This window comes from Ictidomys tridecemlineatus, chromosome 3 (assembly GCF_052094955.1).
Source record: "Ictidomys tridecemlineatus isolate mIctTri1 chromosome 3, mIctTri1.hap1, whole genome shotgun sequence".
NCBI classification, from domain to species: domain Eukaryota; kingdom Metazoa; phylum Chordata; class Mammalia; order Rodentia; family Sciuridae; genus Ictidomys; species Ictidomys tridecemlineatus.
The window spans coordinates 98,150,651-98,287,882 of record NC_135479.1 but is presented as its reverse complement, the minus strand read 5'-3'; the positions used below and the strand labels follow the sequence as shown (position 1 = coordinate 98,287,882).

At 43.1% G+C, this 137,232-nt stretch overlaps 1 protein-coding gene and 1 long non-coding RNA gene across 3 annotated transcripts; one reads left to right on the top strand and one right to left on the bottom strand.

Annotated features, from left to right (window-relative positions):
• The first annotated feature begins 49,102 nt into the window (after positions 1-49,102).
• Mme (membrane metalloendopeptidase) lies at positions 49,103-130,189 on the top strand. 2 transcript variants are annotated; one of them, XM_013358815.4, is made up of 23 exons: positions 49,103-49,261; positions 53,384-53,550; positions 54,386-54,421; positions 80,962-81,123; positions 81,918-81,998; positions 82,098-82,193; positions 82,306-82,424; positions 83,820-83,885; positions 91,285-91,419; positions 93,263-93,364; positions 94,862-94,998; positions 95,107-95,200; positions 96,292-96,420; positions 97,308-97,406; positions 99,898-99,978; positions 101,849-101,952; positions 112,704-112,762; positions 117,929-118,048; positions 119,376-119,509; positions 119,623-119,688; positions 122,285-122,380; positions 122,684-122,760; positions 128,718-130,189. In XM_013358815.4, exons 2-23 carry the CDS (start codon positions 53,394-53,396, stop codon positions 128,815-128,817), a joined length of 2,250 nt encoding a protein of 749 aa, XP_013214269.1. In that variant the 5' UTR covers positions 49,103-49,261; positions 53,384-53,393; the 3' UTR covers positions 128,818-130,189. The 2 variants fall into 2 exon arrangements, with proteins under 2 accessions (XP_013214269.1, XP_005325751.1); XM_005325694.5 differs by lacking the exon at positions 49,103-49,261 and adding an exon at positions 49,706-49,888.
• LOC144376296 (uncharacterized) lies at positions 67,376-71,045 on the bottom strand. Its single transcript, XR_013436595.1, has 2 exons — positions 69,767-71,045; positions 67,376-67,654 (listed from the first exon to the last, which is right to left on the bottom strand). It is a non-coding gene; the product is annotated as an uncharacterized LOC144376296 (long non-coding RNA).
• Positions 130,190-137,232: the final 7,043 nt, after the last annotated feature.

Sequence of the window (137,232 nt, the reverse complement as noted above, 5' to 3'; positions counted from 1 at the left end):
CGGTCTTACATACGGTAAGTTGCTGTCAGAGGAAGTCGGGGTGAATTGCAACAGATATGTTTGGAGCACAGGAAGGACCATTGGGCAACGCAAAACTATGTCACATGAGAAAAATAAATTCACTAAAAAAGTGAATTTTTCAACTTTAAGAAAATGGACCCAGTGAACATACAGCTGTCTCCAAATATTTGAAGGCTGAAGAAAGAACATCAGGATTGTTAGGAGGTCTTCACGGCAGATGAAGAGAGATGCAGCTTCCTGTAAAGCCGAGCAGAACATCAGTGACACACCTCTGCCCCCAGCTCTTGAGGAAAAACGTCACCGGTATGCCACTCACCCGTGGCCACCACATACTTGCCCACAGAGGGGAGAGGTCACACGTTGGCTCAGCTAACTGTGCCTGCATGTTGTCAGAGAGAAACTCTGATGGGTTTGTGACTTGTTTTTCTGAAGCTTGAAACCAGGTGCACCAAATGAATTTGGAGAAGTGGGGGAAATCTGTAAGCACAAGTAGACAACGTAGAAATCAAATTTCTGTAGAGATTAACAGCCACTGGGCATCAGGGTTTTACAAACAGTGACAGCTTTGCAATAGAGTGACAATCCCAAAGAAAAGGCTTTAAGTAGGTGGGAAGAACAGATCAAGGCCCTCCTTGGCCTGTGTAGCCAGGGACATTTTAGCAGCAGCTACAGATCTGGTCTGCTACATGCATGATCTGTTTGTCTCTCTGGGGAAAATCAGCTCTAAGATTTGAATGCCAGGGTTTGCTTACTTGTTTGATTGTTTTGGTGGGAGAGGGGGAGGCTGTTTCCTTAAAAGGAGCACTGTTCTAGCTTTATCACCCAAATAGTTAAAGGAATGAGCTCTGGAGTCAGGGTGCTAAGGTTTAAATCCCATCTCCACCAGTGACTGACTGTGTGACTTGGCCAAATGTTCCTCTTGTGGAAAACAGAGATGATCACCATAGTACCTACCTCATAAAATGAGGGTTAAAAGAATTAATTGATGGAAAGAGCTCTTCCTAGCACCAGGAGCAAGTAGTTTTAAAAAAGATCATTGTTTGTATATAAAATGACTTTCAAGGTCAAAGGCTGAGTCTGACCTCTGCTTCCCTGCAAGAAAAATAAGCCTCTTAAGTAACATCCTGACCTGGCTATCTTGGTATCTGTTGTGATTCTTGGTCAATGAAGTTGCAGAAACACATAGTCCCAAAAGCCTTCTGTTGGTGTTATATACTTCTCTCTTTGTCTAATCTACAAACAAAATGAGAATCCACAACAGATTTGCCACTGCACTCTGTCCATCTGACCTCTCAGATAGTCACCATGACTTTAAGAAGCATTGATTCGAAGCAAACAACCCAATAGGTCCGTCAGCCTGGGTATATCATAGACTCAACTTTAATACTACCAAAACTGAAGCTTCAATTTTCTCTTTGCACTTCTAATATTTGTCAGTGTTCCTGGCCCCTCTGGTCACCTTGGTATGGCCATGCCACCCTGCTGAATCTCATCGAGCACATCTTTTCCTTCAACACATTCTGTGAAGCCACCCTGCGTCTTGATTGACTGCCTGGGCTCCTGCACTAGCCTAGGGAAGGCTGCAGTCCCTGACCTCTCCACTCCACCACCCTCCTGTCTTCTGCACAGCCATAAAGAAAACCTCCTTATGTAGCTCAGACCAATTTATGCTCCCTGTTGCCTGCAGTTGACCTCCAGGGCCCAAGTCAGGCATCTGTGGCTCTCCATGGCTGACCTCCCCTGTCCTGCACTCCCTCCTGAGCCCTGTCAGCCTCCAGGGCTCCTGGCTTCCTGCACACAGCCCTGCCCACCCTAGCACACACCAGGTGCCAGGACCCTCCTTCCCATGCTGGCTTCCTTTCCTGGATGCTTCTTAACCTTTCTCTGCCCTGAAACCTCCACTCAACCTGTAAGGCCCAACTCAAGTGTCACTCTGTCAATTTCTCAGCCTTAAGCTTTCTCTCATGGAGTCCCTGAGTATAGGGTGTATGTAACATTTTAACATCGTGAAACATTTTAGCACTTGAATAGCATTCAAGATATAACCGTCTTAAAGGTCATAGATGAAATGCAGTTTACTCTGCTGATTAGATTAGGGGCTTTTGAAATATATAAGCTCATTCGTTTTATGCATCTTAACCTTAGCTATTAGCCCAATCCTTAGCATTCAAAAAGTTTGTGGAGCTAATGAATGAAATAAATCTCTGGTATATATATATATATATATATATATATATATATATATATATATTCTTTTTTTTTTTTTCAACAGCACAATCAAATGTTGGGAGATGCACTTCCGGGCCTTTTAAAAAGTTATCTCTTAACTTCTATCAATAAATCCATGCATGGGTAGGTGCCAACCTGAAACCGATTCTGCCTTCCTCTCAGGAAGCCAATGCGCTTATCTAAAGTGAACAAGGTCCCCCAGCTGGTCATTGACACTTATTATGTGTCAGACCCTGTTCTAGGCTCTGGGGATTCAATGAAACAGTCAGTACTCCTAAGATCCAGGATCTCCAATTCCACAAAGATGAGACAATGAAAACCAGGAAACAGAAAAACCGGGTTCTCGTGCCCAGTGGTAAGGGCTGAGAAGAGCGCACAGTGGGCTGATGTGGTGTGTTGTGACTAGTGGGGGATGGGGCCACTTAGATTGGTGTCACCTCCACAATGAGGTGAGACCTGAGTTTGGAAACGGAGCCAGCCACGTGGAGATCTGCAGAGGGAGGACAGCAGGGCAACATGGAAAGACAGAATGAGGAAAATGAGCCTTCCAAAGGGGACCGGAGGGTGCATGGCACCGTGTCACTTGCCTTTCATTTTTTCTACATTTACATATGACACAGCCTCAGAAGGCTCCCCGCATTTTGGAGATGAGGAAACTGATCAACAGAACAGCGACATGACTTTTTCAAAGGCTTCTGTGTTGGAGGTGGAAGAAGCCATTATTCTAAATGAGTTCTGACTGTCTCAAGGATTTGAATCAAATGCCAAGCTAAAGAAAAATGATTTGAAATGACATTGCCTCTTCCTTGTGTGTTAATCACAATTGCAAATGTGATAAGGAGAAAATACAGTGCCTCCCTTAATATATTTCTGGTGTTTAGAATAGACAGTACAGCCCATTTTTAAGGCTATCCATAAGATAGAAACTATGTCACAACAAGCTTCATTATCATGCAATGTTACTAGACAAAAATCTAAATGACCATGTATACAAATGCTAGTAAAATTGAAACTCCTAGTTAGATGAAAACATAAACTATTTAAACACTTTTTAAAGTTTAAAGATAAAATAAGAGACACTTCAATGCTAAAGGCCTCCTCTGTGTGCGAAGCGCTGTTTCCTATTTGATGCTAAAAGATTCTATCAATTATTCAAGGCTGAAATAGCAGATCAAACAAACAAGAAAATGCGCCACCAAACAACCGAGGACATGTCAGAAAGGGCATTCAGCTTTCACTGGGTACAATGAACAGATCTACCTTTGTTCGGATAAAAAATTAATCCATCAGGAGTCAGCAATCACCAAAAGACTAATTAAAATGTTAATGAAAATCCCATGTAACTTTCTTCCCTTGGGCCAAAATAAACTTGAGGTGATATGGAATTTAATTACAGCTACACTGGGAGACATCCCTTAACACTAAGGTACCAACAGATCCAGAATTAGAGCATCATCTCAATTAACATGTATTGCAAATTGAGTCAAATGCCTTAAAGAATTGGGCTGCACATTTTTTTTAAAATATACACAAGGAAAAAGACTACCTCCACAGTCCTTCCTACCAAGTCTTCTCTCCTCCTCAACTGACTGTAAGATTCAGTTTTTGAAGAACGGATCTTGGGAGAGGAGTTCAAATGGAAACTGTCTAGCATCATAGCCAGATTCCCTTATGAGATTTGGGGTGAGTGTGTTCCCTAACTATCAAACACCTTGGGAAAATACCTGAGCCCCAGGCACAGGCAGACTGTGCATTGGGTGTACCATGAGATTTAATTTTCCCTCCACATATACTTTTCCTGCCCGAGTGAGGATTCCCTGGCGATCATAAATATCTTACTCTACGTCCAGAAACCTCGCAGGAAATACAGACTGTGGCTATCAATTTGAGCACAAGCCTCAAAGCTATGTTTCCCAGGCTTGTTGGCCTCCCTGTCTTGGGAAGGACTGCAGAGCTGTTCATGAGAGACCCCGATTGTGGACAAGGAGCAAATCATGAGCAGGGCCTCCTGTCCCTGCGGTCTGTAACCCATGGAACCTCAGCAGCTCAGGAGGACTGTGACTCCATGGTTGAGACATAATAAAGCAAAGATGAGGGAGAACTGGGAGTTTCATGTTGAGGCCGATCCCCAGGGGTTTTAAGAAAATACACAGCAGTCATTACCCAACAGCCTTCTCTGCCCCTCCTAACAAACCTGGAAGAACTTTAAAGAGCATGTAATTTCTATTTTACCCCAAGGGCCCAAGTCTCTTGGTCAGTTTGGAAACGGAGCCTAAAACAATAAAGAAAGAAAATTTCAGTTTACATTCAGGATAACAAACAGGTTTCATGTTTCCTGCTGAGTCCAGCCACTTTGTGGTAGCCCCTGCCCCCCAACCTCGGTGCTGAGCCCATGGCAGAGCTCCCGGGCTCCGAGGGGAAGGAGCCACCATGAACTGCTTGTGCTCACCAGACTCAAGCAGGAACCATGATGTCACCCATGCCTGCACTTGATGGCTGCGAAAGACGTTCAGGGGAACCACTGGGACTCCGAGGTTGCTTCAGGGAGTCAGCAGGGAGGAAGGGGAGAACTTCCATACCAAAAAGGGGGAAAATGTAAAACACGCGTGTCTGTGCACACGTGCGTGCATGTGTGTGTACGTGCACGCGTGTTCCATTTAATGCCTCCAAAGAAAAGTCATCTATTCATTCAACAGATATTCGTGGTTTATTATATTATACAGACCAGACACCTTTAATTGACAAGTGGAGATTCTCCACGTCTATGGTGTTCGACGTGATGTTTGGATTCACGAATACACCATGGACCGCCTGGGTCCAGCCCTTCAGCATGTCCCTTACCTCACATACTTATCATCTTTGTGATGACACCACTTAAAATCTACTCTCTTAGAGATCCTCAAGTATGAAACGTATTATTAACTACAGTCACTGTGAGGCACCAGTGGACCTCCCGAACTTACTCCTTCCTAAGTGAAACGCTGTGTTCTTTGACTAACATTTTCCCAAGTCCCCCAGGCTCAGCCTCTGGCAATCATTTCACTCTTTAATTTTATACGAGTTCGACTTTTTTAGATCCCACACATGCAACCAGGCAGCTTTTATCTCTCTGTGGCCTGGCTTTTTTCATTTAATGGAACTTCTTCCAGATTCATCTATGTTGTCACAAATGATAGGATTTCCTTCTTTTTAAAAGCTGAATAGTATTCCATTGTGTACACGAACTGCATTTTCTTTCTTTTATTTATTTGCCTGTGGACACTTAGGTTAATTGCATATTTTACATATGATTATAACAAAATTTATATATCATAGCATAAATATATTTTACATGTATAGATATGCATATAAATATATGTAAATTTAAAATATTATCAATTACATGCTCTGTCAAAATAATGAAGGGGTATATAAAATTCATTAAGTGAACTTCTCTAGGAGCTAAAGATACAATGAAAAGCAAAACCAATTTCTAGCCCTCTTCTATTCCATGTGAGGAAACTCCAAAAACAATTAAGTAAGTAATATGTGCATGTGAGCTGCAAGGGCTGAGGATGCAAATAAAGCAAGAGAAGAGAAGGGAGCTTACTGAGGTGCCCCCTCCATCCATCTGAATGTGCAGGGAAGACCTCCTTGAGAAGGTGGCGTTGGAGGAGAATCTGGGAGGAGTGGTAGGGTCATGAGCATCTTGGGAGGCACAGGTGCAAAGTCCCTGCTGGGAGAGTGTCCTGGGGTGTTGGAGGACAGTCAGGGCTCTGGTGCACTGGGGAGCAGAGAGGGGAGAAGCAGGGCAGGAGCTGAGAGTCTTACCTGGTAGGACGCTGAAACACTGTCTCGTCTCCTTCCTCCAGCCTCCAGGAAGTTGCCAGCAAAGGGTTTGCAGCAGATGTGTACCATGTCGATCTGCTGCCACCCAGGAAAACGGACACACAGGGAAAGGAAAAGAACAGAAGGAAGCCCATCACTCAGGAGGCCACAGCACTGATCCAGGCTAGAGAGGGCAGCTTGGACCAGGTTAACTCTGGAGAAAGTGATCAGAAAGATGCACTGTGAAGGTAAAGACCATGGAATTTGCTAATGGCCTGGAAGTGGGACTGGAAATGTAAGAGAAAGAGAAGCTCCCAGAAGACTCCAAAATGCATGGCCTTAGCAACAGGCGAAATAGATTTGCCATTGTTGAGATAGGCAGGATTGTGAGGGCAGCAGCTTTTCAGGGAAGAGCATCAATTCAACTCTGCATAGGCTAGGTCCTTCTTAATTCTTAAGTCACGCTTCACAGGTTTATTGTTGAGTTGCAGGAGTTTTGACAGCATCTGTGCTTGTGTAACTACCTTTGCTATCCAGGTACAGAACTTCTGCATCACCCCCAAATTTCTCTCATAGCCTGTCCCGGTGGACTTCCCAGCTGCTGCAGGGCTCAGACAACAACTGACCTGCTTCATCCTCACCACTTGGCTTCTTTCTGCTGTTCCATATAAACGTCATCATGGGGCATGCAATCTTTCCACTGACGTCTTTCACTAAGAGTAATATTTCCATGATTTTTGCCAATCAAGTGTAGCGGGGGTTGATTTCTTCTTTTTATTGCTGTGTCTTGGCTGCTTGTTTGTTATTGAGTTGTAAGAGTTCTTTCTACAGCCTGAATATTACTCCCTGGTCAGATATGTGTGTAGCGAATATTTTCTCTCACTCCGTGGCTTGCCTTTTTTTTTTTTTTTTTAAGAACAGTGTATATTGAGGAGCAGAATTTTTAATTTTGTTGGAACTTATCAATTTCTTCTGCAGTTAAAAAAGCAAAAACAAAAATAATTTCTACCCCAAATTTACAAAAAACAAATGTCTCCTATATTTTCTTTTAGAAGTTTCATTGCTTTAAGCCTTCAAGTTCAGCTCTATGATTTATTTCTAGGTAGTTTATATATATATATGATGAAATGTATTTTTTCCCAAATGAACATTAGGCTTCTCCAGCACCATTTGTTGAAAATAATTTTCTTCCCCCCATTGAATTACTTGGGCACCTTTTACAAAGCACAACTGACCACAGACACGAGGGCTTAGTTGTGGAGTCTGTTCTGCTAAGCGGTGTTCCCGTCAGTCTCTGCGCCACCCTGAACACTACAGCTTTACAGGAAGTCTCCCTTTGTGCCTGCAGGTGTAGAGGTGGCTTTTTATTATTAATATCTGGGTTTCCTCATGTTCTTTCTCAGTTCTTCCAATATTTAAATGCAGTAAGTTTCCTTTGCTGTAAATACTCGAAGTGTTTTATGTTTTCCAGGTTAGGTGTGACCAATATAAATTCTCACTAAGTTGGCAGGTAGGTACTATGGCAATATTCACTTTGCAGAGGAGGAAACTGAGGCCCAGAGACGTCAAGTCGTCTGCCAGTGAGCACAGAGGCAAGCTGGTCCCAAAGCCTGCACCTTCCCACCTTCCCTGCTGCTGGCTGGCATCACACACCTCCATCCTCAAACCCGGAGCCTGGGCAAAGCCACATGGAATACAGGGCAGAGGGTACCCCAGGAGAACTCCAGGGCTTAGATTCCCCCATCATGAGAAAGAGTCAGTGAAGGAGACTGTAAAGGATCAACAAGGGAAGGGGGAGAACCTCGAGGAAGGAGGAGGCTAGAAACCAAGAGTGGGGTGATGGGTTGCAATGGAGCTGCCCAAAGCTGCCCAGCACCCTGAGACCTGGAAGGTGACCCTCGGGAGGTGAGCCCTAGGAGGTGAGCCCCAGATCTGGCAATAGCAACACAGGGCTGAAGATCTTGATGAGCACAGTTTGGTAGAGTGTAGGGCAGACTCCGCCCAATTAGAGTGGGATCAAGAGTGAGTAGGAGCTAAACAAGGTGGCGCACACCTGTAATCCCAGCCACTCAGGAGGCCGAGAGGCAGCCTCAGGAATCAGTGAGGCCCAGTCTCAAAACAAACAAACAAAACAAAACAAAAAAAAAAAAAATATATATATATATATATATATAAAGGGCTGGGAGTATAGCTCAGTGTTAGAGCACCCCTGGGTTTGATTCCCAGTACCCACTCCCCAAAAAAATGAAAGAGAGAGAGGAGAGAAGGAGGAGGGGGAGGAGGAAGAGAAGAGAGATGAGGAGGAGACAGTGAGAGTACCCAACCCTGGCTGGGTGCATGTCCAGGTAGTGGGTGGCTGCTGAGGGTGGGGCATGGGGACAGGAAGTCAGGTTGTACAGGGCAGCAGATGGTTTGCAGAAGAGGAACATATCAATGATACAGAAGTGGGGAAGAGAAAACCACAGGCTCTCTAGCTTTGAATTGTTCCCAAACACTTACCTAATTTGCTGTGTGAGTGGCATGTGTTTTTCTGTGAAAAGAACATGGAGTACCTCCTGTCCCTCCTGCCCTTCCTGCCCGCAAGACTTACATCACACCTTACCAGGACATATACATGAGCTACTCGTCTCAAACACTGCGTTCCAGAACCCAAATCAGCCCAAGGTCCTGTACAGACACCTGGAGGGTGGGGGGTGCACAGGGCTGCCCTCTGAAGCCCTCCCTGCTCCTCTCTGAAGACCACCTGCACCTCTCCCTGGCTTCCCCAGGACCTGCCTGTCCTCTTCGATTTCCACAGTGATGACCATCATCCTCTTCTGAGACCTCCCTTAGCAAGGTAAGCTTCCACCTGCATTGGCCCTGCATCCTCAAAGGCCGCCTCCATTCTGACTGAGCAACCAGACGTTAATAAGTGGGTTCTGAAAGGAATGCAGCCGCTCTCTGTGCAGACAGTGTTCCTCCCCGTAGGGGTCACTCTTGTTCCTCTCCCCTCCTTAAGCATGTGGGAAGCAAAGAAGCTCTTTGTATACCTGTGATTCGTGCAATGATTCCCCGATCACCTCCTTCTCTTAACCATGTGGAACACTGCAGGCCCCAATTCTTGAGGAGGCAAGTGGGAATGGGGTCAGACCCTGGGCCCAGAGGAAGAGGCCAGGGAGGGACACCGGCTCCCCACAGTGAGAAAGCCAGGCAGAGGAGGGATGTGACAGGCCTCTTGACAAGAGGCCAGGGCCTGCAGAAGTCCTCTTCCACACCTTCTGTCTTCTCAAAGTTCAACCACCAGCTGAGAGTCAGGAGGGGCAAGAGGTCGTGGAGGTTTTGCTAAAATGAAAAAGGTGTGAATCAGGACAGAGCGAGTTATTCAGACCAGAAACAGGGGACTGCAGGGCCATAGCACCGGGGCCTGCTAGGGGCCGCTGGTTGTACATCTAAAGCAAGCTTCAGGCAGATGATCCTGAAGGGGCTTCTCTGGTTGTTTAAATGGCCACTTTTGTTACAATGAAAAGATTTTAAGACAGAGATTTGAATTTTCAAAAACTGACCAAAGGAATCTCCATAAAACTTGCCACTTGAGGCATTAGATCAAAGATAATTTTCTGGGTTTTGATCATTTTACTGAGGTTACAGAAGAGAAGTGCTTGGTTTTTTTTGTTTTTTTTTTTTTTTTGGAAACCACACAAGGAAGTATGTGGAGGGAAAAGAACATCATGATGGGACTTACTCCTAGCTGGTTCTGAAAAGATATGTGTAAATATAAAATGAAATAGACATATTTTGCTTTCCATCTTTATAAAGGTATAATTGACAAATATAAGTCCTCTATTTTATGGTGTATAACATGATGTTTTATATGTATGTGTGTGTGTCTATATATATATATATATATATATATATATATAGACACACACACATATATTGTGAAATGGTTAAATCAAAATTATTAACATAATTTTAAAAACATGAATTTAAAAATATAAATTAAAAAAGAAAGATAAAATAAGGTAAAGCAGTACATTTTTTAAAGTACTCTGATTACTTCCTTTACGACAACTTTAAACCCGGATACGCTGAGGGGAAAAGTAGCAGCTATTAAAACAAAGATGATGAACAAATGAAGAGGCTTTATTCCAAGGCCACCTGGGCTGCGTCCGTCTGTGCAGGAGCTTGGCGGGACAGGGAGGTAGGTGGCCTTACTTTGAGATCCTCCTATGACATTTGGGGCCTGATAATCCGCTGCAGTAAGGGGTGGCCTGTATATCATCTCTGACCTTTCCTATTAGATGCTCGTAGCAACTGGCTCAAGCAGTGACAACCAAACACCAGAGACATCTTCAAACATTCCCTGAGCTGTAGCACCCTGGTGAGACCCACTGCCTCAGGGACACCTCCCTGTGGTTTTGCAGATGTGAAGTTCTAAAAATCAGGATTCAATACACACACAGAAAACATTTATCTGTATAATTATATTATGAATTTGTGGTATGCAAGCCCAAATTTATGTATACAAGGAAACAGAGCCACACAGGGATTGTGAGAAAGGATGAAAGGACACAGCAAATACTAAGTGCTATGATTTGGAAGAATACGGGTCAAAAGAATCCAAAATTTATTAATACTATTCTTGTAAATAGAAACAGAGGCTGTAGAATTTTCTGGACTCTGCCTGCAACTTTTTTTTCTCCTTTCTCTGTCATTTACATGTGTTCCAACCACACTGCATTCCCTAGAGCTCCTGGTGATACCGCCAGTTATGGGTGACTAGTCCTGCTTCCCGCATGTTGAAGTTTGAACATTAGAGAAGCACGCTGAGGCAAGCACATAAAGCAGAGTTTATTTAAAAAGGGGTCACATAGACTTCTCCCACGAGGGAGAAGGGGGCCTTAGCTGCATCCTGGTATCCCAAGAAACGAGATGTTCTGCCCTTTTTTATGAGTCCTAGGCTTCCTTTTTCTCCTGCCTTTCCCCCATTACCTTTCCCCTTCTTGACTAGGCCCAGGAATGCTCAGTGGGAGGAAAACAGGTGGGATGAAAGGGGCTGGGCAGGATGGAGCAGCCAAAGACACATCAACAAACTTATAGCTCTTTGTAGGGAGGGGCAACTCCTGGGACAGGTTACCTTAGCAACAGGTTGGTGCAGGGGCATGTTCTTGATAAGATCCCTCAGGATACAGCTTCCCAGACTCACTCAAATTGGCCCCTTGACTCAACCTGATGCGATTTACCTATCTACACTGACCGCCTGTCTAATTCTGGCTTCACTGGGACCAGCCCGGTTCTGCATCCGCAGCCTTGAAGGAATGCCCTTCTCCCTGATGGTCCAAATTTTATTGATTCAGCAAAGATTTATGGTGCATGCCCTGCATGCCAGGCACTGTCCAGGTTCTGAGGCCACAGCAAGGAACCAAGAAGACCAGGGCCGCAGTGACATACCAGGGTGATAGAACCTGAAATTAACATTATTTAAAGGACTTTCTGAAAGGGGAAAAAAAAAATAGTGAATACAAATTTATGTTTTAAAAGTGAACGCTCATTTAGAATAAGAGAAGGAATTTCATCCAGTTTCTGGGCTTTAGACCTTCAGTCTACTTCCTTCTGAGGGGGCCTGGGGAAAAGCTCGCAGCTAGTAGTGATTCCTGCTCCCCTGCCCCTGCCCACTCAGAGCACTCGCAGGAGCTCTGTCCTGGGAAGGGCTACAAGGCCCAAGCTTCAATGGCTTCGTGGGAAACCCACCTCTGATTCTGTAGATGAGACTGGGGACACACAATTACACCAAACAATGTTTTCAGAAAGGCTTGGTGTGCCAGGCATGATGCCACACACCTATGATCCCAGCAACTTGGCAGACTGAGGCAAGAAGATCGAAAGTTCAAGACCAGCCAGGATTGGTGGCACACACCTGTACTCCCAGTGTCTCGGGAGGCTGAGGCAGGAGGATCATGAGTTCAAAGCCAGCCTCAACAAAAGCTAGGCACTAAACAACTCAGTGAGACCCTTTCTCTAAATAAAATACAAAATATGGCTGGGTATGTGGCTCAGTGGTCGAGTGCCCCTGTGTTCAATCTCCTATACCCAAAACAAAAGAGCTAGTGATGTGGCTCAGTGGTAAAACATCCCTAGCTTCAACCCCCAATACCAAAAAAAAAAAAAAAAAAAAATGTGATGATGCTATTGTAAGGCCAGATTCGTGGAACCCCAATAGAACTCCAGGAACTGAATCCGATACAATCACACAAGAGTCTTTATTGCAAGCTTGAGCCTGGACTCACAACCGTTTCCGACACAGCGGTCCCGAGGAGTGAGCCCCAGTCCTTTGTTCAGTGAGATTTTATAGGTTTTGGGGGGATACTCTATGTGTCACAACATCACACAGCAGATCATTTTACACCGAGGGAAAAATCAGAACAAGAACTCTTAACATTGATTAGCATATTCACTGGCAGGAACAAATTAGGTAGGGGGGATTGGATAGTACAAGAGGAGGATTTGTTTGAACTGATTGGTTTAGGCCATGAGGGGTGTACATGCTAAACTACATGGTTTCCTAACATGTTATCAACCACCAAGACTACTGGGGGGTCATCTGCCATCCTAGGTATTTTCCCTGTCTCATGCTGATTGGAGGTTGCTAAGGGGTTGCTATGGGCCCTCACCTAGCCTAACTGAGTCAGGGACACCTGACACTGAAGATCCCTCCTGTTATTTACAGACAAACAACTCAGCAGGGTGGCTATGTGCCTAGGAATGCTCTGTGGGTTTTTCCAAGGACAAGGGTCACACCCCCTCCCTTTGGACAGGCCTTGAGGTAGAAGCTGGGTTTTCAAAAATGAAGTTATTCTGCTAATGTGTAACCGATGTGATCCTGCAATTTGTATTTGGGGTAAAAGTGGGAGTTCATAACCCACTTGAATCAAATGTATGAAAGATGACATGTCATGAGCTTTGTAATGTTTTGAACAACCAATTAAAAAAAATGAAGTTATATCAGTTTCTCACTATAAATACTAAAGAAGATGCTGTGATACACAACCATTAAATATGGTGAGGTAGAGGTGGAGATCTTAAATGGATCAGACAACGGTCTCAAGCCTTTAAAGTCAGAAGGTTTTTTTGCTTTCTTGTTTAATGTTATGGTTTGGATGCTCACGTGTGAGACAATGCAAGAAGGTTCAGAGGAGAAATGATCAGTTGTAAGAGTCTTAACCAATCGTGAATTAATCCCCTTATAGGGATGAACTGAGTGGTAACTGAAGTGGTGGGGTGTGGCTGGAGGAGGTGGGCATTGGGGAAGTGGCTTTGGGGTACATATTTGCATCTGACTAGTGGAGACGACGCCTCTCTGCTTCCTGATCATCATGTGAGCTGCTTCCCTCTGCCACACTTTTCCTCCATGATGTTCTGCCTCACATTGAGCCCCAAGGAAGAGTCTGTTGTCTGAGGATTGAGACCTCTGAAACCATGAGCCTCCCCAAAAAAAACTTTTCCTTTTCTACAATTGTACTGGTCGGGTCCTTTAGTCACAGCCACAAAAAAAGCTCACTAATTACCTATTGCACCAAATTTTTACAAGAAAGGGTAGCAGAAGGCTATGTGGCTGCTGATGATTTCTTGGAAATTTCACCAAAACACAGACAGCGACAACATCAAACACAGACAGACCACACAGACTGGAAACTTGAGCAATGCAAAAGAAACAAAGCACAGAGTAAAGGGACACCTGGAGGAGAAGTCGTTGCCCACCTCCTGCTTGATAAAGGCTTAACCTACAAAATACATAAGGAGCCTCCCCCAGCTCAACAGCCACAAGCAAACACACACACACACACACACACACACACACACACACACACACACAAATAGTGCCATTTTATTCATCCTTTTAAAAAGAAGGAAATTCTTCAGTGCCAGACAACCTACATGAACCTCAAAAACATTATGCTGCTAATAAATTATTAACCAATCACAGAAAGAAAAATCCTGCATGACTACATGTGATAAGGTATCAAAAATTGTCAAGTTCATACAACTAAAGAGTGGAAGAGGGTCGTCATCAGAGGTGCTGGGGAGGGAGAAATGGGCACCAAGTTTCAATCAAGCAAGATGAATAAGCTCTGCAGATCTGGTGTACAATATCATGCTTGTAGTCATGATAATGCATTGTTCACTTAAAGTTATTTTAAGAGGTATACTTTATGTTTAATATTCTTAACTCAATAAACTAAAATCGTATTTTGAAAAAGGCTATATTTTGTTTATTATAATACAAAGCTGCTTTATCTAAAACACCTATACAAACAATTTTTTTAAGGAAATGAAGGATTTTGCCAGAAGACGAATAAAGAATATGAGACGTCAGTCAGGACAGACAATTGTCACTGTAATCTTGAGGTGGTGGCATGGAGGGTCTTGCAGGGTATTTAGAGCATACCAACCAACCAAACCCCTTTTGGAAATGGTCTTAAAAATCCAGGGGCTGCTATATCATGCAACATCTTCGAGAAATGAATGAAGAACTGAGAAGGGAGCGCAATTTCAACAGAAGACGAAGAACTGAAGACAAAGAGAAAGGAAAAGAACATGAGAACTTTGGATCCTAAGTGCCATCCCTTAGTCCTTGATATTAGGTTGACTACTGAATGGCGTGGGCATTCAGAGACTAGAAGAAAGAAGATTGTCAGTAGTGTTATCATGGCTGCAATCTGGATGAAAACTCTAAATGTTTCTAAACTTTCACTGGATGGCTTTTTCACTTTTCTTGAAATTAGACTTTGTCACGTTACAACAGCTCTACTTAGCTCTAAAAGATCATTTTAAAAAGAGAGTGCTTTAATACAGGGGTTTAGAGAAATGAGCCTACAGGCTTGCTTGTCTTAAGGACCATGCTGACTGCCATCTTCTCTGAGATAATATGTACCAACTTCAGGACCTGGAAGCTTCCACAACTCTACCTCTGAATTCTCCTATCATGGACTTGCAGAACTAGGTTCTGAGAATGTCTATAATGGAATTCCTTCCATCAGCTCGGTCAATTTTGTATGTGTGTCTAGCTAATTACTTTTTATTTTAAGTGATAATGGATCTAAGATTTTTTCTTAATAGTAGAACAGAAACATACATAATGAAAAGAAAATGTCTCTCTGCCTGATTCATGCAGACTTTTGCCCCAAAGATAAACAATTGAGTTTCTTATGGGTCCATCAGACACTCAGGGTAAACACACACACACACATGCACACACACATGTCATTTTGCACACATTGCATTAAGTATTAAAGAGAGTTTGGATTTTTACTTTTTTATTATTATTAAAATGTCTGTTGCCAAATTACTTCTCAAGGACTTGAGGATGTTGTTTTCCCACCCGGAGAGGATTTCTGTGTTTATTTTTTCACACTCTCCCCATCAATGGATTTTTAATTGGGTTAATTTAAAAGGAGATTTATGAAATGTCACAGTGAAACTCATTATTTTGTACAATTATTATGCATTAGTAACTATAATTTTGAAAAGAAAAGATCATCATTCTTGCTTTTGTTGGCCTTTATTTAATTATAGATGAAAGTAAATACTTTTTCCTGTTTGGGCCATTTGTATTTCTTTCTCTATTAAAGGGTCCCTCACATTTACCTATCTTCTACTACATTGTCTTTTACATGGCTAGGGTATAAATCTTTGTAAACTTGGAAAAAATCACCCATATTTATAGTTTATACATATTTCAAATGAAGTGCTCATTGCTTTCTAACATGGTTTATTGCTTGGAAAGACTCTTCACTATCAGAGAAGTTTGAATGTTAATTTTGTAACTAGCCACCTTGATAACATTTATCATATTGATTTTTAAGAGGATTTTTTTTTTCAGTTTCTTTAAAATTTTCTAACTAGATAACACTCTCACCTACAAGTGATGATATTGTCCTTTCCCATTTCTTCTTTTCGACTCTGCATCAAAACATTGAGAGAAGAGACATAAAAGGAGGAAAGACTAACTTGCCTCAGAGGTTCAGAGGTTTCAGTTCATGATCAACTGACTCCATTGCTTTGGGGCCTGTGGCAAGAAAAACCATCATAGAGGGGAATATGTGGTGGAGCAGAACTGTTCACCAGGAAGGACAGAGAGAGAGAGGAAGGAGCAGGGGTTCCAATGTCCCCTTCAAGGCACACCCCGTGTGACCTCACTTGTGTCTACTTGGCCCAATCTCCTAAGCCTTCCACCAGCAGTTACTAGAACCATAGTCTTGACCCAATCTGGGGGGCACAAGGCATAGGGCAGGGTGGGGAGACACAGAAGGCCCAAGCTTCACACTCTTCTTTCTCTCTTTTGTTTAATTCAAATGGCCTTTATCTCCTGAACAGAATTGATTTATCGTGGTAACTCTGGGAACCCTCGCCTGCATCTGAGCTGGGACGCTGACTCTGCTTCCCCATTAGGTGGTTCCGTGAGCTGGAGGTCTGTCAGACACCTTCAGTGTCTACGGGAATGGGACTTTCTCCTTCTTAACCCAATGTTACGAGGAACTGTGTTCATTTACTTCCTTCTGTGAAAAATTTTGGGGATGAAACTCACTGGGTCAGGAAGTATATCTTCCTTAATTGACAACTTCATGCTATTTACAAATGGTAGAAGATATTTATATCAATATCATAAGTGAGCTTGATCTGAAACTGTTTTGAGGATGAGAAAGGAAGGAAAAATTTTGATATCGTTTTTCTGCTTTGTAAATAGTATGTGGCAGCTTGACTTCTTTCCCTATTCACCAAAATATCTTAAATCAGGTTGAAGATGTCTATGAAACCATTTACACTAATTTTTCAGAGAGTAGCACTTCTATATTTTCTGCAAGTTTGGTTTGATTTCTTCTTTATCATAAGTCTTTTAAGTAAGAAAATAAATTTTCAAGTAGTGATGGTTTAGGTTTTAAGATTATCATTTTAACATCTGTAGACTCTATGGTAATAATTTCCTTTTCATTACTGCTCTTGATGGTTTCTTTTTTCTTTTTTTTTTTTTTTTTTTTTGAGCATTTTACCATTTTGCTGGTCTTTTCAGTGAATCAGCTTTGGCCTTGCCAATTTTCCTCTGTTGTCTGTTATCTATTTTGTTCATCTCTATTCTGTCTTTTATTATTTCTTCTCCTCTTATGACTATGGGTACAATTTCCTCTTTTTCTATGCATTTAAGGTGGAATGTTAGGAACTAATTTTAATATAAGCTTTCCTTTCTCCATAATTATAGCTCTGTCTCATAAAAGTTCATATATTTTGTTTCTTCATAATTATTCTTTCCAGAGTATTTTCTAATTTTCCCGTGTTTGCCCTTATACTTTGCGTTTATCCTGTTTGGGGATGACAAGCTTTCTTAAATCTAAAAATTTATGTCTTTGAATAATCTGGAAAATCTCAGTTATCTTTCTTCAGTGTTGTGTATGTGTGTGTGTTTACATGTATGTACCACTGTATACACATGGTGTGTGTGTGTGTGTGTGTGTGTGTGTGTGTGTGTGTGGGTGTGTGCCTCCACCTCTCACCCTGACTCCATGACACTCCCATCTGTGTAAGTTAGACCTTCTGCTATTGTCCCAAGCGTCCCTGAAAACTGAAGCTTTTTTCCAATCTTTTTTTCTCTCTGTTGGTGAGAGAGATTTCTCCTGACTTCTTATCTTCAAGTTCATTGACTTGTTCCTCTGCCAACTCCGTTCAGCTTGTGAGTCCATCTATCCAGCACATTTTTTTTTTCTTTTCAGTGGAAGACGTGGTACTTATCATTTCTAAAATCCCATGTGGTCCTTTTTAAAAAGATAACTCTCTCCTTGTTGCAGGAGACGTTCTGTCATTTCCCTCTTTGGGGGTGTTTTCTCTTCCTCATGGGTCCTGGTTAAACAGCGGCAGGAAGGGTTCTGTGTGTTCTGTGTGTCTCCTCCAGAGTCTCTGTGCTCTTGTCAGGGAAGAGAGCTGCTGCCCACAGCATGGGTACTGTTGTGATCCTGGGCAGCGAACAGGCTCATTTGGACAGTCAGATCTATGTCCTGTGGGTGGTAACTTGAACCGTTCAGTGTTCCCAGCCTTTGTGATTGTGTGTCAGGTGTGGGTCCTGCGCTTAGAGGTTGCGGTTACCATGAAAGTGTTCTGAGGAGTCTGGTTTCCAATGTGGTCCTGGGAGCCTAGTTTGGGTTTCTCCTGGCAGGCGTTACCCCAGGGCCTGTTGAAGCAGGACGCTTGTGCGCTCTTGCCTCCACCTGGGAGGAAGCTTCGGCTGGGGATGGTTGGGGTCTGACTTGAGGGTGCCTCTGCCGGGAGCTGGGCTGAGACCATGCAGGGCCACAGCTAGCTCTGGCCTTGTCAGGGTGTCTCCGGGCAGGCACTCTTCAGCCATGAAGTCCAACTCCTGGTTCCTATGCGGCCTGCTCTTAAGCAGAGTCACAAAGGAAAAACCAGTTGATAATGTACAGAAAGCACCCCGGGGTGGGAAATTGCACTCAGCTCCTGCTCTTTTCTGGAACCTGCTTTTGTTTCATTTCAGGGCTGGAAACATTTTATTTTTCGTTCAGTTTTGGTGGGAGCGTTAGGCTGCAGCAGGATTCTTTTCTGAGATTTTTGCATGTTCAAAGACACCCTTTGTGGGGCTGGGGATGTGGCTCAAGTGGTCGTGTGCTTGCCTAGCATGCTTGAGGCGCTGGGTTCAATTCTCAGCACCACATAAAAATAAAATAAAGATATTGTGTCCACCTAAAACTAAAAAATAAATATTAAAAAAAAGATACCTTTTGCTACTGTGCCTAAATAAAAAGGAGACTTGAGTGATGTTTAACTCTTTCCCTCACAGCTCTGTAGATGTGGCTTTGCTGTCAAATCAAAGGAAGTCTGAGGTGACCTGCTGAGAACCACTTGCACCTAGCTCTTCACAGGGCTTTTGTCCTTGAAGTTGAGTCAACTCTTGGGAATGATTTCTTGATGCTAAACTCTCTGCGTCCGTTGTTCCTAGAACACGGTGAAACTTCCATTTGTGGTTTCAATTTTTTTCCTTCTTATAAAAATATTCATTTTATCTATGAGTCCTTTTTTGATTCCAGTGCTTAGTTTATTCTTACTCATGGACCCGGAAGACCTTCACAGGAAACTGTTTGCTATTTGTATCTAATACGTGTCTTCAGATTCCTTTAATCTCTTTGTCCCTTTCATATCGAATCACTGTGATTATCCCAAACCTTTCTCCATTTTAGAAGCTCTGTGTTTTTTTTACCATGTTTATTCTAATCTTTACTAATTCTAATTTATTCATTAGTTCTGTGGTAAGCATCCTCCATCTGGTCTCTTAACTCTGAAATCCCCCCATTTCATCTTGCTGGTGCTGCATCATTTATTTTTTTTTAATTTCTCACTGAATTTATGTTGTTCTTAATTATTCTATGGTTATTCTCTCATGGTATACATATATAGTGGGGTGAATAATGACACTCCAAAATTCAGGCCCACCTGGAGCCTCTGAATCTGACCTTATTTGAAAATAGAGTCTTTGTGAATGTAATTAATCCAAGAGTTGAGATGAGATTGTGCTGGATTAGGATGGAGTCTATATTCCATGACCGCACGCCATGAGCAGCAGAAAAGCACACAGGGACACGGAGAAGCAGCCACACAAGGGTGACTGCAGACAATGGAGAGATGCATCTGCAGGCTCAGGACATGAGGGGGGCCAGCAGCCTCCAGAAGCTGGGGACGAGGCACGGGAGATTTTCCGCCTCAGAGACTCCCAGAAGCAACAATCCTGGTGACGCTTGACTTTGGGACTTCTGGCCTTTCTGCATAGTGATAGCATAGATTTCTGGTTTTGAAGCCACCCAGTTTGTAGTGACTTGTTATGACAGACTAGGAAACCGATCCAAAGTGGGCTGCTGCAGCAAGTACCTAAAAGTGTAGAAGTGGCATTGGAATTGGGAAAGAGGAAAGGCTGGAAGAATCGGGAGGCACTTCATAGAGACTGTGTGGATCTCCCTGAAGAGCTGGCTGGTAGAAATGTGGCTCTTCAAGACAGCTCTGGAGAGAGCTCAGTTGGAAGTGAAGAACATGGTCAGAAGCTTCCATCATCTTCGAGCAGGTACATGTCATCGTCAACAGAATGTGGTAGAAACGGGAAACTGAAGGATGGTTCTGGTGAGGTCTCAGGAGAAAACCAGGGCCATATTGGAAACTGCAGAAAGAAGACTCTTGTCATAGAGGGACAGAAATCGAGACTGAATGGTGTCCTGTGATTGGGAGGAAAGCAGAACTTGCAAGTGAGGGGCTAAGGCATGTAGCTAAGGAGATGTCTAAGCAGAGTGTGAGGTGCCTCGTGGTCTCCACTTCCTGCTTGTAGTATAGTATCACAGGAAAGAGATGAATCGAGGGGGATAGAAGCAGCAGAGACTTGAAATCCAACTCTCAGTCTATCAGACAGTAAACTCTAGAAACAGACTGAATAACTTTTTGCCAGAGAGCTCAGTGTGTAATAATAATCAGACCAACCTTGTGAGCAGAAGCCAGCAATCGAGATGGCGTTACTCAGGGAAAAATCAGTGGAGCCTCCATCCGTGCCCAGGCATGGGCAGCTGTGAACTGCACGGAGGGCCCACAGGGCTTGGGGGGATGTCATATCAGCAGGACCCAGAGGGACAGCAAGACAAAAATGCAGGATGAGGTCAGACTTTGGGACTCCATTAGAGACACTCAGCTGCAGATGCTTGCCAAACTTCCAGAGAGGAGGAAGGACAGCAAGGGCAGAGACACACAGACAGGACAGAGCCAGAGAGGGGCCCAGGGGAGGCTCAGAACCATGTCCAGGCCCCGAGCCTGATACAGTCAGTCTTGCTGGGGTTTGGGCTTATGGGGACCAGTGACCCTTTTATTTCCTACCATTTCCTCCCACAGGAACAGGACTGTCTAGCCTATGCCTACCTCATCATGGCACTGGGCAGCAGAAAACTTGCTTCCAGGTCTCAGGCCCATGAGCGGAGCTGACCACTCTGACAGCAGCAGCCTCAGAGCTGCTCTGTAAGGTGTGAAAGATCTGTGGGGCTGAAGGAAGTGCCCAGGCTCTGGGGACTGCTATGCAGCCTGGTGTCCTATACATACAGTGGAGAGTTCATTTTTACTTCCTGGGTATTGCCTCCTATATGATGGATTTCATCTGTTAGGGTTCCAAGACCTTCCTTGGTGTCTAAACAATTTGGGTACATTCTTCTTGATTTTCTTTCCTCTTGCCAAGACCTAGTTTTGATCCCTCAGAGCTTTAGTGTGACCTTTTTTAAATTGTACCTCAAGGAGAAAAAGTAACTTCAGCTATGGACAATTATGGGTAAATGACTTGACCTGGGTGCATATCCCAAATTCACTACCCAAGGACATGGACTGAAGACTTCAGTGAGTATTTTATGAAAGGGGATACCCCAATGACCAACCTGACTGAACTGACGATGTTCTGAAACCACCAGAAATCTCGCGGACTGTCAGCAGAACTTAGCTCTGCCATCTTGCAAAACTGGTTGGCAGTGTCAACCCACTAAACATGCCGTGAACTTAGTCAATGACCCAGGAAGTCATCTTCTGGTTAAACCCAACAGAAGCGTATCAAAGTGGACCACCAAAAGACTTGTCAAATAGGCACCTAGCATTTCCAAACTGGGAACCGCTCAAATATCCCAGTTGCAAATGAAAAAAAAAAAAAAAAAGCAGAATACTCATAGTATGGAATACCACATAGAAATATGAATAAACAGACTAAAACTACACTTCAGAGTTTGGATGAATCTCACAAACATAATGTTGAAGAAAGAAAGAAATCTACTGCCTGATCCCTCTGTTCACATAAAGTTCAAAGCCAAGCAAAACTAACCTATGGAAGTAGAAATCAAGGTAGCAGCTGCTCTGGGCAGAGGTAGACACAACCAGAAGTGTCCCAGGGAGATCCCTGATCTACTAGCAATATCCTGTTTCTTAATGCGACGGCCAGTTACGTAGAGGTCTTAACTCTGAAAATTAATCAGAATAAACCTGTGATTTGTTGATTTTCCTAGATGTATGTTATATTCTAATCAAAAGTGTGGAGGTTTTGTTTTATTTCATTTTGCTTTATAAGTTCAATGCCTTAGCTCAACAGGAACCAGGCCCAGGTTTTGGGGTGTGTGTGTGTGTGTGTGTGTGTGTGTGTGTGTGTGTGTGCGTCCTCAGCTCCTCATGGGCTGTCTGTCACTCATCATCACCCTCACCCTCCTCCTCCTGCCGTCACTCTCATCCCCACCCACCCAGGCTTCCTTTACTGTTTTTAACGACAAACCACATTCGTTCATAGAAAGGGAAGTGGGATTTCACCTGGGGGTCTGTGTCTCTCCCTCAGAGAATGTTCTTTCTCTTCTCATTTCCTCCGTACTAGATCTTTAACCAGCTTTGGAGATCAGCTAGTTGGGCTGGTCACTATGATCCATGAGTCTTCCTGGCGAGCCCTGGTGACCTGCTTCCTCTGGTGCATTGGTAGAAAGTGGTTTACAATCTCTACTCTCAAATGGTTTATTGTGATTACCTCAAGCTGACCACACACTTCTGCATTCATTTTTCTTCAAACTGTGGTGACCATATGTACAGGCAATGAAGGAAAGGAGGGGTAGAGATCAGTGATATATTTTATCACTAAATTAATCTTCTTCCCCTGCTTTTGATAGATGGAAGAGGGGAGGGAATCTTCACAAGGCCTATCATATTTTGCCTCTTCTCCTGGATTGGATACACACACACACACACACACACACACACACACACATATATATATATAAAATGTATTTGTTTAATATCTTCTGCCATAAATTATATCTCCTATATGTCTATAGTTATTGCTGTTTCAAACTTACTACTTTTTAATTTATTTTGGAGAAACAGGAATCTATAACTTTTCTTTGCTATCTTGCCAAAAAAATGAGGCTCAGTTTCCCAAAGACCTACTATATATTCTTAGATGCATAGGTAGTCAATTAAAAAAAAAACTTGTATAAACCTTTATAAACAATAATATAATACAGGTACATGGCAAGTTTAATTTTTCAACATATCCCCCACATTTTATTGATGCATTATACTTGTACATAACGATGGGATTTGTTGTTATGTATTCTTGTGTGCAAAACTATCAACATTTTTGATGCAGACCCAAGACTAAATGTCAGGTGCTACATGGTAGAACTCCGTGGGGTCAGACCCCAAGGAGGGATAAGAACAGCTCCCTGTCCTCGGAGAACAGTTGAGCTCTGTTTTCTCTGGAAGATAAGGGCAGGGCCTTATTTACTGCTCCCTGGCCCCCTCCACCACTCTGATTCAAGGCAACTCCAATTCCAGATAAGTATCTGTGGATTACTAAATAAATGAATGAATGGGAATTTCATCATAACAGAAAATATAAACGTAGTGCACGGTGTCAGTAAAAGAGGCAGAAAGAAGAAATATCCTTCAGCACTCCTTTGCACCTTCAAAGTGCCAAACACAAATGAGCTTTTAACTTAATGGGTTTAACTTAATGAGTTTAATTTAATGAGTTGAAAACCAGAACCCTAAGAAGAGAGATAAGTAAAAACATGACACCAGGATTGAATGAAAAGTAAACAAATAAACAATAAGTTGGTAAACAAAACCATAATCCAGCTCTGAAAAGGGTTAAGGAAAGGATTGAAAACAAAAGTTCCATTTTCATACATTTAAAAAAAATCTCAGCGTTTTGCCAACAGCAAATGTAATTTCCTAGGGAAACTCATTTTCAAAACTTCCTCAAGGAGAAGAATGCATGAGCCATCAAAGCACTGTCTCTCACGGAAAGCGCGGGCTCCAGATGATTTTATTACTGGGTTATTTCAAACCCTTGAGGAATAAATAATTTGCCTTTCAGAGGCTTCCAGACAGAGAAGAAGAAGGACCACTTCCAAGTGCACTATGTTCCCATGTTGGTCCCAAGAGCGATCTGGCCTGGCCTGAGAGTAGTTCTGTGCAGAGCCCACTGTGTAGCGGGAATCCTGCAGGTGTTCCAGAACCCTAGTCCATCGGAGTCTCAAGAATGTCCACGAGACGAAGCATCATCACCCTTTAACATCAGGAAGCTTGGACACAGAGAGGCCCAATGGCCTCCAAGGTCCCAGGAGGAGTGGGCAATGAAGCTGGGAGGGACCAGGCAAAGCTCTACAAGACAAGCAGTTAACCACAGGAAACAGAAAACAATGCAAATGAAAGAGGTAAACAGACCATGGCCAAAATAAGACGTATTCAAGAAAATCTAAGATTAGTAGGATAAAAACTCCTTTCTGGGTGGTGGTGGTAGGGTTTTCTAATTAGTTATACTTGACGGCAGAATGCATTTCAACTCATTGTACACAAATGGAGCACAACTTTTCATTTCTCTGGTTGTACCTGATGCAGAGTCACACTATTAGTGCAATCATACACATAGATAGGGTAATAATGTCCATCTCATTCCACCATCTTCCCCCATGTCCCCTCCTCTCCCCTCATGCCCATCTGCCCAAATTCCTCCATTCTTCCCTTGCACCCCCCATTATAGATCAGTATCCACTTATCAGAGAAAACATTTGGCCTTTGGCTTTTTAGAATTGGCTTACTTCACTTAGCATGATATTCTCCAGTTCCATCCATTTACCTGTAAATGCCATAATTTCATTCTTCTTTAAAGCTGAGTAATATTCCATATACCACAGTTTCTTTATCCATTCATCTATTGAAGGGCGTCTAGATTGGTTCCACAATTTAGCTATTGTGAATTAAGCTGCTATAAACATTGTTGTGGCTGCGTCCCTGTAGTATGCTAATTTCAAGTCCTTTGGGAATAGAATGAGGAGTGGGATAGCTGGGTCAAATGGTGGTTCTATTCCAAGTTTTCTAAGGAATCTCTGTACTGCTTTCCAGAGTGGTTGCACCAATTTGCAGTCCCACCAGCTATGAATGAGTATAATTTTCCCCCCCATCCTCACCAATATTTATTGTTGCTTGTATTCTTTTTTTTTTTTTTAGAGAGAGAGAGAGAATTTTTTTAATATTTATTTTTTAGTTCTTGGCAGACACAACATCTTTGTTGGTATGTGGTGCTGAGGATCGAACCCGGGCCGCATGCATGCCAGGCAAGCGTGCTACCGCTTGAGCCACATCCCCAGCCCTGTTGCTTGTATTCTTGATGATTACCATTCTGACTGAAGTAAGATGAAATCTTAGAGTAGTTTTGATTTGCATTTCTCTAATTGCAAGAAATGTTGAATTTTTTTATATATGTTTGTTGATTGATTATCTATCTTCTTCTGTGAAGTGTCTGTTCAATTCCTTAGCCCATTTATTGATTGGGTTTTGTGGTGTTACGTTTTTTGAGTTCTTTATGTATCCTGGAGATTAGTGCTCTATCTGATGTGTGTAGAGTAAAAATTTTCTCTCAATCTGCAGGCTCTCTCTTCACATTATTGATTGTTTCCTTTGCTGAGAAGAAGTTTTTAGTTTGAATCCATCCTATGTATCGACTCTTGATTTTATTTCTTGCACTTTGGGAGTCCTGTTAAGGAAGTCAGGTCCTAAGCCAACATGATCAGGGTTTGGGCCTACTTTTTCTTCTATTAGGAGCAGGGTCTCTGGTCTAATTCCTAGTTTCTAGATTCACTAAAAACTCCTTCCAGGAAAATTAAAATTCTCATGAAATCTATTTAATCAGAAAAGAGAGCTTTTATATATATGAAATATAGAGAGAGCAAAAGTGATCATTATTTACAAAGAATATTAAAAATCCACATACATCAAATAAAACATAACAGTATGAGGATCCAGGGGAGTGGAGGAAGTTCTGATGGAGAGGCAATTAGACCCAGATTTCTCAAAGCAGGAGCTATTTATCAGAGGATAGTGCTCTTGAGCAACAAGCATAAGGGTGGAGGTGACCCTGATACTTTATTTGCCACTTAAGATGACTTTGTCCCACCAGGCCGTAAGTTATTGGTAGCAGAAATAGTTCGTTATACCTGCCCTTTGGAAGGCTGGGGACAAGAATGATATTTTGAGATTTTCAGCAAAATCACAAGTTCATAGCTGTAAGGTAGCTTCTTTGTAGGTACCCTCCCTCTGGGCTTGTTCAAAGTGAAAGCTTTTTCTTTCTTTCTTTCCTTTTTTGTGGGGGCTGCGGTATAGGAGATTGAACCCAGGGACTCTTTGTTACTGAGCTATATCCCTAGCCCTTTTTCTTTTCTTTTCTTTTCTTTTTTTTTTCTTTTAATTTTGAGACAAGGTCTTCCTAAGTCACTGAGGCTGTCCTTGAACTTGTAATCCTCCTGCCTCAGCCTCTCAAGTCACTGGGATTAAAGGTGTGTGCCACTGCACCTGAGTAGGTAGAAGCTTTCTTTCTTCCTTTTAATTTTGTTGTTGTTGTTGTTGAGGGGCCTTTTTTATTATTTATTTATATGCAGTGCTGAGAATCCAACCCAGTGCCTCACACATGCTAGGCAAGCGCTCTACCACTGAGCTCCAACCTTGGCCCCCTAGAAGCTTCCTTAATAGATCAAATTAAACACATAAGGTAAAGGGAGCTTTCTCACTTCCAGCAAGCTTACCCACCTTAGCACAGGTAATTTGGGACGAGAACATCACCTTCTCTGGTCCTTAGTCTAATCACTCATAGAATGAGAAGAACTGATCGAGATGATCTAAGATTTCCCCCATGTGCAGCATTCCGTGATTCTTATACCCTCGGATCCTTCCTGGACAGTAGGTGCTTGTGGTCGTGAAGAGATGAGGAAGGAGCAGAGGGCATTCATGTTGTGGGAGGGACGTGGCTGGAGGAGAGGTCTCTATTCAGACTGCTGTCACAGCGTTCCGTGGGCTGGGTGGATTGCGTGGGCTGGGTGGATTCTGCAACAGAGATGTATTCTTCCACAGTTCTGGAATCTGGACTTCTGGGGCCCAGGTGAGGCCCATTTTTCTGGATGCTCTCACAGGGCATTCCCTGCTATGTGCACGATAGAGCAGAGGGGTGAGGAGCAGGGTCTCTTTTCCTCTTTCCTCAGGACACAGTCTCCCCAGGGGCACACTGTCCTGCCCCCACCTCAACCTAATGCCTCCAAAGTCTCCACCTCTAAAGCCATGGTACTGGGTTAGGGTTCAGCATAGGGGATGGAGCACAATCATTCCATGATGTAGGACTACAAATGAACTCCAAAGCTCTCAGCACTTTGTCTAAGGTGTATGCATGATCAAAGGATCATTTTGTGTATAACACATAAAAAAAAAAAAAAAGATGTGCTAAATTTGAAGTGGCAATGTAGATAAAAAGTGCAGACCATCCTTTACTCATATTTATTCTGGGCTATGAAGTCATGAAGGGGTGCCAAGGTCTCGGCTTGGCACCAGAATCACGAGCCACCACACAGCTTCGTAGGTTCAAACAGCAATTCTTTATTCCAGCTCTCACACCGCCTCCACACAGGTCCAGGGACAATCGCGTTCTGCCGTCTCCCGCACAATTCACCTACTCCACGAGGCTCTCTCCAAATCCCATTTTAATCTCATGAGAACTCAACGGGAACAAGCAGCAGGAACAGCCTAATCCCAGCAATAATCTTCAATCTCCAACTTCCCTAAAACCCATTGTCTTAAACTGGCAACGCCTTAAACTCAAGGAGCCGGTTACTTCCTCAAACCTGATCAGCTCTAAACCTGGATCCTCCTTGGTCCTTGAGCAAGGTCACCTTATTAAAGCATGCATGCAATGTCCCATCGAATGTCCTCTAAGCAGCATGGGGTACGCTTGGCAAGGAAATTTCGATGCGTCATTCCTACTTGGTAATGGCCCTCAGCAAAGGGGGATTCTGTTTTTTTAATATAAATTCACATGTGTCATGGTCCATGGAAATACAAATGATTTGTTTACGCTGACCTTGTAGAGCTCAATCTTACTAGACTCACTTATTAACAATTCACATGAAGATTGTTTGGATTTTTCTAGGTACAAATCAGGTCATTTGCAAATTTCTACTTCTGAATTTTCAAGCATTTTTATTTCTTTACACTGCCTCCTTGTCCGAGCTGGGACTTCTCAGTCAGAGTTGAGTGGAATAGTGCAGAGGGTGCTGTCCACCTGTTGAAGTTGGCATTCATCTAGATGGACCTCCGTTCACCTCTGCCTTGTCCATACTCCTTCCTGCCTTTTGGAACTTTCACCCACATCCCTTTCCCTCTACATGAAGAACACCCTTTAGTGTTCCCATTGGTGTAGGTCTGATAGTAATATGCCTTCTCTTTAGTTTGCCTTCATTCTTTTTTTTTAAGAGAGAGAAAGAGAGAGAGAGAGAGAGAGAGAGAGAGAGAGAGAGAGAGAGAGAATTTTAACATTTATTTTCTAGTTTTCAGCAGACACAACATCTCTGTATGTGGTGCTGAGGATCAAACCCAGGCCACACGCATGCCAGGCGAGCACGCTACCACTTGAGCCACATCCCCAGCCCTGCCTTCATTCTTGAAAGCACTTCTTTTCTCCTTCAGTGCTGGGAATCACACATACCACATGTGTGCACTACCACTGATCTACACCCTAGTCCCTGAAAAACACACTCTTTTCACAACTTTGAAAAGAGTCTTTCCATTGTCTCCAGGCACCCATTCTTCCTGTTGAAAACTCAGCTGTGAGTCTTATTGCTAGCTCTTAGAATCAAGATGATTAGTATTGCCTCACCCCAAGCAAGAGGCAAAAGTAATCCTCTGTATGTTGGAAACTAATTCATTAAACTACGGCATCATATTGGGCCTAGAATTATTTACAATGTTTTGTGTACAATTTCTAGCACTTCAAAATAACCAGGTACATGAGGAGAAAAGAGAAGGGAAGCAAAGCGTTAGAGGAATGAGACACTGCAGACAAGACCAGAGCCACCTCCCATGTCCTCCCTGCATCCTCTGCTCCTTGGCCAGCTCTCAGGTTTGGTCTTTGAGCTTGACCCTCAACATGGTCCCTCTGTCACATGGGCCTCTGACTTTCTTTTAACTCATCCTTAGCTTTTGAAACTGTTACTTTGATAGCTTTTACCAGTTTTAGAATATTCCCAGACATTTTTCCAAATACTACTTCCACCATATGCGCTCCCTTTCCTCTTTCTGGGGCTCTAATTACAAGTATTTAGCCCTTCTCAGTAGATCCAGAAATCTCCCTGCCTCTTATTTTCTCGGTGGTACTTCCTTTTGCTTCTCAGTGTTTCATTCTGTGTTTTATTTATTTTCCCCTTAGCTTTAAGTTCATACATTCTATATTCAACTTTGACTTAGTTCTTTCTTAAGTTTCCAGTAGTATGTATGTCAAGAATCTCAACCTTCTCTTCTACAGTTTAGATCATAATGTGCATAATTATTCTGAAATCCATTTCTGATAATTCCACTATTTGTTGCTGCCTGGTCTCCCTTGGTTTTCTGTTCTTTGCTTGTGCATCTAGCTGTTTTTGATAAAGTATTATAGGTAAAACAGTTACAAGTCTGGTGTGCTATCAGATTCCTGCACAGAGGATTGGTGGTCACTTCTTGCTAGTGGTGAGGAGCTAAGGGTCTTAGAGTATTTTAACCCAGTTTTAGGGATGCGCATTCAGTGGGGTGGTCAGTTCCTAAAGAGATGGGGTACTGTCAGGACACTCTAATCCTGAGCCTGTAGCCCTCTGGGGCTCCATCCCAGAGCAACGAGGGCTTTCTAGTCCTCCTTCCCAGTCCTTCCTTTTTTGTGTTGCACCCCTAGCCTCTTCTTTTCCTCCCTGAGCTATGCTCCATTTCAGGCTCCTGACACTTCCACAAGAACTGACAGAGGACCCCAGAGGGAACAAAGTCCCAAGTAGAGTTCTTATTCACTTGATTTCCTTGTGTTCTGGATTTTGACCGCATGGCTTTTTACCATTTTATCATATTTGCTTTTGTTTTTCTGTTGGGAGTTCTGTCCTGCTTTGTGGTGTGCTGTTACTGATCCACACTCCTTAAAAAAAAAATCAGCTTCCCAAATTCTCTTGTTATTGTTTAAATGTATCCACCTAAAGGCACTTGGTAGAAACTTACTCCCTGATGCAGCAGAGATGGGAGGCAGGGTCCATTGGCAGGTGTTTGGTCCTGGGGCTTCTCTCTAATGAATGGGTGAAAGTGGATCATAAAAGGACTTGAGGTATAAGTTATCTCTGTCTCTCTCACCATGGTTCAGGCATGCCCTCTTACCCTTCTGCCATGGGATAACACAGCAAGGAGGCTCTCACCACATGCAGCCCCCCATCCTTGGACTTCCCAGACCCAGAACCATGAGCCAAAAAATCAACTCCTGTTGTTCACAAATTACCCAGTCTGTGCTCTTCTATTATAGCAACACAAAAAAGCCTAAAATAGTCTCATATATATTTTTAATGTTCTCAATCATTATATGGCTGGATAAAAATTACTGAAAAAAAATGATCACAGATGTACTTTGTAAATTTTAGCTTAAAGTAGGTTGAAGTATTTTTAAATTATATGTCTAGTTCTCTAAGGTATAAATCAGGCAAAGATGTGTATTCTTCAGGCAGGGTAAAGTGATCCTTAGCTCCTTGTGTGGCGATCTTATGTGAGCATGCGTTAGTATACTGATTCCGCACCGTGTCATTGTCTCACAAGGTTCACAAAAGCTGTTATCAGGCAAAGGCAGTCAAAGCATAAGGTCATCTCTAATGGGAGGTTATTCAGAATCACATTTCATCCCATGATGACCGACTTCCTGTCAAAGAGAGAGAATGTGATGGTTAAAAGCAAAGGCTTTAGGTGCCTCAGTGGCCACACCTGGGATTCCAGCCACTCCGGAGGCTGAGCAGGATCACAAGTTCACCAACATCAGAAAATCAGCAAGACTATCTCAAAATAAAACAAAGAAATATAAGGTCTTGTGATGTAGCTCAGTGGCATGGCACTTGCCTAGCATGCACGAGGCCCTGGGTTCTATTCCCAGGAGTGAAGGAGGAGGAGGAGGAGGAGGAGGAAGAGGAGGGGGAAAAGCCTTTAGCAACAAACACATCTGTATTTAAGTTCTAGCCCACCTGCTGGTTCAAATTCACCTCTCCAATCCACGTACATTAATCCATGCAAGCCGATTAAAAAAAATTTAAAAAAAAACACTTTGATTGGGCAACTCATAAACAACAGAAATGTATTGGTCACTGCTCTGGGGCTGAGAAGCCAGCAGATCTGATGTCTGGAGAGGGCTGTTCCTCACAGGTGGCACTTCCTGCATGTCCTCACTGGTGGAGAAGGCCCACAGGCTCTCTGAGCTCCTGGTATCCTAATGCTCATCCTCTTCACGAGGGCAGAGCCTCATTACAAAGCCCTAAGGCCTCACCTCTGCCTGTGACCACAACAGTGATGAGGTTCAACACGTGAATCTCGGGGGACATCAGTGCTCAGATCTCAGCACCTTAGCTTCATGGTGGGTAGAAAGGAATAACAGTATCTGCCTAATCAGGGATATCATGGGGGTGAAGAAAACAATGCTGACAAATGATTTTTCTAGCACAGCATCTAGTATGTAGTAAATGTTTGATAAAAGAGCATTCAGTAGGGCCTGGGGCTATAGCTCAGGGTACAGTGCTTGCCTAGCACATGCGAGGCACCAAGCTTGATCTTCAGCACCACATAAAAATAAATAAGTAAAATGAAGGTATTATGTCAATCCACAACATATATATATATATATATATTTTTTTTTTTTTAAAGCATTCAATATCAGGCATTACACTAGACGACAGCTCCTAACCTGAGGTCTATTGGCTCTTTGGCCTGGTCGCCTCTGTTCTAAGGAGTTTCATGTACATCTTGGCCTCTACTTACCAGGTTCCAGCAGAAACGTGGCCCCCCAAATGTGACAGCCCGTGATGTCTCCAGACACTGCTGAAGGTTGGCTGGTGAGCTAAATGTGGGTTGAGAACCTCTGTGCTAAATAAAACACTGTGTCCACAGAGTGATACTCAGATAGAGGAATGCTAACTTTAGAGTTGAGCACCTAAGTTACGATCTTGGATTTTCCATTATTACTTCTAAGCATTTCAGAAAACACTTTGATTACTCCTCATCTCAGTTTGTCCACTATCTCAGTTTGTCCACTATACGTTTATATCCATTTATACAAATATGTGCACCTAGGTTATGTACATGTGTGGGAATATACACAGCTACATAAGATACACTGCAGGTTTTGGGGTTTTTTTTTAACCCTTGAAATGAGCATCCATGAATAAACTATGACAAACAGTTCTATAAACTTTCTCAAAATTGCTTTGGTCTGGTGAAGAAGAAAATCAAAGCTATGAATAGCCCACGCCCATCCTGACTCTGAGGCCACCAGAAGCAGGAAGCTGGCCACACTCAGCCCTTGGAGGTAACATGGGCTCTTGCTCCTCATGCCAGTGGGCAGACAAAGCCCTGCAGAGCAAGGTTGCTCTCAGAGTCCACAGAAAGGTGCTAAATTGGAAACCTGCAAAAGACCCTTCAATAATCAGTATACATACAGTGTTCCGGCCCATATTAGACTAGAGAGCACCAGAAGAAGGGTGTGGTTCATGTTGAGGGAACGTTCTTCCATAGTATGTTTGATATCTACAGCAACTCTCAACTGCAAAATACTCAATTATAAAAGGCACAGGAGAAGATGGAGGTAGTGAGGCACGGTGGTGCCCACCTGTGAAACCAGTGACTCAGGAGGCCATGGTAGGAGGAGTGCAAGTTCTAGGTCAGTCTGGGAAACTCTGGGAGACCCTGTCTCAAAAGAAAAAGGGCTAGAGATGCGACTTGGTGGTGGAGGGCTTCTGGGTTCAATCCCCTGTACTGAGAAGAGGAAAGAAGGAAAAAGGAAGGAAGAATGAAAGGAAGGGAGGGAAGAAGATGGGGGAGGGAAAGAAAAGAAAAAAGAATGTGCAAGAGAGAAAGACGACGGCTCTGTGGTTCAGGGATAGAGATCTGTGCTGCTGACTGTGGCCAAGGCCAGAGGCTCTGTCCACTGCTCATGCTGGGCTGTGGCACATACTCATCATGTGGGACCATGGGGACACTGTTCACAGAACTGCAGTGTTATGATGGCAGAGTCCTGTGGTCTGTTCCCTTACTTGGGAGACCTCCCTCCCTCCACTCTAGAACTCCTACGTGTCTGTACCGCCCTTCCAAGGGCCGCTGGAGCAAAGTACAGCCAGCAGCATCCTAAGGCAGACGTGCTGCATCACATGGGAGGCAAGGTGTGGCAGGTTGTTGCTCCCTCGAAACCCACAGGGAGAATCCCCCGACTCTTCAGTCACCGTGTTTGTCACTGATGCCTGGCCCCCGTGTACAGGTGGCCACAGCTCCATCTCCCCGGATCTACCTGTTTCTGTCTCTCCTTCTCCTCACATGGGATAAATGCCAGCCAAGCACAGCCCACTACACCTGCCACAGCCCTGCCTGCCAATGCAGGCATCTTCTGAGGTTCCAGGAACACAAAGAGTTATGTCTGAAGCTCCCACTGGTGGCCAGCACACAGGTTTACCTAAGTGCCCGGGACGTGTGAAATGAACCAATCAAACTTCACCTGGGTCCTAAGGACCCCAGGAGACAAAGACGCATAAGTATGCTTCCTCAGACCCCAGCTGAGGAAAAGCAGAGCGGAGTCTTTCCCCACAAAGCTGTCAACAAAGAGTAGCCTCAAATCTCCTTGAAAACTATGTAAGTAAAACAAAGTTTTGTTTCCTTATCTGTTACTTCCTTAAAAAGGGGCATGACAGAGCCTCACGGATCTCCAACATCAAGTTTTGAATTGTCTAACTTAAAACCTGAGCATGTTGACTAAGGAGAAAGCCCTGGGGAAAACGAGCTTAGAAGAAGGAGGGAAGACTATCCAGTAAAAAGAAATAAGAGCATATATGAACATACATGGCTATTGTCCCTACATTTTCTGAAGTTTCCTATTTCTTATAAATAAATAACATGAGCTTCTCTGGCTGACATCCCAGCCAAGCTGCCTCGGCCGACTCCTCTTCCTCTCCTCGCTTGCCTGTGGCCCATGCCCAGCCAAATGGTCCACCTCCTTGGGGCCCCTAGTTTGCCATGGAGTGAATTTAGTTTTAAAGTATATTTTGCAGCTAAGTATTACGTAATTTCCTCCCAAATTCAGTCATTGGTTTGTATATTAATGATTTTTAACAAATCTGCATGGCAATTGGCTATACTTATGTAAATTTTGTCCATGAATCAACTCACTTTCTTCAACTTAAAAATATATTGTAATGTAAGTCGGGTGTGGTGGTGCACACCCGTAATCCCAGCTATTCAGGAGGCTGGGGCAGGAGGTTCATGAGTTCTAGGCCAGCCTGGATGACTTAGTAAAACCCTGTCACAAAATAAAAGGGCTGAGGAGGTAGCTGGTGGGAAAGCCCCTAGGTACAATCCCAGGTACTACCAGAACATATATTTTATACATATTTTATTTATATGAAATTTTACATCACTACCATCCATTGGTTGAAAACCTAAGTCACTTGCTATAAAAGTAAATACAATGAAAAAAATGTGAGCAAAAGAATCCTCGTTGGATGTGCTCCTCTGCCACCAATTCTGGGCCTGAGGACTTATGTTCCTTGGCTGAGAGATGTGGTTAGCGATTGGTACAGAGGTGCCACACCAACCCAACTTGGCTTTTTCCTGACCTAACTAGAAGGATCTAAAAAGGAGTCAAAGCAGAAATCCCAATATTCACAGTGGGATTCATCATTATTGAATGCCTCTACATAGCCCGTCCCCTGGCAGAGCTCAGAGCATGGTTTAGAGGTCACTGAGGAGAGACCACAGAGCAACCTGAGAAGTACTGGCATGTCAGGCTGGGCTCATCTGATGTATTTTCTGCTTGTAGCAATGCTGAGTACGAGTAGGCTTTTTTTGAGCTTCCAACAAACTCTCCAAAGATCTTTTCTTATGGTCATTAGTTCAATGATAATTGAAGAGAAAATACAATCTATTAAAAAATATTCAAAGACAAAATAGAGATGCTTTTATATATTTAAAAAATTCAGCACATGTCTGTAACCCCATAGTTTGGGAGGCTGAGGCAGTAGGATTGTAAGTTCAAAGCTAGCCCCAGCAACTTGGTGAGGCTCTAAGCAGTTCAGCAGGACCCTGTCTAAATAAAATATCAAAAAAAAAAAAGAACTAAGTACCCTGGGTTAAAACCCTGGTACTGGGCTGTGGCTGGGGCACTTGCCTGGCATGTGTGAGGCACTAGGTTTGATTCTCAGCACCACATATAAATATGTAAGTAAAATAAAGGTCTATCAACAACTAAAAAAATATATTTAAAAAAATTTTAAAACACCCTGGTACCAAAAAAATTTAGATTTAACTATAATTTTTTTCTTTAAAAATTTTTTTTGAATGATACTTCACCAAGCAAAATCTATGGATAACAGCTTCATGAAAAGATTCTCAATTTCATCAGTCATTAGTGAAATGCATATTAAAACCACATCTGTAAGCACAGCTAAAATTAAAAAGCATGACCGTACCCAGTGTTAACGAGAATGGGGAGTAAGTGGAACGCACACACTGCTGGTGAGAATATAAGGTGGCTCAACAGGTCGGAAGGCAGCCTGGCAGTCTGTCCAAGGTGATGAGATGGCAGCAGCAGGGAACATGACCGCCTTGTCATCTAGCCACTGCACTCCCAGCAACAGGACCCAGAAGAGACGAGATCAGGTGCTCACACACAGGCTTAAACTCGAATCTCTGTGGCAGCTCTGACTGTAATAGCCCCAAACTGGAAACACGAATATCTATCAACACAGACAAACACACATGATGGTACACCCAGACTACGGAACATAGTCCAAACACTGACTATTGAGAGTACAGGGATGAATATTAAAATAATTACTCTGAGTAAAAAAACGTCCAGGCAAAAGCAAGTACATATTGTATTACTGCATCTATATAAAATTGAGGAAAAGGCAAACTAGGATGGAGTGGCAGACAGAGGTGGGCAAGGTCAAGAAGGTCACAAAGGAGAGGCTACCAACAGGCAGGTGGTGCTTTCAGAAGGTGACAGATTAATTTCTTATGATGATGGTGCAGTTCTTTCAGGAATACATGCATCTGTCAAAATATCTCAAATGGTACATTTGGATATGTGCAGTTTATTCATAAAGCTATTGAAACAAACATAACTCCTCCAAAACTGGATATTGTAAGCAGCTCCTGTACAGTGTCACTGGTTATATTAACAAGCTGGGTGTTTTTCAGTTCTCTGTACTTATAACAGCATCTCCCATTCAAACAGGCCCTCCATATATTTAGCCAGCACAAGTTTTGTTAAATTTGGTTTCACATGAGTGAAATAAGAAAAGATAGAATTTTGTGTCACTAGGGGGTTATTGAAAGTTTTTGAACAATTTTGAAAAAAAAAAAAATCCAAGCTTCTGTTTAAGACAATCAACTGGGAAGTAATTCGAACAATGAATTGAAATGAAAATGAAGCCCCGTCTTTGTAAGGATACTGGTTAAAATGTTAGAATAACAGCTCAGACAAAATAAGAGAATGGAGTTCACCCTGGCCAGTGTTGGCCTTGAGAGTGGAACATGGGGGGATTGAGGAAACCCTGTGGAGAGGAGAACGTTAGGACCTAGAAACTGACTGTGTGGGGTAATGAAGGAGTATGAGAGCCGCTTGGATTGTGCAGCCCAGACCCTCTGTGTGTGCTGCCCCTGCCCTAGGAACTCCTGCTCAGGAACTGAGGTGTCCAATACGTAGGGCTAACCCGTGTGGGTGTGGGCGTTGCCTGCCCTGAGACAAAGGCTGACACAACAGCATAGGGAGAAACCACCAAGGAAGAAAAGGCCTCAGAGAAAAGGGAGACCAAGGCAGGGACGGCCTCATTCAGCAGGCAGACAGGAAGAGAGGCCTGGCAAGCGCTGTGGAAGCCACCAGAACTCGAGGCTCCAGAAGCCTGGATTACACCCGAGAAAGGGCTGAGAGCCAGGAGTAGAGGAAGTGAACGCCTGTGTTCAGAAAAGGGGCAAGAGGACAGTCGGAGGGGACAGTGGGAAGGGGACAGGTTGACCAAAGCCCAGGAGAGGGCGGGGCCCACAAGTGGATCCCTGTGACAAGTGTCCTGACTCACCTGGCCCTTTTCCTCTGAGGCACCTCAGAAGCATATGAACCACCCCCCTGCTGTGAAACTGTCCCAAACTTTTACTGGTGGTAACACAAGAAGAGAGAACATTACTTCACAGAGAGGTGCTTTCTTTCTTTCTTTTTTTTTTTTTTTAACTTTTATTGATACCTACTTCAAAGAGTCACTGGAGAAATAAATGCGTCTGAATTCCTTCACAGAATGAGACTCTCTTGAGTTCCAAGTGCGTAAAGGCAATGCCATCAGGTTGTCAGGTGAGGAATAGGCTCCGTTGCCTTCCACTATTGTAACGGCCTGGCAGACGGTGTGAAGCCTACCCCTCGTCTGTGTGATGTCAGTGATTCCCAGCAGAAAGACCCCTTTGAGGCTCCACAGCCGCAGGACATGGGCACAACCAGGAAGTAAGATTGTTTTCCCTTAGGAGTGACAACCATTAGACGTTACAGGCAGATGAGGGGAACAGACAACTCTTCCAGAATGATGCAGCCAGTGTGATAGGGGCAAAACTAAGACAAACCACACCATTTAATGTTTTGGAGTTGTTTTACAGTTATGTATGATCAGGAAGTAATCAAATGGTCCTACTAATTCTTTACAATTTTTTTTTTTCTGGCCTACGTAGTTTTAAAAGTTAGAGCGTGGGGCTGGGGATGTGGCTCAAGAGGTAGTGCGCTCTCCTGGCATGCGTGCGGCCCGGGTTCGATCCTCAGCACCACATACCAACAAAGATGTTGTGTCCGCCGAGAACTAAAAAATAAATATTAAAAAATTTCAAAAAAAAAAAAAAAGAGCGTGGTACTCATATGTACTGGGTACACTTACGAAATAGCATCACTATAGTTGAAAAGACTTTATACATTAAAAAGCAGCTTGGAAACTGGGTGTGGTGGTGCACATCCTGGTGATTTGGAAGGCTGAGGCAAGAAGGTCACAAGTTTAAGGCCAGCCTGGGCAACTTATGGATATCCTGTCTCAAAATGAGAATGGCTGGAAATGTAACTCGGTGGTAGAGCAGTTGTGTTATATGCACAAAGCCCTGGGCTCGATACCCAGTATTGCAGGAAAAAAAAAAAAAGCATCTTGTAATAATGAGAACTGCTTTTCTTTATATTTGGCATTGGGATATTTTAAACATTTTCATGAAAGTACAGTCAGTTCTCCATATCCTCATATTCCACACCCATGGGTTCAACCGACAGAGATGAAAAATATTTGGGAAAAAAAAATATATATATATATTAAAAAAACACAACACACAATAATACAAATAAGAAATTCAGTATACCCACTGTTTACACAACATTTGCATTGTGTCAGGTATTATAAGGAACTTAGAGATAATTTCAAGTGTACAGAGAGACGTGTTATGTCATATGCAAATATTTTTAATTTTTTAAAAATATTTATTTTTTAGTTTTAGATGGACACAATATCTTTATTTTATTTTTATGTGATTTTGAGGATCGAACCCAGCTCCCGCGCATGCCAGGTGAGCACACTACCACTTGAGCCACATCCCCAGCCTATCATATGCAAATATTATGCCTCTTTACAGGGGGACTTAAGCAACCCCAAATTCGGCATCTGCAGGGGTTATGAACCCAGTCTCCAGGGGATTCCAGGGATGACTGAACACACTAAAAGGCACAGGGCACACACATTTCCCTGCATAAATAAGGTTTAATTTTAAAGTGTTCTGTTTACTCAGACTTAAAGAATGTAGTGAAGTCTAATAATCTGAGTTAAGAAGGATGCTCCGTGCAAGAGCCAACTGCCTGAGGGAAAGAATTAAAAACGCTGGGTTGAAGACAAGCTTCATCCTTGCAAAAGAACTGGTATGATCCCACGTGCTAATAGAGCGTAAAACACAAGAGTCTAAAATCCAGATATTTCTGTTTCACTTGGCACTTCTGGAAATGTCACAGATCCAAGAACAGTTGGGAATTGATTACACATAGAATGTGATTATCTCAAGGAAAGACGAAAACTTCCAACTCAAGGGTTTATTAGAAGCTGCATTTCTTTGTATTGCTTCTCCTAGTTTCAACTATTTGGAATTAGCATCTATGCCCATAATCAGAGTCAGAAAGAACCAGAGATTTAAAGGTTAACCGTGCGAAGCTGAACCACCACCGTGCCCCGAGGAAACTGGGTTTTCAGATTCTTCCCAGGGCTGCTGGGGTGCAGTGTTCATCTCTTCCTCTCACCTCCTGGATCAGGACCATGGAACCCCCAGGGGGATGCAGCAGGGAGCTCCAGCCTGAGCAAATCAGATGCAGAAGTGCTTTGGCCACCATGGGCTCTAAAGCCCTCTGAGCTGGAGTCCGTTCCAGATCTGGGATGCCAAGTGTCCACATAAGCTGCACATGGCCAGTGCCAGGGTCCACACATGTGGCTGGGAGGAGACATACACTCCTCTTGGGAGAGTGGGGGGGGGGGCGGGGGGGATGATGTGCTTTGAAATGAAACAGAGTGGCACCCTAAGGTGAGGAAGGGGAAGCCTGCCCTGGTCGGAACTTTCCTGCCCCATCACATCAGAGCACCTGGAAGAGCTTAGCCAGAGAACTGACTGGCTCAATGCCACACTTTGAAAATTTAATTTCCAATGACTCCGTTATATTCAGTTGAGAAACTGCTTGGTCAGTGACTATTTTCAAAATAGTCACTTGTGGGATCTTTGTTTTTGTTTTACTCCAATGAGACTTGAAGTCATAATATTGTAGTCGGATGCGTCCACCTTCACAGTTAGTGCATGTGGCATTCAAAAATGGTCAGACAGTTTACCAAATTGTCAGAAGCAACAGACGTCCCGCTGTCAGGGTCCCTCATGACAGAAGTGCTACCTCCTTGAGGATGTCCAACACCTCACCCCAGCTCACCACCACCAGCTTTCCCTCTCAGTGAGGGGGCAGAGCTTCCCCATTGCCCAAAACGCAGAATCATTCCTGATTCTTCTCTACCTTCAAGATTTAAAGAACAAAAATAAACAAACAAAACCCCTGAGTCCTGTGGATCCTACCGCAAAAAATCTCTCCTCTGCTTGCCTTAGATCATTTACTTATTTTTCAAAACGTCTCTCATAAGAATGATGGTGCGGGCTCTCCAACAGAGAAGTTGGATCCAGAAGATCTAGAAGCGCTCCCTGCCTCCACCCTTGCCCTACCTGTCTAGCCTTCCCCTTCCCACCAGGGCAGGCATTGGCGGGAACCACTCTGACCTTTTTGCACAAAATGTCTTTCCATTGCAGGCAACAAAATGTAAACCCTTTTGCGTGGTGTACCAATCTGTTCACCTTATTGTTCTGCAGCCGGCTCTCAAGAAACTGCTTCCTCTCTCTCCTCTGTCTCCCTACCTTTGCATCTCAGCCATACCTTCCCTTCTGCATATTCCACTGTGTCCCACACAATATTCAAGACACAGAGAATGTGCCACTGTTCCTGATGCTCTCTCTCCCTCTCAAAAGGGAGACGCCCTCGTCACCTCCTTTATCTAGAAAATTCCTACTCATTCCTCAAATCAAATAAAAAACATTATAGGATAAAGTGTTCTGACACACCCAATGGCAAAAAGTTGCCCTTGCATATATTTCCAGTGAACTTTGCCTGTAACTCAATTATGAAAATCAACATATTCTATTGTAAATGCTTGTTTGGATTTCTTCTACCCACTAAATCGCGGATTCCTTGATTACATAATCGGTTCATCTTTTTGTTTTCTTTGCATCTATAATACCATGCACAGGGGTTGCTTGCTATTCTAGTCAACATTATTTTGCCGCCAGTCACCCATATTGATTTGTTTAGTCACAGCTGGTTATTTTGCATTCTGGACCCTATTCCATTTTATGCATGTATTACAATATTTTGTCCTTTCTCCCATTAATGCACTTCTGTGCTTCAGTTGTTAAAAAAAAAAATAGTATAGACAAATGCTGCTGTGAAATCCCCACCTATCTCCAGGTTTTTCCTGAAGTGGACGCCTGAAGGGGGAACTGTGGGGTTCTGAGTCATGTGCTCCTTCAACATTTGCTGATAGCATGTTTCCAAATTTGTTCACTAATGCACAGTTTTGTGTTTGTTTTCCTTCCCATGCCAGGGGTTGAAGCCAGGGTCTCTCACGTGCTGAGCTTGTGCTGTACCTGGAGCTCCATCGCCAGCCCATCCTCCATGTACTCCTGGTACTTTCAGCACTTTTTTAATAAACCTACACCTGTCACATTTAAATCCCTATTTCATGTAGAACTAATTCTTTTTAAATATAGGAATGCAGAATTTTTTTTTTCTGTCTGCAGGTCTCAGCAGACTTTTAAAGAATTTTAAATCCTTTTTAAACAGGTATTTAGATATTTTGCCAGATTGTCAAAAGCAACCTCAGAAGCAAATTTTCTCCCTGATCTTTGTCCTCCAGTCTCTTATTCCCTTATTCTTTCCTAAGGCAAGTTGTAGAAACTAGAATTCCTCTTCTCCACGGCCAGCCATAGGGAAATTAAGAACCTCATTACACCTCATTTCGGAGAGGATCTGCCCCATAGCAAGGCAGTCTGGGTGGGGCAAGTGGGGGAGGGGATGCTTATTCTTTCCTAAGGCAAGTTGTAGAAACTAAAATTCCTCTTCCCCAAGGCCAGCCATAGGGAAATTAAGAACCTCATTACACCTCATTTCAGAAAGTTTCTGCCCTGTAGCAAGGCAGTGTGGGTGGGGCAAGTGGGGGAGGGGATGCTACCACTGAGGGGCCAGGAAGAAACTGGACAGACAGGGCTTGCTGGGTTCCCCACTGGGTCTATTAGCATTAGATCAGACCTTTGTCCAGTCATGTTTCTTCAAAACTAAGCATAATCCTAAAATCCAAATAAAAATACGGAAGAATAAAAGATCTGGAATAGCCAAAGTAATTTAAGCAGTAAAAAGAGCAATGCTGGAGGCATTACAGTGCCAGTTTCAAATTATGCCATAGAACTGTAGTAACAAAAAATGGCATGGCACAGGCGTAGAAACAGACATTCGGATGAATGGAATAGATTAGAAGGCAAAGAGATAAACCCACACAGAGGCAGCCATCTGATCCTTGGCAAAGGGGCTAAACACATGCATTGAAGAAAAGACAGTCTTTCTAACAAATGGTGCTGGGACAGCTAGATACGCATATGAAAAAGAATACCACTAGATCCCACCTCTCACCCTGCACCAAAGTCAACTCAAAATGGACCAATGATTTCAGGATTGCACCAGGAAAAACTAAATTAAAAAAAAAAAAAAAAAACAACTAGGCATAAAAGTTGACAGTTCAGCTGGATCTTTGGCTGTGCATTCTGAAGCATCCCAGGACGGGGAAACATATGATCAAATCGTTTACTATACTTTTGTTTGGGTCTGGGGTGTTGGCCATGACCCTTTCATAAATGGCCAGAGAGAAATCACCCCCCCACCCTTTTCTGCTCCTCCACATTTTCTTATTGCATGGGTCTATTTCTGCATCCCTAATAAAGGGATTGATCTATTTTCCCTGAGCCAATTGAATATTACTAATTAGTAAATTAATAAATTACTATTAATATTCAAAGCTATCTAGTAGGTTAAATCACTTCTACCTTGTTTTTTTTTTCAGGCTCTATAATTTTCTTAGTTCTTCCACAAACATTTTATAATATGCTTATTTAGATTATAATCTAAAAAGTTTCTATTGGGTATTCGGTTGATAACAATCTATAGATCAGTTTCAGATTTATAGTTTTAATATGTTGAGTATTTAATTCCAGGTACATAGTTAACTACCTGGTCTTTGACAGTCTGTACAATCGCCTGCTCTTCAGGATTTTTCAAAATTTATAACTTTTAAGATTTCTGTTGGCATTTATTTCTGGAAAATGTCTACATTTACATTTATAGTATTATCTATCCATATATACGTTTGTTACTATAGATGAGTCTTTTAAGATTATATTTTCTAACATTTTCTGTTACATAAAAATGTAATTAACTTATTAATATTAATCTTTAAAAAATCACATTACTTTCCTATAAAGATGGTAATCTTATATACTCTGCTTTCATTTTTCAATATTGAAGATCATCTCATTTTCATGGATGAGTTTTGTTATTCCTATTTACTTCCTTCTATCATTTTCCTTTCTTCTCTCTTCTCCTTTTTCTCTCTCTTTTTTAACTGCACTGTCTACACCCTCTAAAATAAATACTTAATGTAACCAAATTTGTATTTTTGCGGTTTCTTTTTTTCTTTTCTTTTAATTTTCATTTTTATACACGTCTGCATTCAATTTGCTTTCTTAGGATTCTTTCTGTTCTTTTTCTAACTTCTTAAGTTATATACTCATTTTAATATATCTTAGCTTTTTTTCCTCTCAAGTAAAAAGCATTTAAGACTACAAATTTTGATATCTACTATTGGTAGATAGTATTTTCATTGACATTCAGATACAAATTTTTGAAAATTTTATTGTGATTCATCTTGAATTCATGGGTTATTTTAAACTATTTGTTTGCATCTTTTGACTTCCAATGTACATGTGACTTCATTTCTCTTGAGTTATCTTAAGGTTCAAGATGTATTACTTATAATTAGAGTCTTGGAAATTCATTGAAAATTTGCAGTTAGCACATAATCAATGTTTTTAAATATTCCTTAGATACCTGGGGCGGGGGTGGGGGGGGAAGGAGAAGCATGTGTTCTCCATTTATTGAACAAAAAGCTCTACATATTTCCACTAGTTGATCTTTTAACACTTTATTCAGATCTTCTTTCTATACAGGTACTGATTTGTGCATCTGATTTATCAAATACATCTGTTTCAAAATCACCCATCACTACGGTGGTTTATCAGTTTTTTCCCCTGTCTGTTCTCATTTTACTTTTTGAAGTATAGACTTACAATTTGTGCTATTACATGTAATCAAGTTTAGGACTATGCCATTGGCTGAACTGATTACTCTTTCTGGGGGTAAAATTGTAGTCTATTTTATCTTATAATATTGCTACATTGACAATCCTTTGGTTACATTTGCTTAAGCTTTTCTATCATTTTTGACTTCAACCATTCTAAATCTTAATTTTTAAGGTGTGTCTCTTTTAAACAGGGATAGCTAAATTTTGTTTTATTTCAGTCTTTGTCTTCTAACTGGAGAATTTGGTCCAATTATATTTACCATGATGAACACTTTTTTATTTACTTCTATCATCTTATTCTGTATTCCTATATGCCCTTTTTAAATACTTAATTTTTCTCTTTCATTATTTTTTAAAAATTGATTTCTGTTTAATTCTAGTTTCTTTCTTGCTGCAAGATTGAACCTTATGTATTCTATTTTTTATCCTTTTAGTGACAAAACTAGTAACATTTAAAGTACAATTAATGTACTCAAGTGTAAGACCTAAACATTAATCAGTATCATTATATTCTTTTCCAACAATATAAGGACTTTGGAGTACTTTGATTAATACTCTCTTAATTTGCACACTATCTATATCTGTTGAGAGCCACGGTTTAGTCGAATGACGCCTGGCATTTTGCTAGAGGGAATGGTTGAAAGGTGACCCTGCTCCGGGAATTAGGGTGGATCCTGCTGGGATTAGGGCGGATCCTGCTGCCTCGGGAGCCTGCTGCTTTGGAGTTCCTGTTGAGTTCTCCTGGGGATTCCTGGAGAATTGGCCTGTGGAGCCCGGTGGAGGGAGTGTGTTCCCGGGAAATGTGTGTGTAGAGTGCAGGTGAGTTCGGGAATAAAGAGTTGTTGTTTGAACCTACAAGGCTTTTGGCGGCTCAGTTATTTGTGCCCAGCCAGACTGCGGCATATATCATTGTCTAGTATTTTAGTATATTTTAATTTTTCTTATTGGTTTCCCACTAGGGATCGAACCCAGAGGTACTTACCACTGAGCCACATTCCCAGCCCTTTTTATTTTTTTGTTTGAGACACAATCTCCCTAAGTTGCTGAGGCTGGCTTTGAACTTGTGATTCTCCTGCCTCAGCTTCCCTATTCTCTGGTAATACAGGGTGCACCAATGCACCCAGCTTCATTGATCTTTTCTTATCACCATGGTTTTCCTTAGATTTACCTGTGTGAATACTGTACTCTGCTATATTCCTTCTCGTATTTCAGATCTTCCATCAATTGTCTTTTTTATTCATAAATTGATTCTCAAGAAGTGCCTGCAGTAGGAGTTAGATAGTGGCAATTCTGTCCATTTTTTTTTTTTTAATTTGGCTCAGTCCAACTGGGACCACTTGACTATATTTTTACCTTGGGAATTTTCAGCCCAATATTCAGATATCTAAGGTCTGGGCTGATCATGAATTCTCACAGGAAATTTCTGTTGTTGTAAATTTACTAGCCTGAGTTCAAGCTAAAGAGAAAGAGGGTGGCGGGGGGATGAGAATACAGTTTTGAATAAAAGGTATACACTTTGTCAACCTTTTGGAAAAAGGTCTACTTTCTCTACAAGTATGTGTCTGACACCCCAGCAGCTCTGCCAGAGGTGGTTGGGGGACCAGCAATTAGCGCCATGGGGTTGGTGTGTGTTTCTCCATAGTTTATTGTGGATGTTTCTTCTCAGTGTCCCAGTTCTCTGAAGGACTCTCTGCTCTGAGTTTTCACCTTACTCAGGACTAGACTTTGTAGAAGTCCCAGGACTTCCAAGTCCTGTTAAAGGAAGTCCTAGGTCACTTAGGTTTGGTGAGGCTCTCAGAGATAGGTAGATGCTCCCGGACAGCAATTTATACCTTCTAGGTTTCTGGATCACTCCCATTTCTCAGAACTGAGTCACTGCATGGCTAATAACAGCATGGCCATCTGCATGGGGACTTTCTCCCTCATTCCTGCAATTGACCAGCCTGAGTGACCTTGGATAGCCTCAGGAAACCTCAGTTCTGTGATTTTACTTACTAGAGGAATCTGGAGGTCCTTTAGAAGAGAAATTATCTCCAACTTGCACAACCTCCTTAGGAAAAGATTTCACATTCTTGATAAAACCTTACTTAAGTCTCTAATGAACTTTAATGAGATTCAATCTTGTGGTTAAATGAGCGAGGGATCCACCCCTATTGTTGATGATCAGCTGAAAGTGAAAGCCTGCAGTAACTTAAGGCTTTGCTTTTCTTTTGATGTACATTCCAGCTCAGTTCATTCTTCTTCCTGTAAAATGTCCCCACCAAGATGACATTTGAATTTCTCCCTACATTTTTTTTTCTTACAAGGAGACTGAAATAAAACTATGATGTATGGTCATAACTAAATAGCCTAAAAATTTTTCATTAATGACTCTTTAATTAAATATAAATCAATTACATTTTCAGTTGTCAGTTCAAAGTTTATAACTGAAACAAATCAAGCCAACTTATTTTCTTCTGCTATCAAGATATTCCTGAGAGCTGGGCTGTAAGTCAGTCACCTAGCAAATACTTGGCAAGCTCAAAGCCCAGAGATCAGCAGGGAACTGGTGTTCTTGAACTTGAGGGGTATGCCACTACCTTCAAAGAAACTTTTTCAGTTTAAAACTTTTATGCAAATTAGAGAACTTGGAAAGCTCCAATGAGAAGGTTCAGTCCAGGCATATGAGCTTGATTTGCATTTCCAGTCAGTATACAAGTTTTTGGATTATTCTGGCTAAGCTACTCCCTCTACCAAAAATGCATTATTATGTTAATCAGAATTACATTAAACTTTTCAGCATATGGCTCCATATGAAACAACTGATAACTGGCTATATTTTTTCAAAAATTATTTTTTCAAATTCATTTTAATTCCTTGTTATTAAGTAAAGCTGAAATAACATTTTGGCAATTTCACTGAGAAGTATTAAACATTAAGAAATGAAGTGTTACAAGACCTAGATTTCCGCCAAATGAATCTGAGTCAATCAATTTTCTACGTGTCTCCTCTGTAAAACTGTTTCCTGGTGTACTGCCCATGCGACCTAGCTGACATTCTGCCCTTCCCTAATCTTATTCATGATGCCTAAGGCTGGACAGTCCTCTTCTGGTGGGCAGGCCAAAACTCTCCGAGCTAAGAAGCATGCCAGAGTGAGCACAGACAGCTTCCAACTTTATTATAATCTAATTTCCATGCTGAGTGACACACCCAGCAGAGCACACTGGAAGGGCCTGGCCATAAAAGTGGTGCCTGAGTTCTGGGAAACCTCCGCCTCACCCAACTCCCCGCTTATTCTCCATTTTCAGGTGGTTCAATGAACTTGTTCAGGTGGCTTCCCAACACCCGCAGGGATGGGGAGTCTGCTTTGGAAATAACAGATAAGTAAGCATTTGAGTCAAAATGAACTGTGTTCAGATTCCAGCTGAAACCTTATAAGTGTACTTATTTCAGGACATCGCGCCTGTAGGTTGCCATGAGTACTATGCCTGCAACTTGCACAGACAGTGCGGCATAGAGATGTGGACGGTACTTGTGAAGATCATGCACCAGATTACTCTAGATTAATTTTCTGTATTAATAGAAAATTGATATTCTCCATATTAATTTTCTCAAAATGTCTCTTTTTTGTGCTTTTTAAATTGAGCTTTTTAATTATACATAATAGCAGAACTTGTTACATATTTGCACACATACAGTATAGCAATGCAGTTTGGTGAAAAATCATATTCCACTTAACTCTTTCATAAGCATGTATTACCTTTTCTCCTTGCTTTTCAGTTTTCTCTACTATGAAAAAAAAACCCATAGAATTTGTGTGAAGGGACTTCTCTATAGCAGTAAATCATTTTGATGTTAAAAGGTAATTCCAAATTCAGGAAAACCCAGTTGTATTTCAGAATTAATTCCCCAGGGTGGTGTGTGTGTGTGTGTGTGTGTGTGTGTGTGTGTGTGTGTATGTGTTTAATCCAGAGAAGAAAAAGAATCATTGTTAAATCGATTTATACACTTGGTTAAAAATACTGGAAGCAGCTGAGGGGTGTGTAGCTCCCCTGTACTCCCAGGTACTTAGGAAGCTAAGCCAGGAGGATCTCAAGTTTAAGGCAGACCTCAGCAACTTAGAGACACCCTGTTTAAAATTAAAAATATGAAGTTGTGGATGGCACTCAGTGATAGGACACACCTGGGTTCAGTTCCCAGTAGTGCAATAAAAAATATGCATATATATCTGAGCTCCTTGGCTTCTGGGCAATTATAACTGTGAAAAGCAGTTTTAATAAAGGTTCTCCTTTGTGCAAAAAGTACTTCTTTGTTTTTCTAAAGCTCAAGAAGGAATCTCAGTGTCTTAAGAAGCGAAATGGTGTGTGCTGCTTAGCAGCATGACATTGATAAGGGTCCCGACACACTCCAGCTCATTTTAGTAGGTAGGCGCGCTTTAGCATTTTATTTCGGTCTTTCTCACTCCCCACCCTGTAACCCCCAACCCAAACACACACACAGGTAGAAGATGCCTCAGAGTCAGGAGGCGGGAGTGGAGAGTTTCAGTGCAATTCCTGACATCGTGTTGCTCTGAGGAAGAAAAAGAAAGGGAGACGAGAAGAGAGGGAGAAGGAAAAGGAGGGAGGAAAAGGAAAGAAATACAAAGGAGGAGGAGAGTGAAAAATTAATAAAGGAGAGAGGGAGGAAGGAAGCTTGGACGCAGGAGGAAAGGGACAAGTAGGAGCGAAGACGAGCCAGAAGGAGAAGCATTACTGCCCGAGTCCACTAGGGAGGCCAAGGGACCTTCACCCGCACTACAGAATCCCGAAGAGCCGGTGCATTGTTTTCTTGAAAGCCCCAAGCTAAGCAATTCCAAGAATGTTTGGCAAGGCCCTTTTGGGAATGGTGAGGTGGGGGACACGGAGCCGGGACTTTCTCGCCGCCCCCGCCCCGAGCCGGCCCCCTCGCGTGATGTGGCAGGATTTGGGAGACCTAGCGGAAACCTTCAGGTCACCCAGGGAACTGCTCCTCTCGCTGGTCCTGCGGCTGCGAGGCGGGGTTGAGCGCGCCGAGACGCGCGGGGCGCGGAGATGTGCAAGTGGCGAAGCTCGGCCGGGCGCAGGCGGGAGCAGCCGCCCAACTCCCCGCGCGGGATCTGCTGAGAGGCCACGGTGAGTCCCTCGCGCGCGGGTCCGAGGGATGCCGGGCTTCCCCGTCGCCCTGCCGCTCCGGCCGCCCCGGGCCGATCGCTCCCTGGAGTACGGCCTTGGCGCGGCGCTCCCGGCCGGCCGGAGCGCGCGCCTTGGGGCGCCGGGGGACGCACTGAGCGACGGGCGCTCGGCGAAGCTCCGGGCCGCCCGCCCCGCGCGCTCATTGGTCGGGATGTGTCTGCTCAGCCTCCAACTTCTCCCGAATCGTGCTGGTGAGTCCCGGGAGGGCCGGCTGCACCCGGGGTTGGGGCGCAGGGGTCGCCCGGGGCGCTGGGCGGGCGCGGGCAGCGGCTGGCGCCCCTCGCCCCGCGGCGTGGGCGCAGGAGGCGTGCCCTGGGAAGGAGCCGCCGCCGGGACCAGAGAGGAGCGCAGGGGAGGGGAGGGAAGGGGCCGAGGGTGCCGGGGAGGAGGGCTCAGCGAGTGATGTCAGGTCGACTCTCCAGGTTCATTTCCATAGCTCCCTGCAGCCTCTGCCTGGGAGTTATGTTTGGTTACCGAGATCTGCGCTACCAAATTGCACCGGGGTTGATTTGGGGGCTGGGAATTTGCCATTCCGCTGTACAGACACTGGTTTTTTAAAAAAGCAAGGTTTGTTTTCATTTTGGTTTCTGTCGGATTTTCTCCTCATTTAACTCACTTTTCTATTTTTTTTTTCTTTTCTTAACCTGAAGATCTTTTCATGATTCCACCTCTTCGTCTCGCTTTGAACCTTGATTTCCTATTATATAATTTATGCTTAAATCTCACAAGGGTTGGTTGGTGCGGCATGGAGGGTGTTCTTTTGTAGATGGAAGTTTTTTTAAAAGACCTTTTCCTTACTTAACCAGTTTCAGTCTATTTGTACTGTTTTAAAATAAGGTTAATTGCAACCGATCATCCCTCTTCAGCCTCTCAATCAAGTCTATTTCTCCTCCATATGTGATTCAAATGGCAGTTTTATTAAACTGGAAACTAGTATCTGGCTTGCAGCGTCAGCGTTTGGAAGCTGCTACTCAGAGCAAATAGGCTCTGAGAGCGTGTAGCTTCACTCCCTTGCATTTTTGCTGGGTTCCAGCTCTTTAAAAAAACGATATTGTAGTTTCTCAGACTGGATGCCCTGTGCCTCTGGGAGTAATGTTGATAGGACTTTGTGTCCAGGACTCCATACTTCAGACCCTGGAAGCACTGGCTTAATTGATATGTGGGAAACGTGGGGATTTCAACTGTACCCTCTTCCTCAGCTTCTGGAGCCTCAATATGGAACCTGTTTTGCTTTTCAGTGCCTCAGTTTCCATGAATGCAAACTGTCATTACCTAGCAAACCTCAGGGACTTGTAGAAATAAGTTAATGTTATAATATGCTGTGAAGATGAAATTGCTTAGAACTCAGATCTCCCTTGCACAAATGGGTTATCCTCCAGGTTTCATGATTTGACAGTCTGATAAATGGATACTTAACGCTGTAACAGTGTGAGAATGAGAATTGCTACATCATATTGCTTTGGAATTCAGCTTATATTCAAGCAAAATGATAATTAATTCTGAGAATGTCAAGTTGAAGTTTTCAGGGTCCTTTTGGGGTTAGATCTCAATTCTAATCATCTACTCCCCTCTGGGGTGGTATCTGGTTTTTAGTTGAAGCTTTTTAACACATTTCTAGTTAAGGTGAAGTATTTTAAGAATGTAAGAATGTTTTTGCATATCCTGCTTTATATGAGAATCCAAGTATCAACTTTATATAATTTTCATATTTTTTCATTTCCATGTGCCCTTTAGCCCTCTCTCTTAAATGTGGTTGTATATGATTAAATTGGAAGTTCAGGTAACTAGGAGTTAGTGCTATGTCCTTTCCTGAGATTCAGTATCCTGACCCCTGTTTTCTTCAAAGAAAATGGCATATCATCTGGAATTAACTGAAAATGAATGACAAAGTTAATTAAGAGGTTAAACTTGCAGCTTTCCCACTTTTGCTCAATACTGTTAAAAAGTGCTACTTAAGGGCAAAAAGAATCTACAAAGCTTTTTAAGAGGAACAGATGGAGAAAAAGTCTGCTGGTGACTCAAGATGATATTCTTTTGATGAAGTCCAAGGGCTAGTAACCTGGTTCGCTACCTGAATTTCCCCATAGCTGTTCCTGCGGCTGCCTCCATTCTCCATGCTGAAGGATAAGGGAGAGAAGCCAGGGAAGGTAGCCCAGAGGGAGCGAGAAATGCCTGCCCACCAGCTGTGCCACACTGGGAAGCTTGGTGGTGCCAAAGAGCACTGCCCTGGTTCCCCAGTCTCAAGTTTACTTTACAGAGACACTGAGTCATGTTTCTCAGAAAGAAAGAAAAATAAATAAAATAAGAAAGTTTTTTTTTTCAACTCAGTAAAACATGTCTCTTGATTTGTCTTCTGAAATATTACTAGAGCAAGAGGAGAGAAATTTCAGAGAAATCCTAAAGCAGATGTGATTAATATTTAGGTGTTCTTTAAGGCAGGACTAGAAATTGAAGAGGACTGGGAGAATTACTCGTTTGATTGTTTGCCTCTCTGTAGAGTGTCCAGGTATTAAATTTGTTCCTGCCTTTTCTTTGCCCAATTGTCACCTCTATTAAATTAGAACTACAGTCAATGCAATTCCATATTGTAACCCCAGGGGCTGTGCTACTAAAGTAGCATGAGTTACATAACCATTAAGTAAGACATTTTAACATTCAGGTACATTACATTCCACTTTTCATTGAGCAGACGTGGTTTTCATTGTCCAATAAAATATTTTTATTTGATAGTCTGTCCTTGATTATAGCCTCATGTAATCAAAGGGACAGAGTGCTTAAGACTTTGCATCCAGGACTGTAAAGTCCAGTTATGGTTCACTTATTAATGACTCCCTGGAGGTAGTGAGCACCTTATTGTCTGCTGGGTCTCCCAGACCACACCTCAAATGGCCAGTCTGTTTCTCCTTTCTCTAGTGGCTCAGTTTCTACACAAACACACCCTCAGGGACTTGTGTGTGTGAATTCAACAAAGATCTTTATCTGAAAGAACATTTCTGAGCAGTTATTTTAATCTAGGGACTAAATTCTACACCTACTAAATTCCACAGCTAATTTGTTCATCTCAGAAGTTCTTTCATATAGTCAAGCACAAAAACTAAAGATTTTTAAACTAAGTTTTGGAATGATAGTGCAGTTAGGTGTCTCTTAGAATGTTGACTTGCTGTGTGGGCTTGGACAAGTTACCTGACTTCTCTGTGGCCTACTTTCCTAGGTAAAATGAATCGGGTTGTGGAAAACTCTAAGAACTGATGCTGGCACATGAAAAGAACCCACTAGATGTCAGCTATAGTTGGTAGAAGGAATAACACTAATTTATATAAGTTAAATATTTGGCTTAAGGGCTGATATCCTAATCTGCAAGGTAGGCTTTTTTGATCATGTTTTTTTTTCTCCTTTGGTTGCAAGAGAAACGTTGATATGGCTAATATCTTTCATTCCACTGACTTTTGGTCTCTGAGTTGACGTCTTCAGAATGTTGTCTGACCAGTTAACTGATGCCTCTATCAGCAGGAGTAGTGATTTTGAGCTGTAAAAACAAAAGTTGTTTTTTATGACTAAACTACCTCAAGTGTTTGTTCCTTTTGTTTTCTATCTGTAATCATATTTCAAATTATTGCTTAGTCAAAACCTCAAGGTATTAGTCATTGATTTTGGGCTTGTAAAATAAACCACTGGAGCAAGATGTAAAATCCACCTTTGACGTTAGTCCAGAGTTCACAAGAGTGAGTTGAAAGCTTTCTTAATGATGGTACAGCCCCTTATTTGCTTATGAACTTCTGCATTAAAACTACGTGAGTGTCTAACAAACTCGCTTTGTATAACATTGCTGGAATCTTCAGTGACAGCAAAACAAAACAGAAAGATTGTGACTGGGGCCTGTGGAATTCACATGGCTGTATATTCTTTGCTTTCAGCGTTTACGTTTTGACTTTTCAACATCAACTTTTATTTCTAATCTGAAATAAATTAACCTTTTACTTTTATTGAGCCACATTAAGCATTTATAAAATTATACACAGTTTATTCTTATCTATTTGTTAAGATTTTTGTGTTTATCTGCAGATTTTAGGTGATGGGAAGATCGGAAAGTCAGATGGATATAACTGATATCAACACTCCAAAGCCAAAGAAGCCGAGATGGACCCCCCTGGAGATCAGCCTCTCGGTCCTCGTCCTGCTGCTCACCATCATAGCCGTGACCATGATCGCGCTCTACGCGACCTATGACGGTGAGTGACCCCATGCTGGGTGTCAGCAGGGCAAAGAGAAGGGTCTCCATCTCCTGCTCCTGCCATCACCCAACAGATACCTTAAGAACAGAGACAGGTGGCAACACAGGATTCACTTGTACAGTGTCACACCCGTATGTTGAAACAATGAACTTGAGCGGGCTCAAGTACACTGCCTTTTATGTTGGAGCAAAGTTATTAATTGCCAGATATATTTAGGGCCTTCATGTTTACTTTATGAATATATATATATATATATATATATATTTTTTTTTTTTCCCAAAAACCTTTATTTTACTTATTTAAATGTGGTGCTAAGGATCGAAGCCAGTGCCTCACACGTGCTAGGGAAGCGCTCTATCACTGAGCCACAACCCCAGCCCCCTAATATATAATTTTATTTTATTAAAATATACACAGTTTTATGGCCAGCCTCAGCAATTAGTCAATTTTTGCTGTGCCATGGAAATTCTGAAGAGCTTCACAGGAATTTAAGAAGTCTAATTTGAGTCTTGGACATTTTTCACAATAGGGATTAGTAAAGATTCTTTAATGGGAAAAAAGTGATTACTGAAAGATAACTGGAACAACTGATTATTTCAATTAGTCAGGACTAAGGCTTAGTTTTTAGAGATGATAATAAGAACACATTTCTCTTCATAATCAAATTAAAATTTAGGATTTTCCTATCTTCTCCCTCTATTATTTTCTAGCCATTGGCAATTATGTATAACATAAAGTTTTTAAGGAGTTGCTATTTAATGGTCAGTTTTTAAAAGAGAAGGATAAAATAGAAAACATGCAAATACTTATGCATATACCCTTCTTTGTCTAGATGGAGTTTGCAAATCATCAGATTGCATCAAATCAGGTAAGCAATTGTCTTTGCATTTAATGTATAACATTTGAAAACAAAGTGCTAATAGATGTATCTCCACTTTTGCTTTGTTTATATTCTTCCTCATTACAGACCACTTATTTTTGTGTCTGGCTTTGTAATCAAGAAATCCCAAAATGCATTGAAGTAGTAGATTAAATAACTTGCCTATTCTAAAAAATAATTCACTGTTTTAGCTCCGGGGTATAGGGTGACATGATAAAGAGCTATATGTCTATTTTTATGAAACTCACTATGTAGTTGGATAAAGAAAATGAAGGCAGGGATGGTGAGCACACTGTTAAGTACTCAATCATTGAGCTCTGAGGAAGAAGTGACCTGTAGTCATCTTGGGCTAAGTGGGGAAGTCAGGGTGTGGGAAATGCCTTGAAGGGGTCTGGGACATGAAAGCAGGCTTGATGGACAGGCATATGTGGTAGAAAGCCTTGAAAGGCCATGTGTAGCCTCAGTGCGGTGGTGAGGGGAAGCAGATCTCCTCCTGAATAGGGTGTGGTCCGGAAGCGCTACACCAGGTGAGGTGGACAGAGCAAGCAGTGGCAGCTGCCTGCGACCTGCAGGGAGCCAGGGCTCAGCGGAGGCAGCGGGCAGGAAGCCCCAGATGGCTGTGGAGAACTGTCTTGCTAACTGAAACGAGGGACATGAATGAGCTAGAAATGAGGCCACTGTTTAATATCCAAGGCACTGAGGAGGGTAGTGGCGGCCACTCACAAGTAGAGTGGTTGGGAGATGAACGAGGAGGTGCTGGCTGAGCTGAGAGGAGCATCCGAGGGAGGGAGGGTGAGCAGGACGGTCGGTGGAGGTGGCATAAGAAGCTCAGATTTGGATCTATCAGCTTGGGGACAGTGGGAGCCTCAGGAATATTGGGGTTCTCAAAAGGAGAAGAGCAGAGGCATGGGGTTGAATTGAAGAAGATGTCAGTCGTGAGGTTAGAAGGAACAGAAGTCAGAGGAGGACATGAGAGGAGCACGTGTCCCTGCCTCGGGAGGACAGCTACAGAGTTGAATGCAGCTTCCTTGGGCATGAATGCCACACTTACGCCCTTTAACCATTTTCTGTTGGAAATTATTACCTGGGTTTCTGTTGTTTTACTAAACTGCAAGATATCCAGGGGAGGTGCCTGGGAGTAGTGGGGTCTGGTGCCCTTTGCTTTTCTATGTTGCTTGTTGGTGGACACTCTGCTCTGGGCCTCAGGTGTGATGATCCCACATCCTGAGATGCACCGTAGGGAAATGGAGGGAGACCTGATTGGATTTTAGCCACTTGCTGCTCCACATGATGGCATGTACTTTCCCATCCAAAGGCTTTCTCAGAAACAAAGACGTTTCTTTGTTCTCTGGGGAAATGCTACATAGCTACTTTGCCTGGGAGATGTCCAGGGTCATTGTACCCAACTGCCAAAGAGACTGCTTACTCCCCTGCAGGTCCTCCCACACCTCTTTCTCTCTCCATCAGCCACGCTGTCATATGCTCATGCCTGTCCAGTCTTGAGAAACCTCCACGTAGGTGCTGACCTCACTAGGGTCAGTTCTTCTGTCCTTAGGACTCTGATCTCTTAGTGTACAAGTCCTCTCACTTACCTGTTTTTTTCCCTGTCTTCATTTTTATTACAATTTAATTTGGAAGAAATTGGATTCTTCAACGAGGTAGACACATTTTTGTAAACCCTCTCCAGGTGGCTTTCCCCAGAGCTCTAGGCAGATTCCTGCTGTAGTACCCACGTCACAGAGCAGAGTGACGTCTGGAATCTGGAACCTTGTGAATTCATGATTTGGGGACATGGTTCTTGAATAGAGTCTGGAAATTCTCAACTCACCAAAATGTATTTAACCTGCATCTTTTCATGTTAACTTAGAAATCATGTCAAGTGTAAAACACCTCAAGAACTACATTTTGGCAGAGAAATGCCCCATAGAAATAGCTTCCGTGATGCCAAGTTCATGGTCAGGCTGTCTCTCTTCCTTCTTCGTTGGTTCACAGGCTGTGAGGATACCTTGATGTCTGCAGTTACTCTTCCTCCTGCTCTCTTGGGCTCACTGTTCCACGCACATACATGCAGTCCTTGGCTGGTTAGAAATTTTTTCTGCCACCGAAAATGCAGCTACTATTTCTTTTAGAAGTTGTTGCAGATTCAGAAAACTCTAGAGGAAACCCTGGGCAGAAGCACGTCATAACGAAGAGTGAGAAGCACGGAGCGTATGGAAAGGAAAGAAAGATAGAAATCTCACTCCAGTCATATAGTTATGGTAGAAGTCTGGGGGTGTTCAAACCTGAGCACTGACCTTCATCTTGAGGGTTGGAAAAGTAGGAATTGGTACCCAAGGTGCTTTCTTTAAAGTTGGTTCCAACTTGAATCTTTCTCCCAGTGGAAGGGATGTTCTGGCAAAGCTACTTCTCCCTGCGATCCTCTGAGCTCAAGGAGCAGAAGTCAGGCTGAGCTGGGCAAGAGCAAGACCCTGCAGAAGGCTCAGGACCATCTTGAAGTCTGGGCACCTATGATTTAAATGTTTTTAATATATGTAATATATTAGAACATATTTATAACATATTATAGTAACATATTACATTAACTTGTTAATATATAAAACACATTAGACTGACCAGACCTAAAATAAAACTTCTCCATAAGCTTATATCCCCAAACTGGTGTCCATTGCATTGTGACTTCCCAGCTCAGAAGGTTCCATGGATAACTGAAGGTTTCATGGGTAATTCTTTGTTGTGGGTGTGGACATCGTAGGGTCCTTAATGGCTTTCCTGACCTACCCACCAGAGCAGCATCCCTCTCCCAGATGTGAAAACCAAAAAAAAAAAAAAAAAAAAAATGTCTCCAGATATTACCAAATATCCCCTAAGGGCAGTGCAGTGCCCTGTGTCAGGTGCCACTGGTGTAGATGAGCCAGATAAGTCCACAGTGCTTTTTTCCTTTTTGAGGTAGATAAGGTAATAGCCTTCCAAAGATGTCCATGTCAGTTCCTGGAACCTGTGGGTACATTATCTTTGATGGCAGCAGATCTGTTAAGGAAGGAATTGAGCTAAGGCTTTTGAAGTGGGAAGATTATCCTGAGCAATTGGGTTCTTCTAAGAGGAGGAGAGGACAGCGTGAGGATCAGAGAAGAAAGCTTTACAGAAGGGGCAAAGGAAGCGGAGGTCCAAGGTGCAGGTGTAGTCTGGGACCCCCGAAGCCAGAGAGTAGGCCCAGGACTGTCTCCAGGGCCTTCAGAGCATGGCTCTTCTGGCCCTTCTTGGACTGCTTACCTCCAGAATTAAAGGCCAATAAATGTGCCCTGCTTCAAGCCACTACATTTGTGGTAATTTGTCACGGCAGTAAGAGGGAACTATTTCCCTCCAACAATTCCTTTCTTTTAAGGCTGATTTTGAGGAGTTATAACAGGCACATTCATACATACACCAGCGTTTCCTGTTGGACAGCTGTGTGATTACTAAACTGGGGTTTGTGATATGCAGGACTGGGGACGGAACATTGACTAGACTAATAGAAGATGCTAGTCTGCTCCAAATTTTGTGTGTTTCCGCATCCTTTAAGAGGTACATCCTGTAAGGGACGATGAGGCCACAGGATTTGGAGCTGGGTTCCCAACTTGCTGGAGGAAGTTGGTTCTGTCTGGTCTTCCTCCTTGTGCCACGTGAGCATGCAGCAGGGGCCCCCCACCAGACACTGGCAACTTGATCTTAGACTTTCAGCCTCCAGAAGGAGGAGGAAATAAATTTCTATTCTTTATAAATTGCCCAACCTCAGGAGCACAAAACAGACCAAGACAAGGAATAAGTACAATAACAGGTTATAGGGAGGTAACATTAAGAGACTATAATAAAATCAGGGTAGAATGATAAGAGCTAGCACTGACTGAATGTTTACGTGCTGGGCCCTCCGTAAGCAGCTGACGTGTAGTAACAGTTGATCCCCATAGTGACCCTATGAGGTGGGTACTATTATTCCTTCTTCTTGTTTTTTTTTTTCTTTTCTTTCCTTTTTTAAGAGCTGTGGTCTTGCTATGTGGCCCAGGCTGCTCTTGAACTCCTGACCTCTGGTGATCCTCCCATCTTGGGCCTCATAGAAGCTGGACCACAGCCATGTGTCCTAGAGGCTGATGTCTTTTCTTACAGGTGAATAAGCAGCCAGGTTCCCCACCCAGCAGCCTGGTCCCCACACCTGTACCCACGACCACTTCTCTGTGCTGCATGGAAGGAAGCCAGGAGTCTCACAGACTCATACTCTGTGCCTGTGGGTCCAGTCTGTCTATGAGAGACGGCTGCCTTCCCTTCCATGGGAACGTGGAGCTAAAGCCCCCAAGACAACTCTGAGGGTGAAATAACTAAGTCTCTAGAAACCTGTTGCTTTACTAAGAACAGGGAGCGACTTCTTCAATGCATCCAGGACATCAAAATGAAGCAGGGATTGAGGGACTTTGTTAGTCCACTTTGTGTCACTGTAACAGAATATCCAAGACTTGAGTAACTATGTAAAGAATAGAAGTCTGTGTCACTCACAGTCCTGGGCCACATCTGGCAGTGACCTTCTTGCAGAGTACTGAAGTGGCACGGAGCATCACAGGGCGAGGACAGGGAACACACATGTATGTGCCCTGGTCTCTCCCTTTTCTTATGAAGTCACCAGGACTCACTCATGGGGCATCCACCCAGAAGACCTTAAACAGTCCCAATCACTTCCCAAAGGCCCTGCTTTGGGGCACCATGGTTGGATGGTTTTAAGACTTTTAATACCTCCCCTGGGGATTAAAGTTCAACCCCTGAACCTTCAGGGAACACGTGCCAACCATGTCTACACCATGGCAGATTCTAAAGAAGTGAATGTTAGCAGTGTGGCCCTAAACAGTCCAGGGTCTAGAGAAACCAGGTTAAGCTACAGGAGCGGTATAGTTCCTAAGAGAGAGTGGGGACAACTGTACATCACACAGACGGTGCACTGTACAATTGTCTCTGGCAGCCCCTACACCATTACTTTAAACCTTTTACTTTAATTCTGTACTTACCAAGCAAGCTTCTAATGAGTATTTAATTATTAATACAAAGAAAGGGAGCATTCTGTTCACTTGCAAGATTATTCAGCATGGTGAGATAATATATTCACATTTTGATTTAATTACCACTTTGTGTGGCTTGAGCTATGACTGTGGAAATAAAGTGAATCTTCCAAATGTCTTGGTCATTTCTGCAAGGGCCAGACCTTGGTAGTGCCCTAGATGAAGTATCGTGGCTCTATTTGGCCTTTTCCTAGCAGCACCTGGGCATCCCTGCTCACTGTGGGCCATGTTCTCTCCCTTCACGCCTATTTCCACCCCACGGCCTCCAGGAAGAAAAATGGTGCACAGACCAGATCAGTGCAAGAGGGGCTGCAGGCAGACTTGGAGTCACCATCCTTGTGGCCACCCTTTAGAGGAGGTGACAAAGCTCTCTCATTATGTGATTTAAGCCTGAAAAGACGTTGAGGCAGTAAGAGCCCCGCAGGCTTCTTGCAAGAAGATGACCAAAACACACCTCTGGACTTCCACATGGTGGGCAAAGGGTGGCTCTAGGTGACTTCCCGACACGTCTGAAGATAATTTGTAGCATGCTTGCCTCAGTATTTCTCCAGTAAAAATTCGCACCTGTCAGTCAATTTTTTTCCTAGAAAGAGAGTCAGCTATGTGATAAACACACACACACACACACACACACACACACACACACACACACACAGCGCGTTTTCTTACTTGCTGGGGAAATTCCAAGCAGAAGTGCACCGTTGCTTTTTTTTTAATGCATGGTCAAGGAATGGAAAACATAGATAAATTGAATTAAGCACTGATGGAGGAGAAAGTACCAGTGCCTGGCAGGCTTATTGTAGTTCAAAGGTTTGTTTTATAGCTATAAAATGACCTGATTGTACAGAGGGTGTGTATAAATTATAGCCCAGGCTGGCTTGAGGACTGCGGTTTTTCACTTCACATTTTAGAGAGATATATGGAAAGATCTCTCTGTAGTTGAAGCAGCGGAGTAGTGAGATACTTTGTACCAAGACTTTGATTTAATATGAGGCTCAAATTGATAAAATCAATAGATTATTTGAGAGAAGTCGATAAATATAAAATTAAAAAGACCATGAGAGAAAAGTCACTCAAGCTCTTAGATTCTGAATACTTTCATTTGTTAAGACAATTCAGGTGGGGGATGGGGCTGGTGGTTTCTTATTTTGATCCTGTTGTCTAGACTCAATGCAAACAAGTACATTCTCTCTATTCAGAACATGCTCACCCAGCTGTTGTGGTGGTGCATACCTGTAATCCCAGTGACTCGGGGGCTGAGGCAGGAGAATTGCAAGTTCTGGGCCTGCCTCAGCAACTTAGCAAGACCCCTATCTGAAATGAAGATAAAAAGGCTCAGTGGTTAAGTGCCCCTGGGTTCAATCCTGGTACCCAAAACAAAAAACAAACAATCACACAAAAAAATCCTTGTCCTACACCCACTGGAAGGATCACATATTAGGGTTCACCAGAAAAACAGAACCAGTAGCCATATCTATCTCTCTATATATGGGGAGACAGAGATATAACAAAGTTTATTATGGGACTTGGCTCACAAGATCACAGAGGCCAAGGTGTCCCGAGGTGTGCTGACTTCAAGCCCATGTGACTCTCAGTCTGTGTCCAAAGTCCTGAGCAGCAAGGGAACTGATGAGGTGAGTCCCAGAGTCTAGAAGCCCAAGAACCTGGAGTTCTGATGTCCAAGTTCAGAAGATGGGTGTCCCAGCTCCAGGAAGGACAGAGGATGTGCCCTCGTCACTTTTCTGTCCTGTTGGGCCTCGGAAGACTGGATGAGGCCACACCCATTGGTGAAGGTGGATCTTCTGTGTCCACTGATTCAAAGGCCAGTCTCTTCCAGAAACACCCTCTCAGATGCACTTGGAGATAGGCCCTGTCAGCTCTCATTAACCCAGCCAAGTTGGGACCTAAAATTAGCCATCGCAGGCTTCAATGAAGGAAGAGAGTGCCCAGTGTTAGTGAGTCTGGAGAAGCAGAATCGCCGTTCATTGCTGGTAGGAATGTAAATTTCAGTACATCCAAGTTCAAATGGTAAGGACCATCTCGGAAAAGAGTTTAGCAAGTTTTACAAAGAGTAAGCATAGACTTTCTACACCATCTACAATTCCACACAAGTCCTCCCAAGGACTTCTAAGCCATTGCTCATTATAGCAGTGTTCACAGGAGCCAAGCCACACAAACAACCCAAATGCCTGTCAACAGGTGAGCAAACAAAATGAGGTAAAGTTGTGAAGCAGAGTGCTACACAACAATCAGAATTACAGCTACATGCAACCGTGTGGACTTTGAAAACATCACGCTAAGTGAAATAAGCCAGGCACAGAAGAGCACACATATAATTCCATTTATATGAAGCTAGAAAAGGTAGAACTATGGAAGCAGAATGCGGAATAGTGGCTTCCTGGGTCTGGGGGAGGGGCGGGTATTGATTGCTAAGGGGCACAAAGGAAAGTTTGGGAGTGATGGGAGTGTCCCAAAGCTGGACATGGTAATGGCGGCATGACAATACATTTCAGTGACAATCATTGGGGGAGTTTTATAGTCTTCTAGTTAACAACTCAGAACTGCTAAAAACCAAACAAAATGTCACCTGCATCCTTTTTTTCCCATCTCACGAATGTCCAGTTCTAAATAGTGACCTTCTGATTTGGTCTGACGCTAGCTGTTCACTATTGGGTTCACTGAGCTCCATTTCCAAAATTCACATGATTGTAGATGGTTCTCAGAGTCTAGTAAACCTTTCCTTAAAAAATAACTCTCTGGGTTTGAGGAGCTCCTGTTGTTTGGTCACATAGTCATGTTCAGTGTAGTGATATACTGCCCGTGACGGCCACGGCTACAGGGTTATGGCCCATAAGGTCTCGCCCAGTGACGTTGCAGCATCTTGCTTGTGCAAGCACCCTCTCTGATGGTCCCAGAGATCCCCAGAAGATGGATTTCCTAGCACACGTCCCTGTGGTTACCTGATGCATGCCTACATCCAGATGGTATTGAGGAAGAGCCTATGGAAACTCCACCAGGAAGTTAAAACCATGTCAGGGTTTGCCTTCTCTGAGATTTCACTTAGAATAGGAGAGATGATGGGGCCACATGTACCAGCCAATGGAACCAGCACCAGGCCTCTGGCTGAGACACAGAGCAGCCTCCAGGGACAGGCTTACTATCAGAAAATAGGTTGATGTTTCTAACAGGTGCTACAAAATGTTTTTCTTTCAACCTGACTGACAGAAGAGCATAATGAATTTGTTTGCTTGTTTGTTTGTTTGTTTGTTTGCAGTTGGGAATTGAACCCAGAGCCTCATACATGCTCAGGCAAGCCCTCCACCACCCAGCCGCATCCCAGCCCTCTTTATCTTTTATTTTGAGACACAGCCTCACTATATTGTTGAGGTTGGCCTTGAACTTAGGATCCTCCTGCCTCAGCCTCCCTCATAGCTAGGATTACAAATGTGCACCACCTCGTTCAGCTTCCCAAATTTGTTGGGTGATGATGATGATTAGAGTTTATAGTTATAGGAAGTAGTTGAGTTCATCCCAACAAACTCATACACACATGGAAATCCATTTCAGTTCCCTCCCACCCTCCCCTTCTCCTTCCCCTACTAGACTTCCTTTCACCGACTATTAATTTGTATGTGACTGGTTCCTTATGTAATCTTATGCTTCCCTCCTCTCTATTTTATTCTAGTTCCTGGATGTGAGAAAACACTCAACCTTTGAGTTTCTGAATTTAGCTAATTTCACTTAGCATGATAGTCTCCATTTCCATCCAAATTACTGGCAAATGCCCCAATTCCATTGTTTCTGATGACCAAGTGGAACTCCATTGTGTATATATGCCACAATTTCTTAATCCATTAATCTATTGATGGACACCTGTTTTAATTCCATAATTTTGCTATTGTGAATTTTGGTGCTATAAACATTGCGGTGGCTGTGTCACTGTAGCATGTGGATTTTAGATCTTCGGGACAAATATCCAGGAGTGGGACAGCTGGGTCAGATCTATTTGTGTAAACTTGATTTGTTACCATTTTTGTCTCCTTGTTCTTCCTCCTCTAACGTATATGAGTTTATCTGATGTACCTCTATAATGCCACTTTGACTTCTTGTTTAGGAACAATATAGGTTGCAATTAGATGAACAGAACAGAGACATTCCAGCAGGATAAATGTGCAGGAGGACTAAGTTGTAACTGTATTTCAAGAAGATACAAGAGTTGTGAAAAAAATTAAGTTAGGATCTTTTGAAAGTTTATTGCTTCTTTTTCTACTAAACATCTTTTAGCATCAGAGCCCCTAGGACATATGTTTGGGCCTCATCCTGTGTTTTTGGTACGTGATCTAAATTAAATCATTTTAGCTTTCTGTATTTCATTTTTCTCTTATCTACAAAACTGGAATTAAAAGTGTCTCCCTTTACAAAGAAGCATCAAAGACTCAGCCCATCCATGTTACCTATCCTTGGGGGGCAGAGATATGCGGTAGGTATAACACATAGAAATATTTCATTCAACATCTTAGGTCATGAAAATTACCACGGCCCTATTTAAAGCTTTTATTAAAAATCAAAATGCAAACTATATCTTTTTAAAGAAAGTGTTAGGACCTTTTAGATAGTCTTAGATAAAAATATGTCATTTTTTTTATTAACATTTTCTTTGATTCAGTTAAAGTGAACAAATCAGGAGTGATCGCTTTAATCCCATCTCTGTTCAGCGGGGCCTCCCTGCAGGCGCCCCTTGATTTGAAAGTCCAGCTACTCTGTGCCCATCCCCACCCGACCTTGACATTAGCCCTTAAATGACAAAGGTAAAGCAGCAGCAAGAGAGTGACTAGGTCTTTGCCTCTCCCACTTTGCTCCAGGGACCAATTGCATGGACATTAAATGGGAACTTGCAAAATGCAGATTCTCAGGACCTACTGAATCAGCTGCTGCATTTTTAACAAAGTCTCTAGGAAGTTGGCCAGCACAGTGAATTTGGGGGAAGCTCTGAAGAATCATGATTTTTCAGCTGTGACTTCTTATTAGAGTGATTTGAGAAGCTTTTAAAATACACCCATGTTGCCAGACCTGCTATCCTTCCTGAACACACAAAATTTCTGTCTTTTCAAGGAGTATTCTTTGTTACATTGGGAGGGAAAGCAATTTAAGTAAATAAATAGACAAGTGCACAGGAATCACCTGGACATTTGCAATTTTTAAGAAGGTACGCTAGCCAGCTGATAGCTTGAACAGGTGCACTTTCAGACCAAGCATCCAGGATGAGTCTAAGTAAGAGTGTGAGAGACACCGGACCCATTTTTCTCCTCATCTTGGAGAAGCCAGTTCTGGAGTGCCCTCATGAATTTCCCATGCAGTGCAGGCACGAATGTTTCCATAGACACTGCTGATCAGCTTCTTCCTCCTCCTCTCATTCCTTTATCCATTCATCTACTCATTCATGTACTTATTTTTCCAAAAACATTAATCAAACGCCTTCTAGATATTGAATGCTTTTCAATCACTGGGAATATGAACTATGATACCCTCTGACCTCAAGAAAATGATAGTTTGGTCAGGATAACAGACAATGAACATAGTTACCCTCTGGTTTTGATGAGCAGGGTGTCCCATAGGCACTCAGAGACAGGCATGTTCCCAAGAGCAGGCATCAGCCTCCAAGTTCTGACAGGTGCTCAGGGACTTCCAGACCAGAGGAGCAAAGACCAGCTTGTGCAAGGCTGGTGCAGGACATAGTGAGAAGCTTGGCAAGCTCAGGGCCCACAGGTAGGTCCTGATGGCTGGTATGTAGTGTGAGCATCACCGGGCCGGCAAGACTCTGGGCTGAAGAAGTAAATGTGGACAGAGGTCCTACAGGCCAAGCTCAGTGGGTTGCAATTTCTCCCAAAATCTGTCAAAAATAAGTAAAATGTGTGTTACAGGGAGTGTTTGAGGGGTTCCTCTCGGGGTGTGGCTCCCCCCCCACCCGTTTGCTTGCCGTCTGGCACAGGCCTGGTGAGGTGGAGGCCAAGACTGACCTAAGGAAGAGAGTGGCACTCCAGGGTTCCTGCTGTGAGGGAGAGCACAGCCAGACTGAGCACCAAGGGGCGCTCTGCAGGCTGGTCACTCGGGGTGTGCGTGGGGGGGCGAGAGAGGGGTGAGCAGGGAAGAGTCTGTGGGCAGAGCAGTGAGCAGGGGCGGGGTGCTGGAGGCACACGAAAGCGTCAGGACCTCCTGTCAGTGGCAGTGGAAGTCACAGAAGGGAAGGCTCTAAACGAGGCATGACGTGAGCAGAGCTGTTGAAGGGTCACAGCTGTAACTAAGAATTGAGGCTGCTGCGCTTGTCGGGATGAGGGTCATGGTTGCCCAGATCTGAATGGTGACATTCGGGGTGGAGAGAAATGGATTGATTTGGGCTATAGCTCATAGGAGGTAGAACTCGTAAGACATGCTCTCTATGTAACGAGGGGAGATGGTGAGAAAGAACTGGGGAAGAGGGGCTCAGATATCTGGTGGGAGACCGGCAGCCCTGTGGCTGCTCCCAGGGGTGGGGGGGAACACAAAAGAAGTGCTGGGGAGGCAAGAGGTGGGCTGCAGAGGGGAGAACACCCTTGGGGACAGTTTGAAGTTGGGGACCAGGAAGGGCCCATGTGCCGGAGCTGGGGAACCTGGGGTTGGAGATGAGGACACAGGAGGCATCAGCGCAGTGGACAGTGCAGCGCAGATTTCCATAAAGGAAATGGAGATGAGACCTGAACTGGCCTCACAGGAGAGAGAGGAAAAGCCTTCTCCAAAGGAGAGTGAGAAGGAGCAATCAGGAAGGTGGAGGAAAGTCAGCAAGCGTGGTGGAAGGAGTGGCAAAAGTTGGAGTGGCCTAGGGCTCCGTGCAGCTGGACATAGAGCATTGGAAGGGGGGAGATTCGGGTAGAAGATGGGAGGATGGGTGGGCATTGCCATGGGCAATTGAGAGAGGGTATATCCAGAGGAAAGAAGCCCTGGCCATTGCTCTTAGGAAGGGCCTGTGCTTCCTGGTGCCAGAGGGGACAGGCAGCAGAGATTGGAATACAAACACATTTGGAGTTAGGAAGGGCAGGAAGCCCAGGGGTTCATTAGTCCACTGCTTCAGTTTTCTTTTCTCTTTTTAAAAAATTTGTTCTTTTGAGTTATACATGACAGTAGAGTGTATTTTGATGTATCATACATACATGGAGTAGAACCTATTTTTGTGGTCGTTCGTGAAGTGGAGTTTCACAGGTGGTGTATTCATATAGGAAAGGTATGTTGGATTCATTCCATCTCCCTCCCTTCCCTTCATTCCTCTTTGTCCAAACCAGTGAGTTTCTAGCCCCCCACGTCCTGTTGTGTGTTAGCATCCATATATCAGGAGGACATCCGGCCTTTGGTTTGTTGGGATTGGCTTCTTTCACTTAGCAGGATAGTCTTTAGATCCATCCCATTTACCAACAAAAGTCATAAAGTCGTTCTTTTTTTATGGCTTGTGTTATTCCATTGTGCATATATACCCCATTTTCTTCATTCACCTGTTGAAGGGCACCTAATTTGGTTTCATAGTTTAGCTATTGTGAATAGAGCACTATAAACACTGATGTGGCTGTGTCACTGTAGTATGCTGAGTTTAAGTCCTTTGGATATGTACTGAGGAGCGGGTAGCTGGGTCAAATGGAGGTCCTTTCTTCAGTTTTCTATATGAAGGTAAGAGGCAAAATCTGCCTTAGCAGTGAGCTTGTAGAGAAATGAAATGAGAAGATGGATACCAGAAGGGACCAGCCCAAGGAGTGAGCCACAAACAGAATATTGATGGTCCTGGGGAAGTCATTGACCATCATTTCAGGCAGCATTAAATTAGACAGAGTGGGCTCACTGAGACCGTCTTAACATACTTTTTTATTAGGTGCTGTTTTAGGCACTGAGGATACTGATGTGCACACAATAAAGTCCCCGCTCACAGGGAATTTTTTGCTAGACAAGGAGACAGACCACAAACCGTCTAACATGAAGCACAACATTAAATGTCTTAGCCTGGTGCTGGGGGAGGAAGGTCTCTGGCTGGATTCAGGTCCATTCATCTGCGGGGTAAAGGAATGAAGCACTTCCTTGAAATGATGGTTTCAGTGATGGTGCTGCAGGACAGGCTGGGTCGAAGCTAGGAGAAAGACAAATTTAAAAACAGCTGAAGAGGGACGGGGGCTGTGGCTCCGTCATAGAGCACTTGCCTGCCACATCGACGGCAGTGGGTTTGATTCTCAGCACCACATGAAACGATAAATAAATGAAGGTATTGTGTCCATCTACAACTAAAACATATTTAACAAAACAAAACAAAACAAATGTAGCTGAAGAGCTGGCATGGGAAAGTCAAGAAATGAAAGAAAGTTCTGAGAATCAGAAGGTCAGCCTGGGGCTTGCCCGAGCTGCAGATTTCAGAGATAGAACTGTTCTGGGCCAGGACAACTTGGAACTGTCATTGTGAAAATGCCTCATCCACGTGGGGTGGAGGTCAAGGTCGTGAGCATTCCCAGGGTCAAGAAATCCCTGTGCTAGGCTATAGTAGTCACCCACCCATCCTTGATGATTCCTGGGGGATGGTCAGGCTTTGGAGGAAGGTTGGAGTTCTTGGTAAGCAGAAGCAAGGCCTTCAGGGTAGAGGACATGGACACAGTGGGTGAGGCTGGGAGTGCTGCTGGGAAGGGACTGGGTTAAGTCAGCTGGGAGCGTCCATGCACAGCTCAGGGCTTCACACTCCCCTGCCCTCGTGCCGAAGCCAATTCACAAGTGCTCTTCTGCCTGTCCTTCTCACAACCGGGCTCCTCATTCTTCCCTCTAGAGCTAGTTTTCAGGAGATGCTCTTCTAAGTGGAGGTAGATGTTTTCTGGCAAGAGGAAGGTTCTAGAACCAGAGGATATGCCTCCTAATCTGGAGGTGCGTTCCCACGGGTGAGGGTTTTCTGTTCATGTGTGCCAGCTGTCTGCGAGTATTGTTGCAGGACTAGAATTAATAATGTGACAGAACTAGAATTAATAATGAATTTATCTGTATTTGTCTTTCCTAATTAAAAACCCAAAATGAATCAGTGAGTTCTGTTCTTAAAAATGTTTTGTTTAAACATTTCTCAAAGATATGATCTTCCCCAAATTTAAACAAAACAAAACAGAACTGACACATTTCAGAAGTCAGACTGTCTTCTGTTTTTAAGTGTCTAGTCCAGAGGGCCCTGCCCTCTGGAGGCTACCCTGGGAAGCCAGACTGAAGTCAGTCAGTCAGGTGACCAGGAGCTTGCAGCTAGTCTGTCTCTCTGTGCCTGATGCTTAAGTAGGAACAAGCAAACCACATATAAAATGGTGAATAAGGCCATATCTTTTTAAGGTTCTTTTTTTTTTTTTTTTGGTTAATCAAAGCTTTCCTGAACTTCAAAGAAATTCTTAAAGCATTCTCAACTGCTTAAGACTTATAATAAGACGTACTTACTAGACGATCAAGCAGGTCCTTACAAATACTTTTCAAAGAACAAAACACACAAAAAAAGCTTTTGTTAAATTCTCCGACTTAATTTTCTGGTATAATGAAATTAACTGGATGAAATTGGGGTGTTTCTGATACCTCTGCCAGTTGGAAGCTAACATTAATTCATTACCCTCAAAACACACGAATGTAGCGGTTAATGATTTCACTAACTTAGAGGCCAGAAAGCAAAATAGTAGTAATGGTATTTGTGATAGAGAAATTGTTTTAATCCTGTTTGAGTGAATCACGTGAAGAGGGCAGTAGACACTGAGCAATCGGCTGCATTCCTTGAAATGCCGTACCCAACATTGCACACAGCAAGGATCTGACAACATGCTGAAAAGGAAGGACATCGGTGAAACCCTGAAGGTCACCTTGAACTAACTCGGACCTTTGCCAACATGAATGGTGGAAAGACAGTGTCCTTTGCCTGGTGCATCTCAGCTGTGGTGATAACACGATGTCAGCAAGAAGAAGCAGGAAGATCTGAGGAGCTGACCAGGGTGGTCAAGTTCTATCTGCGACCCAAGGGCAGTCCCCTTCAGTCAGCCCTGGGCCTGGCCATCGGCCTCCACCCGTCTCTGGTGGTCGGATTTCTGCCTGGTCCCTCAGGTTCTCCTGGCCCATTTCCCATTCTGGAGCGAGCCTGAGTTTCTGCTTTTCTTTCCTGTCTTCTGGGCCTCACTCTAGCTCAGCTGTCCCCTCACAACCTTTGCCAGAGGCCAGGGCTGAAGTGGGCTGGGTCTGCACTCACCTCTGCTGGCAACAGCACCCTCCCTCAGCTGCCCGCTGCTCCCACCTCCGGCTTCTTTCCATTGCTTCCTCCATTGCTGACCTCTCATTGTCTGTCCACAGTAGGACTCCATCTCTCTGCTGTGGTCACTCCGTCCACGTGAGTCCAGCTGTGAGAAGGAGCAACCTTTCACCTCCTCCACTTCTGAGGAGGTCAGCTCATCCAGTTGCACATGTAGGTGCCCAAACCCAGGGTCGGGCTTGTCCTCAACCACCTGCTGCCACATCGATTCATTTTTAAAAACTTAGAGGAGGGAGGAATCAATTCTTTTTTGTCTGTTTAACAAAAGAAAATCTAATCTAGTGTGAAAAGTTCAAAGATTTTCAGATGCTGTGTATCTGAATTTTAGTGAACGTAAGTCATTTTTTTTTCACTGGAGGATAGTAACAGGGAAAGCAACACTTTCCGAGATTCTGATGCATGTGGGTTTTCGTTTATAAATGGCTGGTGGTGATAATTGCTATGAGAAAGCTTAATTGAGAATGAGCGATGCTTTCGAAGTATCCACTCTGAGCCAGTTGTTGGGCCTGCTGTTGGGACGTGAGTCCGTGCCTGGGGCAGGGGTCTACTTTACAGTTACCATTGCTCTTACATTCTGTGGGTTGCCTGGAAGTACATGTTGAGTTCCTTCTCAGAACTGTGTCCCACTCTGATCTGATAGCCCATTCTGTGGTTGGTGGTCTGAGGCTCCATCCCTTCCCCTAACCTTGTGCTAGAGCCTGTCAACCGTGATGTGGGAGCCTTACAGGAAAGTCAGCCAGCAGCCTGCCAATTGCAGTCCCCAGAACCCTGTCTGGATTCATGGAAAGAACTTGCCCCAGCTTGGGCTTATGACAGCATAATTTGACCTGACCAGGTGTGTGACACAGATGACCTCCAGGATGAGCCACGGAGACGGGAAGGAAAGCTGCTTCCACCTGATGCCCACTGACAGGATCCCAGGGTGGCTGGCTACTCCCATAGCCTCAGCAAGAGCGTGTCTCCTTCCCAGGGTCAGATTCCTCCTCTTCTCTGGACAGGGCCATGAAGGCCAGCCTCAGCACCCCAGTCCTGGCCAGGCATGGCTCTTGGGATTCTGAGCCCTTTGCCTGTGGTCGAGGCCGGCCCACTGCTCCCCTTCCACAGAGCCACAGAGTCTTGCTTTAGTCCCTTCCTTTCTCAGGGTCATGGCCTGCCTTTCCTGCCTAGAACTCAGCTCGGTTTCTGCATCAGATCTTCACTGGGGACTGAAGGAATGGGGTGTTCATCTGTACCCACTGCTTCTGACTAGGAATGCCCCCTCCGACCAGAGCGCCTCACCCTTCACCTGCAGCCCTGACTCCCTGTTGGTAATTGCCCTGTGTCTCGTGTATGCCCAGACGCTGTGAGGGTCACTGTTTCTGTCTTATTCACTGCTCCATTTCCAGCCATCAGCAGGGCATAGGGCACATAGTAAGTCATTAATAAACCTGGCTGAACAGGTTCCTGATCTTGAAGTCACCTTGCCTATGCAAGGTGGTTTGTCAATAATACACAAATAGAGCAGCAAAAAAATATGTTTTCAGTCTGGCTTTGCCCTGCTTGTGGAAATCCCGTTTCTCAGCTCTCCATTTCTCTGTCCAGGCTCCTAGTTAGCCCCTTTCTGTCACATCTGGCTCCTTTGCAAGTAGGAAAGTCTGTGTGGTTCTCTGTTGTCCGATTCACCTTCCTAATCTACCCTCTTAAGCTAGAACTGGGTTACTGAGGTGACCGTTTCTTGGTGTTTCTCTTTTCGCACCGTTTTCTTGTTTCAGGGAGAGTTAGCTACTTGTTCATTTCTTCCCTCGGTAAGAATCGTGGGCTCCCTGAGACTCCAGTCTCTGCTGGTTCTGGTTATTCTTTTCCAACTCTGGTTCTCATCTCTGCTTCTCCTCGAGGGAACCCTGTGTTCTCTTGGACACCTTTGTTTGGCCAAGTGTTGCTGTTTTCAGTGACCATCATCCTGTAAGGTTCTTCTGTCTCTGGTTGCTCCATTCAAAAAACAGCAGTGCAAACCCTGGTCAGCCTGCACCCACAAATGTCCAGCTCCTTTGTGCAGGTGACCGCTCCCGTTTTGTTTGTGTAGAGAGTGGGGCTTCCTCCTGCTCAGCTGAGCGCTGGGTAAGCTTGGGAATGGAAAATGAGACCGAGCCTGACGAGAGCCCTGAAGAGCAAGGCCCTGTCACATCACAGGCTTCACGTGTGCTGTCAAGGAAATGGTCACGATTAGAACTATAAGCCCTGGGAGCGCAAGGGTATGTCTGTATTTTTTTAGCTCCGAATAGTGTCGGGTATTAGAGGTACTCAAAAATTCTGGTGGAGATAAAATGAAAAGTCCAGTCTTTCCATGCTTGGCAAGGCGAGAGTCTTTTGGAAAAGGCAATGATTTAACATAGTCCTCTGGGTCTTCTGTGATGGAAAAAAGCTATTTACTCAGTAAGAAATAGAAAAAGGTGGAGCCAAGTACCATCTTGTGTCACCATCATGTGGCTTGTTAACGGGTTCTAAATTTAACCGTGCTCATCTGGCTTCACTTGAGGAGCATTCTAGAAGCACCGTGAGCCTAGCTTGTGTCCCTGACCACAGCCCAAGCACAAGCAGAACGCTCTGAGTTACCCTCAGACATCGCCTATTATTGAAGTCTGCTAATCACTCTTGACCAACAACGTGGTCCAAACCAACCTGTCGAAACAGGAGTTACGAGGGCATATAATCTCATCACTTCCTCTTCAGAGACATCTGCCAGTGTCCAAGGAGCTTGGGATCCACCCCAAGAGGGTCATTAAGTGAACAGGGGAGCCTCTTTATGACCTTCTGTAACTTTAGTTTTTATAAAAGAACATTATTATTCATGAACATTATAATCAACAGCAAGCCCAATCATTTTAATTTAATTTTTTTGGTACCAGGGGTTGCACTCAGGGGCACTCAACCACTGAGACCTATCCCCAGCCAATCATTTATTTTAAGTGATATATTGTATTTACCATATACTCTCTTAATAGTTTTTTTTTGTCAGCAAACCTTTTAGGATTCAAACTGCAGATTGGACCTGAAAAATAAAAATTATTTTCCAACTTAAATCATCTTTGATTTAACTGTAACTCTGTTCCAGGGCTTCTTGTATTAGCAGAATATGTTTTGGTTGTGAATTTTGGAGGAGTCCCTGCTGACAAATTATTACCAGTCTTCTCTTGGCTGTGAGCCATTCATTGAAATGGGCTATGAGATAAGCCTGAAGGATTCCACTGACTTGGGGAGAGATGACTAAGATTATTATTGTGGGTCCATTAGACTTGAGAGTTCTAAAATCCGGGGCCAAATGAGGTGAAAAAAATTCATATAGCTATATGCAGGTTATGGGGCAATTAAAATCTTAATTGGGTGTCAAGAAAAACAGTGGTTGCTGTATGACTTAATTCCGTATCCTCCCCCTCTCTTAGAAGAGTTTCCAAGTTTCCTTTGTTGTTTGAAGCTACAGCAAAGGGACACTGGAAAAGATGTTGGCTTTGGATTAGAATGAGGTTCAGTTAAATGCATATGGATGACCTGGGGCTAGCACCATCCTGTGCCTAGATTTCCTTTAAGTTGGGGTAATGGTTCCTATCCTATGGAACAGTTTTAAAGAAAAGCAATGATTAGAACTAAAGCAGCAATTTGGCATGGTAGTTGGAGCCTAGCCTCTGGCCTCAAGGCTACTTGATTCAAACCCCAGCTCTGCACTGACCCACTGTGTGACCTTGCAGACAGATCACTCATTGACTTCTAGATCTCAAAACTAGTCACCGAAATGCATTTACCATTCAGGGTTAGATGGAAATGAATATTGAAGTATTTACAAACATGCCCAGCATGGTATGAACACTTGGTAAAAGCTTGGTACATATTGACTTCTATTATTATTATTTATACATTCAGGCATCTTTGTCTAAACCCAAGGGAAATCCTGCTGTTCATTTTCTACTTGCAAATCTGATAGCAGATGGATTCCAGGTTCACGGTTCCAGGCTGTGCCTGTGCTTGTGTATTGCATTGTATGTTGACAGTAATTCCTCACATGTTTACTGATGGTCCCTACTTACAATAGCTCAACTTACGATCTTTTTGACTTTTGGATGCTGAAAAAGCAATAAGCATTCATTAGAAACCATACTTGGAAGTTTGGATCTTGATCTTTTTGCAGGCAACACCCTTGAGATGCTGGGTGTGGCAGCCAGCCAGAGCTCCCAGTGTTCCATGACACACCAGTGCTGTATGGTGTCCTGTGTGACTGGACTGTGGTGTTCTGTAGGCTGGGCATGTTAGGTCATTTGTGACTGATGATAATTTCAGCTTCCAATGGGTTTACCAGGATGCAATCCTACTGTAAATCAAGAAGCTTATGGATATTAAGTACAGTTATAAAACAATTGCTCTTCAAGCCAGAACACCCAAAATTGGTCTCCTTATTTGAGGGCACAGCTGTACAGAGTAAACTTTGTGTGCTTGGAGACTTCTCCCAGGCCTACGGGTGGTTTCTGAATGGTTGTGTATGAAGGCTTCTCTTGGTGCTGACCAGTTCAGCAAGTTTATGATGGCCTCGGTTTACCCTGAACCTGATCTGTGGTTTATGGAGGAGTTTGAATTAAGAGTGGGTTGTGGAAGAATCCATAAAGAATCCTTGTCGTGAAGGCCCTCTGGTCTTTACTCGTCCTAGAGTCCACGCACTCCCTAATTTCCCTTCATTTTCTCTCCAGAAATGGTCCCCCAGATTCTCGATCCCCATTGCTGGCTTTCACATGGAGTCCTTGGTGCCTGTTGTGTACCTCACAAGTTCCTTGAGTTCTCTCTCGGCCTTAATTTTGGTGTGAATGGTGGGAGGAGAAGGGCAACCGGAGGAGGTCAGCAGCACTTGCAGAGTGTTGTCAAAGGAGACTTGTAAGTTGTCAAGAGTGGCCAAGTAAATGGCATCAAGCTTGGTGTCCATTAATAAAGCACACATTTAAGAGGGAAGGTTGGTTTCTGAGAGTTCTGAGATGCTCACCAGAGAACGCTTTTGCAGGATGGTCAGCATTTCTGATATCTTCTGGAATATTCATAAATCAAGCTGGTGGTAATTATTTTAAGGTAATGAAATTAAAATGTCATGTGTTTGGGGTCAGGGAGCCAAGTCTTGGATAATTTGGAGAGAACAAGCTGAAGGCACTTTTGCTCATGCCCAGCTCCCTAAACCTCCTAAACCTTCCTTTCACACAGAAGGAGATGGTCCCCTAAGACAACTTCACCATGGTGACAGAGGCGTGTATTTGGTTCATGGGCTGTAAATAGATTCCTAATGTGTGAGAAGTGTGTCTAATATATGATGACAACGAGGTTAAAATACAGCGATTAGGGAAAGTATGGCATGCATCCAACTCCCACTCAATGCTGTTGACCATTTTCTATGTTTGTCTCCAAGAAGAAAGGGACACGTCCTCATCATGTGTGAGTTTTCCAAGTTGGCTAATTTACTCCCTCACTAAAATCTGTCTGTAACCCAAGAAGCAACAGCCCAGCCTCATCCACGGTCATACGCAGACGTGTGGCGATTGGAGACGTTTTGGGGTCTTCGTATATGCACGTTCACAGTGGAGGCCAAACAAGGAGACTGTAAGCAAGGATCCTTTCTGTTGGGCAGTTCATGCCACGTTTTTCTCATTTTTGTGAGTTCACTGTTCAGAATGGTCCACATGATGTTGAAGCGCTCCTCAAAAACCCATGAGGAGAAAATCCATGTGTTAGCGAAGCCTCATTCAGCACGGTCAGGTGCTCTGACGTGAGTTTGATGTTAGTGAATCAACAATATACATAAAACGAGGAACCTTTAATCAGAAGCACATAAAAAAGCTTACGTATTAATCAGTGTGGTGACCAGAGGCTGATGGGCACCTAACTTGCCTTTCCCCAGCATTCCATGGTTCGGTTCTCAATGATTTCATTGTTAATGATTCTACAGAACAAAATTCTTGTGAACAATTGCCCGTGTTTGTTTTGTAAGTCCGGTGAGAACTCATTTCTATGGAGAGCCATCGATGACCTCTGAAGTGAGGATCAAATTTAAAAGAGAAACGTCATAAAAAAAAAAAAAAAAAGCACCACAGTACAGAGTCCTCTGCCACCCTGGGATCAAGCATTTGTTTGCTGCTGTGGCAGTCACTGACTTCAAGTTTCCCCTGTGTAAACCACATTTCCCCAGAAGCACCTGACAGATACAGAACTTTCTTTTAAAATGCACACAACACACACACACACACACACACACACACACCACACACACACCTACACGACCAGAAAACTGGTCTCCAGGAAATGTTTGTGTATAAACATTGAAATAGTTGTTGGAGGCAGTGCCCAAATCCCATTTTCTGTTGGCAAACTGTTGGTACTGTTGAAAAGCAGGTTGTTCAAGGAAAGGGGACCTTTTGGCTTGGGGCCATTGGCACTCAAAGGCAGGCCAAGGATTGCCCTTTTCCCAGGGCCTCGAGCATGCCAGACGAGGACTCTATCCCTGAACTGCACCCTGGTCCTGTTTCTTCTTGAGGTGAGCATGTGGCAGGCTTTCAGTGTCCCCACACCATATCTAAGCAGGTGTGGCAGCCTGGAGGAATGGAGGCCAAGGAACCTCCTGAGATGTCAACAAGAATGTCTCTTTGCCATCAGAGGGGAGAAGTGATTCTGAACGCAATGTGGCTTGTGTTACTTTAATCTTCCCAAACACAGGGCTGTTGGTCCTTATGGTTCTTGGGAGGGTGTGGCATCGGGGTTCAAGAGCCCTGCTCAAGACTCAAGTTCCTGAAAGATGGGAGGGAGGCTTTTCCCTGCTGAGACCATTTGCATGTGCAGGTGGAGATATTTCTGATCCTCTTCCGTGTGGGACCATCTTCACTTTTCTAGTATTGGATCCTCAAGTCCGTGTTTCTCTGTTGTCTAATCTGGTGGCTCCCTGGCTGCGTATTAGAGCCACTCAGGAGACCTTGACAGAATGCCTGGACCACCTCCAAGACTCCCACTGAACCCATCGGGAGGGATCCTGTGCGTCTGTGTATTTAAAAGACTTCTCCGATGGCACACGTGTCGAGCCAGGATTGAAAAGCACTGTCCAAAGTGCCTTCCTAAGGTTTTTTCACTCTGCTTAGTCCCATGTGCCATCAAGACAGATCAGGCAGGGGCGCTGCTGGTGCCACCTCCAGAAGCAGTGTTCTTTGATGTGCCTAGCAGTGACCACCCTGCTACTTCCCTGTCTGCTCACCCCACTGGCCACCAGGCCCTGGTGCTTTCTCCTGCCTCTGTTTCCCAGCGTGAGTTGCTGGTGTTGAGAGGACATAAAGGAAGGAGGGAAGCCAGGGCTTCTGAATGACCCAGAGGAGAGGAAGTGAAGAATAGGTCTGGGGGGTCCAGTGATGGGAAAGGAGTGAAGAGACCCTGGCAGGCTTGTCCTTGTATGTCTGGTGCAGAGGAGAGACCTGGGCTTAGCGCCACACTCCCAAATGCAGGCCCTGGGTTCCATCACTTACTAGCTGCTTGGTCCTGAGAAAATTACGTCACTTGTGTAACTCAGAAGTGGTGGAGCCCTGGGATTCACAAGAGGTCTGTCTGAGTTAAGCACATGAACGTTTTCACAGCTTACTCAGCATCTCCCGACGCGCACACACACATTCCCCCCGTAAGGACTCCGGTAATTAATAACTTCCCAGACGGAGGCCGAGCTTGTTTTAAATTCTTATAGTCAAATAAGTTGGGAGAATGTTACAAGAAGATTAGTTTAAAAAAATGGCGTGTCATTTGTTATCAGCCTGGAACATTCAGAATTGTCATTTGTAGGAAATAAGCTCATTATTAATAGGAGATTAGTTTGCTTGTCTTTATGGGGCTGTTTTCTTAAATTAAAAATAAACTTTCTTTTCCTTTGTCGCAAAAGCAGTGCGCGTTCATCTAATACAAATTGGAAAATAAAGATAAGCAATAATACAAATTAAACCCACCCATAATCCCACCACCTAGATATAACCGCTGTAAATACCTTGGTCTATATCCTTCTAGCCTTTGGTGCTTTCATATAGGGTTTTAAAAGTTATAGCTTACTTTCACTTTACCTGCCCCACAATGCTCTCTGTCAATGTGTTTGCCTTGAGATGTCATTTTTTACATTTACTCATTAAGCTGCATGACTCTGTTTGGTTTGAAACCACATTTGTTTACCCAGAAGTTAGAAATCCACAGATAAGGAAACATCTGAAGAGTCCAGGTGTGGCTGTGTGGAGAGGCTGAGGAATTCAAAACAAAGTGCGAAACACAAAAACAATTACGACCAATTTGACAGTTGTGCCGTCTGTTTCCTACGGCCCTTCTACCCACGAGTGTGTCTACCGCTGACTTCAAAGAAAAGTCAGCACAGAGGAGGTCCGGAGTGTAAGGTGCAAAACGAGAATCCAGCCCCGTGATAAGAGATTAAAGGAAGCACGATCAAAGCCCTAGCTTGAAAGTGCTAGCCTGTGACCTGCTTTGGCCCAGGGCCCCAAAATACCCATCAGAATGGGGCTGACTTTGAAGTGACGGGAGCACCCATGTTCAGATGTGCTCTGCTCAGAAGGGATCACTGAATGCTCGTCCCTGGTCTTTGCCTGTCCCAAGCACACTGTCTAGAGGAGGCCTCTTGGGCATCTCGCACACACGTGCAAAGAGTTTAACTGCACTAGGAAACCTGGGAGGGACTCTGACGCAAGAGGAGAGCCTGTCCCTTTTCCTTGTGAGAGGGGCAGGAGGCGCAGAGCTGGGGGGACAGTGACTTTGAACCTGAGCATGGGGCTGCAGTCCCTGCCCAGCTGGAAAGGCTGATGTGTTTCCAGACACCAGCGGGATCTGCTGGTCACTGTCCTCATTGTCCTGCCTGCTCTCTGCTCTCCTGGGAGTAATCGGCTCTGTGATGTTATGACATAAAGCCACCCATTTCCTCAGAGAGAGGGAGGAAACAGAAGTTCTCCCCAAATGGCAGTGGCCTTTGCAGCATTCAATTAAATATTTTTAAAGAGAGGCAGTATAAAGTTGCTGAGATGTATTCTTCCAAGACCCTCAGTTAGCCAACCTTTCAGGCTTGGTTTTCTGGTTTCTCCTGTACATGGAGGTCCTCTGGATTCAGGGTCTTTGGTTCCTCTTTCTCCATCTTCGTATCTTTATTTCCTTCCGTCTCAGGGAATTCTTTCCCAGAATAGCTGGGAGACAGAGCAGGTGTCCACGGTGGAAAAGTGACCTCATCTAAGCGTGAAAGGTGGAGGAGTGGGGGTGGGAGGCGGGTGTTTCTTGTAGGGTAGAGTCATGGAAGCTTTGGGAAGAGTCGGGCCATGAGCTGGACCTGGAATGCTGGGTGGAATTTGGAGAGAATGGGAGAGGGGTTGAAGACATGGGTGAGGGGATGGAAGCAAAGGCACAGGGTTGGGGACACACAGGAGAGTTGGTGGCACACTGCGCGCAGGCTCATCGCTGAGCATAAGTTTGAGTAGAAGTGCTGAGAGGGAAAAAGGAGAGGTGATCTTCCTGGTAAAGGTTTGGAGGTCAAGTTAAAGAGCTTGCAGTTTGGGCTGGGGATGTGGCTCAAGCAGTAGTGCGCTCGCCTGGCATGCGTGCGGCCCGGGTTCGATCCTCAGCACCACATACCAACAAAGATGTTGTGTCCGCCGAGAACTAAAAAATAAATATTAAAAAAAAAATTCTCTCTCTCTCTCCTCTCTCACTCTTTCTTTAAAAAAAAAAAAAAAAGAGCTTGCAGTTTAACCTGGGAAATAACAAGCTGTTGACATTTTGAGTCAGGTTGTGGCCAGTGCAGAAGGGTCCTTTGGTAATGTACGAAAGATATCCGGGATGTGTAAATGATAGGAGGGGGCCTCCAGGACTGTCAAAATGAAGAGTTAGGTGACTTTTAGTCAAAAAGGAGTGAAGATGTAAACTAGGTTGACCTTGATCACAGGAGGAGAGGTACTGGAAAGAGCTAAGGAATTTGGAACAACTCAAGGGCATTTTACCCAGAATCTCACACAGGGAGGCTGTGATAACGATCCTGCTGCCCACCGAAGCATCGGGAGAGGCTGGCTTAGGGGCAGCCTGGGCCTGGTGTTCAGGAGCCGGAGCCTGAGGTCAACAAGCGGATGGGTCCAAAGGGAGGTTAGAAGTGGGGGTTTGTGGCTCAGCTGGAAAACAGATTGGCTAACCAAGTTGAAAAATCCACACGGCTCAGCAGTTGTTTGAAGTTTTTAATTAATTAATTGTTTCAGAAAGCAAAGTACTTTCAAAAGCTCATTCGAGAGCTTATATTCTCTTGATACCCATGAATTCTCAATTGCTCTTTTGTTTTCATTGCAAAACGGTTCAAGTTATTATGGGAAAGAAAGTGAGGGGGGCATCTCGGGCACGGGGCCACGTTCTCATCTCTGGTGACGGTGCTTTGCATTTCTCACATCTGTCCACCCATGGCCACACGTAGCCGTCAGTGTCTTGCACACCACGGAGGCTCCGTGTTGGGGGATTTGCATTTTCATCAAAGTTCCCAGAGATAAAAGAGTGGACACGAGAAAAGCTAACAAGCTCACAGCCAATTTCATGTGACAGGCTCTACATAAACATAGGCGAAGCGGATGCACATTTGAATTGCAAAAAATTTCGTAAACAAGATCCAAAGAGTAATAACTGGCTTCAGAACCTCACTAAAATGATAAAAATCCAGGAGCCACCCTACAGTCCTGTAGAGTCTCAGAGACATTTCAGCAGTCACAGCACCTTGCAGAGCAGGTCCCTGAACATTATTGCAGCACGGAATGGGATTGTGTTATCTCCAGGCCCAGAGAGTTGTCAGAGCAGAGACAACTTGTGTTCTTTATTCTTCACAAATAGCAACTAGCAGGAAATTCAGTTATTTGGGGGAAGGCTGTTGGGAGACTCAGGGTGGGAAGACCTAGTCAGCTCAAGAATAAAACAAGCCAACTACAGTCAAGGGAAAGAGGACTGTGATTAGGGGGCCTTCACCAAGCCACCAGAGGTGACAGTTGTGGAAGAGGAGCAGCAGTCCCATTAATGGGATCATAGAAGGAGCCAGGTGTCACCTTCTTCCTCATCCACACCCCTCCTCTCTCGCCCTTTCCCTGGTCTTACAGCTGCTCGACTGATCCAGAACATGGATGCCACAGCTGAGCCTTGTACAGACTTTTTCAAATATGCCTGTGGTGGCTGGTTGAAGCGCAACGTCATTCCTGAGACCAGTTCCCGGTACAGCAACTTTGACATTTTAAGAGATGAGCTGGAAGTTATTCTCAAAGGTTAGTGGCCACTGTGCTGGTGCATGAAGGAATCGCTCTTCAGGTATCTGTTTTTTTAAGATAAAGCTGTGAGCGTCACAAAACATCCGAGTTGGTAATTCCTCCAGGCTCCTGGGCCACCCCTGAGCCACTGTGCAGGCTGCCCACACTGGAATGGATGCTTTGGCATCTCTTAGTGTTCTGCTTTCATTGGTAGGTACGCTCATGATAAAACTCCTTCAACCCTAGAAATGGTATCTGGATGCATTTTACCAAAGGAAAAACAATTAAAGGATTGCCACTGAAAACCTTCCATAGCCTCCCGACCCTAGCTCTGTGTTAAAGTTGCTATAGGACATTACTAAGCTTTGTCTCCCCTGAGAAATTGAGAAAGGCCAGGCTACTCCCTACTATCCCTAGCCTCTGTTCTCTCCTCTTCTGGAAGTGACTTTGTAGAAAAAAAAATTGTTATTTTTTAATTTTCAAACAAGTAGAACAAATCATCTGATTGATTTGAAATAGTGAAAGTACAATCACACGAAGGTTATTATATTCCAGCCATCCAAAGGATGATCCATATTACATTCTAAATTCCCCTGTGTTATTATTTTGTTTCCTTTTAAAAGACTTGAATCATGGAACTAACCCCCAGTTCTGTGCTAAGGACAATGGACCCAGGTTTTTGGTTTTTCCCATAGGGTTTGGGATGGGGAGAGAGGACAGCGAGTTCTCTTACTAAACCAGTGTTTAAAACACGGATTACACCTGCAAATGAGCAATTATATTGATGCATTTTGTCACATGCCCTGTTTCAGATGTCCTCCAGGAGCCCAAAACGGAAGATATAGTCGCAGTGCAGAAAGCCAAAACATTGTACAGGTCTTGTGTCAATGAGAGTAAGTGCCCTTCCTTTTGATTTCATTAAGAGTGTGCAATTATTGGTGCCAAAATATGCATAGACTTCACATTGAATTCATTTTCATTGTTTTCAAAAGCTGCTATTGATAGGAGAGGCGGGCAGCCTCTGCTCAAACTGTTACCAGATATTTATGGGTGGCCCGTAGCAACAGAAAACTGGGAACAAACATACGGTAAGGCCATTTTCCTTCTTTCTTTAAACAAATAATTTCCACATGAAATCTATTATGATGTCATTAATGAACTAAAGCATCTAAAGATATGTTTCTCTTTTCGTTGCTTTAGGTGCATCTTGGACAGCTGAGAAATCTATTGCACAATTGAATTCTAAATATGGGAAAAAAGTCCTCATTAATTTTTTTATTGGCACGGATGATAAGAACTCCACGCACCATATAATTCATGTAAGTTTGTTTAGCAGGCAGCCAGAGTGATCTTTAAATTGCAATAAAACTTCCAGGTGCACTGTTGTTATTAGTATTTAGAAATGCTGTGTGTTTTCGTTTTGACGGCCTCTACATAGGGGTCAGAAATTCACACTGTCGCTGACAGCTGGCGTTGGAATTTGGAAAGTATTTTTTAATACCATGTTTCCAACATTCACCTCTCACTTCTGCTACCTGTTTTAAATGCTTCTCCCTTCATAAAATAAATGACAGAGGAGGCCCCAGGCTCCTCCCACTGAGAAGAGCCCCTGATTTCTTTGTATGTTTCATGGCAAGAGCATGCTTTGGTTTACATACACAGTGCAGGTCTGGAAGCCAAAAATGCCTCATTGCTTTCAAAAACAATGTAGACTGTGAACACACTTTTGGTTCTCACTGAAGAATATCTGTACTTTTTTTCTCAAGTAAACGAAATGTTATTCTTTTTAAATGGCTTTATTGGATTGTTAAGAGGGATACTATTCATTTTAGGAGTTGCCTAAAAGGGGAAAGAGCAGAGCCCTTCATGTGGAGGTGCCTTTTGGCTATTTCTATAACATTCCTTTGAGGTGGGTTTTTCTTGTACTGGTTGATGTGCCTCTGAACTCCTGTGCGCCTCCTGGGGTTCTCACTTGAACCCGTAAGGGCTCTGATGTGCCCGAGTACCCATTTTACCACGTGGTGCACAGGGAGCTGTGGGCAGGTGTGTGCCCAGCTCTCTCTTCCGTGGGCTCCTGGAGTGGGCAGATGCACTGGAACCGCACTGGGTCTCCTCCCGCCTGCCTGCTGTGCCTCTGCCTGCTGCAGTCCTGAGCAGAGCAGCTGTGGGGAGGGCGGAAGGAGTCTTACCCGTCCTTCTGTGTAGAGGAGCTGGTAAAGCTTCTGCAAAATTCACACCAGCTGAAGATTCTAGAGTTGCCCTCGAGGTTGTCCCCGCCCCCCACCCCACCTACTCGCCAAATAATCCTAAAGGGTATGAGCGGGTCCCAACCAAGGGTGGGAACAGAACAAAGTTGAGGGTGCAGAGTGTCAGAGGCTGGGAAGACCTGTGCGTGTATGATTCAGGAACTCCTTGGCCCTGTACCTTCTGCTCTGCATTTAGGAAGCCTTCCCAGCAAACTTTCTGTTTAAGTACTCTTCAGTCTCCCTCCCATACCCACAGCCAGTCCTCCAGACTGTCTAACTCCCCCTGCCTCTAACACCACAAGCAGTGGGAAAGCTGTCTCCCAACGAGGCCTGTACTGGGTTCTGACCCTCACTCTCATAAGCAGCCAGACGACTGGTATTACATGCACATCAACAGGCAGGCTTGTATTTTGTCCAGCTGTTTCCTATCTGCTGAGTGATATGTTTGCCTTGGTGTGTGTTTTACAGTTCGACCAACCTCGACTTGGCCTCCCTTCCATGGACTACTATGAATGCACCGGAATCTACAAAGAGGTAAATAAAAGGAGGAGGAAACACAATCAGAAACAAACTAGAGAACCATCTGGAATAACCCTACAGATAATGAAAAGGACTAGAACCAAATTTAAACACCTTCTCATGTTCTTTACTCAGGACACTTAAAATCACACATTGATAGTGAAACTACTTCTGACAGGACCAGGGATTCTATTGATGCAATGAAAGTCACCCTTCTAGAACATTCTCATTGGACTCTTCTGAGGACTGTGCAGTCAGGGGCATGCCCTCCTGACTAACTGGTCAGCTGGTTTGTGGACATCATGTTCCACTGTTAGCCTGCAGGACAGGCTGGGCATCCTGGGGAGCTTCCTACCTGCCTCCCAGCCCTGCCTCCTGGGGCTGCTGACCAGGTCCTGCATCACTGATGGCAGGAGCAGCAGGAGGCAAAGCCAGGAACGGAACATTGTGTGTTCCTAGTTACCAGGGAAGAGGTTGGTCCTGCACACCTTCCTCATAATTCCACAATCCAGAAGGAAGTTAAGTTGGTCCTAGTGGGTCACAGTGTGATGGTTTAATTGAAGTTGCTTCTTATCTAAAATTATTAGCTAAATGTCTATGCCTGCCACTTATTTTGCCTAGTTATTTTTTTCACAGTCATCATAACTATTTTTTATGACATTACAATAACTAAGAGCAGTTAAGTCCATGACAAAAATGTTACAGATTTCAGATCACTTCACTGCCCATCCGCCTATAAATATCTAAAAGTTAATTCAAAGAATGGTCATTTTTAAGTTTCGTGTTTGATATGACTAACATTCTGAGGTTAGTGCAACCAAATGGTTGGGAATGACTGGACCATGCTGCTTCTGTCCCACAGAAAAAGGCACAGTGTAAAAAAACATGTGGTTTCAGATTATACTGTATAAAAATTATTAAAATATGTCCCAGGTAAGCATGATACATTAAGAAGTACTACTAGTAAGAAATTGTATTTTGCTTAATTAGGTATCTTTTTGAGCGGCCTCACAACATTGAAATGAAGCAAAAGGTATGCAGTGTATTATATCAATGGCCACAATTAATAGTGCGAGAGTCCAGTAGTGTGGGAGATTTGAGTTGTCTAATTACTGTGTGGGTTGCAGCTATTGGCTCTAAGAGATGTCCAGCTGTTTCCTGTTTCGGATTTGAAAGAGATTAAGGGATTTGGGCTCATTATACTGTGTTACCATAATCATCAACTGAGATGCTTTTCATATTTAGGATTGCGCTCTTATGAACATCAGTTGTTTCCAACCCAAAGACACTTATTTTTTTTCATATTTTTACATTTCTGATATCCAGGTACACCTGGCAGCCAAGGTGGTAAAGTTTCTTTTTTTTTTTTTTTTTTTTGCTTTTTAAAGAGATGTCATTGAGATGGCAGTGCATTTTATATTTAGTGTCATTCCACAGCTAGGTAAGAGTGCAGACTGGGGCCTGATCTGATGTGGAGGCATTTTGTTTAACCTGCAGGGTTTGCTTTGTTTTATTTCTTCTTTTGGGGGTAGTTGTCAGTTGTTTACGAAGTCAGAAGATTTTACTTGCTTGTACTTGATAATTTAAAGTGGAAGGAGTGGAACCCTCAGCTTGCGCTCTCAAGTGACAGTGACAGAGCAGAGCCGTGCTGCCGTGGCTCCCTTCAGACAGAGCCTTTATTCTCCAGTTCTAGATGCTCATTGACACTCATGAACTTGCAGGTCCCTGGAGATACTTAGCTTTGCTTAATACTTGAGTCTTAGCTATGCTGTAATAATAAAGACTCAAAAATACAGTAGTTCAAGCAGGAATGAAGATTATTTCTGTCTTCTGCTCCAGTCCAGAAGCAGGCAGTCAGCACAGGGGAGCGGGCAAGCTCTGCATCAGGAGAAGTTCTGTGACCAGCTTTCTTTGACACCATGACTTGCACATAGCTCACTTGGTGTTTCATGTCCCTCTGTTTGGTCACAAATGGTTCACCAAGGCTGTGTTTACACTTCAGGCCACAGGAAAACTTAAAAAAAAAAAAGGAATGGGGTAGAGAGTTTCCTTTAAAGTTGCATACTTTCCATTCTGTAGCACATTGCCCTGTGGCTCCAGCTAAATGTAAAGGAGCCGGAAATGTCATCTTGCTCTGTTAAGACCTGATTGGATTTACTTCCATTTTTTTTTAATGCTATTGTAAAATGTTTTCTTAATTTATTTTATAGATATCTCATTTTTTGTGTATAGGAATGCTAACAGAACTAATAATAATTATATTTTTATAATTATTATTAGTTCTGAAAGTTTTTGGTTGAGTCTTCAGGGTTTTCTGTATGTGAGATTAACAGAGACAGTTTCACTTCTTCCCTTCCTATGCAGATGCCATTTATTTGTTTTTCTTATCTAATTGCTTTGGTTAGGACTTCTAGGACTATGTTGTTTGCAAGTGGCTTTCTCTTTACAGAAGGAACAAAGAGCCATGAGTGAATTAGTCTCTTTTCTCTTGTAGTTTTATTCTGGATTCTACAACTTCCCTATAATTCTATGGAGAAAATGGCCAAGTATCATCTATCTATCTGATCAAAACCCAAAAGAAACTATATTATATCCAAGGACTTCTAGGACTATGTTGTATCCAAGTGGGGCATCCTTGTCTTGTATCTGATTTTAGGTGGGAAAGCTTTTGATTTTTCACCATTGAGCATGATGTTAACTGTGGGCTTGTTATATAGGGCCTTTGCTGTACTGAAGTACATTCTTTATGTACTTACGATTTTAGAGGGTTTTTTATGGTGAACGTATATTGGGTTTTTGTCAAGGGCTTTTTCTGAATCTATGGAGGGATCATGTTGATTTTGCTCTTCATTTTGTTAATATGGTGTGGCATATTTATTGATTTATGTCTATTGAATCATTCTTGCATCCCTGGGATAATCCAGTTGATCATGGTGACTGGTCTTTTTAAGGTGTTGTTGAATTCGCTTTGCTACTATTTTGTGGATACATCAAAACTAAGATATTTTCTTTTCTATTTCCTGAGTGCCCTAAAATTTTAGATAGATTGTCCAATAATAGAAATGTGAACTTTTGGTTTTTGATCAGATAGAGATGATATGTGGCCATTTTCTCCCTAGAAGTAGAGGGAAGTTGTAGAATCTAGAATAAAAGCATAAGAGAAAAAGAGACTACCCATGGCTCTTTGTTCCCTCTGTAAAGAGAAAGCTAACATAGTTGGACAGGACTAAAAGTACAAGGGCAGCAGATATTTAAAAAGACCAGTAGAAATCCCAAACCACTTGTTCATCTTTGTGAATGGTCATTTGCCTTCTTGTCCCGAATCAGTTCAAAATACCAGTTTGTAAAAAGGTCTACATGCAACTTTCCAAACATGTGTTATAAGCCTTAGAAGTTCTTGTATGAATCTCCTGGTTCTTTCTGATAACTTGATGGAACCCCAGACAGTCCCCATGCTATTCCAAGGTACATCTTCTCAGGTTCTTTGATTCTCCTTCCCTAGAGTCCTGCTTCGGTTCAGGCTTTTTCTCATTTCTTTCTTTCTTTTTTTTTTTTTTTTTTTGTGATGCTGAGGATTGAACCTAGGGCCTTGTGCATGAATTTTTTCTCATTTCCAAACAGAGGGGTGCCAAATGATTGTGCCCTTGCAGTTCCTCTGTGGGGAGCGAGTCTCTCTGCTGGGAAGCTGGATGCTGTTCAACATGCTACTCAAACCAGGAAGTACCCAAGACTTTTTGATAGGAAACATATCTTTCCTGCTTGATATTCCTGTGTTCCCTTGACACACTTCCTGTGCAACACTTAAGTATCTCCCAGCCTCAGTGGCTAAGAATAGCATTGTTCCAGGATTTCCCAGTTACTTCCCTATATAGGTTTTCTTCCTAGGAAAGGAAAGACAGAAAATTAGTAAGACCTGGGGTACTTTGAGCAGAGTCTCTGGAAGTAAAACCCCTGGTCCACAGGTACTTGGCTCACTAAGGTATCCAGATAGCAGCCAGTCAGATTGGAGGGCTTCCTCTTCCTCCCTGGGTCTTCCTATCATTTATTAGCAACCATACTAAATTTTGAAGCATAGCAATCAAATGACACTGCTCTCTTCTTCTCTGGTAACTCTAACAAACATCAACTTTTTTTTTTTTTCCAGGGAGGCTTCCCCTTTAGAAGTAAAAAGCCAGTTTATAAATCCCATTGCCTGGTCCTGTAGAATGGAGATAGTTCTGATTAGAGTAGCAATCTATGGTGTTAATGTTAGTAAATATCTCATTAAGAGTGGGAGATTTAACCCCCTACAAGATTGCTATTATATGGATTTTACCTAACATTTTAAAACCAATTACCCCTTTGAAACTGTTTTTATAAGTGCTGGGATATGCTGGAGTTTTTTTTTTATTTTGTTTTGTTTAAGGAAGGGCTACATAGATATTTTGGTGGATTCTTTTTTAACCAAAGTATCACTGACTATCTTTGTTAGAAACTGACTTAGGCCTGTCATCATAGCCACTGACTCTGGCCTGTGTCCTGACAACTAAATACTCTCTCAGTCATTTTAAAAAAAGGAAAAGAAAGAAAAATTCAATTTTTAAAATAACCTGGCCAGTGTACTATTAAATGTTTAAATATGGGTTAATACTTTCTCCCCATATCACGGCAATTAAAATTCTTTGGCCTTTTCCCTATCCCAGCATCTTAAGAAAGAAAACTAAAACTTTATGGCAGAATCATGTCTTGTAAAAAGGATTTAATTGCAGTGGTATGCTTATTTCTGACAACTATGAGATAATTCCAGAAGCCAGGAAAGATAATCAAAATGCTAAGACAAAGGTTCAAATCAGTCACAGTGGAGTAGGTAAAGGAGGAGAGAGTATTCCACAGAGCTAGGTGAGTACTCATCCAAGAAGGGAGTGAGACCATATCAACCAGCTTCCTGAGAAACTGTCCAAGTTCGGCAGGCCAGAAGCATGGTCCAGAGTTCTAGAGCTTGCCTTACACCCAAGTCCCAGAGTCTTTAAATACATCTGGGAAGATAAAGATATTGAAGTAGAAGCAACAAAGCACTCAGGAGGATCCTGTTATTGTTTGCTCACCTCATTAACAAAAAAGCATCTCATATAGGAAAGAAAATCTCAGTACATTGATATTGGAAAATTCACATTACCATCTCCTTCATAGCCAGTAGTGATTCCCTGCTGAAGGCAGATGGATTTGTATGCTTTGAAATACAGTTAATTCAAAGCACTGTGTGTTTATACTTTGGAATAAGTTGGTCCCATGAGTTGTGAAGCCAGACATACTTATTTACTCCCAAGCAAAACAAGAGTTCTGATTACCTTTTAATAGGAAAAGAATGGAGTTATCAAGAAGATATATAAAATTATCTTTTCATTCCTGTTACCTTAGTGACTAGGTTTTTAATACAGACTCACAGCTGAAAACTGGTTTATGCTATTGAGTAGCTGGGCGATAGATGAGAGGCTAGGCAGAGTCCTAGATCATTAAAGCGCATTCATGGAAGGAAAGGGCTCCTCTCCACAGGGATAAAGATCATAGGCAGGCAGTGTCTAAACCTCTTGACTTCCACACTGATAATAATACATTTTTACATTTTGCTTAATATTCTCTCTCTCTCTCTCTCTCTCTCTCTCTCTCTCTCTCTCTCTCTCTCTCTCTCTCTTTCCCCTTACTGGGATTGAACTCAGGGACACTTAACCACTGAGTCACATCCCCAGCCCTTTTTATATTTTATTTAGAGACAGGGTCTCGCTGAGTTGTTTAGAGCCTCACTACATTACTGAGGCTGGCTTTGAACTCATGATCCTCCAGTCTTAGCCTCCTGACCTGCTAAGACTACAGGTATGCACCACTGTGCCCAGCTCGTTTTGCTTAACCCTTGTTTGACAAATATTTTTATCTCCCTATTGGTTTTAGGTTGATATTGAACTACTATCAATTTAGATGTGTCTTCACGCTGATGAGCAACATGAGGATTCCTCTTTTTTTTTGTTGTTATTTACTTTTTATTTAACTTTATTATACATATTTTTTTTACAAATTACACACATGTATTATATAATGTGTATATTATAAAAACATCAAAAAGGAAACTTTATAAGCATGAGATAACTGTGGAATAATAATTTTAAGACAGTTTTTATTTTGTGTATTGATATAAAACATTTTTTCTTCCTGAAATTATTATTAAAATTTTCAGTAAAAAACATGTTTGGGGTATTTTTAATATTCTTTTAAGTTTTTTAAAATTTTTTTGTAGTCTTGTTTTATGTCCACTGTGTTTCAATTCTGGGTTCTCTTCACACCATTTCTTCCACAGTGGCAGGACATTTTGACCTTCAGATCAAGTGTCCCTCTTACAGCACCAACTTTGTGAACAACCTTCCAGCTTTTGACCTTGATCCTATTTCAAATGCCTGTGTAGTCTCTGTTAACTTCATGGTAAAGAATTCTTCTTTTTAAAATTTCCTTTAACTTCTTAGCAACTTCATAGTGACATCATCCAGTGATATTTTCTCCATTAATGAATTCAGTAACATCCTCCACCCAGGTGGTTTTAATTGGGTCAGTGATGCCACCATCCTTAATTTTCTTGATACAAACATAGCCGACACCATTATCTGTAATGGTGAGCCCAAGTGAATGCTCATATTTATACATGCTCACTTCTGTTTTTAGTCCTTTCACATGAGCAAATATGAAATCTCCAAGACCTAATTGCCCTCATAGGAGTTTTTTCCATGTCAATTTTAGGTGGGTTTAAAGTACAGTCTAAGGTGGTTTCAGAGGTTCAGTCCATGGACAGCCAACTCCACAAATCTGGTGGAGGCAGGACAACATGGCGGAAGGGCATGGTGGTAGAGAGCAGCTCAGGACATGGCAGTCAGGCAGCAGAGGTTCCTCTTTCACTTCTGATTGAATAGTAGGAATATAAAACCCTCTCAAAACTGAAAAGGTGAAGCACCTCATGGCACACACGTTAGCCTTCCCCCAAGTACCTGGTCTTGGAATATAGGAGGCTTGGCCCAGCCCCAAGTTGTATGGTGTGTTTTTCTTGGTAATATTTGCCTGCTTTACCAGAAGAAAAGCTAGTGCCAGGGAGTTCAGTTTTGAGTAATTTTTAAACAAGATGAGATCATGCTTTATTTTAATTGCTGATAGCTATAAATTACTTAGTACTTTCAAAGTGACACTTTATTACTTTGCTTTAAGCTCTAATTAAAAGACGCATCGACCTTCTAAGAATCTGTGCAGGTCATTTCTTCTGGCACTTAGGATAGGATTTCTATTTTACTGTGCTTTAGCTGCTACCAAATATTAACATGAATTGAACACCAGTTTTAACTGAAGAGTTATGATGAATATTTAGAAGTTTCTCTAGCAATTTGCTGTTTATTTCTTGCAGGCGTGTACAGCATATGTGGATTTTATGATTTCTGTGGCCAAATTGATTCGTCTGGAAGAAGGATTGCCTATTGATGAAAAGCAGATTTCTTCAGAAATGAATAGAGTTATGGAATTGGAAAAAGAAATTGCCAATGTAAAACACAATTTTTTCCTGATATACTGAATAATGTCAACAGCCCCCCCCCCCTTTTTTCTTTCCCCTATCATAGTTTAAGGGTAAAAGTGTAACTTTATAACCAAGTGATAAAAATGTTTACCATGGTGATGGACCATTGACTTCTAGAAGATCTTTGGAGCTATAGGATCTTATAATAAATTGGGTTCTCAGCATCCAAGAGACATGCTAGATTTGACAAATGGGAACAAGATGCACTTAATCATTATAAGTGGTTACATAAAGATCCTACCATCACAGTCAAACTATTAGATGCCCTGAGACTCAGATACATGCAAAGCTATATTAGTTTTCTCAACAATCTTATTACGTTTTAATTTAAAATAGTCTCCATCCATTTGCTAAGAAGTGCACATGCTCATGGTCAGTGTGGCATCACTGAGTTCAGACTGGCAGCTGCCTCACAAGGACCACCAGAGCAGCCAAGGAGCCACCGGATGTGTTTTGCTCTGGCCCCAGACACACTCCGCTCATGGAGTCTGAGTTTGCACTTTCTTCTCGACAGTCCACTGAGGGGCCCTGCGGTCCATGGGGCATTCAGGTTACTCATTGACCCCCTGCTCAGATTCCGTCTAAGACCACAGAGCTCAGTGACATTATAAACAACCACCTTCCACCCACAGGTCCCCACCAACCACTACTGCCATCTGGCCTCATCAGAATCTTGGGTGAAGTTCTGGGAGGACACTCTTGGCTTTCTGGGGCTACATGAAACCACAGACCCCTAACCAGAGACAGACTGCCTAGAGCAGCAGCTGACATTGAACCACCGTCGTGAGGCATGATAGTGTGATCGGGGACATGTGGTTCTCTGCTGGGAACCGAATTGCTGGAGGAGAATAGTTTCCTGCCCTGGGATTTTACCACTTCCGCTTTCCCAGCCCATGTCCCCTTTTGACCAGCTTTGGCTCAGCAGTGGTAATTCTGTCACCTCAGAATTCTCTGGGACTGCTTTTTTGCCCCGTTTTGAATTCTGAGGTTGGCATTGGGTCCTTGTCATCTTGAAGCAGTGCTCAGCACCCGTGCTGCCTGCAGGTGATGTTCAGTGACACTTGTTTTTGGTAAATGAGTAATAAGTTACCTACAGGGGACTTTGGAGCCATTGTCACTGAGGAATATTTCCCAGTTAAGCTTTCACCTTTTGTCCCTTTTCACTTAAATTTGCTTTTGCTCATTTTGACAACTAATTGGGAGTTACTATCATAATTTTTTTTTCTCCTTTTTTGGAATCGATGGAAAAAAATAGGAAAAAAGTAGAGCAAGGACAAGTTGGGCAGGTCGAGAAGACGGCCCAAGAGCAGCCTGTGCTGCTGTTCCCCTCGGCTTACGGCCTGGCTCTGGGCTGTGCTAGGACTTTTCTGTCCCACTTGCTGCAACTTGTAGCCACTATGGCACTTTGGTTTTCTTGGCTAAATTTCAACTAGGGTACTGAGTGATAGGTTAGGGGTGAGAGGCAGAGTTTCTGAGATCTCTCCGAAAGAGCTATAATATGAAACAATGCAGAGACCACTGAGCTGCCCATTAACCAGAGCCCCCATACGTCGCCTGTATGGCTTGGGCAGTTAGCAAAATATTTTTGAAGAATTTTAAGCTTCATTTGCAACCAGATATCAATAATTGCCACTAACTATACACAAAATCTCTTAAGCTTGTTGTAAAACAAAATAAATTACAAAACAAGTACAATATAGAAACCAAATCAAACTGTATGATACTTATATTTCTGTTTCTGTTATTCATAGTGATAGTTTTCTAAAGAAGTTCGTAGTTCTAAAACAATGATCAAAAATTATATCCACAGGCAACCTCTAAACCTGAAGATCGAAATGACCCAATGGCTCTCTATAACAAAATGACACTGGCCCAGGTGCAGAATAACTTTTCACTCGAGATCAATGGGAAGGTAAGTAGCAAATTTTATGTGCCCTCTTCCTGAACCATTTCCTAAAATTGAAACCTGCCATATAAAATACTATCTTTTTAGAATTTCGCTTATTTCTTATTGATTTGAAATAAACCGAACTCCAGAATGAATTTAGAGGACACCAGCCATTTGAGTTTGTGATAGCACCGGAAGAAAGACTCTCTGAAGTCATAATTATATATTATTTGATGGCTTATTGCGTATTTATATTTCGTTAGAATGAATTTCAAAGGTAAAATTCCTCTCAAGGCAGGTAGGCAATAATAGTAGACACTGTGGGGTAGAAGAGGGTTTGGAGAAAGTGAAGACCTCTCTGAGGGACCGCTATCGTCATTGATTGTTGACTGGCAGACAGTAAAATGGGGAAGTCACAGGACTTTCCAGATTTCCCATCCAGCCACCATGGTGGAATTCAGAACAACGACAGAGAAGTAGAGGCAGAAATGAGAGGAGAATTGTCTCTCGGATTCTGCTTCTGGACAGCTATTGGCTTCCCCTGCTTAGCTCTCTTCTAGTCACCTCTCCCTGGGCCGGGCAGTGGCTCCTGCATCTTAGATGATGCACACAGATGGGACATGAGGCACACCCATGGAAACGTGGGAACTCCCACAGTTGGTGACGGAATTTCCTCAGGCACTGATTCTCATAAATGAGGACTTTTTAAAGGGTGTGATGTACTGAGTTTGACATTTTGTATATAGAACTTTTAATACAATGTGTTTGGTGGTATGTTTTGTGGAAGTCACAAATACAGAACAGCACCCTAAGTTACTAAGTGTGTGCATAGCGAAGGGTCCGAGATACTGACCATCTTGCCATTTAAAGAATGTTATGTTCCATCTCTTGGCAACTCTCAACTTAGCTTCTGGAACATACTGACCACATGTTCAAGGGCCTGATGTGAATATCTTGAAACCTGCCCTTCTATTGGGCTCCATAGCATCCCATACCTCTCCTCTAAGCATGTTTTCATTTGCAGCAGGATCTCTACACAGGTGCATTACTATGTTGCAAGGACCTGTTTATTAATACCCACTTTTTACATTTTTATGAGTGCATTGTAGTTACACATAATACTGAGATTCATTTTGACATAACCATACCTGTATGGAGTACAAAGACAAAACACACTATACATCTTTCTGTATTTGCATAAACTGAAGTTTTAGTTTGAAAGCTATGTTTTCTTTTCCTTTTATTTTCTGATTGTTTTTTCTGTGAGCATTGTGTCTGGTCTTTAGTGGGCGGTTGAATTCCGCTATCTAAATAATCAGGTTACAGAATTAATTTTTATTCAAAAGCTGATCAAAACAACTGAGGAAATATCCCAAACAAATGACAGACTGGCCATTGTGATAATTACATGGTGACAGGGCTGACAGCCCTCCGTATCTGACTGTCTGACTATATTGGGATCTCGGAGCCCAGAAGAGAAATTCAGGATCACTGAATGTTCTGTGTCTGCTTTTCTTCCAGCCTTTCAGCTGGTCAGATTTCACAAATGAAATCATGTCAACTGTGAATATTAGTATTCCAAATGAGGAAGATGTGGTTGTTTATGCTCCAGAATATTTAACCAAACTTAAGCCTATTCTTACCAAATATTCTGCCAGGTAGGTATGTCAGGGTGCTGCACCCTCAAAGTTTGCATTTCATATCACTCTGTAGAAGCTCTGCGGCCTCATCTTTTCTGTTGCTGGGTGGTGGGTTTTTTTATACAGAGATCTTCAAAATTTAATGTCCTGGAGGTTCATAATGGATCTTGTAAGCAGCCTCAACCGAACCTACAAGGAGTCCAGAAATGCTTTCCGCAAGGTGAAGAAAAAATCTCTCTTTTCTTAAGACTTAAAGCATAAAGAGCTCTTGATATTGAAGGCTTGATGTGTCCACTGCTAGGATGTGGTGATCACTGCCAAGTGACAAGCTGCCAGGTCTTGGTGATTGTATTGAGGATGCGATGGCTAGGAAGAGGTTGGTCTTCCTGGACTTTGTCAGTCCTATGTCATGGTGGTCACTTGGCCCTGAAAAGCATTAACTGTGATTATGTGAGCAGTTCAGGGAAGATTGTGGCATTGGTGTCAGTTGTGGTTGTGCTAGAAGCTGTTGCAGGGGTGCCTTCTTGAGTCACTTCTTTTCAAGTGCCCCTGGACATTAGCTCAGATGGACTTCCTTGATGTGGACAGTCCAGTGACACTATACCTAGCCAGAACTAGAACTCAAAAGCTTTTCTGAGGCTATACCTACGTTATGTAAAGAAAGGGACATCATTTCAATTCTGTTGCCAGGAGAGCGGGCAGTAGGGATTGAGGAAGGCGAAATTCTAGAAGATATATTGGTTGGTGCAAAAAATAAATAAAACTCGGAAAGTTCTAGTTTTTACCCTTAAAAAGATAATATAGTCACACATGTTTAAAATTCAAGAGTACAAACTAGTATTGTGCTCAATTTCCCTTACCTAGGTGAATCCCCTTATTGGTACTTCAATTTATATACACACACAGATTTTCTTAAGTACTAGAAGCTCAGATAAACCATTAAAAAGCAGAAATGCGTTTTCCTGGATATAAGATCTCCCATGTTACATCCATCGAACATTTCTTCCCGTTTATGTTTATGCAGTGGAGACGTGATGTATATTTTCCCCTAAAGCTCTCTAGAAGGATATTAACTTGTAATAGCCAAAAGTTCTGCTGGGACATGCCTCTGGAAATATACCTTGTTCTCAGATCACTTTAAGTGAATGTTCCAGTGGGACTGCACTCAATGGTGGGCTAGGGACACCAGCCTTGTGGGCAGTGAGCACTGTGGCCAGAAGTCACCTGGGACATGGAGGGTAGAGGCATGTGCAGCCTGTGCACCAGCCCTCATTTCCTGGTTAAGGGACATTTTCTTTTTCTCTCTTCTAGGCCATTTATGGCACAACAGCCGAAACCGCCACCTGGAGACGCTGTGCAAACTATGTCAATGGGAATATGGAAAACGCGGTGGGAAGGCTGTATGTGGAGGCAGCATTTGCTGGGGAGAGTAAGCACGTGGTAAGGCTTTTGAGACAGTCACTACCAGCTACAGTGCTCCGTCAGCCTGCCCGCATGGTGGGCAGTCACCACTGTCCAAAGCACAGCTAGAATTTTACCGACCTGCCAGAGAAGCTCTGAATCCCACTAGGTCCCTGTTTCCTAATGAATCTCTTCCTCTGTCCCCCAGGAGTCTGGTTATGTGCCTGGCCCTGTACTGTCCAGTTCAACACAACAGTCCGTTTTCCAGATTTGAGTGTTTAGCGTAGCTGTCACGTTCTACCCACAGTCATTTATGAACTCTGCCAAGACCAACGAGGACCAAGATCTAGGGCTCTCTTAAACACATAGGAAGTAAGCCAGAGTGTGTTGGAAGTATAAGAACTTCACCCCTTTGTTTCTGGAATGAAGACAGTAGAACTTAATGCTGTGTTGGCAGAATTCGTTGAAATGCTACTTCAAACGCTTAACTAAACCACTGATGGCAGTGACAGCTAACGTTTTGTTAGTTCTTGTAATGACAGTGGGAACCATTACATGTGGAAGATTTTTTTAATCAATGTTCATGTTAATATCTATGTAATCAGGAATATTAGTAGCAATATTGCTTTGAAATATAACGATCCCACATATACATCTGTCCGCATCATAGTTTGTCTGTAAATGTGTATGTTTTGATGCATCAGGTCATATCAAGACAGTGTGTAGCTCTGTTTTTTTTTTTTTTTTTTTTTTTTAATTTGTGTTATGGGAGCGGGGGCTGCAGCTCTGTGGTACAACACCTGCTTAGCATGTGCAAGGCCCTGAGTTTGATCCCCAGCATCACAAAACAACAAATGACAAAAAAATACCATGTTACAAAGGATGAATTAATGGCTTAAATTTGGCTTCTGTTCTTTGGATCTGAGGTTGAGGATTTGATTGCACAGATTCGGGAAGTGTTTATTCAGACTTTAGATGACCTCACTTGGATGGATGCTGAAACGAAAAAGAAAGCTGAAGAAAAGGTAAGATCAAGAAGAACCGGCAGAGAGAAAGTTCTGTGCAGGGAAAGGGGAACCCTAGACACAGTCAGGAAAAGACATGATCGTAGAATGCACAAGGGAACCACAGGCTCCTCCAAGAGGCAGCGTCTCCAGGAACAGTGCTCACGGCAGAGACATTTATCCTGTGATTTTCATTGTTTATCTCTGCAGCCAACAACAGCCATAACTACCTAGTTTAAAACTTTAAACTGAAGCACTGACATTTCCCTTTCCTGAAAGGGGGATTTGGGAAAATATCTAGAGCAAATAAAGAATTAGAGGATAATATTTCAGTGGCTCATATTTTTATCCTCCTATAAAACATGACCTGAAATGTTCCTACCAATGGCTCAATGACATTCTTCAAGATGAAACCATTACAGTATGATGTGTAAATTTCCAGTTAAACATTTTTGCATGAGCTACACAGGAGGAAATACTAAGTTCCTGATCAAGATAATGAAATGTGGTGCATTAGTCACCTGTTTTACCATCTGCAGTTAAAGGCATATCAAAGAAACCTTTTTATAGTCATTCTGGTTGACCCTTCAGATGCAGCTTTTCCTGGAAATTGTAATATCTTGCATAAGAATAAATCACCAGATTCCTAAGGAATTCTAGGCTTGAATTTACTGTGATCTTTATCACTAAAAAATCTAGGGGGGGGTTGGGACCTGTAAAATCCCAACCTGCCTCCAGAGCAACATCCACTTGCTCGAGGATTCCCCTGCAGTTAGAGTAACAGGAAGAGCAGGCCTTTCTTGGAACTGATATTGGAGTCCATAAAAAACCTCCTGCAATCCACCTCTGGTCTAGTTCTCTTTCAAAATTAAGTCACATGGAAGTAGTATTCGTTTTCAGCTCTCTCAGGAGTCCTGGGTGGGGTAAGCCCATGGAGTAGGCCGACAGTGCATCTATCTTCCCATCACCAGTTCCCTCTGGCTGTGCTGGTTCTTTGATGACTTAGCTGTCTATGATGTGATTCTTTTTGAGATAACCAGTTGGGATTGTTCTAGATCAGCATTTCCAAAATGGTGTCACTAAACACTGGACCTACCCCTTGTTCTCCCAGAGACCAGTGGTCCAAAGAGTTTAGGAAATGCTCCTACGGATGGCTTCCCCTGTTAGGTGTGTGCTTCTAACATGATTCCGTGACACCATATTAATATATGTTTGTATTTCTTTCACTGCTTAGCTATCATGGCTCCTTGTCATAAGCTCTGTGGGGGCAGGAAATGTTATCCAGGGTTGTATCCTCAGCCCTGTACAAAGTACTTGGTACTTGGTGAGGATGTGAACATACGTTGAATGAATAAATCAATGAATCCTCTTGTTAGATACTTACAGTAACTCAAGATGCTAACCTTAGAATCAAACCTGTTTTCATTCTAAGAAGTCCTGCGATAAGGAAAGCGGCTTGCTGTTCTTCCCTCAGTATTTACCCAAAGTTCTTAATAGCAAGTCTTTTTTTTTTTTTTTGTAGTACCTTTTACTGTCTGTAGGATGGGTGCCCTTGAGAACACATGGGAAAATGTCTATGAGGGGTGGATCTGCATAGAGCCAGTACTGGGATCACTTGCAAGAAAATGGGCTTGGTCTAAGTGACCACAGTGGCACATTTGCTGCCAGGCACCAGGGGAAATCCTGGGCTTATGCAACGGATTTGTAACAAGACACTCATTGGATGACAAACCAAAATCTCAGAGATATAGGCCTCATTCTCCATGAAAAACGAAACTCATTAGATTATTTAACAAAGACAAATGTCTGTGATAAAAGAAAGAAATTTAAAAATTAGAAATTGCAAGTAGTTAACAAACAATAATAATGAAAAAATCAGAGTAAGTAAAACATTTTTAAAATAACAAAAATTTAAATAAATCAAGTTCCCATGGTATATATGAGCTGGGCTGACAGGAGAACTCTGTTTTCTGCCTGTTTAATTACTGTCACTCATTTACCTTGGGCAGACAGGCACACTGACTTTGGAGAACAAAGGAGAATATAAAAACTCCAGGAACCAATATTCAGGAAGAATATTAATACTAAACCCAAGAAGCCCTTATCTGTTTTCTCAGCCAAATCAATGAAGTGGAAAGATAATTATATCTTGCGAGAATGGAAGCTCTAAATATTACTCCTATAAAATTGAAGAGAAAAGTCTTTCTGAGAAAAAGGTTCATAGAAATACAATACATGCGGAATGATGATTTCTGTCGGTTTCCATTTTGGTTTTCTTGGGAAAGCTGCAGCCTGTAATAAGGTATTAGAAGATAAATTTCAAACCTGATTTTTGTTTATTTTTTAACCCAGGGAAGGAGCCATTGCAAAGAACTGTGGTCCAGTTTTATCAGATACTCTTTTTGCAAACAGTATGGATTGAGCTGTTCAATGGCTGGTCATGGGCATATTGTAACCTGTGTATTTGAAAGTTGCATAATCATCCTGACTTTCAGTGTTATATGTTTCATAGGCCTTGGCAATTAAAGAAAGGATTGGCTACCCTGATGACATTGTTTCAAATGATAACAAACTGAATAATGAATACCTCCAGGTAAGTCTCTGCAGTGACTCTGGCTAGTGACATCTGGGGCTGGTGGCAATGTCATTTCTAGCTAAGGGATTCCAGAAATTAGGTGAATAGCCTAAAACCATAGGTCTTACTATATAAAGGCTTCCACACTGTCGCCAGGCTATGTTTGTCTCAGCCCTTTGTTTCTGGAGCCTGGACGCTTGGTCTTTGTTACTTTGGTCTGTGCACATTCCATTTTAAGCACAGTGAGGAAACTCTTGGGAGAGCATGGGTGGGGACATCAAGGTGTGAAGGACAGGCCTCAGTTCATCTTATCTAGGTCTCTGCAGTCACAGCCTCAGGTTCCTTCTTATTCCCCCACTGTGGAAACCAAGTCATGCCTCCTCTGCTGAATAAACAAAGTAAACAGTATCTGAGAACCAGAAGCCATTTCATTGTTCCCTGGTATCATATGAGTTGGAAGAGAAGAGTTGATCAGGGTCACTACAGCTGCTCACCTGAAGCACCTGAAGCACCACTTGTCACCACCTGGCATCCAGGTGACAGCCAAGTGAAGCTTCTAGGGTTCAAGATGACAGTGACTCCCGGCCCCCAACTGCTAGTCTAATAGGGAGGTTCGCATGCTCCCTCCTCCTTTCCTTTTGCAGAAAAACTTGACTTTCTCTTAAACAAGCTATCTGCAGCCTACATGTCCCAGGCCCCTGTGATGCAAGGGCAGTGGCAAATGTGGTGGCCGAGCAGGGACCCCACACCAAGCTCCCTGGGCTCCACCCAGTTCCACCACATTTTTAAAATTTATTGTTTTTTTTAAGTATTATTCATTACAAATATACACAAAGGTGAAGTTCACTGTGGTATATTCATACATGTATTTAGCATAATTGGGTCAATTTCATTATGCAATTCCCCCTTTTTCCCAAACCTCCTCCCTCCCACTATACCTCCTTCCTCCACTTCACTGATCTCCCTTCTATTTTCATAGGTTTCCCCACCCCTGCCTTTTCTTTAAACTCCTTGTTTCTCTCTAATTTCTCCATAGGAGAGAAAACATTCAACCTTTGACTTTTCCTTAGTCCGGCTTATTTCACTAGCATAATGTTCTCCAGTTCCATCCATTTTTACCAGCATATGCCATGGTTTCATTCTTCTTTATAGATGAGTAATACTTTATTGTGTGTATGTGTGTATGTGTGTGTGTGTCACACACACACACATATATATATAATATTTATCATTCCATTGATGGACATTGTGCTTATTCCAAAACTGGGATATAGCAAGTTGTGCTGCTATAAACATTGATGTGCCTGTAGTATACTGATTTTAGTTGTTTTGGGTAAATTCTAAGGAGTGGGATATCTGGGTCATATGGTGGTTCTATTTCTAGTCGTTGGAGGAACCTCCATACTGCTCCCCGGAATGGTTGTACTAATTTGCAGTCCCACCCATAATCCTCTACTACTTTAGATTTGGGCAAGTGAGTAAACTGTCTGGTGGTGACATCCTTTAGTTCTGGGGATTACCATGAGGATTAATGAGTATAATATGTATTTAAAGTATTGGATACTTTGCAGGCACACAGTAGGTTCTAAATAAGGATGTGCATTTATCTTTATCTGTGATGTGAGGATTCATATCACATCACAAGGCTTGTCTGACCCTTTTTCACTTGATTAATTACAAAAGAATAAGATGTAGCTCTGATCCATCTAGAACAGTGCTGACTTCTACTCTAGCACCAAGCTAATTGGAAATAACCCTCCTTTGATAAGTTTTCAATGCTGTTTCTTAACTTTATTAACGGATAGGATTTAATAAAATGTGTTTTCTAGTGAAACTTTTGCAGATACTGGCTTTAATAATTCTCCCCCAAATCTTTTATTTATTATAGTTGAACTACAAAGAAGATGAATACTTTGAGAACATAATTCAAAATTTGAAATTCATCCAAAGTAAACAGCTGAAGAAGCTCCGGGAAAAGGTGGACAAGGACGAGTACGTAGATTCTATTTCCAACGTATTCATCAGAGGAGGTCCTTTTCCTCCTCTTCCTACCTTAGGTGCTTAGAACGTGAGAGTACAGTGTCCTCTAGGAGCAGCTTAGAGGACTTTAACATGGGTCAGGAATTTAGCCAAATGTGAGCCTTTTCCTGAGGATTATCTCTAACTTCCCCGTCCCTTCAACACCTCTGCCCCCCACATGGGCAAGGTGTTCTCAAGAACACCTTAGCTTAGGTTAACCCAAAGCTCCTTCAAGCCTCCTCCTGGAATTTTCTTCTGCTGACAGCTCACCTTTTTCAACCCATCAGACCTCCAACAACTCCATCCCCTTCCGGGATTGGCTCACGTAGCACTTTTTTTAACCCTGCTGTAGTCAAGCAGGAAATACCAGAAAGGAGTCTTTAGGGAGCTTTGACTGCTCCTTAGTGACATCAGTACTTCATATGAGCAGTGTTTATTTTTCCATTTAAGGGACGCATCTAACCTCTTTATCAGTGTGCCTGTTGTGCACCCGAATCCCCAGAGCTGTTCTGGTGGCCCTTTTCTCCCCAGGCACCCCACCTCTGGAGAGCAGGGGCTGTTCCTTTCTGGCACTTAGAACTGAGTGTTATTATTTCTTTTAAAATACATATACTTAGATTTAATACTTGTTAGCGCTGTAAAGTGTCTACCAACAGATATTGTTAAAGTCTTTCTGACTAAAATAACCCACACCCCTAAGATTGAGATTTTTTTTTTTATGATTTTAAAAATAGTTGAATTACTGCTTGGTATTTTCTTTTGAAGTCAATAAGGTTGTCTCCATTCTGTAGTCATTTTTAATATAGTTTACACTGCATCTTCCCTTTCAACATATGTATTCATTTTCTCTGAGCATTTCTCTCCTTAAGATGGATAATCAAAAGCCAGAACTGAGCACAGTGTTTTAATGAATATTGACCAATGGCATGTGCGCCTCTGTAGACTTTGGGGTCCTTTCCATGAATTTCTGTTAGTCATGGGTACAATGTCACTTCTCTGGTCTTCTACACCATACCTTGCCAAGTTTTCTCTTTTTAAAAAAATTTTTGCCTGTATACTGAATATAGAAATGCAAAACTCTGGCTGCACATTGGAATCATCTGGAAAAATATTACCAAAAAAAAAAACAAAAAAACCAACCTACCTTCTTCAGCTCGGTCTCCTTAGATTGTTCTGTAATGCATTTGCTCTGTGACTGGGACCCAGGTACTGGACTTCTGAAGTACCACCCCACCCTGGAGCAGGAGGCCCTGGCTTAGTGTTGGTTTCTTTTTGTATCATTCTTGTTGATATTTAGTTTTATGGGATTTTTCACGAGATAATGCATTTAATTTGACAAGCTAGATTTGAGGTTTAATTTCTGTTCCAAAATCATCAGAAACCCTCTGACAGCAAGGGCAGTGTGGTCTGGACCAGGCCTGTAGGACGGGGCATGGTGAAGGTGCTTCTTATTTTACTGTGGCTTCTTACAGGAAGGTTTGTGGCTCACTTTGCTTCACAGTCCTGTTTTCTTCCCTCATGTAGCAGCATCAAGGTCAGGTCCCCATGGTGCACTTTCAGACGAAGTGTGTGGTCTCCATTTGGCCCACCTAGTCCTTGGCACCTGGGTTGCTCAAGATCCTCACTCCCAATTTCCTGCAGGAGAGACATCTGTCTGTGCCCAAAGTTGTGGGGACAGAGATGAGGCTATGGGCTGCTGCAGGCCACTTTGTAGGGTGCTCAGGGAAACAAGGATATGCAACAGCTTCAGGGCACTGATTAAAGGAATTTGGTTCATCAAACAGGAGAGTTCTGGGTGTTTTCTTCTCCCTGCACACTCTCCTGCCCTCGAGGGGCAAACTCCTGTGCTTCCTGACCCCCTCTGCCATCATCATCACAGGCAAGGATTTGCAGCTGGCCCAGGTCCATGTGCTGAGCTCTGGGCCCAGAGGTCTGGCTGATATGTGGACTCTCATGGTCCCACCAACCCAGATTTGCCATCTAGGCAGATTTAATCATCTTTTCCCTATATCTATCTGTCTCCCCAAAACCTCCCTACCGTAGGTACCAAGACCCAAACTACAGACTCATTTTTTTTAGTTACAGTTTATTTTTTATCTATTCATTTATTTGTTTGTTTTATTAGTACATTATAGTTACACATAATATTGGGGTCCATTTTGACATAATCATACAAGCCTAGAATATAATTTACTCCAGTTCAGTCCCAGTACTTGCCCTTTCCTTTCCCTCCTGCCTCCTCCTGCGTCTTTCCCTCTACTCTACTGGTCTTCCTTCTATTTATTTACAGTTTTCTTTTAATTAGTGCTTCATAGATATGCATTGTGGTATATTCATATATGTGCATGGGATAGTTTGCTCAATCCACTCCACTATTCCTCCCATTTTCCATCCCTCTTCCCTCCCCCTCAGTCCCTTCCTCGATTCCACTGATCCATCTTCTGTTTTCATGAGATTCCTCCCCCACCCCTGTGCAAGCACACACACACTCCCCACCCTGCTCCGTTTTGCTCCAGTTTCCACGTGTAAGAGAGAACGTTTGACCCTTGAAATTCTGGATGGGTTTTTTCACTTAGCGTGCTCTCTCCTTTCAGTTTCATGGTTCTTCACGGCTACATAGCGTGTGTTTGTGTGTGTGTGTATGTATATATATATATATATATATATATATCAATCACATTTTCTTTATGCATTTGTCTCTGGACAGGCACCTAACCTGAGCTGGTTCTGTAGCTTGGCTATTGTGAATTGTGCTGCTATAAACATTGATGAGGCTGTGTCACTATTGTATGCTTATTTTAGATCTTTCTGGTAACTATGGGGGGATGGGATAGTTGCGTCATATTGAGGTTCAGGGACTCAGCCTAATCTTTTTAGACTGACCCGTTTGATTCAATTTAAATCTCCATCCCAAGAACAGGTGTGCATCTACCAGCTAGTAGCCAAGTATCAGAGGGGACAGGAGGAAGCATTTCATCTCACATCACCTTTGTCACCTCCTGGATTAAGACATTTCTCATACTTTCCCAGAGTTATTTCAGTTTTTCTTCTTTGTTTATCCCCCATCACCACGTCTTTGGTTTCTTCTCACACTGCTGACCTGGAGAAGTTTTGAAGACACAGATCAAGGTGTGCTCTTTTCTCATGACCTTCACTGAATCCCTGTGGCTGGCTCATGCCCAGGGAACTTTTGGACAAGAGGTCCAAGGCCCTGTGCCACCCACCCCCTCTCTAGAACCCTCTAGAGACACCCTTCCTGCAGCTGCCCCAGGCTCCAGCCGCGTGTTACTTCCAAGCCACTGCCTGCCTTCCCCCACGGTCCCTCACCTGGGACTTCTCCCCCTGCCTTCCCCTTAGGTCTCTCATCTGGGACCTCTCCCTCTGTCCTCATTACCCAGCAAAGGACTTCACTAGGCCCCACTCACCAGCCAGCTGACCTGACCCCTTGCAGGTTTCGCTTCACCTGCACAGTTTAGTCCAGGCCCAGCAGCTTCCATTACCTCAGTGAGAAGCAGCAGCCAGGTAGTCATGTCACCAGAGATTCCAAAGAGCCCATGGGGGGGGGGGGGCGGTGGTGGTGACACTGGTCAACTGAGCTGCCCTCTGGTTCCACCTGAGCATCTCACCACCATGCTTGGTAAAGACAGCACCATCTTTGCTGCTGTCTGTTCAACAAATTCAAGAAGTTGAGGACATCAGGAAACCTACATGTGATTCATCCAAGTGAACCCTTTGACTGGAAGGGCCTCCCTTTGCCTGTAGGAGTAGCTGGCACCGCGGCAGGACAGGGACTTTACAAGTGTGTGGTCTTTATTCCTGAAGTCATGTCAAGCGTGTCTTCTGGGGATCTGGTGCCAGGTGGTAAAGAATTTCAAGCACACCAGGTTGTCAGGGAGAAATAGTGCTGAGCTGGGAATACAATATCCACTGGCAGAATTACTTGGTAATAGAGCTAAAATCATTTACTTCTAGTAGCATGATTATGCACACAGAACAAAAATAAGCCTCTGCGAAGCATGCTCAAGAACAAACCGGAGGAGCCCCTTAGACTTGACGCTGCATTGTCAAGTTTCTCAGGACAGAACTTTCCTGATAGGCTTGTGACGACAGGTGGCCCCAGGATTTATGAATCCTGACTGTTGAGCCCAGGACTCACTTTCCCTGAACTACAAAGGCTTATGTCATGGCTGCGTCTCTCCTGCTGTTACTCATCAAAATAAAGCCCAGGAAGCTTGACAGCAGCTATTTCAGCAAAGCCCTGCACTGACCAGAGCAGAGGACGGAGGGTTGGATAGGAGCTGCCCCCACTTGGGAGTCCGCGGCCCCTGGGGGTGACAGGCGAGGGAGGCCAGCCCCGGCGGGGGCGCGCATGGTGGGTGCAGCACAGGGAAGCCAAGTGCTGGCCCAGCATGTTTTTTAAGACCACTGTTAGACCTTTACACACCAGTAAAGCTTTCCCTGGCAGCAGCATGTCAGCACTGAGATCAATGTCAAGGTGAACAAAGGAGTCACTCAAAGCAGAACAGAAATGGTGGATGCTGCTGTCCTGTGTGTTCGGAGCCAGCTGTTTTTCCAACTCTGAGAGCTGGCAGCCAAGATCTGTGACTCTCTGGCCCTTCCTGAAAGGCCCCCTCACCAAGAGTGTCAGCAGAGTGACAGCACCGCTCAGCCGCTGCGCTGAGTCACAGTCCTCTTTCAATGCCCCTGTACTGCCAGTTACTACTTGTGGCCTTTAAAGCCCCGTGGTTTCCTTATTTCCAAAATGAGCAGCCTGCCCTGGGCTGTGTGGAAGGTTCTCTCCAGCAATCCGTCTGTGACCTGACGGTGAAGGTTTGATCAGAGACAGGGCAGCGTTTACCTGCTTCCCTTCTCCAGTTGAGTGACCCCAGGAGCTCAGATCGACTCTGAAGAGGCGGGAAGGGCCTCACCTCTAAGCCAGGCTTCTGACTTGCCCCTCCCTGGCGTTTCTAGAACCAGTCTCCTTTGTAATGAGGTCCTTCAACTTGGATAAAAGGAAACCAGTTATGCAGAACTTGGGCCAATCGTGGTGGCCGCGGGGAGGAGAGGCTATGGAGTGGGTCCAGTGGAAAGATGAGCAGAGAAGATTCCTGACTCATCGAGTGAGCGCTCCCCAGCCAGGAGGCCTGAGCCTTAGACTGGACTTGCACCACCATGGCAGCTCCCTGTGGCTGCGTCCCCATGGCCCGCTCATGCTCTAAGCATGCAGATTTCCATTTTTGATATTCCCTGAAAGCCGGCTGTCTTTGCAACATGTTTTGGGGCTGTAAGCAAAACATATTTTATCTGCAAAAACATTTTTTAATTAGCATCCGAGAAAGGCTGTTTTGTTTTGTTTTCGGAAAGGGGAGAGGATGTTGGGAGGGAAGCCGAATGATTTAGAGGTTGAAGTTTTAAACAGGGTTTATTCTGTAAATACATATTTCAGTCTTGAACAACTCAATTAGGTCTTCCAGTCCCATTTAAAGTGGAAGGACTTTTCAGAAGGATTCTGGTGTTTTACTCTAGGTGGTCCCTCAGGAGGATCATGTTCAGAGGCTGTGGCTTCCTGCTGCCACTGCTCTCTGCAGTCTAGGGGGCAGCGGTGCCTCTGCCCCCCAGGGTCACATGTCACTGGTCTGCCCGTGGGCCCACGGAGGACCCACTGATATACCAAGGCCCAAGTATGTGTTAGTGCCTGCCAAGTTCCCAGTACTGCTCCAGCCCTAGGGATTCAGTGACCCAAACCTAGAAGGTCCCCTCCAGTTACCATCCAGTGAGCTAGACAGACAACAAGCTTTATGGCATGTTAGGTAAGTGCTAAGGGTCGTGTGGAATGGAAGAGGTTTTAAGTCTTTCCTAGAAGTCCCCAGGATTACTTTAAATCAGGAGGAAAAAGTAAGGACAGAAATAACCCACCCACCCTCATGTCTCCATAATTGGGAGTTTCTCTGAATTTGGCACCACATACTGTGTGCCCAGAGGTGCGCGGACAGGCAGAGGGAGTCATCAAAGCTGAAACCATCATGCCTTGTCACCAGGCTTAGAGCCACACACAAACAGCTGATGATAGGGAAAAAAAGCAATCTTTTCTCAAAAGAGAGTGGACTCTCGGGTGTCGCCACCAGAATGAGAGTTCACTCAGGTGAGGCCCTGGGAGGTGCAGAGGGCTGAAGCTGTGCTCACCATGCTTGGACCGCAGTGCAGATCAGCTCAGTGACATTCTTTGGTTCTACTGTGCTTTAGCTTTTGAATTGAAAATTGCATCTGGGGCTGGGGTATCTCAGTGGTTAGAACATTTGCCTAGCTTGCCCAAGGGCCTGGGTTCAGTCCCTAGCACGCGTAACACACACACACACACACAAGAAGTTGCATCTAAGGGAACACTGGAAAGAGCACATGCTGGGGAGTCAGGGTGAGATGTAGAGTGGGTCGTTGGGCTAGTGGGCCTGAGTTCAGGCTCCCGTTTTGCCACTTTGCTGAATGAACATGGATGAGCTCTGGCTTGGGTCTTCGTCTCTGCAAACGGGGGTTAGTGGCAATGATTTTTCCTCTCCTGGTGCCCATGTTATGTCAGACAGTGTGCCTGGTGCACAGCTTGGGTGTCCACCAAACAGTAGCTGTTGTGGCCATGATTGATCTGTCATGGTGGGTCTTCTAGAATGCCTTCAGGGTGGGGTGGAGGTCAGCATTCTTCACTGGCCTGGGTGTGGAGGATCAGAGGCGTGGAACAGTGGTAAGAAATGATCGTCTTCATATTTAAAGAGGTCAACAAGAAAAATGGCGTTGATGGTCCTGATAAAATTTTGTGTGTGATGCAGATCAGCAGACTCACAGTGGGTAATTTGAGAGGAGGATGAGCAGGTTTAAGTATTCTTTTCCCAGCTCGATCACTTAGTTTTTGTGCATATTTGCGAAGAGTTTAGTAACTGGGCTGTGCCTGTTTCTACACCTGCAAATGAGAGGTGACATCTGTGTAAGGCATGATTTGCAAGACGAATAAAAGTATGTAGAAAACATTACCGTCTGGATGAGAGAATATTGGTAAACGTAAAGGAACACAATGATGACTGTGACTGCAAGATGGGACTTCTCCTTCTACCCAGGGCACTGGAGCAAGTCATAGGAAATCTATTGAACGGCTGCCTTCAAAGGAGGTGCCTTGGGACTACTAGATGCTAAGAAGCTGAACAGTTGCAAGGAGGGGTATTAACAGTTCTGTGTTCTTTCTGAGTCTTGAAGTTCCACAAGAGTGGAGGAAAGAAAACATTTTGTTCAAGTGCTTTGTAATCCAGTGAGCTTATCATCTCCAGAAGCCTCTGGGATCTGGCTATTTCTGCTTTTCTTCCCTGCTATAAAAGTGATGTCCGTGCGTTCATGTCATCACTGCTTAGCTTCTTCAGGGTAATGAGAAGTAGTGAGAAACACCTGGTCCCTCTCCCAAGTGGTCTTCTGTCGTTTTTCCCCACCCACATTGGCTGCAAGGGCCACGTGGCTTGTGGCAGCCCTTCTTTGTTCTACTGTTGAATGCCCCCAGTAAGGTTCCCTGACAAAATTCTCATCTCAGAAAGGAAAACTCAAGTTTCTTCCTGAGTTTCCGCTCTTCAGTCCCCCACACCACCAAGCTCGTACACACAGGAGACAGGAGGAGAAACGCACAGACAGGGCACTTTGGCCAGGCCTGGTCTTGCGCAGTGGAGGTCTAGAGGCACCTTCTGGAGTTACACTGCCCACTGTTGTAGGGCATTGTCACCGCTGACTGTCTGGATTTCCTGAGTGAAAGCTTCTCCACTGATGGAGATGAATCCAAGTCATAGGAATTTAGTTGCCATATCAAACTTAATCTGGAAAGTACTTTCTTTGCCCTGTTAATTTAGCTTTTGTGTTGACATAGCCGGGTAGTTCCTGGTAGACTGGACGTCAGCCATAGGGTGTGTTGATCTTATCATCCCCTGTTTAAGACGTGATGATCTGATCACAGGACTTCAAGTTCTGAACATGGCCAGGGACAAAATGCCTGTGCTCTGGATAACTCCCCAGAGTCTTCTGAGGGTGCATCACGGAAGACCTCAAAGAAGGTGAGGCAGGTGCTCACACGAGCGCTCCTCAAACTCTGCTGGTATATTCAAGTTTTATTTGAGTGTTGCACGGCCATAAATAGCCACCTGTTTTCTCGAAGGAATAATTCACAGTGGACATTTTAATATGTAAAACTCTCCCTGCTGGAAAGTCACAGGCATTAATCAAAATGCAATCTCCAGCTCTAAACGTAATGTATCAGAAGAACACAATCCTCTAGAACAAAAGACTCGATGCTTATTTTTACCAAAGCAGTAAACACGGGCTGAGTCATGTCTTAGGCACCCCATTCGTCTCTGTCTGCTCTTGAGGTCTGTGGTCTGTAGCGCTGGTTTCATGTGTTTGATTCTTCTCCTGTAAGAACACTGAATTTTAAAACCATTGGAATTGATACTTTTTCCTGTTTCATTATTAGAATTTTTCACTGTTCAGAGCCAAACAATATGCACATTTTATTTGTAATTACCCACAAAAGTCCATGCAGAGTTTGCTGTCCCTGCATCAGAGGTTCAACACTGAGAAACAACCCTGAAATCTGCCAAGACCAGGAAACATATTATATTAACTTTATAGCAATTACAGTTTTAATAATTATGAGCAATTGATACATCAATTTTGTTGCCATGTTTGCTGTCCAAGGGTAGGGGACACATCAGGAAGACCTTTGTTTTCTCAGGAGCAGTATGAACACATTTTCCATTTTGACCTTCTTGCCAGCTGCTTGGAGCCACATTTGAACCCCTGCCATAGCACCCATGTAATATATGTGAACATAGTTTTAATATATTATTTTTCCTGATCATGACTTTTGTTTACATACATATTCTATTTTATAATATTTGTAAGTCACAAAAATGAAATCCTTCTGTTTTTGCTTTCTTAGTTTTTGCTTTCTCGGTTTTAGTTCAGCATTCCTGGGTTTGCAAATACAATACACATTTCTGTAGTGAGTTGCCACTAATTGTGTAGGAAGCAAGTGGAAGTGTAATTAAAATAAATACAAAATAAATATTCTTGTAATCATCAGCCTGCAAGAAATATTAAAATATTGATGTCACAGCTGTGAGGACCTTAGGGAGGACTGATGAATCTGGTGTCCCGTCTGTTTAAGAATGCTTTTCTCTAATTAAAACAACTAAGTAACTAAGGGAGAAACACACAGACCAGCCCTTCACCCCACTCCAACCTGATTATCTTCCTAAGGACGAGTTCACAGAAGGTGAACTGGACAGAATAAATAAGAAGTTTGCATCCTTCATCCTGTGATTACAGACAAATACCACACTTGGGATGCACCAGACAGTTGTTTGGTATGTGGCCCTGCCATTGCGGAGATCAGAATAGTACTCAGTCTGACCTCTACAGTACCTCCCTCACATTGTGACTCAGGTGCTGATTTGGGTGCTACTGATCTGGGAAGTTGACTCTGGGAACAGTTGATTTATCTTCATTGTGCAGATTACTGTAATCTTGTGTGTAAAGGGTAATAATTGTCTTACTAAGTGTTGCCCTGAACATGGAATAACCACAGCAAGGCATTAGATAAAATGGTATGTGTTTGCCCGAGTGTGTGCTGGGTGCTGATGCTTAAGAGGTTATCTGAAGTCCAGCATGGTGCATTCCAGTGAATATATATGGAATAGTCTATTAAAATGGAATATTTTTCTTGTTGCACACAAGTGCTTAGCACAATTGTTGATGTACATCTTTCATAACATCTGAGCAGAAAGACGTGAGAGACATTAGCTCTCATCCTTCAGTCCTCAAATTATTGTTTGAAAGCTATTTTTTGCATTTTTCAAATTCAATCTTTTATTATAGTTATTTGTGCATTGTTCTCATCTCAGCTAAACCAGTCTCTTGCAGTCAGGGAGTGTATTTTTTTAAAAATCTCTTGATTCTCTGCAGAGCATAAATCAGGTATAGACGACTGGTGACCACTTTAGTGTCATTCAGAGATATACATTTGCTCAATTAGTTGAAATGTTGCATTAAAAAAAAAAAAAACAACAGCTTTAAGAGCCCATAATAAGAGATGCATTGTTCCAAGCTAATTACCTGAGATATCATAGCTCCCAAAAAGACTCTTTGTAAATTAGAATTTTAAAAGGTTTTAAAGATACTTGAATCTGAAGCGTTTTGTCAAATGCTCCTGAACTGTTGACATAGTTATTTAGTATTAGGAAAATAAAGCCAACACATCCTGATATACCTTTAACCCACTGTAGTTTCTGAACAGACACACGCCATGGGTTTTGCACTGATACCTCTGTAAAAAAACGACATCGTCACGGACCTGGATATATGCCAAAATTCTTTTAAAGTATGTTTTTAAATTATAGATGGGCACAATACCTTTATTTTATCTATTTATTTTCATGTGGTACTGAGGCTCAATCCCAGTGCCTGGGTAGGCATGGTAGGCAAGTACTCCACCACTGAGCTACGGTCCCAGCCCTGTGCTGAATTTTTAAGAAATAGAAATCCTTTCCAATGAGCTCTCACCTCATGAGCTCATTTTAGTTTGCTTATCGTATTTCAAACAGAAAGTTCACATTCCTCTAGGAATGGTAATGTTTTATCATAGTGAGCAGATGGAGTTGGATGATGTATTGTCTTTTGTTAACCAGTTCTTGTGTCTTCCGTAGGTGGATAAGCGGAGCAGCCGTGGTCAATGCCTTTTATTCTTCAGGCAGAAACCAGATAGGTAAGATGTGTTCCCCACTGTGCCAGCCCACCATGCTCCTGTGGATGATTTCTAATATCCAAAACCCCAGAGCTGAGGCTGACTTTTTGGTTTATTGAATATACTTCTTGAAAGTAAATGTATCTACGTGCCTTTCTTTTACTAGAATGGCAAAATTTAAATCAGTACAAATCACATTAAAGAGTTTTGGTTTTGTTACAATGTTCCCATTTATAGCTAAACAGTTTATCTTATTTCCAAGTGGTTTTTATTTAATTTCTAAATACTTTCTAAAAGTCCATTAAATATATATCTCTGTGAAGTTATATTGACTTTCAGACTTCCTAAGCATCAACATGTTGAAATGGTTCAAGTTCAAGGAGCCAACTTTTTATAGATCAAGGTCTCCTAGTGATTATGCTAGCTCAAGTGGAAATGATTCCAGTCTATGTCATCCTCCTTCCAAAAGCCTTGGAGAGTTCAAACAGTTAAAAGCTAAAGTGTATTAGGCTGAACCATTTGGAATTGTATTTACGTAACCACTTTTGACCAGAAAAGAAAAAAATTACAGTGATTATGCCTTTCCCATTTGCCTTTAAGCTTAGGAACAGATACATTAGGAAGTTATCAACATTTTTTTCTAGTATTTTTATGGTTTCTATTTTTGGAAAAAAACTTGAATACATCTGGAATTTTCTTTGGCGGATGACATGAAAATGAATTATATAAAGTAATGAGAAAAGATTGTCTTTACATAACATAAAGATAATAAGTAAGACATGTATACTGAAGTTAAAATCAGTTGGCTCCAAGTCTGGGCTAATCTGTTTTCCAGATAGAGAAATGATTGGCAGACCTAGACCAAACCTGCTCAACAATCATCTCCTTAGAATCCTGGCAGTCAGTCCTGTGGAATGTAATTCTAGAGAGACCTGTCAGGACTTTTCTTACAAATGCCTTTATCTCTGGAGGATCTTCTCTTTGAAGATCTTTCTTATAAGTGCCTTTGGGGATTGAACCCCTGGTGCATGCTAAGCACATGCTGTACCACTGAGCTGCATCCCTGGCCCCTGAAGACCTCCTTTCAATTATATTCAGTCCTCCTGTCAGTGAAAGATCTAGTTCATATTGCAGTGCAACTCAGAGAGCAGAGATAACTTGCAGTGTAATCGCAAAGCAGGGTGAAGCAGCCATACCCTTATTTCTGCACTGGGGCAGAGCAATGGGCATAACCTTACTGCATTCCCACTCTGGGAGGACTCCAGAGCCTATCAGACCCAGGGGTGATTCATTCTCAAGGACAGGAGCCAGACAGACCCTGTAGGACCACTGTGGCTCGGCCAGGCCTTGGCCTTTCTCCAGAGCCTGTTAGGACAGGAACCTGCATGATTGAACTACCCCAAGTCCTAGGGGCTCAAAATGGGTTCACTTCTGAGACTGCCTGTTCAGAGAGGAGCTGGGAATGTTCTCATTTTGAGTTTAGTATCCTCACACCAAATAAGCACACAGCCAAAGGAAAGAGAAGGCAAAGGTGTGGGGGATGGTTGGCTAACATTTCACAAAGTCGTCAGTTGTCATCTGGAAAATCTAGAAATGGGCTTTAAATTTTTAATTCATAAGAAAGACCTTTTGAAAAATTTTCAAGATAAACTCCTCTGATGAAAATATGAATAAAAAACATTAAGCTCTTTTCCTGTGCACGTCTGCTAATAACAGCAGTTCAGAGAAGGGGAAACTGTCAGTCAGGAGGGGATATCTTTGAGATGTGCACTTTTCTCTTTAATGATGCATTTAAATTTTCAAAGTGGGGAGTCTTAACTAAAAATGAGTGAAGGTTCATCTCCCCATCTTTCTCCTTGGTAAATATGTGTGTGTGGCCGGGGGATGCACATGTACACACCTACACACCTTCTGCCACAGCATCTTAATGGGTGTGATGTGATACTCATCTCAGAATCGATGCCAAGTGTGTGCCACATAAATGACCCCTGCCACACACATACCCCAAATTACACTACATACAGTTCTCACGCAATGGGTTGTCTTATGTTGTTACATTAAAAAGTACTTGTTTTATTATCACAAAGGGAGTTAATGACTCATATCAATAATTTCTGCTTTTCCATTGACTCCTACCTTTGGTTAGAACTCATACAAGTAGCCACATCCCAACTCATAGGTACCCTCCACTTCACATCAACACAGTTACCAGAGCCAGAAGGCACACTGAGTGTATGGGATTCAGGGCTCCCCTTCCCAGCACACCTGCTTCCCAGAGCTCCAGAATCCTCCCACATCACGCCCTTAGGAAAGCTGCACGTGAATATTTTGTCAAGCATTTCTCTGTAAATTCCAGGCACTATTCAGGCATTATTCTGAATGTAAAAATCTGACTCAAGGAATTGAGCAAGTCAGATGGAAAGTCCTAACACGGTGGTGTTCTCCTTTTTCATTAAAACTAAATCAAATTTTTACATCAATTCCTTTTTCAATTTCAGAAATGTCTGAGCTGTGTCATGTATTCATACCATGTGGCCTCTGAATACCTTGAATTTGATTTTCTAAAATATCTTTTTTCATTCTTGAGGGTATTGGTTTCAGGCTTCACAATTAAGTGTTTCCAAACATGTTACTCCATTTAATACAAAAAGAATGTTTAATCATTTTCCAACAACAAAAAATTACCTAGCCAGGCATACGCCTGTAATCCCAGCACTTAAGAGGCTGAGGCAGGAGGATCACAAGTTCAAAGCAACCTCGGCAATTTAGCAAGGTTGGCTTTGAACTCCAATAAAATGATTGGAGATATGGCCATCAGTGGTTAAGTGCCCCTGGCTTCAATCTCTGGTACAAAAAAAATTACCTAAGTGCAAACTTGAATTTATAAGAAATATTCTAAAATTGGATTACTTGCAGCCTTAAAAAAAAATAAACCAGACAAAGTGCGAAGGCAGGGGTGATGGGACTGAGAAGAGGGCAGAGGAAACCCACTCATTTGCTTCATGGACCTGTGACTTATTTAATTAATTAACTTGTTGACAATCATGAACATTAAAAAATGCACAACTGAGCAATTGCTAATAAACAACAGTTGTGAAGTTCATGAGCAACAGCGATAAGACCAGCAGGGAAAATCCTCATTACAGGGATTTGGCTGACAGAGTAAAAGAGGAGGTCATAATTTGCAAAGTTGAACTTGGAGACTAGTATTTAATATGAGCCATAAAAATCTTATCTCTTGCCTGAAGAATGACATCGAAGGGTACAATTAAGTCAGCAGGATCTTTAGTTAATGTTTAGTCTTGAGAGCACATTTCATAAGAGCATTTTATATAATGGGTGGATTTTAATCAAAGTACATAGTGTGGGAGATAGTGTTCACTTTAAGTTAATAAAGTACTGCACATAATTTTTAGACTTTAAGCTAAAAATAATTTCTTGGCACTGTTTAGCTCAGGCAGCTACACGTGAGGTATAACTTTCATCAAAATTCTTCAAGGACAAAGTATTTTTTTAATTATTTTGCCATTTCAGTGTGATGGCAACTTTTCAATTTTTTAACAGTTTGGGGAGCAATTAAATTATTTAGGGTGTTTATAAAGTCTCCTCTACAAATAACTAATATTTGTCTCTGAAATCCATGCAAGGTTAGGTCATATAGCCTATCTATAAGACAAAGAAACATTACTGCTCATGTGAACCAGCTCTTAAGTTTCTTATGGTCGGAGTCCCTCTCTTATACTCTTGATGGACCACAAAGCAACAGCCCAGGGCTTTGCATGTAACAGGTATTGTTGCTGAAGTTTTTTTTTTCAGTTACTCAATGGAGAGTAGAATTTTAAAGCATGAAAGACAAAAATAACAAAACTGTAAGCATTGATTTTAATTCATTTTACAAGGTCAAAGATTAACCACTTCTAAATAGCATTGTCCAAAAACAGAGATCTTTTTTGTTCAACAGGGGAAATATATTCCAAGGCAAGAGAATAAAGGCACCTTGTGAGTTTATTTTACAACAGTGAAAGTGTCATTGGGCACTTTAATATAAGAGGGTCATAGAGAGAGTGATGCAGGAAGAAGAAGGACACAGAAGAGTAGGAGGTGATGACGGAGCCAGAGACCAGGAACAAGAGGCAGTGTTCAGTTGCTGAGCATGGAGAGCCACCGGGGTGTCTCTGCAGCAGAGAATCCAAGACCAGGGCTGCACGTTAAGCCGCACTTAGATTAAGAGGCTAGATTGGAATCAGGGCAGATCTCCATTGGGTAAGACAGGAAATGGAAAGACCAATCAGGAAATGAACAATTCTGAGGCTGACAGTAGTCAGACCACCAGAGATGAAGGATGGACTCTACTAGGAAGGAGGAAGGGAAGGTGCATCCCGGGGTGCTGCATCCCAGTACAGAAGGTCAGCAAGTGCGTGGACTCGTCAAGGTGGACTCCAGTTCGCTTACTGAGGTTTTCAGGACCACATCATTGTCTGTGTATTCACTTACCACGATGGCTCCTTCATCAGCACGCTTCCCAGCTCCCTCTGTGCTCCTGGCACTGTTGTGTGGCGGTTCTGAGATGAAGAGCTTAAACACAGATGAGCCACAAAGCCACAAACAGGGTGTGTTCAGTCACACGGATCTCTGGCTCCGAGGGCTGAAATTTGAGGGGTGGGGGGATCAGAGGGAAAGCAAGGACTCAACCATAAACAAAGAAGGATTATAGGTGCCTTGACGAAAGTAAAATAGGGTTATGTGATGGAGAGACACCTTTGAAGGAATGACTGTGGATTTCAGATGCTGTCGTAGATGGATACATTTTTAGAAGTAACGTCGGAAGAAGTGCTGCGTTATTGAGTAACTACTTCTTCCAAATTTTTACAAGGGGAAAAGGACCTTCTGAATGTAGATTATAAATTTCCCTGGTCCAGAATTCCTTACAGCAAAAAACAATCTTAAAAAGAGATCGTAAAGTAGATTGCCATGAATAAATCATAGATTATGGTGCCGCTTCAGGCTGATCTCTTTGTTGCTATCAGTAATAAAAGACTGGCATGTGTTTCTGTCACAGAAAGTGTTTATATACATAACACTGGCAGAGTGGTAACACATTAGCAAGCAAAGGGACAACCAGGCCCAGGCCTGGTGTTGTGCGACAAATAAGGCCACAGTGACCTCCAACCAGCTTCTCTCTTCTAGTCTTCCCAGCGGGGATCCTGCAGCCCCCCTTCTTCAGTGCCCACCAGTCCAACTCGCTGAACTACGGGGGCATCGGCATGGTCATCGGACACGAAATCACCCATGGCTTCGATGACAATGGTAAAGCCCAGCTGGCATCCTCCTTTGGCTGAGATACATCCCCTTCAATCTGGTTAGGAGTTGTTATAACACAGCAGTAGAACACTACACTTGTTCGTCAGTGTATCATCACCCTAAGTTTGATTATACTCTCAGAGTTCCCTTTAAATTGTTGCTTAAGGAGATTACAAGATGCTGACTAGCGTGGGGATCGATGTGTGCTGGGCACTGCGAGAGTGAAGCACTACTCATGTTGAGAAGAGACGGTGGTACTGGTGGGCACCAGCAGTGGTGTGGGTCTTCTTCCCTGGCTGCACAGTGATCCTAGAGGGCAGGGTCATGTCTTAAACAGAGAAAATAAAAGCTGAAGACCTCTCCTATCCAGGTGCCCATAAGACTATTAAGCTGCTATCAGTTGGGGATGTTCTGTTTAAATCTTAAACCTACTACATGGATTAGACCTGTGCAAACAATAGACACTTACATGTTTATATGCTGCCCTAAATGGCAAAGTAGATTTAGAGTTTCAATGAAAGCTGAGAGAAACAGAGGTGTGTAAAGTGATAATTGAAATTATAACAGGATTATTTCACAAGTAGAAAAATAGTAGGAAGAGAATAACAACAAAAAAAATAAGCATTAACATGACCCAAGGTTAGAGAGCCATAGAGAAGAAAGTGACAGAAGAGGTACAGTCTTTAAAAAGCCTGGCTAAGCATCTGTTAACTCAGGCTTAGCAGAATGGTGCAAATACAGCTTGCACTTTTCAAATGGAACACAAACAGAAGCACACGAAATGCTCATGCACAGACACAAGTGAGGAACTGGTGGAGTTGGCGAGTGGGTTGAATAGTGCGGCTCCAAAGCCTTCTTCCTGTTTATAGATAAAAAGATGATAAAGTTCAGCATCAAACCACGATATCTGGAAATGTGGTTAGAGCTCAGAAAAGGGAAAGATCAGTGTAGGTGAGGCTTGGCAGGAGAGTTCTGGAAGAAAGAGGAGACTGCTGGGTGTGCTCAAAGTAGAGGGAAGCCACAGGACCTGGGAGGGGCCTGGGAATGTGGCAGGTGCCTTATTACAACAGATTCATGCTTGTAAAGCCACCCAACAACACAAGCCGATTGCAGGGTGTTGGGTCTGTGGCCTTGTCTAGATACCGAGAGCCCAGGCACACAAGCGCGGCAGGCGCTGACGGTCTGGGCTTTGCCCACTCCATGGTTGAGAACAGCAACTTCTCTCCTCTGTCCAGCCCAGTGTTGTCCACAGAGCCATGTTTCAGCCTCTGCAAGATAAAGATAAGCAACTTTTGCAATGAGTTTCCATTTGACTTAAATAAATGTGTTGCAGGCAGGAATTTTAACAAAGATGGCGATCTCATTGACTGGTGGACGCCACAGTCTGCACATAACTTCAAAGAGCTGTCCCAGTGCATGGTGCACCAGTACGGAAACTTCACCTGGGACCTGGCAGGCGGGCAGCACGTACGTCACTCGCATTCTTCAGAAGAGCCTCAGCGTGTTCACTCACTCACGAGTGAGCACTGGCGCTTTGCACGATCATCCTAATGGAGGATTTTTTTTTTTTTTTTTGACAGCTCAATGGACTTAATACACTGGGAGAAAACATTGCCGATAATGGAGGCATTGGCCAGGCCTACAGAGTGAGTGATGGTATTTTCTTTCACTCTAATGAGGAGGGGTGAATATTTATTATATTTAACCACTTATTTTAAGATCTTTGCAAAGACACATGTACTATGATCAGCAGATGAAGAATGTAAGTGAGGAGCAAGGGGACCCTCACTGTGGCCAGCCACAGGTCAGTAGGGTTGATGTGACAGAGCTGAACGCCATGCTCCTGGTTTCCCAAAAGCCAAGGAGCCAAGGAAGCACGCTGAGTCTCCAGTGCTGCAGTTAGGGCTGGCGTGGCTCTAGTACGTGGCCTTGACGTTGGCCCAACTGTCGTCAACACAGCATCCTGGGAGTCACAGCTGCCTTACGTTGCTCTTGCCTTTGACAGGTATTCCTTGAAAGCTCTGCCTTGGGTTGGGCACCAGTCTGGGTGCTGGAGAGACAGCAACACACCCTCCATGAAAGGTGTCATTTGATAATCTAAGAACTAAAGGACCCGCTAGGGACTTCCATGTGCACAGAGGACGCACATGGGGTTTTCACAAAAGGGTAGAGGAAGGGTGCCCATGGAGGCAATGAGGAGGAGTGAAGGTGATTCTGAGTGCTTCCCCAATCCCAGGGGAGCACACGCAGGAGGGAGTGAGCAGAGTCCACCTGAGATGGCCCAAGGGACCTAGAACCAGGCTTCTCAATGCCTCGGGTAGATTGCGCGTTCCTGGACTGGAGGAGTATGCAGAGTTATTTGTTCACATAGGAATGTCGGGTTAGAGGGCAGAAGGGAACCTTGGTGACTGTCAGGGCAATGTGCAGGGATGATGGAGGACCTGCAGGCAGCAGTGACCGTGAATGATCAGAGTCCGAGGCTTGGAGCAGCTGAAGGTCCCCGAGCAGGGAGTCCCTGTACCTTCCTGCTTTAGAACGCTGGCTGGTGTGTTTTCTGCCATCTGTTGGCTGGATGGCACACACTGTGCATTTTACCTCCTGGGGAGTGAACTGTTTCTTGTTTTTCTATAAATATCCTCAAGCTTTATTGTAGGGTAGAGTTAACTTCTGTAGAAATGTTTTGACCTTTGGTTTTGCTTTTACAACACTGTTAAGTGACATTAGCAGAGTGCTCAGGCTGGGGACAGTTATTCCCTCTGTCGGGAGCCCTGCTGTGAATCTCACAGCTTCCCCTCTGTCCTGTGAGCGACAGGCACTCTCATCTCTCAGATTTTTGGGCCATCTTTCCTGGCTCTGAGTAGCTCACACACATCTCAGATCTCTGCTAAGGGAGCACTTGAGGGTGACCGTCTGCGATCGCTGATGTCCTCTCTTTTCAGTTTTTACTTCTGGTGACTCGAGACTGTCAGCTGCCCCTCAGCTCGTCCAGCTGAGTTTCCCTCTCTGCATGTGGCCTGAACTCACCAGGCAACAAGAGAGGGCGGCCATATGCACACTTTGTTCCTTTTCTATCTCTCAGGGACCATTTTCCTTTTTGCCTGATGCTCAGTGATGTGCCAATCACCATTTCTTATCTTGTCTGTCACGTGATTATTTCAGTGGGTGGGCAAGCCCAGCCCCTGCCACCCCACCTTGGCTGGAAGGGGGAGGCCTTTGCACTCTTGGCAGCCTCGTGGTGGATTCTAACATACAGCCAGACTGAGGATCCTTTGCTCTGAACTACAGTTGCTGGTCATTCCACAGAGATCCTCACCCAGTGCCAGGACACAATTATAATAATGAAGCAAATTACAGTTGTGCAAATAATTTATTATACTTTGAATACGTGAGTTCTTTATATGAATGCGTTGCCCCTCGGCCAGATCGTGAGCTCCCAGAGAAGGAGTTTTCCCCACACCTATCCATGGAGTCTTCACCTAGAGGTTCAGAAACTCTGTGTTGATGGGGAACAGAAAGAAATGGAATGTATTGCCTAATTAATCACCATCCTTTGTAAGAAATAGAAAATGACACATCTCAGAAAGTTCGCTGTCAATCCCTTTTGAAATAAATTCAATAGAGAAAAACTCAAATTTTTTCACAACTGTCTATAAATCCTTATGGATTAAGAATATTTACTGACACTTAAATCACCTAAATTCCTTTCTCTTAACATAATTGAGATTTAGTCTATTTTGTCCTATCTTTGGGGAGCCAGAATAGTTGCTTAGATTCCCTAGATTCATAGGATCCTGGGCCTCCAAGGGGTTCGGAAGACTCCCTTGAGTTTTGGCAAGAAACACTCAAATGAGTTCAATGTGACTCTGTTTTGCCCAGAGTAGTAACTAAGCTAAATATAGCAACTGCAGATGACTCCCTTGGCAATCTACCCTCCCTCCCTCCCGCCCCCGACAGGGTTTATAGAACCATACATGTGTATGTTTTTCCCCACTTATTTAAATCATCCACTAATTCAGCTGGTGTTTATTGATCATTACTCTTATCATTGCCTCTTGTCATTGCCCTTATAAGCAAATTCTAGCCTTCTTCATAATCTAGGAAATAGCTATACATTGCCATATCTAAAAGTATTGGGGTGATTTTGATATAAAAGGTAAAACTACTTGTTTACATGGTATTCTGAATAGGTTTATATATAAATTTAAAAATTGTAAGCATGTTTCTATTTTACTTACTGCCCAGGCCTATCAGAATTATGTTAAAAAGAATGGTGAAGAGAAGTTACTTCCTGGACTTGACCTGAATCACAGACAACTGTTCTTCTTGAACTTTGCCCAGGTATCGCCTCCTTCTTGACTGATAAACATGAAAACCTTTCTGAGTTGTGATTTCACAGTAAGTTAGACACTGCATGCTGAGTGGTCTTATTTTAATCACTTGTGGCAGGAAATTTGACTCCACCGACTCCCATTGTTTATGACAGATTGTCAGGTCATATTCGTGATGAATGATTGTTTCCCTGGTTGCCCTTCATTAAACATTACCCGAGGAGTCAGTAGCTGAGGGATGCAGAGATCACTTGGTTTTGCTTTCGCCCACCTTCTTGAGCACACTGCCTGCTTTTTCTGCTCCTGTCTCCAGGTGTGGTGTGGGATCTACAGACCAGAGTATGCCGTCAACTCCATTAAAACAGATGTGCACAGTCCAGGCAATTTCAGGTATGTGGGTGTGAGCTACAGTCTGGGTGACCCAAGGTTGGCGCCATTGTTTCTCTGTTTGGAATTTGGCTTTTTCCAACTCTGGTTCTATAAAACTTGGAAACCCCAATGCTTCTGTGTGTTTATGTCAAAGATGGGACTGATGGAACATCTCAGTGCAAGGTTTACACGAGCATTCTGGCCGCTCCCTTCTGCAGAATACACCTGTCCTCTGCTCAGTGCTTGATGAGTTCCAACAGAGATGTTGACCCCAAACAGTGGCTCCATCTGAAGCTAGCAAAAGCACATATCTAAAAGGTTCGGAGTGGTTTAGGCCTGAAACAGTGACTTCCAGATTGCAAAGAAAGATTCTATATAACATAAAGGGAAATTGGTTACTAACTGAGGTTCTGCAGCCAGGAATAACCTTATCTCTAAAGCTCCAGGGGAGCACAGTGAGGCTCAGGTCCCAAACCAGCCCATAAGGGATGTGAGGGAGAACTGCCCTACAGAGAGGAAGAGAGAGTAGAAGCCCAAGCCCTTTACCAGGTAGAATGTCTAAGAGGCCCTCGGATGGGACTCCTAAGTCCCTATGAATTGTTTTAGGACTGAATTCTGACTGCTGTCCCCTTCCCATGGACCATAACACTTCATCACTCATTTGCTGATCAACACCACCTCCCAGGAAAAAAAAGGCAGGGGAATAAAAATCTGAAGATTTTATAGTTGTTGGAAAAGAGAGTTTGAGGACAGAAGGGAAATAATGAGCTAAATTTGAAAAACCCAGCCTAATATCTGTGCAAACACCTCCCCTACCCCCCATCTTTCACTGCTGAGGAAGTCGGTTCATTTATGACAAAACGAAGTGGCACATTTGAAGGTCAGAGACCTCACTTGGCATGTTCTAGTACCTTCTCTGTTGACGTCATCCCCTTGGGAGCTCTCTGGAAACCCATTTACTCACAGCCATCACTGGATGCCTACTTTCTGTATGATGTGAGCTACATCTAGTCCTGCTGATAAGTTACATCAATTGCTTTATAGGTACAAAGCAAAAAAAAAAATGTTACTGGATCAATTCCCATTATGTTCTACCCGTGAACCTCTTAGTTTTAATTTTTAAAAGTTTTTATTTTCCTGTAGAAGTCTCAAATCCAATGTCGAGAATACCAGAGAACATTGGTAAACTCACACAAAGCACCGTACAGTCTAATCTGTCAAAGCTTTGCCCTGCGTGACCTGTGAACTAAACCAGGGCTTCATAAAGACCCCAGTGGAGTGAAGCAATATGACTGTAATACTTGTGAATCTGCCATTCTCAGAGAGTGAGTTTAATTTTGCAATAGGTAGAGATTGGACTCTTAAGAATTAACATTTCTTTCTGAACCACTGGGTAAAAATTTCCTTGTTTAAAAATGCATTTTCTACCTGCCCGTCATAACCCTATTTCCTGAACCATATCTAACGTTTTGGTTTTGTTTTTGGTTTTTGGTTTTGTTTTGTTTTGGTTTGGTTCTGTTTTTTATTTTTTATCTTTTTTGACAAGATAAACTGTTGTTGTGACCGTTAGTTATGCTCTTGTTGTTCATTAGGTGAGTGAGACCCTCAAAGCCTATGGTGGGTCTAGGACTGTTCATCCCTACACCCAGGGTGCACTCTAACGTTGTCTCTGTATCAGGGGTTTGCTGCTTTTCCCTGGTACTAGCTATTCATCTCTGTGCCTCAGTTTCTTGACATTTTCAATAAGGATTAAGTTACCGTGAGAGTGGCAGAGGACTAATGTTAATGCGGGTTATGTGCCTATTACATGTACATATTTGAAAATTAGGATTAGGATTATTTTTAGATAAGAAGTCTGAACAGAATAAAAATTCTTAGGAAAAAGTCGTGGACTTGTGACATTCCCTATCAGCTCCAGGCAAGTGCTTTCTGTGGCTCGTGAATTGAATTATGTCCTGCGTATTCCAGCACATCAGTGATAGCTAGTCCAGCAATACAGAGCAAAGTACGTTGTTTCCTATCCCCTATATTAAACTGAAAACAATATTTTAGTCAATACATGGAATTATTTGTATCTTTGATTTTCTTTCGGTTCTGGCTTCAAAGATGCCTCTTTGACTATTTTTCATTCATAATAAGAGAAGTGTGTTTGTGTGTTTTGAAGGGTAAATGGAATGCCAACCTTTTGTCAAGGAAATTATTATTTTCTCTGGAGGTAAAGGGATTTCCTTGGCAAAAGGTTGAGGTTACATTTCGTTTTGGAAACAGGCTGCTTCCTGACTCTACAAAGTAAAACATATTTTTAACAGAACTTTAAAAACTAACAGACATTGCATTGCTTTTGAAAAATTGTGCTTGGTGGTGTATGTAAAAATATTTCCAAAATAGAGGGATATTTGTAACCCTGTGCTTAAATAGCCAGACATTGAAAATAAAAGGCAAAATATACTTGATATAAAGATGAAATCTATAAAAGTGTATTCGTTAGGTCTAAATTAGAATTGTTTTATTCTTCTTAACTAAAATCTTTTTTTTTTTTTTTTTTTTTTTTTTTTTTTTTTTTTTTTAAAGAGAGAGAGAGAGAGAGAGAGAGAGAGAGAGAGAGAGAGAGAGAGAGAGAGAGAGAGAGAATTTTAATATTTATTTTTTAGTTCTTGGCGGACACAACATCTTTGTATGTGGTGCTGAGGATCGAACCCGGGCCGCACGCATGCCAGGCGAGCGCGCTACCGCCCGAGCCACATCCCCAGCCCCTTAACTAAAATCTTATGTATGTTAAAATAAACTTCAAAATCTTTAGTGTTTTAAAAAAATTCCCCTTGAATATGCTAGAAATTAAGTCCACAATTTAAATATTGGCTTCTTTTTGAAAATCTAGACTTGGCTAGTCATCCATAGGCACTTTGGGGAGTGATTATTTGTTATAATATTTACTACATAATGTACAACAATGTTTCTAATGTTACTTAGATACAATATTTCTATTAAAGGAACTGTTAATTTTTAAAATAAATCTAAATAGACAAAATCATCTACATGCTTAGATTACTCAATATTATCTCCCATTCAGGAAAATTAAAGAGAACTTTATAGAAATAATACCACTAAAAAACAACTCAGGTAATGTTTTTCACAGCTTAGTTTCCAATATTTTGGAAAGAATATTCTTTGTAGTGTTTTGTGTGCAGTTGTTTTCAAGTTATAGGGTTATTTTATTTCTTCTTATAGTTTGCATCCTTACAGTAACTCCTCGTTAAAATACTCACATTTCCTCCATATACCTTAAATATTAACATTGGTTCCTGATATTTTATAAATATCAGGGTGGATCTTGGTGAGCTTTGTAATATTCCTGTTAGCACCTACCTAAGAATCTCTGTTAGGCATTTATTTATTTTGGACTATACAGTGAACTGGGTGCACAGTGGCATACGCCTATAGTCCCAGTGGCTCAGGAGGCTGAGGTAGGAGGATTGTGAGTTCAAAACCAGCCTCAGCAATTTAGTGAGTCCCTAAGCAACTTAGTGAGACCCTGTCTCTAGATAAAATATAAAAATGGGCTGGGGGTGTGGCTCAGTGGTTGAGTGCCCCTGGGTTCAATCCTGGTACCAAAAAAAAAAAAAAAAGAAAAAAGAAAAAAGAAAAGAAAAGAAAAAAGAGAGAAAGAAAGAGAGAGAGACTATACAGTGGAGCAAGTGCTCATCAGTGGGGCTCCATTTTGAAAGATGCATAACAAGTCATGTAGGCAGGCATAGTCAGGTATGTTATAGGTCAGAAAGTCCACTCTTGGTCACATAGATGTTCAACTCCACCTCTCTAAGATGTTTTTAATACAAGTGATTATTTGCCAAGGCAATAAACAGCAGCAGCACAACAAATTATTTTATTTAATGAAGTAACAATTCAAGTAAACCAAAGTTTTCATCTTCTGTTATTAGAAACGCCAACGCAGGAGCCACATAGTTTTCATGTAGCATGAAGTTCATGTAATTGTTTTATGTAATATTAATGAAATTCAATCTCACTCTCAGAGAAAGGATTTGTTTATTCATACTGTGCCACACTTTTCAAAATGGTTATGCATATCTTCCATCCAAAGATTTGATGTTATAAACACCAGACATTCATTAGAGACCCAGGAAGGTGAGTTAGGCCCTGGTATGCATCTAAGTGAAGTCTTCTGGTGGAGGGGAGACCAGAGCTGAGTGCTCAAGGTCAAGCGTTCCTGCCTCTCCAACTTCCCCTATGTTCCAAAGACGGTTGTGTCTTTAAGGTGTTTTTCTGTTTTTAATTTGAGACAAATGGGTTTGGGCATTGCAGCTGAAGTACTTGTTCCCGTGTGATGAATCTAAGATACTAGCATTTGAAAAAAACTTAATTAAACAAAAAGCAAAGTCCAGTTCTTCTTGTTCTTTCACAGGGTTGTGCTATCAGCTAGGGAGCTTGTCCAGTGGAAGGTACACCCAGGCCACCATGAGGATTGTCCCCTAGCCAGAGTCTAGAGTTTCCTAAATTGGGAGGCGGGCTGCATCAATGGGCCAAAGCACCTCCGTCCTGTACAGTACGTGAGCCCAGCGCCCAAGAGACAGGAGCAGTGAAAATTCCCAGTTTCTAAGAATTTCGGAGTTAGGAAGTTCTGGGAGTACTGCCTTCCAGGATGCAAACTGCAGACTTCTCGTTGTATCCTCACATGGTGGAAAAACTGAATTTATTCTTGAACATTTCAGATGTAAGAAATGGGCACTTAGAAAAACAAATAAATAAGTCAAGCTCTCAGCCCCTGGCCTAAGCGAGGCGGTGGGAAATTAAGTTTCACTAGTGCCCCATGTCCCACTTTCTAGGGTTGCACAGGAGTTTACCACACAGGCCTGGGAATTGGGGACTTGCCTTCCCGCCTGCCACAGTGGCTGCTGAGGCCCCCACAGCCTGAGGGCTCCACGTGAACCAGGTGGTTCCTCTCCCTTCCATGGTCATGGTCAAGGGCCTCCAGAGCCACCACTCCAGAATCAGTGGAGGCCTGTCAGAGGCCCTTATCGTGCACCACCTTGTCACTGCCTCCCGGTCTGTGGAGCCTGTCACCTCCTGTCACGTACCAGAGGATATCTGTGTGCAGAATGGGTGTGGGGGCAGGCAGGGGCTAGGCTGTGTGCATGTGGAGAGCTCTGTCAATCAGGACGCTCCTGGTCTTCATTGCCCCAGCACCCCTGCCCCAGCCCCCACCCCAGGGAGCATGCTGCTGGTCCAGGTGGAAGAGGAGGGGCGGAGCTGGCTGGGCATGGCATGGTCCCCTCCACATCCTTGTATTGACCCATCTCTTCCCTCCAGTGCTGCGTGGTGCCGATAGTGTGCTGGACACGGTTGTTTTCGCCCATTGGGAGCAGAGATAAGAAGACATGGGCATTTTTCCAGCCCTTTCCAGTTATTCAGGCTGAATCCAGTTTCTGATATTTAAGGAGTCCTTTTGGGAAAAAAAATGAAAATAACAAAGACCTATTAAAAGCCTATTATATTTCAATGATTGTATGAGCCCTTTCACAATATAGTAAAAAATCCTGATTTCATTCTTCACCCAAACTTTTCTTACGAAACTACAATTCCAAATATGCATTGTTTGTTTTGAAAACACAGAGCATTTATGGATGATTAATGCTCCATTACAATCTCAAGGTGCAGAAACTATTATCATATGCACTTTTAAAATGAGGAGACTGAGGTACAGAGAGGCCTGGTGACCCGGTTTCAAACCAAGCAGCCTGTCTCCAAAATCCATGCCTTTCACTAACTTCTGCTCCGCAGATTCTCCATTGGAAAACTGTTAATGACAAGGAATCGACTCATTGTACCAGGTTTATTTTTCCTTTTAAATTTCAAATTCTAGAATTACTGACTTGGCCTGCACAGAGAAATCCTGTAGGGCTCTCCACTCATGTGGACATGAGTAGCCAATGCTGATGATGTCTTTTTTGTTTGTGTCAAAGGATTATTGGGACATTGCAGAACTCGGCAGAGTTTTCAGAAGCCTTTCATTGCCGCAAGAACTCCTACATGAACCCAGAGAAGAAATGCCGCGTCTGGTGATCTTCCCAAGAAGCAGCACAGCTCTTGGCTGGACTCATCAACAGCACAGAAGACTGGAACATTCTAGCCAAGAGAACAGGGGCCTCTAGGTCACTGCAGTTACCTGGAGGGATTAACAGAGATGAGAACTTCACCATACCAATCAAACTAGGTTCTTCTGGAAAGGGTGTGGAGCAGGAGGGGTCCAAGGCCTGTCAAACCAATCGTGTCACTGTGTAAATACTGCTTCGTTTCTAAAGATGATCTTACCATTCATTTCTGTTTCTCTTGTGATCTGCCAGTTTTCTGTCCCTAGGAAACTTGACCACTTGAGCCAGACCTTCTCATCAAAGAGAAAAAGAAGGGGTTCAATACAGTGGGCACCAAAAGCATGGCCACCACATGCTGGTTTAAAACACACGGCCAGTGCTTCTCTTTACCTTTATTTGCAATATTTATGCTCTTCAAAACTCTTCCAAAGAATTCTTATGCATTTGGGGGCCTTGGAATGGACATAGTTTTTCCATATATCAGTTATTCATTCAGCCTTCATTTTATTCTAAGCACTCTTAGGGCAAAACTGAATGCCCAAAACTGTTTTTGGTTATATCTGTCTTACTGATACAGAGATTCTTGGGGCCCCTGCAATTTTGTAAACGATTTCTTGCTCTCTCTGTCTCTCAACACTTGGTCTTTTTAAGGGATTTCTAGTAATGTATAAATAATAATTTTTATATTTAATTAATTACATTTACAACCAAGTAACTGTTATTATAGGTAATCATGGAATATTAAAGTCTCTCACCAAGATAAGCAGTTATGAACCAAGATCCGTTAAGCGATGTGCAGATGAAAATGTGAGACTTTAAAAATTTATAAATGGATGGAAAGCTTTAAGCACAAACTTCAGGACAGAGATGCCACTGAACAGTGGTGTGGAGATGGATGATGCTTGTGGGTCACAAGCAGGATTTTCCAAAGCAAATCTGTCCCTGAGGGTGGCTGAGACAGAAGGGTAGAACTGCCCATGTACCTCTGCTCGGGTTCGTCATCTGATGCAGATACTTTGGTAATAAATTGAAGTTGGGAGCCCATTGCTCACAAGCCTGTGTGCAAGCCCCCTGGCTTCAGAACGTGAGGTGTGCTTCTGAGTGTCAGTGGGAGGCCTCGGTGGGCCTGCTTCTGGAATTCATGTAGGTGGCACAGAGTTTTGGAGGGGATACCTCTTCCCTACAGGGATCCATCTCTTGAGACTTTATGCTCCTCTCTATTCCTGTCCTGTTGGCTATTTCAGCTCATTTCATTTACCTGATTAAAATTTTACAAAAGAGGTGCACTTCCAAAGTCCTTATTTTTCCAAATAAAAGGTGAAAATGAAAGAATCTACCCAAAATATGGGTGTTGATTTTACTGCCTCTTGAATAATGCCCGTTTGCCTTTAAAAAGATGTCACTAAGACATTTTACACACACACAAACACACACACACACACACACACATACACACACTCGAAATTGCCTAGAGCCCAAGGCACAGCTCCCTGAACTCTGAGCAAGGCTCCGAAGCAGCACCGGGGAGGCAGAAGCCCATGGTGCCACCTCAGGGCTCCATAGGCTCTCACATCACGCATCAGTGTTGCCTGTGGTGGCTTTTAGAGAATAGAATCAGTCAGTGTGGGTTCTTTCCCGCCTGGGCCCTTCCTTCCAGCCCCACATTGGTGAGATTCGCTCTATTATTGCCCTAGTCATGGACCCTTCATTCACACTGCAGAGGTACATTCTCTCGTGGGACTCTTCCAGAATTCATATGCATCCTACTGTCAGCCGGCTCCTGAGCAGCTTCCTGGGCAGGGCTGTTCCAAACAGCACAACTACGAGTGACAAGCTGTTCTTGCGTATTAGCACGTTTCCCCACGTCTTGCAAAAATTACAAATATTGAAGATGTAGTTTCAGGCTAACCAATGAACATCCTCACCCTTTCCCCTTTATCACTACTGCCATTATCACAGGTAAATCAAAGCATATTTACATCGATATGTCTTCAAATTTAAACATACCCTAAGTGGTATTTGTTGTTGGAGGAATAGGCACTCTCATCTCTGAATAAAACAGCTACCTTTTAGTTATTTTATTTCTGTCTCATCACAGCAACTGAAGAGACATCAATGCAACTCATACCAGGCTCCCGTCCCCGTGGAGGGACAGCCCTCCAGTCCTGGATGCCTGCTCTGTTATCTAAACTTCAGATTGGTGGGGAGGAGCCTAAGCATTAAGGTCAGAGTAGTGACCTTAATGTCACTACTGTGTCTAGACGTTCATCCCCAGTTTCTCCTGGTACTCCTGGGTACCACAGACCCCTGTGATCTCCCTCAACCACTGCTAGCCATCTGGAGTAGCCTCATTAGATAGACATATCTGGAATCTCACGAGTCAATCCAGTTCTACCAACGCTAAGTTCTGGGCAAGGACAGAGGGTTCAGAAGCCATGTCCCCAAGGCTGAAGCTGATGGAACTTGGGATGGAGACAGGAAGAAGCTGTTAGCAGGACATGTTGGGGGGAGGCACATCCAGGCCACTGTCCACATGGCCACCAAGAACAAGGTGGGAGGGATGCTGTCCTGGACGTGTCCCTGTTCTAGTCCTGTTCTGCCACTACAGGCAAGGTGACCTTGGCCATTTGAGTGTTCTGTGGGTCTTCTGCTTCTCCCACCTAAATGAAAGGCCTTTCCATTCTGCTGGTTCTCACCTAGAAAAGGTCATCTCCAACCCCCTCTTAAATGCGTCAGTCCCATTAGACCATGTTTTAGGGTGAGGAGCAAGGACCCCAGCTTGTTGAGTTTGTTAGTGTCAGACATTATACAGGGCAAAAGCCTGCTGATTTCCTCAAAAGCATTTATCATTCCTGTTGCCACAGATGGAGCTCTTCAAGCTCTTCAATCTGCCAGCTTGGAAAGAAAATAAGATTCCACTCTATGAAAGGATATTCCAAATTTTTTTTTGTCAGGCTCCAGGCTCAGGAATACAAAATAACAACAAACAAACCTTTCTCATACTACCACTTTTAGGCCGAGTCCACCCTATTCCAACCCCCAACCCTCCTGTGTTAAGATCCATTAAGAATATATGGATCTTTTGTGGCTCTGTAGTCATACACTGGCTGCTAGCTACAAACTGAAACCTTTAAAAATGGAGGATAAAACTATTTCACATCCCCTCCTTCCAAAGAGAACCATCGTTTTCTGATGGTTGGATTTGTTTTCAAAAGGTGAGGAGGTTGCCAAACGCTGGAGGGAGGGTCTCTGGTGCACTGGCCCTGGACTAAGGAACCGGACCCTTTTGTTGGTGAAGGGAACAGAGGAGCCACATCTGATTGCTATATGTAGGACACATTTATTGCCCTCTGATCTTCTCTACCAGTGTTTTCTTAGTTTCAGCTCTTTTGTGTTTTGCTGAAACAGTGAGAAACATTCCTATCATTTTCAGCCTCATAGAGAAAATGTGGTGCTTCTATTTTGTCTGACAAAACCCATATTGGTTTTATGAGGAAAGGCTGGTACAACCAAGCGCTGATTTTTGCTGGTATTAATGATGGGCTCTGCTGGGGAAGTGCAGACACAAAAGGCCTCAAATTCATATTTTGGTGTAGCACTTGGGATTTCCTTTCCATCCAGAAACTAACGAATGTTCCAGGAATCAGGCATATTAGCATTTTTCCTGAATCCCTATAAATGCATGTGATTCATCTCCAGTCTGATCATCTCATTTTGTAGTACATGCTAAAAATCTACTCTATCTCCAGGAAGAGAAGTGGGGTCAAGTGCTGGATTGCCATCTGCATTGGTATAAAACATTCACACATGCTGCAAATGCACTATGCCCCTAATACACAACATCCAAGATCGAGTGCTGGGGTATTCATGGTAACCTCACAGGGCCAGAGGAACAGGAAAGAAAAAGCCAAATAGCAGAAAATGTTTAGATTTGTTAAATTAAAATGCATTGTCATTTCCAGTTTGTTAAAATATTGTCATGAAAAAAAAAGTTGGAAAGAATATATGCCAAAAATTAACCACAACCATCATGGGTGACTTGACTCTTCTTTTCTTTCTTTCTTTTTTTTTTTTTGGTTTTGTTTTGTGAATTCTACTTTTTCCAAAATGGGAAAATGTTAGTGTTCAAAAGTAATTTTAACAATGTTATTTTAAAGGAAGAAGAAGGGTATTTGGAAGAGAAAAAAAAGTGAAGGAAATTTGACCAAAAAAAAAAAAAAAGAGAGAGAGAAATGTAATTTCCCTGAATTTAAGGTTTGTTAATTCATTTAAGGGCTCCCCGGTTTGGTGTCTCAGGGCTGGTGTAGGGGACGTGGGACAGGAGACCCTGCTTCAGGAAAAATCAAAGCTCACAGTTTCTGAGGTGGTTCTGACACACTCTCCCCAGAATGAGGAGGCTGGCATACACCCTCTGTCTGCACTGGTTCAGTGAGAAAAAAGCATTGCTCCAGAGGGTGTGTGCTTGTGTGCGTGTGTGCATGCATGTGTGTGTGCGCACACGTTTGTTCGCCTGGGTACACCTGTGTTGACTGCTCCAACCACACTCTCCTATTTGGTATAAAACAAAGACAGATCCTTAGCATTTGCCAAACCCTGACCTAAGATATGAAACTGAAGCCCAAAGATGATACAGTGATCAGATCTGAATGCTGCAGCTGGTGGGTGCCGCAATTTACCTTGTAGCCAGATGCTGCAATTTAGAGGTTGCACAGGGAGGAGACCCCAGGGTACAGCTAATCCCAGGCCACTCACTGCTTTTCTGTGCTCACATGTGTTAAGACTCTGTTTGCAACAGTGACTATCAAACTCACACTCCTCTAACCAAAATTGGATATTTGTTGATTCATGTTACAAATACAGGGCAGGTGTAAGAACTGGCCTTCTCTGAAATCATGCCATGATGGGCAGCCTGCTGGGGAAAGGCACCTCTAACTGCACGTGCACTTGACAAATCCTAAGAAAAAAGCGACTGGCCCATTTTGGAAATATACACACTCCTGTGATTAAGGCACAGGGACAAGGGGAGGTTGTAGAAATTATGGTCTGTGACCTCTTCAGGAAGAATAAGTCTCCCCAAAGAAGGAAAACACCATTTCTAGAAGAGAAAGGAAGGGAAAACTGTCCAATTCTAGATACTTCTTAAATGTTTCACAAAGCATCATGGTGCAGCTTATGAGCCCAATCAAAATTTTAAAAGAATATTAAGTATTTTAATCAATTATATCAATAAACACAGTGGAACATCTGCTCTATTCCAAATACTATATTAGAAGCAATATTGAAAGTAGCCACACACAAAAAAAAATAAGGTCAAATAATGTTCTTTGGCCAACACTACACTGTCTACTACATTTGTTCACCTGTTCAATGATCAAACATTAGCCACCATTCCCATGTGCAATTAGTAGACAAAATAAGTGAACGCAGTCACCTTCTCCATACAGTAGAGATGCTACAGAGGTCCACAAACTTAGTAAGGAGACAGAGAGAAAACTGAATTTGAGTACTCAGGTAAGTTTCTCAGCATGCTAAAGACATCCGAGAGAAAATTATATTTAAGTTGCATGTGAACATATGGATGAGACTTTGACAGTTAAAGAAGATAAGGAAATATTTTGGTTAAAGATAACTCGTGTAAAATTTGGCATCAAAGAGTAGGGACTGCACTGACACCGGAGCAATGCCACTCTGCAAGGACACAGCCAAGGGAAGGCCGGTGTGCGTACTCTGTTGACACAGCCCTTCCTTACTCACAGTTGGCTTTCTGATATGTCCTACATCAATCAACAAAAATCATCTTTATTTATTCATTGAGCATCATATGCCATTCTTAAAGTTCACCCACTATCTTTCTACTTTGAAAGATGTCCTGTGCATTTCTTGCATTTACTACAAGTCGTGGGATAAGGAGAACATTTTGTCTTGTTCTTAGAAGTTTAGGGTCCTGCTCTGTTTTAAGCCCTGTTGCTAACACACTGTGCTGAGTGAATTTCTCCTAACTCAATTTCTTTGCATTTGCATTGTCACAATAAAAAATCGAGTTAGGATCAAGGCTTTCCCCAAACCAGAAGGCAGGCAGATGGAATGTTTCGCAAATCATACTCAAAATGGCAAAAAAAAAAAAAAAAAAAATCGGTGCAGAGGAACTAGGGCACAGTGTCTTGGAAAAATCTGAATCCAGAGAGAGCCAAATAGACCCAGGGACATCCAGGGTCAGGGCAAAGACCAGCCAACTGGTACATGGTGAGCTTTTGGCTCCCTCTGGCCTCAACTTCCTCCTCTGCAAACGGTTCTCCTCCTCTGCCTGCACCTCCCAGGGAAGAGTTCTGTACCAGTTGCCAGCCAATTGTATGCTCAACCGCACTGAAACTTAATCCTTGCTTGTTACCTCTGACATTTCCCTGGCCCTAATTAAATTCCGTGGATCTTTAAAAACATGAGGCCTTTGGGCTAAAAGGCTAGAGTTTTGTTTTTCCTTTCCTCATACTGTCTTTCATATTGCTCTAAGTGAGTCGCTTGCTTGATCCCTTTTGAATCATTTTTCTCTCCAGACGCTCTTGAAACAGAAAAGACAAAAAGTTTAATCCTTCAAATTAGCAAGGGATTTCTTCCAAGGTAAAAAGAGCAAAAATCAGAACACACTCTAAACAAGGGTGAAGGTCTGAGTGAAACGATAATTCGGGGCAAAACAGGTTCTGGTTTGTTATGCAAGTATATGGCTTTGCTCAGGAAATGGCATTGGCGCCAGAGACCTTGCGAAGGCCATTTCATGCCTTTGAGTCAGTTTGCTCAGCAATAAACTAGAAACTCATTTTGGTCCATCAGGTATGTGGTGGGCAGGAAATGTCCTTCGCCATCAATGTCCCAGTGCTGAGTCCCAGAACCTGTGACATGCCAGGATGCATGTCAAAGGGGGTTGAAGTAGCAGTTTGAATTACTTTTGCTCATCAGCTAACTTCTAAAGAGGTGAGATTCTCCTGGGCTCTCCAGATGGATCTACCTTGTGATGACCGTCACAGGGTGCTTAAAAATGAAGGAGGCAGAAGAGAAGCCAGAGGGCTGCTAGGTGAGGAGCTGGTCAGTTCTTGCTGACAGGGAAGATGGAGGAAGAGGGTCATGAACCAAGAAACACAGGCAGCCTCTGGGAGTTGGGCAAGAAAGCACACGAGTTCTCTCCTCCTGCCCCCAAGAGGAACGCAGCCCAGTGGCCACCTCCACTCCTGCTCGCTGGCACAGCACCCCCGTCAGATTTCTGGCCTTCAGGTTTTCAAGATAATAAATTTGTGTCATTTTAAGCCATCATGCTAGGCTTGTGGTCATTTGTTATAGGAGCAGTGTGAAAGTACTTCAGAATTTTTAAACCTATTGAAAGTTATACTAAGCTCAGGTATTATCTTCTAATGGTGAAATACATGCAATTATAAACATTCAGACAGAAACGTTTACTATTCTGCACTTATGTGTTATTAAATATTGAGTGTATGGATATAACATCAATTTGAACTAACTAGATAGGAGTTGGTATTACTGTAAACTAAAATAAGTAGTCATAAGTGATTCACTCATGCAAAGACTAAAACATTGGCCTTTATAAAATAAACATAATTCATCATGCAGAGGTTCGGTATTTGGCAATTAACAAAGGCCTGCCTATCACCCACCCTTCATCTCAGCATGTGGACTAATTAGCCACTGAGACTACCTTCCTTGGATCAGCACAGATATGTCAGGAAAATATTTATGGCATTATCCATTAAAGTAGCTAAAATATAAATTGTTTAGGCAAAGCGTTAAGAAAATAGAAACTTAGGACCATGGAAATAACTAATCATAAAGCAGCCTTGAGATTTCTCTGTACTTGGTACGCTGCATTTTCCTGAGAGTTTATTTATAGGTAATATTTTTACCTAAGGCAAGCTAATAATGAATTGCTGTGTTCTCAGGAACTTGTGCACTTCAGCTTTAAGGAGGATGTCATAAAAAGATATATTGCTCAAATGCTTAAACATTAAAAATAAAGCAGCTGGTGAGCGTGTGCTGTCCGTGGTAGCAGGACCAAGACTGTTGCTGGCTTTTTAATGCACAATAACTATGATGTGGATCGAGACATTGCTCAGAGCTTCCTCAACATTTATTGAGTTCTGTAGTTAGCAAAATGGATTGAAAAATCCGGGCTAGGGGTGGGCCAGAGACAGGTCTTCAAAGTGGACTGTTAACTTTTCAGATTTTGTGAGTTGATGTCATATTGGTACCTTGAAATCACCCAACACTACAATCCAGGTTGCCTAGCCTACTCCTCTCAGAGCATCAGCCGTTTGGCATTTACTAGCACATCCCTGGCCCTGACCAAGGACAGCTCACATCCCAGGAACTTAAACCAGCTCAC

Coding starts and splice junctions, on each gene's coding strand:
- Mme (XM_013358815.4), top strand. CDS start 53,394: ATGGGAAGATCGGAAAGTCAGATGGATATAACTGATATCAACACTCCA. Junction 53,551..54,385: donor GCTCTACGCGACCTATGACG/GTGAGTGACCCC, acceptor TTCTTTGTCTAG/ATGGAGTTTGCAAATCATCA. Junction 83,886..91,284: donor GCACCGGAATCTACAAAGAG/GTAAATAAAAGG, acceptor TATTTCTTGCAG/GCGTGTACAGCATATGTGGA.